Raw genomic sequence first — 117,296 nt, forward strand, 5'->3', positions numbered from 1 at the left:
ATGTATCCGGTAGGAGACACAAAGTAGATTATTTGTGTCTCCTACCGGAAATACACACAGTCATCAAATTATTGTCTTAGGAATGCAACAAAAACAAAAATAAATCCATGAAATCAAAGCTTCATGGGGTGTGTAATTTTTTGGGTGAACTCCTCCTCTAACCACTTAAAGCTTCAATAACCGGGGTCCCCCCAGGGGTATATCCTTGGCGTTGTGAGCTTTCAGATCTGCTGCTTTTGATGCTCTTGTGTGACGCTGTAGCATGATCAAGTAGGGCGTTAATTTAGGAAAAAAAATAAAGAGGTTCCTACCCGACAACAACGATTATGCTCTCTCCCCTGGTCTCCTCAGGACAAGTTGGCTTCAGAGGCCCTTCCTCTGCAGGGCTTCACGGTCAAGCTGACAGAGAGGCCGGAGGGAGAGGAGAGCAGCAACGTGTTCCAGCTCTACCACAAGAAGACCCTGTACTACACCTTCAGGGCAGACGACCAGCACACTGCACGCAGGTCAGCAGCGGTCGGCACGTGTGTGCATTAATACTCATAAGTCATCAGTGTTGTAGGGATGGAACAGTTAATCGAACTAATCGATTTAATTTATTAAATAACCAATTTTATTAAGAAAATTATGAGCTGATCTACAAGATTGTAGTTAAAAAAAATTGCTGATGTACAAAATGTTCATGTCGTTTGGTTCATATGTACAAAATGAAGATTATTCGATTAATCAAAAAGGTAATTGATAGAATAAGTGCTTAGAAAATAATCAATAGTTGTGACTCTACTTGAGTATTAGTTTAAATCTGAAAGTGTTTGTTGTTTTTATTCTCTCTGTCATTGAAAACTTGGAACCTATGTGGTTCTACTCTGTCTGTGCTAGTTGTAGACTCTGCCCTCTGTTATCTGTTATCGTTATTGTGCACAAGATTGAAATTCCCATCTGTTGTCTTACAGATGGGTAAATGCCATGGAGGAGGCTACCGTTTTATAACACCTAGCCAGGCGTGCATGTGTGCGTGGGCCCTGCTGATCATGACTGCTTTAAACTCAGCCTCTGTGGAGTACAACCACGTTCCACCAGAAACCACCATCAAATCAGCAAGGCTAAAGTACATTAAAGTCTGCCCCGCAGCGGATTGCTTTACACTACGAGGAATTATTTAATGAGTGTTTGACAAGCCTGCCCTCTTACGGTAGGAGTGTTTTGAAACATGCAGCAGTGGAGTGAGGCCTGGGGATTCAGCAGCCGTGTGCAGAAGAAACCTCTCATTGGAATACGCCAACACATAAAAGCTCTTTTTAATCACACAACCAATTCTCCGCTCAATGCCAGGGTTTCTCACAAGGTGCCGTTTGGATGAGTCAAACATCTTCAGAGGCTGAAAACCCATAGCTGCGCTTTCCTAAGTGGGCCTCCTTCACATTTGTTTCTACAAATCAAGCTGTGTCGTATTTATACAGCTGCTATTAAACGAAGCCCTACCCGCATTTCCACTGGACTGATGAGAAAACGTGCGTCTCCGCGGGAAACCATCTTTTTATACATGAGAGAAAACTCCATCCACGTCCTATGATGGATTTCACCATTTTGATGCCGCACAAATGCAAACATAATAAAAAATTAAGAAAGAAAAAAACATTATTCCCTCCATTTTAGAGTATGTAAGAGATATTTGCTATTCTGAATATATAGTGTGAGCTACACAATACTGTTATTGAAGTGAATTATATGTTTGTACATAAATTATGTTACAAGATGTTTTGAGTAAGATACCATTTGAATCATCATAGTGTGTGTACATTAGATTCCTTGTGCTACTTTCTCTTTCTAAATGGTTTTACACGTTACTCTTGTATTGAAGAGATCTCAGCATGACAGTTGACTAAACAGTATTTCTATGATGGCAAACCATTTCAAAATAGAGCCAGTATTTGAATGTATAGCTTTTTGAAACTTTTCAAAATGCGTCTCGCAAGGTTTGAAATGCCAATTTATTTCTTTGAGTTGAATGCAGTGCCATTTGAAATGGTAGAGAATGTGCCTGATATGAAATGTTGCTCTTGAATTTTTACAACATCACAGTACTGTACCGCTATCATGTATTCAAAAGGGATCTTGATGACATCTGTATCTTTTAAACTTGTCGTATTTTCAACAATGAGAGCTCACTATGTCCATTTTAAAGTCTCATAAAAATATGCTATAGTGCCATGTTAATTAATGCCTTTTACGTGCTGTATACTGTATAACCTATACTGCCGTTTGAAATTCAACTTCGTATGCTCGTACTTAAAGGACCATACCAGCCTTTTTGACATGGGTTCTTTTTCAGTTTTCCTTTGATAGGATTTCATTCCTCAAAACTGTGAGAACACCATACTACACCATACTAATAGTATTTTGATGAAGTATGGAAAGTTTTGTCTGATTTATGGTGCTATTAGTAAAAGGGTGTATCCAAATACACAGACAAGTCCTGAGCGTGCTCTACTGTCAGTTTTTTAAGAGAAGGACAGACAGGGCAGACTCTCATAGAAACTCTATAGAAACAGTCCGCACCCACAAGGTGAATTTTCTTTGACTTTTTTTGTTTACCGCAGCAGCAGTCATGGCAAACGGACACGTTTTGGCTACTCAGGCCTTCATCAGCGTTTAAGTTTTGTCTGATTGATGGTGTTTGTTTGGTAAAAGGGGACACCCCTTTGCCAAAAAAACACCATCAACGTCTCTCCAGCACTTTAGTAAAAAGAAAATGCATGTACTGGTGGGGGTCACCAATTTCATTCAATCAGGAGAGGGAAACCATTTATCAGCTTCAATGTTATTGTGTTCCAATTCCAATTTTGTCTGCTAATTTTTTTTGTTTTTTTGTTTCATCACTTCCAATTCCTGTTGTTTATTCTGTACCCTGTATGAGTTCTCTCTGAAATTGGTATCCCGACCTGAAAATGTATTTTCTTAATAGAGCTGGAGAGACGGGTAAACTGTTACTGAACAAACACTCTATAACAATGATTACTATGGCTATTTAACACAATCATATATTGGGAGGAAATCACTTCCACCACCTTTAAAATATGTTTTGAGAGGCCTCAGACTTCAACAACAATCATTATTTTAGCTACAGTGGCATCACGCCTTATTTAGTACATGAGAATGAGGTAAAGGAATCGAAGAGCAAACAAAGGTGCTTCTTGTGTGGATTTGGCTCCTCGCGGATTTGGATGTCCCGTCTTCATTTTTTATAAGATGGTGATTGCTGTGGGTCCCTCCACTGTCGTACGGAACCATAGTTTTGCTCTAGGACAGAAAAACATATCCCTATATAGTGGTTCTCAAAGTGGGGTCCGGGGACCCCCAGGGGTCATTGGGGGGGTTCCAGGGGATCCCCAGCATAATGCACGTCACTTCGTGCCATGCTATGAGCTTGCAGATCTGCTATTTTTGAAAAAACTTTTTTAACAAAATGTTTTGCTTCTTCTGGTGGTCCCTGGCACAAAATATTTTGAGATGGGAGTCTGCGGACAAATTACATATCATGTTAGTGGTCGTTGACATGAAAAAGATTGAGAACCACTGCTGTATACATTATGATCCTTCTTATAAAGGCAAGGTTGATATAGTGTTGTTTGCACCTCCAAGACAATGGCTGATTGGGCATTCCCAAATACCTGTGTGTGTGTGTGTGTGTGTGTGTGTGTGTGTGTGTGTGTGTGTGTGCGTGTGCGCGTGTGTGTGTGTGTCTCAAAGAATGAATAGGACAATAATGTAAAAAGAAAGTGAAAAAGGACCCACATGTCAATAATGCTGGCATGGTCCTTCAAAGCAAACTGCTGAAGAACACCACAGTGAAAACTACCTACAGTATAAGCTTTCAGTGTCGATTGAGCCAATGATGCAGTATTATTAAGGGATGCCAAAGGTGTGTGTGTGTGTGTGTGTGTGTGTGTGTGTGTGTGTGTGCGTGTGTGAGTGAGTGACTCCCATCAATTGATCAGACATCAGTTATCATTTCATTGGTTATATCTCACTATTGTTTTGCTCCATTCAGAATGCAGCTATACTGTTACATGCCTTGGAATTGCATCATTTCTAAAGCACACTTTTTCCTTTCCTGTTCTGCTTTTGTACCCAATTTATGGGTCCTGACTTCTACCTATAGTGTTATTATGGATAGTACCTCTTGAATATAGTGCATTGTAAATGTAAATGTTTATGTATATAGCTACATACAGTAGACCTACAGAAATAAAATCACTGGAAAAGATTATTCAATCTGTGTCTCAACAGTAAGGTTCTCCTACTGACAAAAAAAACAAACAGTTTCCCTGTGTTTTACAGAAACGTGTTTTTGCCTTATGTGAACGATAAAACATATGTAATAAATGTTATGTTGACTGTAGTAAATGCATTATTTTACTATGTCTATGTCAGCCAACAGGGGGCAGCATCATATAATGACAGTCCCACTTATTGAACATAATCACAAGCAACCTCAGAGAAAAATATGTTCCCCCCTGTGTTTATCTGTGATGTTAGAAATGGTCTGTTATGTTATGTGTTATCTGAACACATCATACAGTTATTATAGCAATGATCTTATTCAGTTGCATGGTCAATCTTGGCCATCATTAGCAGCTCATGCTTAGGCTCTCACAGTAGCCATATTGGCAAGAAATTGGGCGACTTCCTTACTTACCTTCACAGGTGTTACCAGTGATTCTAATGAAGGCTCAGTTCCATAGTGTAACACAGTAGTTCCAAACGTTTTAATTTCAAGGACCCCCAAAACTGTGTAGAAATGGACACCATTTGTACACTCTTAGAGTTACACACCCGTAAGGGCCCATTTTCAACCCCCTCAAGGAACCATGAGGGTCCCTGGACCACGCTTTGAGACCCACTGGTGTAGCAGAGTCTTTCCTGTGAGCCAGCCAAGTGCCAACATGCACAATATCAGCACCCCGACTCTGACCAGAATGGAACACTACTTTAATTAGCATCATTGGTAACTCCTGTGAAGGAAGTAAGGAGGAGGCCCAGTTTCTTTCCAATATAGCAGATGTGCATAGAGCCTTTTTTGAGCTTGTAGATCTGCTATTTTCAATGCATGACACCTCCTTACTAGTATGAAGCATAAAATCAGGCTTTATCTCACCTGTCACTTCGCTTCCCTGCCTCAACCAGACTAATGATTGATGTACCACAGCAGGTGAGATAAGTTAATGAGCGTACATCAGACACTTCCACAATAAACAAATGAAGCCAGCAGTGGACCGCAGCCAGTAAAGTACTAAGTGACTGGCATGAATAAATGATAAAGAAACATTTTAGCCTATTTGTTTTTCAACCGCTGCAGTAGGCTATTGATGGTTTTCAGTTAAACAGAGCAGGTCTAGTGTGAAGGAAGGATGTCCAAACACAGACATTATAGCGGTGTCCATATGTATTTTATTAACATAATGTGAATATTGTCCTGTGGCTCCTGTCACCTGCACATATAAAATCCTAACTGTTAAAATTGACACAAATATAGCTTATGTAATTGGGGTGGTTGTATTTTTTCTCCTTGCTCTTCTATTGAGACATTTATATTCTGCGTCTAGGAGAGACATGACCTTTGAAATGGTGGAGCTTCTGGTTTGACACAATTTTTTACCTGAAGGTCAAGCTTCAATTTATCCCCTGAGCAAGCAGGCAGGCATGCAGGCCCTATTAGCTCAAAGGTAAAAAAAAATCTCAGCACTTGACAGAAGACCTGGGTTCAAATCCGGGGTAGAACAGGAAAGTTACATAGTGCTGAGTATGTGTGAAATGTCAAGGCAGGCGTTGAATTTAATCGGTGATCATTGATGATTACAGAGTCTTTGTCAGGTCAACACAAAGTTTAAAAAACAAATAAGGGGAACAGAAAATAGATAAAAAGAGCGATTATGTAAATCATAGAGGTTAGGGCTCAGGGAGCATGACAATTTGAAGGAACAGAGATCAAGATTAAAAAACTCCTCCTCACGTGCAGACGAATAAAGATGAAGGGATGACATGTGAGATTGAGAAGAATAGAAAATTGGGTTTGCTCTAGTTTTGTAATCCCAGGCGTGTCAGTGACCCAATACTAACTTAGCAGTGATGAAGAGATGAGTGAGTGAGAAAAAAAGAAATAGATGAAGTATGGAACTATGGAAAGCTTTTCATTTTTATTCTTAATAATAATAATAATAGCTATGATGTATTGGGGGGGGGGGGAGAAAACAACAACAAAAATATTCATTTTTTTTAGGAAAAACACAAAAAAGGCTATGTCTATAGAGTAAAATCAATCAAAATAGTGGAACAGTAAAACAGGGGGGTGTGCAGTTAGCTTGGGAAGGCAATATTGAAGAGGTGGGTTTTGAGAGCGGTCTTCTTTCAATTCCGGTGGCCTGTCCAGGGGGTGGCCTAAGGTGGCAAGTGCCATCCCTGAAATCTGCATGTGTCACCCCAGGTGCCACCCACTATCCTAAACTATGAATGGTCAGTCAGTGGGCATTTCATTAAGGTTTCGAGGCCTATCAGGCTCGAAGCCTTATTGAAACCCTAGGCGTTCTTCTTCCGCCGTTTTTTCAGTTCTGGCCTAACCGTGTGGTCGCTTTTTACGAAACTCTATATGGTAGAGGGCTATGCCAAACAGCTAAGAAACGAAACTCACAACTATCGGCCAAAGGGTGGTGCTATTTCACTCAATTGACTTTGAACAGGTACAACTCATGCCCTGTTTGACATACAGCCATGAAACTTCATTACACACATGCGTCTCCTCATGCCTAACAACTTTCATACGCAACACTTTTGACCTCTGACCTTTAGATTTCCCACCATTTTGAATTATATGAAAAACAGTAAAAATCTATCTCCTCCTGGGATCTTTGAGCAATCTGCACGAAACTTTTTACACATGAACTTTGGACCAATATCTAAAATCTAGCTTCATGAAAAGTTTGTAAGTTAAAAAATGTAGCTTTTAAGAGCCAATGAATATTGCAGTTTTATGAAAATTATTCGTCTGCCCCTAACACATACAAGCAGACTCACATTTGTTTGAAACTTTGCAATAATGTAGAGGGTCATTCCAAGTATCACTGAAACCAATCTTACTCCAATTGGTCAAAGGGGGGCGCTATAGCAATTTTTTTAACATGCAAACTTTAAACAGGCAAAAGTCGTGCCTCGTTTGGCCGACAGCCGTGAAACTTGCTTACACATGTGCCTTGACTCATGAGGAACACATCTATCACTTTGACCAGTGAGCTCCGCCCTCAGATTTTACGCCATATTGAGCAGTTTGAAAACAAATTAAACCAAGGATTTCTGAGCAATTTGCGTGAAACTGTGTCAAATGTGTGAGCACCTTTTTCACAGGTTCAGGTCTGTTGGTCCAATTGCTTGATCGCTTTATCATCTGCCTTGAAACCACAGGGTCACCGGTTCGAATCTCACCTCATGTCGGCTTCATTATAATTGCATTGCACACAACATGACTTTATCAATGAATACATGTGCAAACGTGAAATGCTTATTTGAAAGTAGTTATTTTCAATGTATGACGTACTTCATTCGCCCTTTTGTTTTGTTTTGTTGGATTCACCTTTCTCACTGTCGGAGGCTGTGGATGGAATAGCTCAATCAATAAAGAATAGCCTCATGTTCCAAAAGTCCCCGGTTCAAATCCCACTCATTACAGTTTACATTTAAATTGCATTGTACAAAACATGACCCTGTTAATTCAGACATGTGCATTTTTTTTTAAATAACATGAAATGCTTTTTTGAGAGTAGTTGTTTTTTTATGTATGACATACTTTCTTGTGAAAATAGCCGATCTACAATCTCACAACTTTTCAGATAGCAACGCGTTGTGAGCTTGTAGATCGACTATTTTCACTAGTTTCCATTCCGAGGAGACAAAAAAAAACTTTATTGGTAAATGTTTTGTGAACCAGTGATCTAGAGTAGTTAGCGAAACAGAGGCTCGGTTCATAACGGACGGAAAAACCTATAGATATCAACAGGGAGGCCATATCTCTAACTCAATGAGAAGAGAGGCAGCCTGTGAGTCCATAGGTCGCTAGTTCGATCCCTGTCCCCAACAATGTGTTGAGGTGATCATCATTTGGAATTCTTAGTTTTACAAATAGTGTTTCTTGAGGTTAGGTCGTTGTTTTACTGAGGTTAAGGTGCGTGAGGGTGGGAAAAGAGTCATCTAGTTAGCAACCTCTCTCTCTCTTTCTCTCTGCCTGCCTCTTCCTGCCTCTGCCTTTTGTGCACAACACTCCCCCTGACCTATTCCCATGGATTGGATCCACCCACCTCCCCTTCCATCACTCCCTCTCAATCCATAAGCACACATGCTCACTCTCTCTCTCTCTCTCTCTCTCTCTCTCTGCCTCTCTCTCTCCCTCTCTCTAACTGCCTCTCTTTCTCTCTCTCTCTCTCTCTCTAACTGCCTCTCTTTCTCTCTCTCTCTCTCTCTCTCTCTCTCTCTCTCTCTCTCTCTCTCTCTCTCTCTCTCTCTCTCTCTCTCTCTCTCTCTCTCTCTCTCTCTCTCTCTTTCTCTCTCTCTCTCACTCTCTCTCTCTTTCTCTCTGCCTGCCTCTTCCTGCCTCTTCCTGCCTCTGCCTTTTGTGCACAACACTCCCCCTGACCTATTCCCATGGATTGGATCCACCCACCTCCCCTTCCATCACTCCCTCTCAATCCATAAGCACACATGCTCGCTCACTCTCTCACTCTCTCTCACTCTTTCTCTCTCTCTCTCTCTCTCTGCCTGCCTCTTCCTGCCACTTCCTGCCTCTGCCTTTTGTGCACAACACTCCCCCTGACCTATTCCCATGGATTGGATCCACCCACCTCACCTGCCATCACTCCCTCTCAATCCATAAGCACACATGCTCACTCTCTCTCTCTCTCTCTCTCTCTCTCTCTCTCTCTCTCTCTCTCTCTCTCTCTCCCTCTCTCTCTAACTGCCTCTCTTTCTCTCTCTTGCTCTCTCTCTCTCTGCCTGCCTCTTCCTGCCTCTGCCATATCCCTCGAAACCTGCTTGCAGCTTGCAGCTATATTTTCATTTATATTTAATGTAGGTTATTTATCTTCAAGATAGTCTATAAACACACTAATGAAATACACTGTAATGTTTGTAATTATAGTAGATATGGGTATAGCAGAGACATATCTAAATGTGTGCTCATGCTTCATGCCACCGCAGTGCCCCGCATTTTGGCCACCTCAGTCAAAAAAGTCTTGACATGCCACTGATTCATGGCATGTGCATTAGCCACCCCCCCCCCTCTCTCTCTCTCACGCACGCACGCACACACGCACGCACGCACGCACGCACGCACGCACGCACGCACGCACGCACGCACGCACGCACGCACGCACGCACGCACACACACACACACACACACACACACAGTAGTGAAAGGAATAAAGAACAGGATATGCATAAAGTCAATAGGTCACTGTCAGCATGTTTAGCCTCAAAAGGTGAGAATTGGGGAAGGAATCTCCCTGATTGTGTGCTCTCTGAAGGTTTCAGATCCACATCTAACATTACACAGCAAATCAGCAATATATTCAGTGTTAGGAGTGTAAAAGATTTACACTCGCTCTATTATAGGCTACTTTGATGTTTCCGTTCTTCTTTTTATTTCGGCTAATTCCCATCAGGGTCACCACAGCGGATCATCTGTAGCCAATCCTACAAGCTCAGAATACTCTATTTTTACTATTTTCAAAAAATGGTACGTTGGAAATGTGTCTGTATTTTGAACATTTGCCCAAAATTCGAATAACACTTTTACTGTAAAGGAGTCAGATAATTGGTGAGAAACTGAATAAAATGTGCGTATATCACATTGCCAAACAGCAGACAATAATGGTTCAGAATTCAGAAGGACAGTGATGATAAGGGATATGCCGGAACTCGGGGGACGTTAGGGTTGAGAACAGAAAGAGAGGTCAGATTTAATTGGAAAAAATGATTAATATTTTAAATACAAGTCATGACGTTACCTCCCGTGGTGCTCTTTGCCTGAACATCAGTGGGAACTTACTGTTCTGCAGCAGCCTACATCGACAAGGAGTATAACACGGGGCCTGTGTTGGCAAATAGGTTCGTAACTTTCCACGCTGTAATCTAACAACCAGATACCGTAGACGGACAGGAAACACCTGACCAAACTTTGGGGCTACGGGGGTCATTTGAACAGGAAGTATATGTCATCTGATTTTTATCCTTGTGAAACATTCCCCGTGAGGAACACACAGTAGAAGTGAAAAGTGCAGTACACTGGGAAGATCAAATACAATCACCAGCGGGGAAATAAACATCTGAGAGAATACCGATTTTATGGTTTCAGAACAAAAATGTGCTGATAATTCAGACCATCTCCTCTAGCAAGACATTTTAAAACAAAGGAGCAAAACCCTTTGAAGTATGCTCTTGTTTTTTTTCCCTACAAATGGAAAGCCACTTTGGTTTGTCTCTAAAAGTAAAGTTATGTCGTTTTTGAGTGATAACTGGTAACCCACAACCTCTCTAGTCTCTAGCCTGTGCTTTACCAGTTTCATGTCACCATGTAAGGCTAAAACCAGCCCTATTTCTGGACAGAAAACTCAACTGGCCTGCATGGTTTATCTCATGTCCATATCAAAATATATCAATACCTTCCTCGGTTAACATCAGAGTAATACGAGAGCTCTGTCAAAGGAAGAAATAGGGACACATACAGAAAGAGAGCTTTAGTGTATGGAATATTTGCCTTGATGAAAGGACAATTTTGGTCCTCTTTATTTGTTTTTAGTTTTTTTCACCCCCACCACCCCACCCCCTACTAACGCCCAAGCTGTTTCATTCCACCCACTCCTCTAATTATTCACTCTGATGTTTGCCCTGGAAAGGCTGGCACCAGTGGGATGGCACAAACAGACATCACAACAGGAAGTGTCTGGATACCCTTCCCTTCCCTGATGTCTGCCACACTGGACTCTGCAAAATAGAAATCTCCTTCACGCTTCTCATTGTGAACCCAGTAGTCAGACTTCCAACATTGTACTACTTTAGTTCTTATTATATAATTTGCAGATTACCTCGTTGAGGCCAGACAGTAGCAGATCCACAAGCTCGAAATGCCGTGCTTGTTTTGAGCTTGTAGATCTGCTACTTTTGATATTTTAGAATTTGAATCCTGAAAAGTGACAGTTTTAGACATATGAGGTTTCCACCCGGCAGAGACGATATAATGCCATATACCAGATTACATTTCTGTCCTATGACACATGCCATACATCAACACACTCTCAATTCACCTGACCTGTCTTTAGGGGTAAACAAGGCGAATAGAATCAAGCACAACCTCAAATGTATCCAACAACTGAACTGAGCATTCAACCTGAACTTACTCACTCACCACAACGCAGAGGACAACAAATACAACTTCTATTTTTAAGACCTGTACCTAAGTTTGAAGTTTGCAGAAACATTACGTTGGTGGGTTTCTTGTGACACTGGCTGTGCGGTTGCGGTCATCGACAACAACAGGGGTGGAATGTACTCTAATCACTACTAAACACACCCCAGGGGGGCAGCCCTTTATTAGTGGCCGGCTCTTTTGTCTGAACAAGCTTGGCAACAATAAGCTCATGGTCCAAATGCTTGTGGCAGAGATGACGATTTGCGCAACACACCTCACTGGAAATCCATGTCAGCAGCGTTTACGGCAAATAAAAACGTGTGTGTCATTGGCATGCTTAAAATAGCCCTATAGAGAGGGTGAGGCAGATTGTCTAAATTTACTGGGCCGGTCTGTCTTATAGCCTCTGTGTGGAAGGGTTGGGGCTATGGGCTTGATGAGTCAGCACCACGTGGTAGTTTCCCTATGTGTGGATGAGGAGGAGGAGGGGGAGGAGGGGAGGAAAAGAGGAATGGACCATACATAGTTGTTGCCAGATTTTGCGTGAGAAATGAGCAACCAGGTCTATGAAAACACAAGCCCAAAAGAAGTGACTATAGCAGTGGTTCTCAAACATGTTTGTCTCAGGTCACCCCTGTAAATAACTTTTTCATCCACGGCACCCCTGAATGACATCGTTACTTTATAGCACCTTTTGTCGTATTAACAGGACGTAAATATGTAAATCGTTTACCCAAAGAAAAAATACAGTATGTCACGAGGAAAACTGGAGAGAATATTTGTTTCCATTAGGACAGACTGAAAATAACTTTTATACTTGGCGTTTTTTGACCACTTAAACACCAGCATTCCTATTCTGGGGGGAACAGTCACCAAAAATAGTAGATCTACAAGCTCACAACGCATCACAACGTGACGTGTTGTGAGCTTGTAGATCTGCTATTTATGGTGAAGAGACTTGGTGTACTGTAGGTGAACAATAACGCATCAAGTACAGTTTAACTCAGGTCCGTTTTACTAAGTATTGAGGGTCCAAACTTTAGACTAAAGTGGTTAAACTGAAGTGACATTGATAAATTCCAAATATTATCAAAGTATTCTGAGGCACCCCTGGACTTGCGTCAAGGCACCCTAGGGTGCCATGGCACCCACTTTGAGAAGCCCTGGACTATAGGTCCCATGAGCACTTCAAACCTAGGCTGCCTATATACATTGGCTATCTTCAAAGCCAATGTAAAAAAAAAGTGCAAAACGTGGAATCTTTTTTAAACATCCCTGGCACAAATTATAATTTCAGATGGGGGTCCGTGGACAAATACTGTACACATCAATTTGGGGGTTCTTGACATGAAAATGTTTGAGAACCTCTGGTTTAAATGATAATCAAAAAAAATTGGAAACAAGCCTAAATAAGCGCAACTACACTTTAGAAACAAGCCCAAAAAAATCTGCAACTACCAATATTTACAAGCGACTTTACAGAAAAACAAGCCCAAAGTCGCTTATAATAAGCAGACATGGCAACACTGACCATGCAGGACAGTCAATGTATATAACCTATGTGTGATGGAACATTCCCAGAAACGAAACTGTATAGGCCTACTCTGGCCAAACCTGTTTGCAAACTGGTTCACTGAACCTCTTATTTCTTATGCATAATTATGTTGTGGGCGAGAAGAACTGCTGGAAGAATTTTAAAAACAAAAAGAAAGTAAAAAAAAATCAAAAATCAAAAGAACTTTTTTTTGTCACCATCTGTCCAGTTCTGAAACCTGTGATGATGTGACTAAACTGATTCTGATAAGATATTAGACAAGTGGTCATTGTTAATCCAAGATAAATGTCAGAGATATGATCATATCCATTATCGACCTTTTCACCCCTTCAAACCCACACCCCTCTTTTTTTCCACACTTCTCCAACTGAACTTGGGAATTCACCTGTTTGTCGACGACGTCATACAGTCACAGCGTGTGTGTGTGTGTGTGTGTGTGTGTGTGTGTGTGTGTCATGTGTGTGTGTGTGTGTGTGTGTGTGTGTGTGTGTGTGTGTACTACTGCCCTGCAGCTACCTACGACAAGACGTGTGAGAGAGAGAGAAAGAGAGGAGGAGAGAGAGAGAGAGAGAGAGAGAGAGAGAGAGAGAGAGAGAGAGAGAGAGAGAGAGAGAGAGAGAGAGAGAGAGAGAGAGAGAGAGAGAGAGAGCTAGAGAGAGCGCGCTAGAGAGAGACTGAGCACACACTTCCTCAAACAGAATAAAGATTGTACACTACAGTGTGTAAACACCGTGCTGCCAGGAGAGAGAGAGACCCGTGACCAACACTAACCGGACTTCTTGTGTTGTGACTGAGCTGACGGACGCGTTTTTAAATTGACGTTAAAAAGGTAGGTTTGGATCCTTCACGTATTTGATGAACCGTGAGAGATTTATTGAACTTTCACATCACTGGAACTGAGCGACAGACAGTCAGTCAGACAGACAGACAGACAGACAGCTCCTGCTTTGCAGAGCAGTGTGTCTGAAGTTGTACGGACTATTAACTGATTTTTAACTATATAAAAACAAGACCAAAACAAATACATTAAGCAAACCGAAAGATAAACAATTGGTAAATGGTTAAAGTAAACTACATACTCCGTACATCTTCCATGTGTGTGTTTACGCGGTATTATTACTATGAATCAGCTTCAGTTCAGTGTTTAGAAACAGACGGAGGTGAAACCACGTAGGATTGGCTTGTGTGTCAGACGTCCGTCTGTCCTTCGTGGAATGTTTCCACTCTCTGTGTGTGTGTTGTCGTTATGTAAGCCACGTAAAAACTTCTTTCATCTAGTTGGCTTGGAGATCTATTATTCTGTTCTTTCCGGCACTAGAGCAGCAGCACCACCACACAATCAAGTTGTTGTCTTGGGTTGAAACGTGTGTGGTTTTGTGCAAGACGTCTGGTGTGTGTGTGTGTGTTTGTGTGTGTGCGTGTGTGTGTGTTGTTCAGCGGTGTGTCCAAAGTCCACATAGTTCTGAGCTCCTTCCCGGTACAACCTGTCACATACAGCCAGTGTTGGAAGAAGTACTGACATTTTTTACTTAAGTAAAAGTATCAATACCACAAGTAAAAGTCCGGTGTTCAAAATGTACCTGAGTAAGAGTACAAAAGTGTTGGCATCAAAATATACCTAAAGTACCAAAAGTCAAAGTATACTCATTATGCAGAATGTCCCATTTCACAAGTTAAAATTAAGGTCAAAATGTATAAACTCATTTTTTTGTTGAAAATAGCAGATCTACAAGCTCACAATGCATTGCAACACATTGTGAGCTTGTAGATCGGCTATGTTCAAATGGCCATATGTGTGTGTGTGTGTGTGTGTGTGTGTGTGTGTGTGTGTGTATATGTATATGTGTATATATATATATATATATATATATATATATATATATATATATATATATATATATATATATATATATATATATGGCTGAAGTGGTTCAGTTTTCATATAATAGTGGAGTAAAAAGTACAATATTTGCCCCTGAGGTGTAGTGGAGTAAAAGTATTGGACATTGTAAATACTCAAGCAAAGTAAATATACCTTTAACATTTTACTTGAGTACATAGTACAGTACTGCATACAGCCATGTCCATTTTCATGACTCAGGACACTTGACTGTGACAAGTTGGAGTCTGTCTGTTGTGCTTGTCAAACAGCCATGTTGAGTGACTGAGTCAGTGTGTTCTTCCTCATCTTATATTTTGATTGATTTATTGTTTGCAAACAGTACAGCAGCTATAGTTAGGCTACAGGCAATTTTAAAACAAAGGATAAGGATGCATTTAGAACCCCCTCCTCAAGGAACCCTGAGAGTCCCTGGGCTGGACAGCCACTGGAGTAGACTACTGCAGTAGTCAAACTTGGACCCCCTCATATGAAAATGTTTTGTGCCAGGGACCCCCAGAAGAGAAGATTTGTGTTAACAACTTTCAAGATTTTTCTATTTCTTTTTCCAAAAATAGCAGGGAGCTTGTATATCAGCTAATTTTGAATAGCCAACGTATAAATAGATAAAGTGGTTAAAATAATTGTGATGCTGTATTAACACATTTTGCGGGGACCCCCTGGAACCCCCCCAAGGATCCCACTTTGAGAACCACTGGATATCTGTATGTGGAGGTTATAGCCTGCATTCTTGAGGCAGAAAAGCCCCCCTGTCTTCTTTAGTTACTTACCCTGTTACTTCTTTTTAAATCTAGAAGTTACAAATATGTACAGTACATGTATGTATACATGTAGGATTGTGTGTTTTCCATTTGTTATCCTCTGGACCAAATAATACATCACATCAACATTGTACACAAAGGGCTTATTCTATTCTATCCACCTGCAAATGGGTGCGTGTGTGTGTGCAGTGGTGTGTCAACATTGGTGTGTCTGGCCTTGTTGTGACACCTGCTCACTGAAGACTACCCAAGTAACACTTATCCCTGGTTTACACACACACACACACACACACACACACACACACACACACACACACACACACACACACACACACACACACACACACACACACACACACACACACACACACACACACACACACACACACACACACACAGGTAGTTTTACTGAGATTACGTTTAGGAATAAGGTTAGGTTTAGGCATAGTTTTACTGAAAATGGTCCTCACAACGTATATTTCTCATATTCTACTATACTATATCACAAGTATAGTAATACACACACACACACACACACACACACACACACACACACACACACACACACACACACACACACACACACACACACACACACACACACACACACACACACACACACACACACACACACACACACACACACACACACACACATTTTGCTATGATGTGGGAGGATTGCTTGAGTCCCTGAGCCTTCCCCGGTCTGCCTGGGGAACATTCCACCTGTGAACATAATGAGGAGGAATTCAAGATGCAATACCGTGTCACACCACTGTGCCACTCAAAGGTGTCCTATTAATACCATCTTAGTGCTTTATTGCAGTGGTTCTCAATCTTTATGCTCAAAATGATTCAATTTTTTTTAAATAGCAGATGTACAAGCTTGCAGCACGGCACAAAGTGACGCGCTGTGAGCGCTGCTATTTTTGAATAGCCAACATATAAATGCATAAAGTGGTTAAAATGATTGTGATGCTACATTAACTGCTGGGGACCCCGTGGAACCACCTCAAGGACTCCTACAGTAGTTGTCCCCGGGCCCCACTTTTAGAACCACTGTGAAATGCCTAAATTGTGAATTGTATTGTGCGCACACACACACACACGCACGCACACGTACTGTACACACACGCAAATAGACTCTTATCTCTCTTTCTTTGTCAGCCCCCTAAATCTAGCTTGGAAGCAAGACGATAGTCTGGCAATGCCAGCCAGGCTACCCTAAATCACCTATCACCATACACTGCTGTGCCTCTTCGGATTCTATTTTGTGTGAGGCTTGTGTTAACTGAGGCTTTGTGAACTGTGAGCGAGGCAGAAATGCACACCACTCTTAATGCAAAAGGGAAGTACACACACACACACACACACAGGACACAGGTACACACGCACGCAGTCACACGCACACAAGGACACAGTGGTGGGATTCATTCCATGGCTATGCTCGCTGCGTGCAAGTACAGCAGTTTTGAAGCAACGCTGCACTGTAACATCTATGAGTCCGTTTGGTTCCATTTGTACACTTGTCAGAGTTAAATTAATTAACGCTGAGGAATTCTACTGTCGTGTAACGAGATTGACAAGACCTAGATACTTGTCTGAGCCCATTCCACTGCCAAATTCAAACAAAGAGCATCACTCAAGAACTATTCTAACACCGAGGTGTGTTGCTGCTAATAATGGTAACGTTTGTGTCTTCAGAGGCTGTGGTTTTCAAGCCAGAAATAAAAGCAAGTAGTTAGTGTGCACCTTCCGGCAGGCATTTATCAACTGCACCGATTTGATAGTATAGGAATAGGCCGGTTTCTAGACACTCGGCGAAATGAAAGGATGGATGTGTGAGCTGAGGCTCAGTCACATCATCATCAGCTACAGTCGTCTGTCTGTCTGTCTGGTCCTGACCTTGAACCAGGGTCACCCCCTCTTTGATGCTCTGTTGTCTCTGATCTCATACAGTTACAGTACACACTCCCTCACTTTCCTCTGCACCACATCTCTCTGCTCGTCGTTTACTACCTTGACCTGTTTCAAGGGTGGGTGTGTGTGTGTGTGTGTGTGTGTGTGTGTGTGTGTGTGTGTGTGTGTGTGTGTGGGTGTGGGTGGAGCGTTTCCTGGTCCTCAAAAGAGAAATGGTTGTTTTATGGTTCAAAAAATATTTTTAGAGATACGTTTACAATTAGAAAAAGATCCAGGTTGGGGTTAGGTTTGGGATTAGACATTTAGGAGTTAGGTTTAGAGATAGAGTTATGCCTGATTTACACTTAGTTGCATGCCGGTGTCGTCCACCGAAAAATAGACGATCTACAAGCCGTTTGTGTGCTTGCAGATCGGCTATTTTTCTGCCTTAGGCTTACGGTTAAAATGCCCACCCCCCAAAAAAATTAAAAGGCATTCATAAAATCACCATCCTAAAATGTTGATGTCCTCACAAGTATAGTAATACAAACCTGTGTGTGCTTGCATGCATTTGGGGGGGGGGGGGCTTGTGTGGGTTTGTGGTGTTAGACATTAACTCTGTCAGTGAAAGTAAGGAATGCTTCAAAGTCATGTAGACTCTCTCTAAAATCCATTAAAGGCAGCTTTGTTCAAGGCTATTGGTGTGTATGTGTGTGTGTGGATGTGTGTGTGTGTGTGTGTGTGTGTGTGAGAGAGTGACTGTGTGTGTGTGTGCGCATAAATGTCACTCTTAATGTGGTCATGTTACATGCCACCATGCCTCAACAGAAGCCATACTGATTATACACGGAAGGATTCGACTTTTCTATCTACCGAAATGTGCTTTTCTTCATTATTACCAAAGCACATGTTTCTTTAGTTCTTTGCATTAACCACTTAAACCCCAGCATTGGTATTGTGGGGAAAGCTTTCGCTGAAAATGATCGACAAGCTCACAACGCGACACGTTGTGTTGCATTGTGAGCTTGTCGATTGGCTATTTTCAGAGAAAGCTTTCCCCACGATAACAGAAAACCGAACATAAACTAGCATTGAGCCCTGAGGGACTCCGGTTACCCATATGGCCGGGGTTTAAGTGGTTAATCATGTGTCTGGCGGTGAAGTTGAGATTGAAACTGAAACGGTCAGTGGCAAAGTGAAGCACTCAAATAGAAAGAGCTGTCCTGTCACGCATGAGTCATTTTTATAGTTGTGGGAAGTGAGGTTTGAAGAGGTTGTACATGTACTGTAGCATCAGTTAGAGCAGTGGCTCTCAATCTGATTTTGGGGGGGGGCCCAGATGACAGTAAAGTGGCAATTTAAGGACTTTTAAGACCTTTTTAACACCTCGTAAAGAAAAAGACCATTAGTGCATCAAAAGTAACCAACTAACTATAAAAACTGGTCAAACATTGGCCAAATTGTCAAATAATATAAGACGCAGAAATTGTGAAAATAGCTGCCGTTGTGAGCTTGTAGATCTGCTATTTATGACAACATTTACCTGTGGAATCGAGTCAAAGTAAATGTACAATGTACGCCTCAACTCCTACAATTCCAAGTGCTTGTCGGGTGGGGGGTCCCCTGTGTCAAATATGATTATTTTGGGGGGTCCCGGCCTGAAAAGGTTGAGAACAGTGTTTCTCAAACATTTTGGTCTTGGTTTTTCATCCACGGCACCCCTCAATTACGTTGATATAGTTTATAACACCTTACATTCTATCAAGTCATATTACGGTAGGTAAAAATTTCAATCTTTCCCCCTAAGATGCAGTATGTCATGAGGAATAATATGTTTTATGCATATTGAACTTTAATTTTGATGCCAATACTTTTGTACTTTTACTCAAGTACATTTTGATTACGGGACTTCTACTTGTAACAGAGTATATCTACATTGCAGTATTGATACTTTTACTTAAGTAAAACATGTTAGTACTTCTTCCATCACTGATACTGATAAATATCATCAAAGCATTCTGTGGCACCCCTAGGCTTGTGCCATGGCACCCACTCAGAAAAACTGAGTTAGAGTTAGAGCAGTGGTTCTCAAACTTTTTCATGTCAAGGACACCCAAATTGATATGTATTTGGCTGCGGACCCCCACATGAAAATATGTTGTACCAGGGACCCCCAGAAGCAAAGATTTGTGTTAAAAACGTTCGCCTTAAAAAAAAAAAGATTTAAAGATTTGCACACATTTTCAATATTTTTCAAAAATAGCAGATCTACAAGCTCATAGCGCAGCACCGAGTGCTTCGCTATGAGCTTGTATATCTGCTATTTCTGAGTAGCCAAAGTATAAAATATGGATAAAAGGGGTTAAAATGATTGTGACGCTTTTATTAACTAATTTTGCTGGGGACCCCCTGGTACCCCCCAAGGACCCCACTTTGAGAAACACTAAGTTAGAGCCTATAGTATGAGGCTAGTCGGTATCATGCTACTGAACAGATGACTCAGCAACACGTCACAGACACACTAGAATGCTAAAGACACTTTCTTGGAAAAAAAGAGAACAGTGTGATTTTCCATGGCCTGACTCTCTGAGTCAACAAGACAATAAGAAATTACAGCAGGAGGACTGTCATAAAGCACATTTTCATTATGCAACATGTGTTTTTACACACACACACGCACACACTCGCACAGTCGTACACACACTGACTCACCGGTCGGGTTATTAGCTTTAGGCGTAATAATCTCTCTCCCTAGCTGACACAGACAGCGCCTGTTCAGGTTCTTTCTATAGTGGTGTGTGGAGTGTGTTTGTTCAGGTCTAATTGCTATAGGCCCCCCGACTGGCTGTACGGACTCCATCCAGCCACAGTCACAGCCTGTTCCTTCTGAGACTTACATAGGGATGTCACGATTTTGACATTTTACGACGATTTAATTGTCACACAAATAACCGTGATTTTTTTTTGTCGTTGAACACTGGAACATTATAAATACAAATTACATTACTGTTTGGCTTTTAGGCTATTGAAGTTGCACAGGGCAAGGGCAGATATGACAAATAACCTAAATATACAACAAAATTACATATTCAATACATTTATAATTAAAAAAATACATGAATAGTGGAAATAGCCGATCCACAAGCTCAAAACGATGTTGCGAACTTGCGATGCAACGCGTTTTTAGCTTGTAGATCGGCTATTTCCACTATTTTTTTAAATGTTTGAAAATACATTTTTCAACATGGAAACGATTATGATGATTATGCAAAAAAATATTGTGGCTATCTCAAATTATTGCAATTAGGCGATTATATAATAACTGTGACAGGCATATCTGAGACCTGTTCTGGACCCTGTTAGCTCTTTTTCCCTCACTGTCTCTTGTCGTTCTGTGTGCGTCGCCGTCTCATATTACGGTCCCTCAAAACGTCAGGGGAAACGTGGGCTTTATGTGTGTGTGTGTGTGTGTGAGAATTGTGAAAGGCACTAGTGATCCCCATCTGACCTGTCTGAGGGAGGTGAAAAACAGCTCTTATTGAGCACATCGTCGCTGTCGGGCAGAAACCTTATCTCCATATTGTAACTTTGTGTGTTTTTTTTCGTAATTAACGCCCTTCTTGATCACACTACAGCGTCACACAAAAGCATCAAAAGTAGCAGATCTGTAAGCTCGAAAGTTTCGGGCTTGTAGATCTGCTAACTTTTGCTATTTTGCAATTTGAATCCTGGAAAGTAACAGTTTTGGACATAAGAGGTTTCCACCCGACAGAGACGACATCTTGAATTGGCCCCCTAAAAAATGCTGAGCTGTGCATTGGCTTTGCTCTGAGTATCAAGTGTCTGTCGACAGTTTGGTTTTAAAAGCATTCAGTCCCAAACCCTCGCAACCACGCGAAATAATGCACATTTATTGTCTAATGGGTTATTTGATCATACCACTCTGAACTCACGTCAATATTAAAACGCTGTTTTCGGCACACTGAGGAGTCATCGGCAGTAGAGACGCACCCTTTGTGTTTGAGTAACAACTTGAGATGTTTGAGTTGACAGATGGAGAAACATCTGTTTTACAAAGTTGGTAAACAAAGCTCATGAGGTCACTAGAGCCATCTTATCGTCTCTGTCGGGTGGAAACCTCATATGTCCATTGTCCATGTCCAAAACTGTTACTTTTCAGGATTAAAATACAAGCTTGAAATGCGTTGCTTTGCCCCGCGTTTCGAGCTTGTAGATCTACAATTTTTTTGACTCGTGTGTGACGCTGTGGTATGATCAAGTAGGGCATTCATTTATGAAAAAACACAAAGGTAAAATATGGAAATAAGAGGTTTCTGTCTGACAGAAACTATATCCATCTACCTCTCCTTATACTGGTTACTGGAGATAGGCCTATGTAAATGGAACATCAAAACATATCCTGGTTTGGTTGGTTTGGTTGGACAATCCGAGAATCCGCCATTATCACAGCAACAGTAGGAACTTACGTAGATGCTTGTTGGGAACGATGCCCGTTAGGAGCGCATGCCCCTCTCCGGTTAGGCAATACCCGTTGTATCCGTTGTTAGAGTACTTTGTGCAGTACCCATTATCATAGTAAAGGAGGCCATTGTATCATGTCAGTGCCATGACGTCATTTTGATGACATGAGGGATCTCCATATATAGGCATAAAAGGGACAGAAACAGACAGGGAGACGGGACAGAGATATTTGGATTTTCAGTTTTGGACAACCGTCAGTCTGACCGACTTCCCACTCAGCACAATACACCGTCATGGCGATACACACGCCAAGTCGATTGCTGGACGATGCTCAAGCTATGTGGGGGAAAGACAGACACACACAGATAGAGATTCTGTGCATTATCTGGTCATCTAACGCCTCTATAAATACATACATTTGAATGGATGATCAGAACTACTTCTGTTGCCACATGGTATGTGTTTATTATTTAGCATTGTTGTCAAGCCAGTTTACCCTGTGGTTTCTTCTGTCATTGCTGCCGACAAGACTATGCCGTCATTTCTAGGCGAAAGGCACATTGTCACTTTCTTGAAATAATGGCCTACGTAATTTTTTGAAGAAAATAAATATTTTTGCCTTATTCAGCTCTTCCTGACACTGGCCATTTTATGTTGCCTACTCTAAGTCAAAGACAATGTGACTTGGGCCAATTTCTTTTGGCCTGAGTCACATCTTGTAAAGTCTGGAGTAAGTCAGTTACTCCACAAACAATTTGGCCTAATTCAGGATTACAATTGCCTAAAAGAACTTCTGTTACATAACTGACAGACAGTGTTATTTGTATGTCAATAGTCATAATATTGTTATAAACTTTTTGGGTGCGAGCTGTTTTAGTTCATTTTTTATTATTTTCTGAAAAATGTTTAAAAAATGACACGGGCCATTATTTTAACAAGGTGACGATGATAGTTTTCGTATTTACAGTAGGTGAAAGGTTAGTTTCCATGCAGGGAATTCACCTTTCCGCCGGAATTTCCGCCGGCCTAAGGTGCAAAATGACACTGCTTTAGTAGTCGTAGCTCCTGTTTATGACATGATGGAAACATTGTGTCACATTGGGTCACTTATCTGTGCCGGTGTCCCTGCCCTGACGAAAGGCGTCTGTATGTATGTGAGAGAGAAGCTGTCCAACCTGCCGGGCTTGCTTGGCAGCTCTACTTTAGATCACTTGACCGCATACCGTACCTGTGACTCACTCCATTCAGGCTGTTCCACGTTAATGACAGCTTATCACCTGCAGACAGTAATGCACCTGTCGGGATCTTTGTTGTTCTGTGGAGTCGATGTGATACAGCACATAGTTATTATTCCATTTAACCCATTAAGACCTGAGGCCGATTCTACAAAATGCCTTCTAAATCAGTAGCCTAGTTCTCAAACCTTTTCGTGCCAAAGACCCCCCCCCCCCCCCAAAATGATATGCATTTTCAGACGCACGGACCCCTCATCTGAAAATGTTTTGTGCCAGGAGGAGACCACCCAGAAATTAAGATTTGTGTTAAAAAATTGTTCTGTAAGAGTTTTCTGAAAAAAAACTATGTTGCTATATATAGCTAAAATCTAAAATGACACAGATGCTTTCCCGGAATACTAACATCTTTCATTTTGAGATGAATTATTTCACTGTTTGCACTGACTGCTGTTATATTTTCCACACAGGCGGAGTTGATTGTTGAAATACAGATAATGTTTTCATTGTCATTATGAGACAAAATGAGACCATAAATCACCAGACGACTGCAAACTTCCTCAAAGTCTCCTCTTGCTGTCCAATGCTCTTCCTTTAAGACACACGTCAGTAAGAGTTCCCTGTCATCACATTCTTCGTGTGTACCGCCTTGTGTCATTTGGTTGTTATGTTGCATGCTGCATACTTCCAGTATAATGCATGACGTCTCTGTCGGCTGGAAACCTTGTATGACCAAAACTGATTCAAATTCAAAAATGGCAAAAGTAGCGGAGTAAGCTCAAAACGTGTCGCACCACGGTTTGAGCTTGCGGATCTGCTACTTTTGATGCTTTTGTGTGACGCTGTAGTGTGATCAAGTAGGGCATTGATTTGCCCGACAGCAACGATGAATACTTGTGTGCACTGTACTGTACTAAGTAACCCAGACACCACATCCAGGCATTCCAGGGTTTTACATTTAGACCCTGTCCTTCCAGCATCAATGCTAAAGAGTCACTAGAGGGTAACTTAATAACTCATTTCACAGTATAGGCCTGTCGAAACCTCAGACTTTATTAGAAATAAAAAAGGATTGTTTGCATCGTTGCTATGAGCTGTGCAAACTTGTTCTTTTTAAAGTGTTCTTATTTACTGTGGTCAGCAACACCTCTTCAATATTGGTTTTGCGGCCTTTCACAGCCTCCCTCCAAAGCGGCTTTAATTTCTGACCGAACAAGAATGACACCATTCAAAACCGAATGGAACAGGGCGGCCTCCTCGTGACCTGGTGGCTGTACCTCACGACTGACATAGCCCTGGGTTGGGTTAGGCCAGTGGTTCTCAAAAATGGAGTCCGGGGACCCCCAGGGGATAGGGTCCTTGGGGGGGTACCAGGGGCAAAATAAGTTAATATAGCGTCACAGCCATTTTAACCACTTTATCCATATTTTATACTTTGGCTATTCAAAAATAGCAGATATACAAGCTCATAGCACGTCAAAGAATCACGTTTTTTTTTTGCAAATCTTTGAATATATATAAATGTGTGTGTGTGTGTGTGTGTGTATATTTGTTAAACTCAAATCTTTGCTTCTGGAGGTCCCTGGCACAAACTTATTTTCAGATGGGGGTCCTCAGCCAAATACATATCATTTTGGGGGTCCTTGACATGAAATGGTCCACTGGGGTATAGGCAACCCTTTTCTAGTTGGTTCTGTCGCTGGTTCTGTCATTGAGTCTTTCTACTCACATGCACCGTCCTGCTTGCCAGCCTGTTGACCGTCTCCTCTCTTTCCTCCAGTTTTACTCTCTTGGCTCTTTTCCTCAGTCTGCCCACTCCTTCCCCGATGCATGTGCTAATTCTTTCCACTCTCTCTAGGGAACAAGGCACTCTTTTTTTTCTCAGCGCGTGTAGGCCTGTGTGTGTGTGTGTGTGTGTGTGTGTGTGTGTGTGTGTGTGTGTATGAAGCCCGATGTATACTTCGTCCCACGCCAAAACTAGCAGAGCTACAATCTCATGAGAGTTGCATCCGCAACCGCAACGCTTTGTTGTCAGCTTGTAGATTGTCTGTTTTTGGCGTTGTACTGTATGATGAAGTAGCCTATAAATCAGGCATGAGAGTTTGTATCTGAGCCTGTGCGTGTGTGTATGCATGCACTATGCAATCTTGACTGAGCTCAGATATGAACAACAGTTATGTTAAAGGTAGGGTAAGTGATTTACTCTCTGATTGGCTCTCTCCTGATTGGCTTAAATGTTGTCACCTACCTGAAAATGTACATGTATTCTCTTTACTAAAGAGCTGGAAAGACCCCTGTGACTGAACAAACGCTCTGTAGCAATGATTACTATCAGAATATAGTACTTTAACCTTTTAACAAAAAAAATTATAATCTTACCCTACCTTTTAATGCAGTAGTCATACTACTTGACTTCGTGTGTGTGTGTGTGTGTGTGTGTGTGTGTGTGTGTGTGTGTGTGTGTGTGTGTGTGTGTGTGTGTGTGTGTGTGTGTGTGTGTGTGTGTGTGTGTGTGTGTGTGTGTGTGTGTGTGGGTGTGTGTGTGTGTGTGTGTGTGTGTGTGTGTGTGACTATACACTACTTGTGAGGACTAAGTATAGTAGAATATGAGAAATTGACATTGTGACCTTGAGGACCATTTACCTGGTCCTCACGAGAAATGTTTTTTTATGGTTAAGATTTTTAGAGATAGTTTTACAATTAGGAAAATATTCAGGTTGGGGGTTAGTGTTAGGATTAGACTTTTGGAAGTTAGTTTTAGGGATTAGATATAGAGTTTTGCCTGATTCAAACTTAGTTGTGCGCTGGTGTGGTGTGCCGAAAAATAGCCAATCCGACAGAGCAGAGTCGGCACCAATGTGTGTTTAGTCAGAGCAGAGGAGGTACTTTCAGTTCTGTAGAGCAGGCTTTTTCACACTATTTCACACTCTTTACACACTCATTCACACTATAAAACGCAAATTCACACGTAGGGCTGTCACGATTATGACATTTTACATGTCACACAAATAATTGCGCTTAACGATTTAATTGTGTTTTTGTCGTTGAACACTGGAACATTATGAAGAGATGTGACAAATGACCTAAATGCAAAGCAATGACTGACATATTTAATATCTTCATACTTTAAAAAAACACATAGTGTACAACAGACGCATTGGGAGCTTTGTAGATCTGGTATTTCCGCTACTGTTGTAAAATGTATGAACATTTTTCAACATAGACACGATCAGCCAAAACATTTTTGCGATTTATCTCAAATTATTGCGATTATGTGTAACAATTGTGACCAATTCACACCTGGTAGTTGCCCACAGTCCGTTGTGAGCTTGTAGATTGGCTATTGTCAACTAGCCGTAGCCTAGTCACTTCTTTTGGGCCCGTTTTCATTGACCTGGTTGCTAATTTCTCTTGCAAAATCTGGCAACACTGCTTGTAGTTTCCCACAGTGCCACCAGTCTTCTACTCTTGGCCACAGTGTAGCTTACATTCTTCTTTAAATGGTGCATTTTTTTGCATTTTATGCTCCTGTTTCCGAGAAGCCCGACATGAGTGACAAGAACATAACATGCAATTAACTTCCTGCTTGGTCGGTCGATCCAAGCAGGAATGGCCCTGAAGATAGTGTTGGGCCCAACCCACTGTACCTTGTACAATCTGAATAGAAGGCCCACACACACACACACACACACACACACACACACACACACACACACACACACACACACACACACACACACACACACACACACACACACACACACACAAGCTATTTCACTGCCGACATTTTTTCCTTTTTCTCCTTTGTACATATAGTGTTTTGTATTTGTTGATGTTATTGTGTTATTTTTATGCTATGTTGATGAATTGAATACATAGGACCACAATGGAAACAATTCCCCAGGACTTTTTGGTGTTATCCTTTTAGCCTTAAAGGAATAGTTCACCCAAACAATGACTTATTTTTATCGCATTCCTAAGCCAATAATTTGATGACCGGCAAAGAGTCTCCATTGACTCCACCAGTCATCAAATTATGGGCTTAGGGAATGCGACAAAAACTAACAAATCTCCACAAATTCAAGGCTTCATGGGGTTTGTAATTGATAGAAAATAAGTCATTGTTTGGGTGAACTATTCCTTTATTGTCTGACTGTACCCTGTGCTGTTTACATTTCTGACTAATAAAGTATTCAATCACTCAATCAAAACGCACGCACAAGCACTGCAGCAGTGTTTCTGTGTGTCTAAACATCTATAATCCAATCATTTTCATATTCATTTAATTCAGGACGGTTCTAAAAAAAAAGTTAGTCGAGGTGTGTGTAGATGAAATTACAGTTTGCTACAGTATGTCACATTGTCACTAAACGATGTGTAAACTTGCCACCTTTTTCAGCCCTCATGAGTTTGCTGGTCTGCCTTCAGTCCACTCACATTTATGTTAATGTTCCTTAATGTCTGTTGTTCATCATCCCTGTCGGGCAGAAAACCTCTTATAGCCATAGTTTTTTAGTAAATTAACGCCCTACTTGATCATACTACAGCGTCACACAAAAGCATCAAAAGTAGCAGATCTACAAGCTTGTAGATCTGCTACTTTAGCTATTTTAGCTATTTTTGAATTTCAATCCTGAAAAGTAACAGTTTTGGACATGAGGTTTCCACCCGACAGAGACGTTATGATAGTCATTGACAATTGCACATGAGAGTATAATAGTAATAATACATATGGCAATATACTAAAAAGCTATTTATCGTTTTTTTGGCCCATAAAATAATGAATCTGCCTGGCTAGTAGTGGTAAGCCAAAAGTTACGTGTGTTCCCTGCTCACACAGTAAACTCCTGAACGTTAATTGAACTCTGTATGTGTAAAAGTGGATATACTGTACACTGTTGCATTGCCTTTTTTTTTTCATCAAACAGTTTTTTTGTATCAAGCTACAGTTAGTTCTGTAGTCAAACTGAGACTTCATTTGTTGGCATTGATCTGGTTGCTGAAACAGGTCAAGAAGATTATGTTTAGAAAGCAAGCTACAAGAGAGCTAGCTAGTTAAGTCACAAAAAGTACTGTGTGGAAATTCTTGAAGGAATTCTGTGGGATTTCGCTGCTGCTTGGGGAATTAGGATGTAGGCTAATCATTCGCCCTCTTGGGCACGCTAGCCTGTGTGACGCAACAGTTAATGGTATAATAAAATGCTTGTGGATTAATGTTTGTTTGTACGGTTCCCTGAAGCTTGATACAGTAGGCTTCCTCTGGAGACATTCAATTATAAGTTAAGACACTGCTTGCAACACAATAATAGCCTAAAGGGCACTATAGCCCCGTAAATGGGCAGTGGCACTGAATCACAGCTTTGATACAAGTTATTTACTGTACCATAAATCGGGGGTCTTCAGGGGGTCCGGGACCCCTAGGGGGTCCTCAGAGTTACTACAGGGGGGCCCCCAAATCTTTGTGTGATATGATTTTGTTTTTTACATTAACCACTTGAACCCTAGCATCCCTTTACTGAGGAGAACTTTAGCCAAAAATAGCTGATCTACGAGCTCACAGCGCGTCGCGCTGAGAGGCGTTGTGAGCTTGTAGATCGTCTATTTTTGGCAAAGAGGTTTGGTGTAGAGGGAAAAAAAGAGCCGACCAAGTTACACAAAAAAGTTTAATCTGACTGAAACACAATTTTATACAATATAGAGGGGGTGGCTCTCGTGGCTCAAGTTCGCTTGAGACGGCGCACCTCCATCGCGGTCCAAAACTATACTTTATACAAAACACCTACTGAGCCCCGACGGTCAGTATCTCACCTACTTAGACCAATCAATAGTCTGATTAAACGTGATAATGTCCCATTCAGTGCATTGACAGCATCCGAAATGGGTGCCCATAGCCAATATCAAGTGTTTGTACTGCTGTGCTCCTTATAGGTAGAATGTTTAGGTTTACATAGATTTTCTGTGGGCTGAGGCCCATTTTATAGCTAATTTGGCCATAAAAGTTCAGTGAAACAAAGTTTCAAGTTCATGATAAATCCACTTCCCATTTCTTCTCAGACACTTCACACTTCACCTCCGTCGGGTCGAAACCTCATTATGTCCAAAAACCAAAACAGTTACTTTTCAGGATTCAAATTCAAATATCTATCTATCTATCTATCTTACCTACCTACAACTGCTCTACTGTCTTTGGCGCCTGAATCAATAAAGCTCTTATCTCATCTCATATATCACATTAACCACTTAAAATGTAAACCAGTTATACTTGAAAATCTTTTTCAAAATAGCAGATCTGTGTGCGCACAATGTGGCACATCCTGTTTGAACCTTTTTAATGACATGCCCATAGTTGGGATGCCAGGTTGAAAGTGGTTAACGTAACTGAACACATTAACATAACCTAAACATTAACATGTTTAACATGAACACACTAACCCGACCTAAACGTTCACGCAGGTATTTTCTTTCTGGAACATTGGTCTGGATCGTGTCATTTTTAGGGCAAAGATGTCTGTACTGTAGCTGTGGGCCGGGAATAGGGTTGGGATCCTATGTGATGGCGGCTCCATCACATTTGGAACCGGTTTATGACGGGTCCATTTGGTTCCATTTGTACATTCTCAGAGTTACAGACCTTTTAAGGGTCCATTCCCTCTCAACTTAGTCTCAAGTAACCCAGAGGGTCCCTGCACCCCACTTTGAGAACCAGTGAAATATATATAGGAATCGCTAAAATCCTAAAGGATCCCTAGCCAAGCCGGTACTGATCTTCTGACAGTCCACCTATCTGTGTGTGTTTTTCAGGAGGCTGGGTGAAGGGTCACCATGGCGCCCTTTCTGCGTATAGCCTTCAATGCCTACGATATGGGGGCACTGGCCCCTTCTCCTACCCCTCCCATCTGTGCCATCAAGATGAAGGAATCTGTCACCACAGGTACATGATGGGACTGGACTGCATACACACACACACACACACACACACACACATACACACATACACACATACACACATACACATATATATATATATATATATATATATATATATATATATATATATATATATATATATATATATATATATATATATATATATATATATATGATCACTTTTTCTGTCTGCCATTTTAATTTTAAAAACAACTCAAGAATTAATTTGTCCAAAACAGTTACTTTTCAGGAAATGGAATAAAGAACGGTGAATGAAATGTAGTTATTATTTAGTCACAACACAAGCTCTTGTTAATACTTTTCATTGGTTATATATTTTTACATCCCACAGACAGACTTAAACACTTTCACTTTCAAAAATAGCACATCTACAAGCTCACAACACGCCGCATCACGACATGTTGTGAACTTAGTAGATGGGCTATTTTTTGCTACTTTTGTGGGACACAAAAAAACATAAAAACTGAAACATGGAAATATAAGGTTTCTGCTTGACGGCAACCATCTGTAACTCTGAGATTATACCAAATGTTCCAGTAGAAGCCCCAGTGCTATTTTGTCATGCATTTTTTAATTCATGGGACCATAATTTATTAAACGCATATTATGATGATTTAAAAAAAGACTTAAATAGTGATTGAAAACATAAAGTATCTATGAAAATGTTTACTAAGGTAGTAAAATCAAGTGTAAAGTACAGCCAAAACCTCATTCACTTGAATGGAGTGTTAGTTTTTCTGCATCCAGCAGAAGGGGAAATAGCGACACCTGCCCGGCCATTAATGAGAACTGCAGGGTAAACGGCTCTTCCTTATTGGCCTCATTTAAAAAAATGGATACTTGCTGCCTGGTCACTCTTCCTCTCTTTCCGGCCGCCACCAGAGCGAGGTAAGACCCTGGTGCAGAGGAAGCCCACCATGTACCCGGCGTGGAAGTCCACCTTCGACGCCCACATCCACGAGGGCCGGGTGCTGCAGGTGGTCCTCATGCAGACCGCCGAGGAGCCCCTGGCCGAGGCCACGGTGGGCGTGTCGGTGCTGGCCGAGCGCTGCAAGAAGGCCAAGAGCAACGGACGCGCCGAGTTCTGGGTGGACCTGCAGCCGTCCGGCAAGGTCCAGATGGCCGTGCAGTTCTTCGTAGAAGATTCCGAAGCAGGTAAGACTTAAGAATAATAAAAAAAAACTAAATTGCACACATGTAGGGCGTTACAGCAGTGTTACAGCAGTGTTTAACACTTCAAATGGCCATAACTCAGTGACCATTGCTCTGATCAGTGCAATATAGGACTGGATTTGAAGGCCGCGTAGCAGACTGAAAATCTAGTTCTATCAAAACAGAGCTGCCAACACGCCTTCTACAAAGGCATTCGTAGTGCTTGTACAGTATGTGGTGTTAAATTAGTTTGAACACATTTTATTTTACTTGCATAATTTATACGTGCAGTCAACAGAAAACAACAAAACATGTTCCCTGACCGGGAATCGAACCCGGGCCGCGGCGGTGAGAGCGCCGAATCCTAACCACTAGACCACCAGGGAGGTCTGCAAGTCTAATGGACACGTTGTCTATTGGCCAAAGTTCACAGGGGAAGAATCCCTTCCCCTACTCTCAGATCTGTTCCTGTAAATGTACTCACTTCACTCTTACTCTCTTGCATGTCTTAACTACCGCTGTTGGTGAGCAGTACCCTCTAGTGGTGGTGAGTCTTCCTCTTAAGGCCAAATGAACACGGTCCAGGCCCCATGCTGATGAATGTGAACACATTCTAGCAGTTCGCAGGAAAGCTATCTCTCATCGCTCTATGGACACGACTAAAATATGTTTATATTTCGGAGACGGAACGGAAGTAACGGCAGCTTTTGGCCGACAGCCTGGCATAGCAACTGTGTTGTTGTGCTGCCCAGACCTCACTACTCCAGACATGATGGAAGCCGGCCCGCTCTTATAACAGCCACTGCCAAAGAGCTAAAGAGAGGGAATGGGAGTGGTAGAGCTTGAGCGTCACGGTCTGCTGTCTTTAAGGGGGGAGTGTATGTGTGTGGGTGTGGGTGAACCCCAGCCTCAATGTCGGGTCAAAGGAGGCCAGGCTACTATGTTGGAGGAGGAACTGTGGGCTTCAGTGTCCATTTAAGATCCGTCCTCCATAGGTTTTCCTGAAAAGCAGCACAGGCCCCAATATAACGTCTCTGTCGGGTGGAAACCTCATATGTCCAAAACTGTGACTTTTCAGGATTCAAATTCAAGAATGGCAAAAGTAGCAGATCGACAAGCTCAAAACGTGTTGCTTCGCGCCGCGTTTTGAGCTTGCAGATCTGCTACTTTTGATGCTTTTGTGTGACGCTGTAGTATGTTCAAGTAGGGCAAGTAGCTAGGGTTCAAGTTTACGCAAAAACACAAAAACTTAAAATGGAGATGAGAGGTTTCTGCCCGACAGCAACGCTATTTAGCCTAGCCTTCTGTCTGTCTTTCTTACTTTCTTTCCTTTCTTTCAAATGTTCTCTCGTTTTCTCTCTCTCTCTGTCTCTCTCCATCTCTCTTACTGTCCTGGCATGTATCACTGGAACGATGTGGAAACATGAGGCAGCTGTCAGAAGGATACCAGAGGGAGGAAATAAACGACTTATCTCCCTCATCCCACTCCTCCCTGACCCTAGCCCCCCCCCCCCCCCCACACACACACACACCCCCGCCTGTCACTTGCATCTTTTTAAAGGCTTCCCATCTTTTTCCAACGGCCTTCATGTCTTCTTCACATAAACCCCCTCATCTTGTGCACTTACTTTCCTGCCAGCATCTCATCTCAGTTGTTTTGTGTCCGGTTTACCTCTCTCACGCCTCTACCCCCCCATCATCTCTGGCTGACCCTGCGACCCCCTCCTCTTGACTTGCGTCAGCCAGAGCCACATATCCCAGAAGGCCTTTTTTTCAGTGTTTACGCTTCATTTTAGAACAGCACAAACTCTGACCTCCGTCTCTTCATAAATGGTCCCCAGACACAGCATTTCTTTTATTTTTATTGAATGCCCCCCACCTTCCCAAATGACTGATGTTGCCGCTCCCTGCATGGATTAAAGTCTGATTTCAGTCATTTGGATTCCATAGAAGCCAGCATGTCTTCTATGGAAGCCCATCTACAAGCCTATCTACAAGCCTATCTACAAGCCTATCTACAAGCTCATTTGGATTCCATAGAAGCCAGCATGTCTTCTATGGAAGCCTATCTACAAGCTCTCAATGCGTTGCAGGCAGCAATTTCTTCCAACTGTACTGTATGGCTACCAAAACATCATAATTCTATACACATTGTGCTAATTGTTTATGAAACACAGCCCTGTGTGTGGTAGGCTCCTTTCACACGCTGTTTCACAATATATTAGATTAACACATTTTGTTTTCGTTCATGAGATTTTATTTTTGCTTTAATCCCTGGAGACCGAGCTCATTTATTCCATGTCCTTTTGAACCAGAAAACACATAGGAAGGTTGCAGGTGTCTTTTTGTGTTTTCCATTTCAAATCTGCTGCTGAGCCAGTCAAATGAAGCTATGTTCAGTATTCACGTCTGTACGTACTGTACGTCATGCTAGTTTTCTTGTTTTTGCAAAGTTGCTTTGGGGGAAACTCAGATTCAGAGCCTGGAACTCTGCTGAGCGTGTTTGTTGCTAAGACAATGTTTTGTACTACTTTGTATTATATGATGTGAAATATTTTATTTGTGTATTTTTTTTAATATTTTTTTTTCATTGCATGTTGCAAGTCTTTTTTTTTTTGGACCCCAGGAAGATTAGTGGTCGCCTAGGCATCAGTTAATGGGGATCCATTTAATTAACAATAAAACAATAAGCATAAGGGTAATATAGTCAGCACCAGTGTTGCAATGCTGAATTGGAACGTGGTTGCACTCTTATTCTAATGACGTGACACGCACGTCGCTTAACAGCTACACTACAGGTCACACAATGGACAATTGATATGCAGCTCATTCCTATGTTAATCCACCTGGTGTGAGTCGGGAGCCTTTGTAAACTTTGTTGAGGTGTGAATTTTAAGTTGTTTTAAATCTATGCGTGTGCCTGCGCGTGCTCCTTGTCAAATAGGTTCCTGCAAGGCTGTCCCATGAACAATGCAACCCCTGGTCAGCACAGATCCTTTGATTTTAATTCCTTTAATAATTCTTTGTGTGGAATGACTTTAAAGATAGCTCAATGGAATGACACATTGGCTGATGTCATAACCCATGTCAAAGTTGATTACTGTTGAAGTAAAGTAAAATAATGGGAAAATGCTAAACAAAACTGGTGTATTTTTTATACAAAAATGACTATAAATCATTTGGAAAGGTTTTGTGAGTGTATTTCTTAACTTGGTGTTGTTCACACGTGTTCTGTGTATCTGGGAAGCATTTATTGACAGCCTATACAGCCAACTGAGGACTTTAAGAAAGGAAAAAAAAAAGATTCACATCACACGGTCAAAAAATAAAGGCTTCATTATTCAAAAATTGCCATAAGTTTGTTTTTGTGATGTTTCCGGCAGAGCAGGCCTCTCATTCAGTGGACCTTCATGACCAAATTAATAGAAAAAAACACAATAATAAAATAAAAATGTATTGCATGCCACGTCAGGTTCTCTAAAACTCTGGGTGACTGGATCCCTGACTGATAATTTCTCTGTGTTTCTGTTGGGTTCTTCTCAGCGACGTGCAAGGCGTCAGTGAAGATGCCACAGGAGGACGGGGTCATGACCCTCAACAGGAGGAGAGGAGCGTTCAAGCAGCCTAAGGTCCACGTCATCAAGAACCACGAGTTCTCTGCCATCTTCTTCGGCCAGCCCACCTTCTGCTCCGTCTGCAGAGAGTTCCTCTGGTGAGAGACCCGTGGATTAAAGTTCTTAGTCGCCACGACTGATCTCAGTCATTTGGATTCTATAGAAGTGTGGGGCATGTCTTCTATGGAAGCATGTCATGCACCGAAAATAGGCTATCTACAAGCTTACAACACGTTGCAAGCTTCTAGATGGCCTATTTTTGCTTATTTGTTATTTTCAGATACAATTATATTTTGTGTATTTGAAGTGGTCAAACCAGCAAAAGAATGCATGTTCAATCTTCCCGAAAATCCTAATTATCTCAGATATAAGAGCAAAGGTTAAATCTGCAATTTCTTACTGCCTCCCCCTGGTCAGAGAGGAAAGGAACTGGTTGGAATAATGTGTTCCTTTCACGCGCTACGTCTAACCAGGCAACCTCCCCCCTGTCAGGTGATAAGAAGCGGCCAGCAATCTCATGCATTGAAGGAGGCATGAGCTTGGCTCTAGGCTCTCCCTAGGCTGGCAGAGGGAGTGTAGCGCCCAGGATTACTTAGACAATTGGCACTGGGTGAAAAATGGGTTACAAAATCGTGGGATAACATTTTTAGAAAAAGATTATAATAATCTGCAATTTCTTCCAACTGGTGTACTTCATGGCTACCAAAACATCATAATTCTATACACATTGTGCTAATTGTTTATGAAACACAGCGCTAGTGTGTGGTAGGCTCCTTTCACACGCTGTTTCACAAATCACATATTAGATTAACAACAAAAAAATCTTTCATGAGATTTAATTTTTTCTTTAAATCCTGGACGACCAAGCACAACATTTATTCCATGTCCATTTGCACCAGAAAACACATAGGAAGGTTGCAGGTGTCTTTTTGTGTTTTCCATTTCAAATCTGCTGCTGAGTCAGTCAAATGAAGCTATATAGAACAAACTGACCCAAGATGAGGAAACAGGAACGCCCCCTTCTGGGGAAAAAAGGGAACGATACAGTCATGCACAGAGCCCATAATGGGCATGATGAAGACAGCACTCGTCTGTTACTGTTTGTGTCAGATCACTGCTTTTGTCTTGATTAGCATGCTTTAGTGCTAAAAACAGCGGTTTGTAAAGTGTGATATTTATCAGAATATCGTGTGAATTATAGTAATAATTCAGTATGACAATTTCCATTAGGATGCCACTCGCTGAGCACAGCTTTGACCCCCCCCCCCCCTATTTCGTCTCTGTCGGGTGGAAACCTCATATCTCCAAAAAAAATTGACAAGCAAGTATGGCATTCATTTATTTCATAAAAAAAAAACCCCACAAAAAGTTTGAATATGGAAATAAGAGGTTTCTGCCCGACAGCAACGATTTGCATTGTCACAAACAATGACTGTCTGAGTACTGAACGAGACAAACACACATCAGTTGTCCAATAAGAGAGTCTCGCTCCCAGAGGGTCCCACACAGAATTGAGCAGCTCCAGTTTCCTTAAATGGAGCTGTCCAATGGGGTCGGTAACAATAAGAGCAGCAGGACTGGTACTGCAGGAGTGAAGCCCCACAGGGCAGCCTTGTCATGTTCCAACAACGTCAACAACACCACTACCTCTACGCTCAGACAACTCCTCTCCTCTCCTCTCCTCTGTCACCCCCACCGCCCAACCCAGCCTGGAATCGCTCACAGTCATGTCACTTTACTATTGTGTGTGTTTGTATTACTATATTTGTGAGGACCAAATGTCTCCACAAGTATAATAGAATATGAGAAATAGATGTGGTGAGGGCCATTGCCCTGGTCCTCACAAAAAAAAGTATTGTTTTATGGTTAAAAAAAGATGTTTAGAGGTTTATGATTACACAAAGATTTATGTTGGGATTAGGATTAGACATTTAAAGCTCAGGTTTAAAGCAGGAGTTCACCCAAAAAATGACTTATTTTCTATCAATTGCACACCCCATGAAGCCTTGAATTCATGGATTTATTTTTGTTTTTGTGGCATTCCTAAGCCAATAATTTGATGACCGGGTGTGTATCCGGTAGGAGACACAAATAATCTACTTTGTGTCTCCTACCGGATACATTAGCCAGTAGGAGACGGGAATCAAATTATTGGCTTAGGAATGCCACAAAAACAAGAATAAATCCATGGGGTGTGCAATTGATAGAAAATAAGTCATTTTTTGGGTGAACTACTCCTTTAAGGGTTGGAATTAGAGTAAACATGATTTATACATAGTTGCGTGTCAGTGTCATGCACCGAAAAATTGCCGATCTACAAGCTGACACGTTGTGAGCTTGTAGATCTGCTTTTTTCGGCTCTAAGTTTGCAGTATTTTAAAATGTTTTGACATTTTTCATGTATTGCAGCCAATTTATTCTGTCCCTCTCTGTCAAACAGGGGGCTCAACAAGCAAGGCTACAAGTGCAGACGTGAGTCTTTCTTTCTTTCTTGGGGGCACTTTTCAACCTTTCTGTACATGACATCAACATGTGTATTGGTATAGTACTGCATGCATTTGATGTTTTGATTCAATCATCGGAGTCTAAACCCATCCATCTCCTTCCATCTCAATGAACTAAACGCAACCGTTCCCTTTCACCCAGAATGCAATGCGGCTATTCATAAGAAATGTATCGACAAAATCATCGGCAGGTGCACCGGGACGGCGGCCAACAGTCGAGACACCATGGTGAGCGTTTGCACCCCAACTACATTTCATAATTGATCAACCTTTTTTCTAACTTAGGCACAGAGCACTGATCTTATTCACATTTATGCTTAACCCATTAAATGCGGGAAAGCATCTGTGTCATTTAAAAAAAAAATATATATATATATGCAACATAATTTTTTTAGAAAACTGTTAGGATTTAGAAGATTTTTTTTAATCGGCCTCGGGTCTTAATGGGTTAATTAGTTAAAGTATTTGCGAGGATCCTTGCTTCCTGTCTCTTTGGCTTGTTTGAGGGAGTTAGTAGCAAGATCATATACATTGGTTTCAGTTCTCAAAAGAACTGTCAAATAAAATAGTGAAACGATCAGTGATCTTCTATTGATTCACCGCTTATTGCCATGGAAATAGAATGGCAACATTCCAGTTGAGGTTTTATTCACCGAAACAGATCCAGGCTCTAGTTTACAGGCAGTGTTAATAATAGCCTCTGTCAGACTGAGGGAGATCAATAAAAACCTGTGTAGTTAAGAAATCACCAGTCGTATACAATCATGCTGTTACTTTAACACTCAGAACAGAAGCAACAAATATTGACAGAGCTATTATTGAAGTATAAGAATGGCTGATTTTAGGTGTGTGTGTGTGTGTGTGTGTGTGTGTGTGTGTGTGTGTGTGTGTGTGTGTGTGTGTGTGTGTGTGTGTGTGTGTGTGTGTGTGTGTGTGTGTGTGTGTGTGTGTGTGTGTGTGTGTGTGTGTGTGTGTGTGTGTGTGTGTGTGTGTGTGTGTGTGTGTGTGTGTGTGTGTGTGTGTGTGTGTGTGTGTGTGTGTGTGTGTGTGTGTGTACTTGTGAGGACCAAACGTCCCCCCAAGTATAGTAGAATTTGAGAAATAGATGTTGTGAGGACCATTTCTCTGGTCCTCACAAGAGAAATGTTTCATTCATGGTTAAAAAAGATTTTTACAGTTAGGTTTACAATTAGGAAAAGTTTCAGGTCGGGGTTAGGATTCAAGATTTAGCAATTAGGTTTAGGAGTTACGGTTAGAGTTATTCCTGATTTATACTGCGCTTCGCGTCAGTGTCGTACACATTTTTCAGTAATTTTCAATGGCATCCTACATTTTTTCATGTCCTCACAAGTATAGTAATACAAACATGTGTGTGTGTGCCGCTTGTATCTTTGGGTAATGCTCTGATTTGGCATACTGTAAAGCTGACTTGAGTTGTGTGTTTTTACAGTTCCAGAAGGAGCGCTTTAAGATTGACATGCCACACCGCTTAAAAACCTACAACTACAAGAGTCCCACCTTCTGTGATCACTGTGGGAGTCTGCTGTGGGGCCTGGTCAAGCAGGGCCTGAAATGTGAAGGCGAGTCCGCACCATCCATAGTTCTCTGGTTTTCATCGTCTCTGTCAGATTGTTTCCATTGTGGTCCTATGTATTCAACATAGCAGATAAAAAATGTAACACTTTATGTACAAAAGAGATGGGAAATTTACAAATTTAAAATTTACATTTACCTCCCTTTTGGTCTCCTGATAGATTTTTTCAGGCCAATTTTGAAAGAAACCAGTGTTACACATCGGTGGCAGAGCAGTAGAATGAGAACCTTCCCATGTTTGTTCTAAATTTGGGGTGTACCAGATCATGGTACCACCAATTACTGTTGTTCCTCTTGTCTGACCTGTCTTTCACTTCCTGTCCTCAGACTGTGGCATGAATGTCCATAAGGACTGTCAAAAGAAAGTGGCCAACCTGTGCGGCATCAACCAAAAACTACTGGCCGAGGCTCTCTCTCAAGTCAGCCTGGTACGTTCCGGGAACACAACGGGATATATCATTCTCTATAGCAATGGTTCCAAAACTGGGTCCCCAAAATATTTTTTGGGGGGTCCCCAGATGATAACCTTAATGTGCAACATTGTTTTCTCACTCAACAGTAAACAAACCAACATACAGTATAAGTGTATATATCCGCACATTTCTGAAGGGACAATTTAAGGACTTTTAAGATCTTTTTAATACCTCTGAAATGAAAAAAATAAACTAATAATAAGACCATTACTACATCAAAAGTAACTAACAAACGATATTATTATAAATGGTCAAACATTGGCCAAATGTCATTGGTCAAATATTTCCTAAGAAAGAGGCAAACATTTCGGAAAATAGATCGGCTATTTTCACATTTTATATGTGGAACCGATCCAAACTAAATGTAATGCTTCAACTCCTACAATTCCAAGTTCTTGTCAGGGTGAGGGGTCCCGGGTCCCCAGTTCAAATATGATTATTTTGGGGGGTCACTGCCTGAAAGGATTGTGAACCCTTGCTCTACAGTTGTTAGAGGAAATTATTATATGTGATATATTCTCTACCCGACTCAGTGTTCAAAACATTGAGTGGGGTATATGAATAAATGACACCGAAATGTAATACAACTCTTAAACCTCCCCAGAAATCCATGAAGAAACCTGACAGCTCCAATGCAACGACAGACACAGACGTAGGGATCTACGAGGATTTTAAGAGTGCAGGGGACTCTAGTGGTGAGACGCTGTCATTGCAGAACACTGAAATACACTTGTGTTACATTTGACATTCACAAATCATCGTATGAATTTGCATGCGTTCTTGCATTGTGTGTGTGTGTGTGTGTGTGTGTGTGTGTGTGTGTGTGTGTGTGTGTGTGTGTGTGTGTGTGTGTGTGTGTGTGTGTGTGTGTGTGTGTGTGTGTGTGTGTGTGTGTGTGTGTGTGTGTGTGTGTGTGTGTGTGTGTGTGTGTGTGTGTGTGTGTGTGTGTGTGTCTATACTTGTGGGGACCAGATGTCCCCACAGGTTTAGTAGAATAGAGATACAGACGTTGTGAGGACCAGAAAAATGGTCCTCACAAGGAAATTGTTGTTTTATGCTCACAAAAGATTTTTAGGGCTACGTTTAGAAAAAGATTCAGGTTAGCATTAGACATTTAGGGGTTAGAGATTGGAGTTATGCCTGATTTACACTTAGTTGTGCCCTGGTGTCGTGCACTGAAAAATAGCTAATCTACAAGCCCACAACGCGTCGCAGCACGACAAGGTGTGGGCTTGTAGATCAGCTATTTTTCGGCTATAGGCTTATGGTAAAACAATGGCATAAACAAATTGTTAAATGCTTAAAATGTTGATGTCCTCACAAGTATAGTACAAACATGTGTGTGTGTTTTTTCTTGTAGGTGGGAATGACAAGGCGGTTGACGGTACAGGCCCAGCCCTGTCTCAGAAGACACGCCTCACCATCAACCACCTGGTGTTCCATAAGGTTCTGGGCAAAGGCAGCTTTGGCAAGGCAAGCACCACCACGGTCCTCGTTCAGGAAACAGAAAACCTTTATCTCCATATTTGAACTTGTGTTTTTTCGTAACACGTAAAATAACGCCCTACTTGAATTTGAATCCTGAAAAGTCACAGTTTTGGACATATGAGGTTTCCACCCGACTGAGACGATTACCTAAATACTACACAATGTTATCTGTGATGACGATACAAATGCTGAAAAGAAAATACATATTTTGCCATCAATAATAATCATAATATACTTTATTTGTGAATCACTTTTCAAAAACGGGTTAATTTTATGCAAACACAACAGCATAGATTTATAGAAGAAACAGGGTAAATAAAATTTAATGGATACAGCATTAAAAGCAACTTGTAAATTCACTAAAATGTGTTTTAAGAAGGGATTTAAAACAAGGCTCAGTGAGCCTGACGGTGTTTCCAAAGTGTAATCACAAAGCTCAGTCTCCTTTTTGTTTCTAACCTGTTCTTTGGAATGACCAGCAGTGCTTTGCCCGAGGATCTCAGGCTACTACGCTAAATTGTGACATAGTGAGATTAATATTGTTGTGATTTAAGTTACAATTAACAATTTAGGCATTTAGCAGATGCTCTTAATCCAGAGCGATTTACAGTAAGCAGGGTAAACACGAGGTAATACATGAAATGCATAGCAATAGTACTCTAGGATCATAGGTAAACCAAGAACCTATAATCAGTCTAAACGGTATAATATCAAAAAGTCTATAATCTGTATATTGAAACTATACACACAATAGGATGCCAGGTCTACAAATGAACTTGGCATCTGTCTACAGTCTACAGTTATTTATAGTGTTGCCACTGCCACACAATCCTTCTGGTGGCTGTCGTTTCAATACTTCTCTCTAAAACATTTGCTGTTAGAGGAAACGCGTATTAAAAAAAGAGAAGAAAACCACACGCAACACAAGAAAACATGTGATTACACAAAGCTGTAAGTACTGCAAGGGTAGGGGAAAAAAAGATTTAATTATGGAGGTCCGTTAATGGAATATAGTTTAGTCTGACTTATATGTCAACAGTAATGATGGTATTATTAGAATCAGTTTATTTGAATTGTATATACAGTAAGTATGCATTTCTGCCTTTAGCCTATAGGTGATGTCTAAGTAACAACCTCAACAACTTCATTTGTCCAAAACCTTTACTTTTCAGGATTCAAATTCAATAATAGCGATATACAAGCTCAAAACATTTCACGCCGCGTTGCGAGCCGTGTTTTGAGCTTGTAGATCTGATATTTTGGATGCTTTTGTGTGACACACAAAAAGTAAAACAATGGAGCTAAGAGGTTTCTGCCCGACAGCAACGCTATCAGGCCTAATCCTTTCCATCCATTCAATATTATTTCACACTCGACTAATACCACACAAATATTCAATATGATCTCACATCCCGACTAATACCACAGAAATACTCAATATGACCTCACCTCCTACTACTAATAATATCATGTGGACATATCAAATTGTGCATAGCCAATGCTTGCCAGCTGGCATACTGTACATGTTGATAAATTCAGCCAGAACGTAGAGAGATGGTTGTCATTCAGGTCCAACGAAAATGTACCAAAACTCATTTTGAAAGCAACATTTTTCATTTGTAGATTTCGATTGGTGACAGGTTTACGCCTGGATTTGCTGGGGTGGGCATAATTTTTATGCTTTTGTGTGATGCTGTAGTATGATCACGTAGGGCATTAATTTACTCGACTGTTTACGCCCATCCATCTCTTTGGTCACTATACTGTAGGTGCTGCTGGCGGAGCTGAAAGGCAAGGGGGAGTACTACGCGGTGAAGGCTCTGAAAAAGGATGTTGTTTTGATGGATGATGACGTAGAATGCACCATGGTGGAGAAGAGAGTCCTGGCACTGGCCTGGGACAACCCTTTCCTCACACACCTCTACTCCACCTTCCAGACTAAAGTAAATGTCTTTCTTAAAATGCCTTCAAAACAGCTATTTTTCTACTTTATTTTAGGCAAACTTGGCTTGAAACGTACAGACGAGGCAGCAGTCTGTATGTTTTAAGCCTAAACAAAAAGTTGAAAAATAGCTGCTTGAAGGCATTAAAACTATATATATTTTTTGCATTCTACAGTGGTCTCCCTTTATTGTTTTTTGCCTTTTTGCCTCCTTGGGAACCCTAAGACTTTCCACTTTTTTTGTGGCACTTTCTTAATAAATACCTCATAGAAACTAGGTTCTTGGCGCACCTACAACCCAAGACCTGAGGGCGATTCTAAATCAGTAGTTCTCAAACCTTTTTTTTTTGTGCCAGGGACCCCCTGAAGAGAAGATTTGTGATAAAAAATTATCTAAATTATTCAAATTCATCAAGAAGTGACGCGCTGTGAGCTTGTATATCTGCACTTTTTGAGAACCACTGTTCTAAACCACTGTTCTAAATCCTAAGTTTTTTGAAAAACTGTTGCTATGTATATACTGTATAGCTCAAATCTAAAAGCACACAGATGCTTTCCTGGTTTTAATGGGTAAAAATAAAAATACCTCATAGAAACTAGATTCTTGGCACACCTATAAAGAGAGAGACTGGTGCATCATGGGAGAGGGACTGAAATGCACAAGACAAACACCATGAGACTCTCGCTCCACTGTTTGTACTTGCAATAAAAACATTAATTTAATTCCTCTCAGAGCAACGAAATTCATCAAATACATTTATGTAATTCTCTTTATAGGTGTGTGAAGAACCTTCAAACACTCACGCACACACACACACACACACACACGCACACAAATATATAGTGTACCTCAGATGAATGTGGTGCAGTTTTAGTCAATTTAGTAGAAATCAAGACATTTCAACCTATAGAACTAAAGCAAATAATGGCTCTAAAGGAAAATATACAAGTACAGGGTGCCATCTCAGTCAGTGTGTTGGAGGCAATGACAACAGTAGCACAAGTTCTTAACACATTGAATGCCAAAAACGGTCCGGACCGTTTTTGAGGGTCCAAACGAGAAGTGCCGAAAACGGTCCGGACCGTTTTTGACCCAATTCTATTTTTATACATGTGGGCCACGTGGGGCGCTAAAACGAAACTTTGACATCACCCAAGGAGTTTCTGAGAAGAAGAGGCTGGATCTGGCTCCATGTCAAAAATCCTTCCGGTCGGCGTTTTCAATGTTATCTCCTTGACTAAAAGCTTAATATCTCCATTTCTTTTTAATGTGGTGGAAACGAGCCGTTTTCGATCGGCGATCACGCTGCAATGGAGGGTCGCGTTGGAAATATTATTGTTCCAGGCGTTAGTCGGGACCCTCCGCCGTCTCGCACGCACGCTTTGTTTACATGCACTTCCGCGTCTGGGCTTCTCACAGCACGAAACGTATAACGCAAGTGGATGGAAGAAATGCAGGCACTCAACGTATAATATTTTAATAAACCTCTGGCACCCAATGTGTTAAGAGGTGTTGAAGTTGCATGGTGCAGTTAACAAAGATGCACTTCTAGTAATTGCCTTCAACAGGCATTTTTTGCCTGAGAAACAAAGTGTATTTTCTCAAATAAATGTTTTTATTATAAGTATAGAGAGTGTGCCTGAGTCTCTTTGTCATACCCATATTTCTTTCATTTAAAATAACAATTAAACCATTGTAACTTTGGTGCCCCTCTCTTTTGGGCATCTCAATACAGGCAACATTTTTCTAAACCTTTCTAATGTTTTGGGAAAATAGGCAATTTACAAGCTCACAACGTGTAGCGTCGAGTGTGTAGTTTGGCTATTTTCTGGGGGGGTGGGACTTGAAAATGAAATCCAAAAAGCGCTCGAGATTAAAAAGGATTGTTCCCTGACCGGGAATCGAACCCGGGCCGCGGCGGTGAGAGCGCCGAATCCTAACCACTAGACCACCAGGGAGAGGTGTCAGCTGCCAGTAAGATGATCAGCTCTTGGCCAAATGTCAGGCTTTAAACCCCCTCCCCCCTTCCCTCTCCTCCACCTCCACTCACTTCTCTCTGAGTCTCACAGTTAAATCATGTTCCCGCTCTGTGTTCAGGAGCACCTGTTCTTTGTGATGGAGTACTTGAATGGAGGCGACCTGATGTTTCACATCCAGGACAAAGGCCGTTTCGACCTCAACAGAGCCACGTGAGTACGCTGGGCACACACACACGCACACACACACAAAAACATAGTGGTTCTTCTGTTTCTTTGGAGTGGTTGAGGTGCTACAGTATATAGCAGTGGCTCTCAAACTTTTCTGGCCATGACCCCCAAAACAATCACATTTGAACTGGGGACCCCCCAAAACAATCACATTTGAACTTTGGACCCCCCCCCCAAAATAAATAAATAATAATAATCATATTTGAACTGGGGACCCCCCACCTTGACAAGCACTTGGAATTGTAGGAGTTGAGGCTAACTCGGTTAACATATAAAGTATGGGTAAAGGAGGGGGTTAAAATGATTGTGATGCTGTATTAAAGGGAAAAAAATCTTATTTTCTATCAATTAAACACCCCATGAAGCCTTGCATTCATGGAGATTGTTTTGTTTTTGTCGCATTCCTAAGCCAATAATTTGATGACCGGCGGAGTCAATTAAGTCAATTAAGTTGACAAGATGGCACTTATTTGTTTAGGAATGTGACAAAAACAAAACAAATTCCATGAATTCATGGCTTCATGGGGTGTGTAATAGATAGAAAAAAAGTATTTTTTTGGGTTGAACTACACCTTTAACACATTTTGCTGGGGACCCCCTGGAACGCCCCCCCCCCCCACTTGAGCACCACTGCTATAAAGCACCATTTTTGTTTAAGTGGGTACTTCTCACCACTCACTCACTACCCACCAACAATACATGTAATCACCAGCTCTCACAGCGGAGTGTCCGTGACCTATATTTGAATGCGTTGCAAATGCGAGCATGATTGCAATATCCCAATGACTATAATATCTCCTCTCTCAGGTTCTATGGTTCTGAGATCATAGTGGGACTGCAGTTCCTCCACTCTAAAGGCATCATCTACAGGTAAGATACACACAACCTCGCTCTGCTGGGCCAGGTACTTTTCTATAGTCCACTGGGGACGCAACCGTTAAAGGAGAATTCCGGACAAATTAAGTGTTATCTTTGATGTCTCGTTACTCACCTACCGATGTGAAAAGTAGCGTTATTTTTTTTCATATATTCCCCTGTCGTCATTTTTTAAACACCCTCCGTTGTTATAATGGGAGCGTGAGGGTTAGTGAAGTTCGTCTATTATAACCGACGCAATGTTATTTTTTTCTCTACTACGATTCATTGTAGAGTCTCATGATAGTCAAACATGCGCTGAAAATTCCTGCGAGCCTGCCGTTAATGGCGAACGATTTAACACTGGTTGCTTGTTTCCAGAATCTGGCAACACGAGTTGCCAGGTTCTGGAAGAAACAAGCAACCAGTGTTAAATCGTTCGCCATTGACGGCAGCCTCGCAGATAGTTTCAACGCATGTTTGACTATCATGAGACTCTACTATGAATACTAGTAGTGAAAAAAACAACTTTGCGTCGGTTATAATAGACGAATTTCACTAACCCTCACGCTCCCATTATAACAACGGAGGGTGTTTAAAAAATGACGACAGGGGAATATATGAAAAAAAAGAACGCTACTTTTCACATCGGTAGGTGAGTAACGAGACATCAAAGATAACACTTAATTTGTCCGGAATTCTCCTTTAACTGTTATCGCACTAATTGATTTAATGGATTATAAAAAATAAAAATGTATTTAATAAATAGTAATTATATTGACTTTTATCGCTACTTGTATGCAATGCCATTGTAGGACAATGTATAAAATACGGCTTAAAGTGATCTCTCTCAGTCGATTCTAAAAGATTATTATTATTGTTATTTTAATTCACGTTGATTCGTTTTTTTTCTTTTTCTTTTGATCCAGGAAAAACACACATAGTGATTAGTGAAGATTTCTGCAAAAAGAAAAACGCTCTGTTCCCATTGAAAAGCAGAAGCCGCCCTCATAGGCAGAATTAAACTTCGGTGTGACAGCGCTCTTAGTCTAGTTTTAGTTGACTAAAGATTTTAGTCAACTAAATCTACAGTTGATTTAGGGCGTAGATCGATGGCATCGTAAATAAAGCCTGATTTATACTTTGCTGCGTGCGGAAAATAGCAGATCTACAAGCTCACAACACAGTTGTGAGCTTATAGAACGGCTATTCTCCACTAGTCCCTCCATAACATTTTTGTCTCGTTTTTGTTTGTTGACAAAATTGTCAGTATATTTAGTCTTAGCTTTAATCATCATAGGATAGTTTTTTTTTGTTTTCATCAGTGGAAAAAAGGCAGTCGACGAACATTTTTCGTCATAGTTTTAGTCGACAAAATGAAGTGGTTGACCTGTGTGTGTTCTGTTGTCTTCCCTCAGGGATCTGAAGCTGGACAACGTGATGCTGGACAAGGACGGACACATCAAGATAGCAGACTTTGGCATGTGCAAAGAGAACATGTTTGGAGAGAACAAAGCCACCACCTTCTGTGGCACTCCAGATTACATCGCGCCAGAGGTTAGAATTAAAGGGATATTTCACTTTCAAACGTGTTTGGGGTCGTTTTAGCGTCTACTCAGGCTTTTGTGAACACCCCAGGCAGTTTTTAAGTTGCTTGATTCAGTATTTAGATATTTGATATTCGTTTTATCAGACATGCCCCCTTACAAACCCATCGTAACTCCATTTTAATCATGTTAGATTCAATGAAAACACCTGTCCTTGGTTCTGGTGACTGATATTGTCCTTCTAATACGCGAGGGGTCGTGTTTTTTCAATTACTTTTTTCATTAATTTAATTTAATTTTTGTATTGACAAATAACCACTGGTGTACAGTATGTGTACAGTCTGTGGATAATATGCATCCATTGCAACGCATTGCTTTGGAAAACAATGGGAAGTATTGAGAGGGCCGTACCTGTCCATCTGGTCCTAAGCCTCGTCGATTTTGTCCACATATTTCCGTCGAGGAAGGCAAGTCCTTCATTTACACCACACGACCACTGTCACTGGTGAGTTGGTTCAGACACCACAGTAGCCTACCTCCGCTGAGATCGTCATCATGAACAGGACGATGGTCGCTGATTTTACGATGCCAATTAACTCTCTCAGTGCCGATGAAAAAATAATAATATTGCGAACCATGCCAACTTTTTTCTTTTTTTTTTTCAAAGTAAAAAAAAAGTGCTTAGGAAGCGAGATACAGCCTTTTTCAGTTATAGGTTAAACAAAGAGTGGATGGAGCTGCAAATCTTCAGATAATGATATCTTGGGTTCTGAACACTTTTTTCAACAAAAATAAAAAAACTTTTTTTTTTTTTTTAAACTCGGGATTTCTCGTTCTGGCACTGAGGGTATAACCCTAAAACTCGGGATAACTCGGGGTCTGGCACTGAGAGAGTTAATGTTCCCCGACACCTACAGCAAGTGACAACATTCCAGCCTGGCTCCCAAAACAAACGTGACGATGATGACGCTCGCTTGTCGCCCGATCAGTTCAACTCAGCAGAAACAAACAGAAAACGCATGTATTAGTTTGGACGGCAGCCTCCGGGGGCCCCTGGCAACTCCCGGGGCCCTAAGCAGCCGCGTTGTTCACGTATAGGGCCGACCGGCACTGAGTGTTGATAAAATAGAATCAATATTTTTTTTATCAATAAAACTATGACTAAATAAACTGACAATTTCTCCAACAAATAAAAAGTTGACTAAAATGTCGGGGAGGGACTAGTTGAGAAGAGATCCAGTAGAACCTTTGGACAGAATGTTCTCTCCATCAATGGAAGCCTACGATCGAATAGCCTCCCAGTCACTCTAAGGGAAAGCCCCACCTTGTGTATTTTTTTAAACACAACTAAAACAGTGGTTAAAAATGTTTCAAACATGTGAACATTGATACTGTTTAAACTATGCTTTAGATATTCTATTGTTTAGGTACAGACTGCAGTAGACTTTGGTAGGTATGTGGGTTTTTAGTTGGTTTTAATCTAGGTATGGTATTCTTAAATACCATCAAGGCCCGCCAAAAATAGCTTTTAGTCAACCAAATCAACTGTAGATTTAAAACTAAAACATTTCAGACACTTCACTAAATGGAAATGTATTCAAAAGACTATGACTAAATCAAAATAAACACTCCTCAGATCCTGCTGGGACAGAAGTACACCTTCTCCGTGGACTGGTGGTCTTTCGGCGTGCTGATATACGAGATGCTGATTGGCCAGTCGCCGTTCCAAGGCGACGATGAGGACGAGCTGTTTGAGTCCATCAGGATGGACGTCCCTCACTACCCCCGCTGGATCGCCAAGGAGTCCAAGGACCTGATGGAGAAGGTACTGGGCAACTCTCTCTCACACTTAACAAGCAAGTAGAGCAGGGTGATATGGACTTTGCCCATATCACCCTGCCCATTCAAATATCAGCATAATTCTGACCAAATACCTCTGTATTGTGACGATAATATAATGTTTGAGACACCCCCATATTCCTCTCTTGCGTTACTCTCTTATTAGTCTCACGTAGCCAGACTACTATTCCACAATCTCCGAATGCTATATATAGTCTGGAACTACACTGTCATCTGTTCTCATTGAACTTACTTAATATACTATGTTTTCTTTCTTTCTTCCCTCTGTCCTGGCATTAGCTGTTTGAGCGAGACCCCAGTCGCAGGTTAGGCGTGGTGGGGAACATCCGCGCACACTCCTTCTTCAAGACAATCAACTGGCCCGCCCTGGAGAAGAGGGAGGTGGACCCCCCCTTCAAGCCCAAAGTGGTATGGGCCTGTGTTCTTGCTTAGAGCAGTGGTTCTCAAAGTGGGGTCCTTGGGGAAGATTTTTTGTAAATATTGATTTTTTTTTGAAAATGTAGAATAATGTTGATACTTTTTTAACATAAATCTCCTCTTACTGGCACAAAACATACCGGCCAAATTTATATCAATTTGGCCACTAAGCCAGTGGCTCTCAAACTTCAAAGAGGATCTTGATGTCAAAATCATTACTCTACTCATTTTGTAAGTCAATGATTAACTCCACTGTGTCACTTGAATCACTGAATTGAATCTCTGAATTGCAGAAAGCGCCGAATGACTGCAGCAACTTTGACCGGGAGTTCCTGAGTGAAAAGCCGCGTCTCTCTCACGCCGACAAGAACCTCATTGACTCCATGGACCAGGCGGCGTTCGCCGGCTTCTCCTTCATCAACCCCAAACTGGCAAGCACGCTGGAAAAATGAAGAGCCAAAATGGACACCGACCCCGCCCTGCATGGGATCATGGTCGTACTACCGCAGCATTCCAAAAAATGGCCTCCTCCTCCCTGTGCCCTCTGGTTTAGGTTCGACTGTACGGTGGAAAGAAAATGGAAACGGCTCACTTCCTGATAGTGACTCCCGTCATCCCCTTTTTAACCAGTTAAACCCCTGCATCCGTATTGTGGGGAAAGCTTTCGTAGAAAAAAGCAGATCGACAAGCTCACAATGCGTTGCGTTGCAACACGTTGTGAGCTTCTCGATTTACTATTTTCAGCGAAGGCTTTCCCCAATATAACAGAAAACAGAAAATACACTAGTACAGAGCCCTGACGGACTCCGCTCAACCATATGGGGTTTAAGTGGTTAAAAGAAAGGGGTTTTAAGTGGTTAAAAGAAAGGATGACACAGAAGACTTGGCATCTAAAACAACAATACTCATCTAAGTTGGTCCAACTGGGAAATGTGTAAACGCCCTGGGAAATCAACAGAGACACTTGAGTGAAAGCATCTGCGTTTCATTTAACTGCGTCGTATCACTGCTCGTGATCTATACTCGACTGCTTGAACCCTAGCGTCCCTATTCAGAGGTGAACATTCTGCAAAAAATAGCAGATCTACAAGCTCTCAATGCGTCATGTAGCGATGCGTTTTGAGCTTGTTAGGTCGGCTGTTTCCCACGAAGAGTTTTGGTGTAGGGGGAAAAAAATCCTTTACCCCCCCCCTTTTTATCTTTTATTTTATATCATATGTTTTACCATATGAGCCAGTCATATATTGTTTCTGCCAGAAATGTGGGTTGATTTAGAATCCCACCTGAATGGAGGTTTTTTGAATGTGGTGCAGAGAATAGATGTTCTGACTGCACTGATGAAGATAAGATGCTGTAAATCAGTGGTTCTCTAACTTTTTCATCTTTTCAATTAATATGATTTTGGCTGTGGACCCCAATCTGACAATATTTCATGCCAGGGACCCCCATACAAGATTAGGTTTGTTAAAATGTTTCAAAAATATTCCAGATTTTTCTCAAATTATTTTAAGTTTGTTTTTGTTTTTAATAGCCAAACTACAATCTCCCACGCGTTGCATGCTTGTAGATCTGCTATTTTCAAATCACCAATGTAATAAAACTGATTTTGACTCTTATATTAACTTATTTGGCTGGGGATCCCCTGGAATCCCCTCAAGGACCCCCTGGGGGTCCCCATACCCCACTTTGAGAACCACTGCTGTAAATGGAGCCCGCAGAGTCAAATATCCTTTAAAAAGAAGGATAATATTTAGTATAGATTTCTTTAAATCATCTGTGTCGGGTGGAAATCTCATATGTCCAAAACTGTTACTTTACAGGATTCAAATTCAAAAGTAGCAGATCTACAAGCTCATGTCACTTTGCGCCGTGTTTCGAGCTTGTGGATCTGCTACTTTTGATACTTTTGTGTGATTCTTGTATGATCAAGTAGGGCATTAATTTACAAAAAAGAAAAAAGTAAAAAACTGGAGATAAGAGGTTTCTGCCCAACAGCAACTTTAAATGAGTTGAGCAAGTAGTCTTCTTTTGGGAGGGGGTGCAGGGGGGTCACTGGTGCCAGTTGTCAAACATACAACCATTGCACTGATTCTTTTCACTACAGTGATTTGGAACTACATCAGCCCTATCGGAGCTGTGGTGTTGGCATGTGGTACTACACCTATAAACTGTATGTATATTATTTAATTTTACGTGGTACACAGTCAAATCCTCTGTGTTCATTTAACTTTGAGAGTGCAACAAATAATGGCACTAAAACAATGTGGTCCCATTCGTACAACTCTGAGTTACACAGACCCATAAGGGTCTAGCTGCAAGCAACTTAGATGTTATAATGCTATCTGGCATCTAGAGTTCCAATACCAACCCTTGACAGCCATTCATCCAAACAGAAAAGTCCTATCTGATTGTATCAAAGACATTAAACTCACCAAGATTGCAGATGTACGGAAAGCTTGGGTTATCCTCTTTGTATTTGTCAAGTTTTTGTTGCATCACAATCCACCTTAGACATGTTATGAGCTACTTTCTGTCGATACATTCTGTGCATGTGATTATTTTTCTATGTGTTTGAGTTTGGAAGCACTCGTTTTCAATAACTTTTCTGTTTGGATGAATGGGCTGTCAAGGGTTGGTATTGCAACTCAGATGCCAGATAGCATTATACTGTAGCATCTTTGTTGCTTGCAGCTAATAAGGGTCCATTTGTACAATTTCAGAGTAAAATGAACTCTTCAGGATTTGACAGTGTAGGGAGTGGTACTTAAATGTATAGATAGATGCATATACTGTAGGGATCTTGAAGTATTTGTTACTTGAATGTAGGTATTTTAACATGAACATAATATTGCTGTATATGGAAATTAATGTATATTGCCCTGAACTGCGAGTAATGGATGTACTTTTTTTTCCACTCATGTTTTACATGTGATCATAAATAAATACATTTGATCTGTAAATTGTTGTCCATGTGAGAACAACTAGAATGTTAGTCGCTGTGCATTTAGCCATGGTGCTGCATTCAATGGTGGACAAAGCATAATATTGTCGCTGTCGGGCAGATATCTCCATATTTTAGTGAATTAAAGCCCTACATGATCATACTACAGCATCACACAAAAGCATCAGAAGTAGCAGATCTACAGTACAAGCTAGAAAAAACGCAAAGTGACGCGTTTCGTGCTTGTCGATCTGCTACTTTTGCTATTTTTGAATTTGAATCCTGAAAAGTAACAGTTTTGGACATGAGGTTTCCACCCAACAGATATAGCCTAGTATAAGTAAATACTCAAGTATTCAAAAGTACAAAATACAATGTACATTTTCTTTTCGATATCAATGCATTGCTTACATAGACATTTTTAACATTTCCCCTAAAACATTTAATAATAATAAGTAGACATTTTCAGAAATCAAATTTACACTATATTTGACATTTGATAATTGACTATATTAAGTTGTTAATTCATCATACATTTTTGTAAGTTTGGGTCCCAACTCCAATAGTCCCTTCCTAAAAATGTAGCGGGGTCAAAAGTGCAAAGTAGGCTACAATATTTCTATTTGAAATGTAACGGATTGAAAGTCATGTGCTTGCAAAAAAAAAAGAAGAAGTATGATGTATTTAGTACAGTAAATGCATTCTCAGAGTAGAGGGCTGAGTTTCTGGGCGGGTGAGGCAGGTGGCGGACTTTACTACCATCTAGGGGTCAGGTGCTGCAATTGCACCTCGCCGTTTATTGTGTGGGAGATCGAGCGAGAGAGGGAGAGAGAGAGAGAGAGAGAGAGCAGGGAGTCGACATTCCTGCAGTGCGCACGGATCATGTCCTCCGTCCACTCCAAATAAAACACCCCATCAGTCAGTGTTCACTGCCATTCATAAAGTGACAGACATAACATTGAGACAAGGAGTCACCGGCCTTGACTTGACTGATACAAAACCCTTTTAAGTTGTAACGAAAGCAGACATAAGGGCTGTTTCTTTTTGCCTACATGCAAAATAGCCCTTTCTTATTTTTTCCCCCGCACAATGCAGTTTTAAAGTTGTAGACCTCATATAAAGCTTCATTATTAAACTATTGGTCTATATTCGTAGTGTTTCGACCAAACCTGCCCCGTCGTCGACCAGTTTTATAATCTAAAACATATTTTAGGGAAAAAACCCCACCTCGACTCGACCTCAACAATAAAGGACTTTGAATAAAGGGGACTGTTGGTGTGCTTCTGTCAACTGACTATAATGCAAGAGCCCTTCTTTTTAGCCTACGTTTTAATGAATTATTCTAAACGAAAGAAGAACATGTCGATGTTATTTCTTTTGTTATAATGTGCAAAGGACTGGTGTGTACTGTAGTCGGGGATTAGCCTAAGCAGCAGTATAGCCTACATCACAGTGTTTCCAGGTTTTGAGAGAGAAACAAGCAACCGGGTCTATGAAAAGCCCAAAAAAAGCGAGTCCTTCGCCCTTTAAACGTTGGCTATTTGAAAATAGCCAATCTACAAGCTCACAACACGTTGCACCGCGACGCGTTGTGAGCTTGTAGATTACAGGGGAAAAAAGAAGCTTATGCAGGGAAAGAAATCTTGGAAGAAAATGTGGGGGGGAATAGGAATCTTTTTTTAAAAAACATTTTAACAACACAAATCTTGTATGGGGGTGGTCGTGGTCATTTGGGGGTCTGCACTCTGCAGACACATATATTAATTTGGGGGTCCATGACTTGAACACGTGTGAGAACCACTGGTTTAAACAACATTAGGAGCCCAAATAAGCAACTCCACTTTAGAAACAAGCCTAAAAAAACGCAACCTGCTAACTACCAATATTTACAAGCAACTTTACAGAAAAGCAAGCCCAATGTCGCTTATAATAAGCGGACATGGCAACACTGGCAGTATAGCCTACATCGTCGAAGTAAAGCGACAAAACCTGTTCCAGGGAACGGATTAAAAGGCTTCTAGGTTTATAAAAACGTTTTCCAATACAAGACCAAAAAAATGCATTTTACTGAACAAATTGCGTTTGTAATAGGTTTAGATACTCTGCTTATTTCACTGCCACATTAGGCTATAATATCAGCGCATATTTCCCCCAAAACCCCAGTGACTTGTGATTCAGAGGTTTTTATTTTGCGACATAATGAACCTATGAGCACCGAAATTTCATTGCATGTCCAAATTATTATTAGGATATTGTTTTAAACCGATTTAATAGAAGTAGTGGTCCATTCATTATTTTTTGCCTTTTGTCGTTTCGCATTTAATTTAGTTCTACGTGTGTAGGCTAAAATATGCCGGTGAATGAAATTCAAGCAACTCCAGTCACCCATTCACTCCTTGGCTTAGAGTAAAAGACAACAACAAGACAACAACAAAATAATAATACTCACTCAAAATACTCAATAATCATTATACTCTGTCTAGAGCACTGTTTCTCAAACAATGGCTCGGGACCCATTTGTTGGTCGCAGACACATGGGTCACGAGTAAATATCCATTAATTTTTTTGTTTTCCTACATTTAGCTTTTTATTATTATTATTTAAAAAAATCCACAAATTAGAAAACATGTTTAAGAAGTACCGTAGTGAAAATAGCCAGTAGCTCACAACGCGTCACGATGCAATGCGTTGTGAGCTTGTAGATCTGCTATTTTCACTAGCTTTAATCCTGGGGAGACATCAAATTTCTCTTTTGGGTCTCGTCTCGAGCTAAAAGGTTTGGGAACCAGTTGTGGTCTAGAGAAATATCGTAGCCTACGTACTTATTGAAAGTGCATCTCTGTGCAATGAATCTATTGTAGTTCAACATGAACGAAGTGTTGTTGAATCCACGGGGAATTTAAAATAAACCTCCTCTCGAGTCTCGACTCATTCGGGACACAAATCATTCCCTTTTTTAGAATAAATAACACAATAGAAAGTGGACTCAATGTTAGATTTTGGGGCATCATGTCATAATATTTGATTGCTGTGCGGGTTGAAAGATGGAAGTCATGTAATTTTTTTCCATGTTCAGAATGATCATCATCGTGCCCGGGCTCTCTCTCTCTCTCTCTCTCACACACACACACACACACACACACACACACACACACACACACACACACACACACACACACACACACACACACACACACACACACACACACACAGAGAGAGAGCCAGGCGGCAGAACAGAACATGCGCAGTGGCAGTCGGTTTGTGCCATATTGGAATGAGGTCGTGCAACGAGCAGCAGGCAGGAAAAAGAAACGGACGCCCCCCAAAAACCCACTTGAAAAACTATTTTACCGGTAAGACTCAATGTTAGTGACTCAATATTCACACGCAGCATGTTGTCGACCACCCACCCGTGGGTTTATTTAACATTTTGGTGCGATTTTGGGCTTTTTTCCCGTCTCTAAAGAAAAGATGACTCGGGCTCTCTCGGGCAGTGTTGCCATGTCCGCTAATTATACGGAACGTTGGGCTTGTTTTTCTGTAAAGTTGCTTGCAAAAGATTGGTAGTTGCGCAGGTTGTGGTTTGTTGGATGGATTGATTGATTGATTCAATATTTTATTAGACAGAAAAGGCAAACAGCAGTACAATCAGACACTTGGTCTAAAAGGATGTACACAAAAAAGTCATAGTGGACTTGTTTCCATTGAGGTCTTAAAAAGAAAAACATTGAATATATTATATTCAATGTTTTTCCCCCAGTTTTTTGGGTCTTGTTTCTTATTTTAGGCCTTTGCTTCCTAATTGTCGTTTAAAACAGTGGGTTTTCAAACATTCTCTTGTCAAGGACCCCCCAAATTTATGTATTTGACCCCCCCCCATCAAGTATTTTGTGACCCCCGCGTGTACCAGATTAGTGTTAAAAATGTTTCAAAAAAAAAAAATCAAAATGTGTTTTTCCAAGATTCTTTTTGAAAATCGATCTACAAGTTCACAACAGGCCGTGAGTTTGCAGATCGGCTATTTTCAAATATCCGACGCTCATGTGGCCTATTAGTCGCTTCTAGTACATCTTTTGGGCTTGTTTTCATAGACCTAGTTGCCTATTTCTCTCGCAATACCTGGCAACACTGTCTCTTATAATGCTCGCTAGCTTTCTATTCAAAGCCATGACGTTGAAAAACGTCTAACTTGACTTGATCACTCAAGAGGCGTCTTTCCAGCATACATACATACTTGTGCCTTTTTGGGGGGGTCTAGCCGGGAAACATGTATCTGTATGAGACGTGATCATAATCGTATGATGATCATAATAATTTTTTAATAATAATTCATGATCGCACTTGTGCATTTATTTACGCACCACAGTGTTGAAAGTTAAGACCATGTAGTCTCTCTGTAAAGCCCGTTGCCCTGAATGCTGCGGTTGTTATTATTATAAGCTTTTATTTATAATATCTGCGCACTACGACGTCGCTTGCGGAAAAGAACAGATTCTGCGAAGCTGGCGACGCGCGTTGTCAGCTTTTAGAAAAAGAGCTCGGCGAGCGACGCCGTCATACAACGGTTTTGTATCGTCGTTTAGAAATCTACGCGTTCATTCGGGGAAACCCGTGGGAGAAACACCATTCAATTGCTGCATATGAATTCCTTTTATATGTTTTTTTCATTTAGATGTCGATGATCTTACATAATGAAGGTTGTAGAATCAGCTTTCGAAAACGACACCAACCGTGCTAAAATAAACTGTTGAAAAAGTATATTGTTTCCTTTACAGATCTATAGATTAATGCTAAGAGAATATTGTAATCTCCTCACATTGGCTTGTAACAGCAACAAACATTTCTCTTCGGGTCCAACTTCCCTTATTGTGCAACTTGAGTGATCCTGGCTGGCAGCGAGCGACACCGTTGTACGGACGGAGTACACTCGGTTGACATCCCCTCACTGACGCGCCAAAGAGAGTAGACCCCAGCCCGCAGCAGCAAGCCAATAGAGCAGTGCTTCTCAAACTTGTCTAAGGACCCCCCCCCCAAAAAAATAATGTTTTGTGCCAGGGACAAGATTTGTGCTGTTAAAATGTTTAAAAAATAATCACACATTTTCAATACTTGTTTTAGAAATAGCAGATCTACAAGCTCACAACTCAACGCATCTCGATGTGAGCTTGTAGATTGGCTTATTTTCAAATATTTAGCTGGGGACCCCCTCAAGGACCCCCGGGGGTCCCCTGCCGGACCCCACTTTAACCACTTAAACCCCAGCGTCCGTATTATGGGGAAAGCTTTCGCTGAAAATAGATGATCGACACAACGCGATGCATTGTGAGCTCGTCGTTTCCCCACAATAATAGAAAACAAAAAATACACTAGCATAGAGCCCTGAGGGACTCCGGTCAGCCATATAGGGTTTAAGTGGTGAAATCACTGCAATAGATGGATATTCCACTTAGACATTGAGTACCAATGCCAGCCTTTGTTGGGAAGCCTATTGCCTCTAATATTAATACTTTATTTATTGAAATGTAGACCCAAGGTGTTGGCTGCTGCTCCTAACAATAGGAACCACTCATATAGTGTTTGCTCATTTATGAACTCCAGTCACTTCATCTCAAACCGTGTTGACAACATTTACAATGCTGACTTTAAAACTTGAGATTTTACTGTACGTAATGCAGGTCAAATCATGAGTTCATTTTTCAATTTTATGTAATATTATTTGCTTTGTGTTTACATTTCTTAACCACTATCAAAACTTGTATTTGATCATATAGCATGCCCTGTGGGTGCAACATTTGGCTCTGAACAAACTATGTGAATGCTCAGTAGCATTGTCAAATACGATCAAATGTGATCCAATACACAGCGTTGCAGTGTGGAATAGGGCTGTCACGATGATGCCATTTTACTTGACGATTAATTTGTCATACAGTACATTACAAATAATTGCGATTAACAATTTGTAAAACAAAAATCTCACAGGGCAGATATCGTCTCTGTCGTGTGGAAACCTCATATAACCAAACCTGTTACTTTTCAGGATTCCAAAATAGCAAGCTAGAGCTTGTTTATCTGCTACTTTTTATGCTTTTGAGTGATGGTGTAGTATGATAAATGGTGCTTTTATCCAAAGCGCTTTACAGAGATTGTGCATTACATTCACCCATTCACACACACATTCATACACCGATGGCGGAGGAAACCATGCAAGGCACCAACCTGCTCATCAGGAGCAATTAGGGGTTCAGCGTCTTGCTCAAGTACACTTCGACACTAACTCTGGGAGAGCCCGGGATCGAACTGGGAACCTTGTGGTTGCCATCCGGCCACTCTACCCCTGAGCCACTGCCGCCCCTGTAATGATCAAGAAGGGCATTCATTTACGAAAAAACACAAAAAGTTTGAATATGGAGGTTTCTGCCCGACAGCAACGACATAATAAATAACTATAAATATTCCCAGAAATTACTGACAATGACAATGGCACCAATAATCAAAATAAATGATGTACCTTACTTGTAGAACAGTTATTTCTGCTATTTTTTAAAAATGTATGAACATTTTTCAACATAGAAACGATTATGGCGATTATGCAAAATAATTGCAGTTATCTCAAATAACCCATTTAGACCGGGAACCCCTAAACGTAACTATTCCTTTCAATCCGGGAACCCCTTTTGGGGTAGTTGTTATGTACAGTATAGCAACATAATGTTTTTGTAATTTATGAATAAATATTTGATGTTTTTCAGAAAAAGGTCAGTATTTAGAAGGCGTTTTTAGAATCTGCCTCAGGTCTAAATGGGATAACTTGGATCAGGCGATTATGTAATAATTGTAGTGGGGAACGGATATTTGTGTGTCGCACACATAGGCTGAAACCTCATATCTCCATATTCCATCATTGTAGCTACTAGTATAGCTGGTGATGCAGAGAGACAGGATAGCTGGTGGTTTGTGTTATGTGAACCCGTTCTATGAAACAGGGGAAGTTGCCTGCCTTCCTGTGTGTGTGTGTGTGTGTGTGTGTGTGTGTGTGTGTGTGTGTGTGTGTGTGTGTGAGGCTGCTAGCTGAGTCTCCGCTGTTCTGTTCAGTTCTGTTCAGTTCAGTTAGTGGAGCAATAGCAGACAGCTTATGCAGCAAGAACTATTCCAGGAAATCTCCAAAGCTCATTGCCAGAAATTTCAAAAGAAAGGTCACAATACCTCGAATGAATAACCTGTGTGTGTGAATGTATTTTATATATATATATATATATATATATATATATATATATATATATATATATATATATATATATACATATATGTGTATATATATATATATTATAATCCTGAAAAGTAACAGGTTTGGACATACGAGGTTTCCACACGAAAGAGACAATATCTGCCCTATTAGTTATTCGAACATATTTAAAGGTAGGGTAAGTGATTTTCTTTGGTTACAATAAGTGTTAAATGGCTCTATATTCTGATAGTAATCATTGCTATAGAGTGTTTGTTCAGTAACGGGAGTCTCCATGTCGCTCCAGCTCTTTATTGAACAGAACATGCATTTTCAGTTCGGGATACCAATTCTATCCAATCAGGATAGAGAACTCATGCAGGATAAAGATTAAACAAGTGAAATTGGAACATTATAAAATGAAGCTGGTAAATGGGGAACTGAAAATGTATTTTGTGTTTATTAAAGACCTTGAGAGATGGGGAGACTCCTTTTACTGAACAAACACTCTATAGCAATGACTACCAGATCATATAGTCAGAATATATATCAGAATATAGTGCTTTAACCATATCACTTACAGTACCCTACCTTTTTAAATCTCAACAGTTATTGTGTTTGTATCTAAGCAGATAGTAACAAGCAGATGGTAACAAAAGTGTAGTTTGTAGACGCAACTCCAAAGTCGAGTGGGTGGTTAAAATGTATAATGCTGGCCTGGAGAAAGGACCAATGTTGTTATAATAATACAACAGCCTTCCCAACTCTCGGTTGTAGGGCCTCTGGAAATGTCTCCAAAGTTGCTCTTTTCATCTACGCTTATGTTTGGGAGCCTGACACCCCCCCATAACACTCAAACAAGTGTGTGTGTGTGTGTGTGTGTGTGTGTGTGTGTGTGTGTGTGTGTGTGTGTGTGTGTGTGTGTGTGTGTGTGTGTGTGTGTGTGTGTGTGTGTGTGTGTGTGTGTGTGTGTGTGTGTGTGTGTGTGTGTGTGTGTGTGTGTGTGTGTGTGTTACTATTACTTTACATGGGACCAGATGTCCCCACAAATATAGGAGAAATTAGACGTTGTGAGGACCATTCTCCTGGTCCTCACAAGGGTAAAAAAAATTGTTTTATGGTTAGAAAATATTTTTTAGAGATAGGCTTACAATAAAAAAAAAATTCAGGTTGAGATTAGGATAAGACGTTTAGGGGTTGGAATTAGAGTTAAAAATGATTTATATACTTAGTTGCGTGCCAGTGCAAATCTACAAGCTCACAAGCTTGTAGATCTGCTATTTTGCGGCTTTAGCTTACGGTAAAAAATGGACAAAAAGTTTGAAATTGGCATTCATAAAATTTGCATCCTAAAACATTGATGTCCTCACAAGCCTATAGTAATAAAAAGCTGTGTGTGTTTTGTAAGAAGTAGAGAAAAGGAAGAGCAGGAGTCAGGGGACGGGGCGTCAGGGTCGTGGGTGAAAGGCGGTGCTGATCCCTAGCGGAGCGCTGGGGTCGCGGTGGCCCGGCGGCGGTCATAAGAGGAGGGGGGGGGGGGGGGTGGCGGCTGTGTGACAGCGGCCCGTCTTTAATAGAGACGTCAGATGTGACAAAAGGCCTTGACAGGCCAGCTGAATGGAGTTGCCGTGACAGAGCAGCTCCCCTCTGCATCTCATACACCACGCTCATCACTATTGTCATCTCCCATCGCTCCCCTCTTCACTTTTATAAATGCCATCTCTCTCTCTCTCTCTATTGTTGCGTTAGCTTTTTTCATCTCTTGGTGTGCTGATCTGTTTAGACAGATGCTAGGTTTGGTGTTGTTTACCTGGTATCCTAGTTATTTTGAAGCATTTTTGCACTAAACTAAACTTTGTTGTATTTTGAATACAGTGACAATAACATCTTATCTATCTTTATTATTATTTAAAAAAATGTGCGCTCCATTTACCTTGTCTTGTTGATTAGGGTTCAAGTCGCCCTGCATAAAGAGATCTTCAGCAAAATGCTGAAAATTGTAAATGGATGAATCTTCGATGTGTGTCAGCCTTCGAGTTCGACATGTATCCGCTGTAATTCATGTTAAAAGGCCATACCAGCCTTTTTGACAGGTGGCTTCTTTGTCGCACTCTTACGATAGCATTTCATAACGTTGTCCGTTACTGAGATATACCGATCTAGTGTTATTGAAGTCTTATGACTCTTAAAACATATCGTAAACACTTTAAAATCCCACAAAACTTACCACACTTGATGAAAATGTTATTCTGATGTTGCAGTTCTCACTTAGTTTTAATTTAGGTCCACTGTGCGTGCCATAAGCGTAATCCCCCCAGTCCCATGAACATGGAACTTACTTATTATGGCACAATGGACCTAAATTACATAATCTAGAGAACATCAAAGATATGTTTTAAGATATATTTTGAGAGCATCAATCTTCAATAACAACCATGAATAGGCTGATACTGTATTATATCTCAAATAATGGGGAAAAAAAGATTTCAAAAAGGAAATTGAAACGGAAAACTTTAGGAATTAAATCCTATCAGTGTATTAGTGAAAATTCGGACAGGACCCACATTTAAAAAGGCCTTTTGAGCTTTTTTAAGGAACGGTTTGAAATCTTTACTTCGATGTAGCAGTATTATGTGTTGAAGTTAAAAAATATATTTTTCTAACCTAAATTAGGTTGGGATGAGATATTAACCCATTAAAACCGGGAAATAATCTGTGTAATTTTAGATTTTAGCTATATATTGTCTACTGTATGTCGGGTGGAAACCTCATAATTATGTCCAAAATTGTCAAATTCAAGTAGCAGATCTACAAGCTTCGCGCATAGTTTTGAGCTTGTGGATAATGCTACTTGATGTATGATCAAGTAGGGCGTTCATTTATGAGAAAACATGGAGATAAGAGGTTTCTGCCCAACAGCAACGATATATAGCAACATAGGTTTTTTTTCAGAAAACTGTTAGGATTTAAAAGAGATTTTGTAGAATCGGCCTCAGGTCTTAATGTGTTAAAAATGATGGTTGGGCTCCCTTTTCTTAACCTAAATTAGGTTTGGAAGAGATATTAGCATGGTCTAATAGGGTTCCCAGTCAGATAGATACCATCTGCTTTCCCACTCTGGTGGTAAATGTTGCCTCTAATGAATGATAGATATTATGCGCCATGCCATTTCTCATTTTATTCACTGCTTCACATCTTCTCTATTGATTCAGCCCGGAAATGGAGGGATTGGTTAGAATATCAATGCCATGGATGGAAGCTTTTATCTCTATTGGATTTAGTTTGAAAAGAGCAAACAAAACTTTGCTTTGGGAACTTAGCATAATAACTAAAACACTCATTCGTTTAATGTTTCAGATGAGACGGGATCTATTAAACAGCTTCCATAAAAAAAACTACTTGGAATGTATCGAATTAAATTTGAGTTTTTTTTTCTTGCCAACGTTCTCTTGTTGTCTTGTCCAAATTGGGAAGCGTCCCTTAACAATTTCAACTGATTTTTCACTTGTGTCTTCTGCATAAACGTCCCTGCTGAAACCACGTGCATCTGTCTCTCTTCTGTGTGTAGCTCTCCTGTCAAGTTTTGGCTGTTGCAAGAGTGTTGCATCAATTGTTCACTTATCTTCCCTAGGAAATAATCTACCTTCCCTGTTCTCCTCCCCAGAGCTTTCAGACGTGGCCGTTAGGGGGGGTGCCAATATGAAACAGGAGTCACTGGAGTCTGGTAAGATATACTTAAAGACGCGCACTGCATGAGATGTATGCGCGGTCAAAATGTATTACGTTGCTGTCGGGCAGAAACCTCTTATCTCCATAATTCTAACTTTTTGCGTTTTTTCGTAAATTACCGTAATTAACGCCCTACTTGATCACACTACAGCGTCACACAAAAGTATCAAAAGTAGCAGATCTAGCTACTAGTCGATCTGCTACTTTTACTAAAACTTTACGTTTTTGAATTTGAATCCTGAAAAGCAACGGTTTTGGATATGCGAGCTTTCCACCCGACAGAGACGATAAGCTTGTTGTAGATGAGGCTGTCTGTCTGCGGATGAATTTATCTCTCAACTCAATATCTGACATATGGTGCAATTTGATGGTCGTTAGGTCAAGGTCAAGCGGGTCAGTTATTGATTAACACATTGTCATACATAACCTCTGAACTATCCATGGCAGAGAGGATGAGACTGATTGCATCGGAAAGCTTGTCTAAGACATTTTACCTCCATGAATTGAGTTTCCTAGTATGAGCATGAGTAATGAAGATAATGATGTGGAATTGCATCAGAATTTGGCATTTCACCGCTCAACTATGCACACCTACACAGAAGAATTGTTGCAGAACGATATTATATTGTTATTATGGCTGTTTATGTCTAACCTTTATATCTAGCCTTCACTTATTATACCTAGTACTCATTATACCTTATGATATGACATGATATTTTGTAGTTTGTAGTGGCGACGATGTCTCCCTGATGGCTATTGTTTTGGTACAGCCTGTCTTGTTATGGTTCAGCTTGTCCTTGTAGCAGCTAGTATGCTAGTATAGTTATAATATGTAACTATGGTCTGATCCCTGTGCTAGTTGGCCGTACCACCGATCTGTGTCAGACTGTGTGTCTAACTTACGTCTCCCCATGATATCATCAGTGTTAATTTTGACAGCAAATATTTCTTGAGTTTTAGTTATAGTCTTTTAAATAAAATGCCATTTAGACTAAATATTATATGATTTTAGTCTACTAAATCGCATTTTGTCAGGCTGTGATGACGTCAAAATGCCTGATTTATTTTATTCTTAGCTGCTGCCGAAAATAGCAGATCGTTGATCGTCTAATTTCATCAGTGAAAAAAGGTAGTCGACGAACATTCTTCGTCATAGTTTTAGTCGACGAAATGAACACTGGATAAGGACATCATGTACATTAAAGTATAACCATCACCACCTAGAATAGTGTCTCCGATTCTCTTCCCTCATCAATTACTGATTGATCCAGAATGCCACAGTTTGCATTGATGATGTTGTGTGTGTATGTTATGCTCTTAGACGGGGACTCTGGTCAGGATGCGTCTGATTTCAACTGGGACGACTATCTGGAGGAGAACGGGGCAGTGTCTGTTCCCCATCACGCCTTCAAACACGTGAGAGTACTTGTAATTCACACCATGAATAAAATATATATGAACATAGAAATAATAATGACGATTATGCCCAAAAATCATTGTGATTATCTCAAATAATTGCGATTCGGCGATTATGTAATAATCATGACAGGCCTACACACAAATGGAAAATGCACGCATGCAAGTTGGCGCTGCACCGATGCATAAATAGTGACACTCGACATTCTCTCTGGACCAGGTGGACCAAGGCCTGCAGACAGGCCTGACCCCGGGCATGAAGCTGGAGGTGTGTGTGGAGCGCGCCGAGGCCGGCAGCCCTCACTGGGTGGCCACCATCATCACCACCTGTGGCCAGCTGTTGCTGCTGCGCTACGAGGGTTACCAGGACGACCGGCGCGCCGACTTCTGGTGCGACATCATGACGGCCGACCTCCACCCTCTGGGCTGGAGCCGCCAGCAGGGCAAGGTCATGAGAGCCCCCGAGGGTGAGGCAACACACACACAGAGAGAGAGAGAGAGAGAGAGCCTCCCCTGGGAGGGTTTTATTTAGTCGGATGCTCTGAGGCGGTGGTTCTCAAACCTTTTATGTGTCAAGAACCCCTCCCCAAATTGATATGTATTTGGCCCGTGGAGCCCCCCCATCTGAAAATGTTCTGTACCAGGAGACCCCCAGAAGAGAATATTTGTGTTAAAAATAATCTAAATTATTCAAAATGTTCCAATCATTTTTTAGATTTTTCAGAAGATTTCAAAAATAGCTGATGCACAAGCTCGCAGCGCAGTATGAAGTGACGCGCTGTGAGCTTGCCTTGTAGATCTGCTATTTTTGAATAGCCAATGTATAAATGGATAAAGTGGTTAAAAGGATTGTGATATTAACTACTTTTGCTGGGGACCCCCTGGAACTCCCCCAAAGACCCCTGGGGGTCCCCGGACCCCACTTTGAAAACCACTACTCTGAGAGATTCAGCTAAAGAAAAAAATAGGTTTAAAGTAGACAGAATGTTATTGATTTCTGTTTAACAAATTTACACCGTAAAAAGGTGTTAATTCAACACATTTCTGTATAACATAATTATATAAATTTACACCGTAAAATCCGGAGTGTTAACACACCAGATTTTACTGTATATTTTCCTTTGTATAAAGTTCAGTAAAATATGAAAATGAAACATTCATTTCGATCTCGATAAGAAAGAAAAAAAAGAAAGAACAAAGGAAAAAACGTATATTCCATGATCTGCACTTCAATAAAAGTTGGTGTGTGTGTGTGTGTGTGTGTGTGTGCGTGTGCGTGTGTGCGTAACATCTGCCTTCAGGTGTGCGTGAGAGACAGCAGAACTGGGAGGCCCTGCTGGAGAAGGTCTTGGCTGAGGAGTGCAGTGCCCCTGCCAGCCTGCTGGAGTTGGTAAGGAAGGGAAGGGAAGCTCACATGCAGGGTGGGGCCCTACAATGTGAGAGAGGTAGAAAACAGTCACTGGCTCCAGTCTGAGCCAACGCCTGCCTGCCTGGCTGTCTGGCTTTGTTTGACTTGCTTTTGGTTGTCGCCCTGGATGAGAGCGTCTGTTAAATGCCTAAATTATAATTGTTAAATTGCCTTACATTTTAACCACAATTTTTACATCGTTGTTGTCAGGCAGAAACCTCTTATCTCCATATTTTGACTTTTTGTGTTTTTTCGTAAATTAATGCCCTACTTGATCATCACACAAAAGCATCAAAAAGAAGCAGATCCGCAAGCTCGAAATGCGGCGCGAAGCGACGCGTTTATAGCTTGAAGATCTGCTACTTGCTACTTCGGTAGCAGGCTATTCAGGGAAGCTTTTTTTTTTACAGCAGATGCAGGGATGCAAGTAAATTCAGTCTGGGGGCTGTCTACAAAATTATTCTATACGAAACAAAATTTCTCGTGCTTGTGCTAACCCCTCATTCTTACTAGGGCTATGTATTGGCATGGATCTGGCGATACGATACGTATCACGATACAGGGCTCACGGTACTATATATTGCGATATTGTACTGTAAGGCGTAAAGGCAATATATTGCTATTTATTTTTTTATCTAATTTTAAGAAAACTGTCATAGCCATAATGCATAAAAATCTGCTCTGTAGCAGGCTATTCAGGGAAGCCTTCATTTTCTACAGTACTGCCCCTTTATACCGTTGCTAAATAATGATATGAATTTATAATGTGTATAAATTAGGCTTGAGTCACTAATGGCTAATTTATCTATAATTTATTCACTTGCCAAAAAGAACGTAATCTACATCCTAAAGAAAGCTCGATCCGAAAATAGCCGATCTACAAGCTCACAAAGCGTCGCTTCCATGTCGCGTTGTGAGCTTGTAGATCGGCTATTTTCGGTCAGTGTGCCACCATCGCATGATGGAGCATGAATTAAATTAAAGCGACACCGTCGCGCGACGGTGCTTTGTTATTTGACTGCCGACTTTTGTAGAAGTCAAAATCAGCCCGGACTTCGGCTCTGAACACCTTAGCTGTTCTCAGCGTGACTAGTTGGCTAAGTTTGCTAGCCTAGCCTACCTAATGCTAGCTTCTTCCTGAGTTTGGCATTGTTGCCCACGGAAGAGTGAAATGGCCGAAGGTACAACCAACAATATTTTCTTACACCCCTTTAACCCCTCCCCTATCATCATGTCAGCCTCAGCGCGGTAAGGACCCGGTGGAGCTGCTGTGCGCCGGCTGCTACATGGAGCTGCAGGACGCCACCGACCCGGGGCTGGCCTGGGCCGCCGAGGTGGAGGAGAACGCCGGGGGCAGGCTGAAGCTCCGCCTGCTGGGCACCAAGGGGCTCCCAGACGCACCGTCCACCCTCTGGCTCTACTACCTCCACCCACGCCTCCACCCACCCGGCTGGGCGAAGGAGCACGACTACACCCTCAGGCCACCCACAGGTCAGCAAGTTTAAAAAAAAAAGGAAAGTGGATTCTTGCTTGCCATGAAGGGCACATGAGGCTGAACTGAAGGTCAGGTCTTAAGTGCCGTCCACACCTAGAAACTATAAGTATAATGATGTGAGCATCTACACTGATGAAGTTAGTGTGTCAGACAGTGCGATGTCAAATATTGTCACTACGTGGTGCACTGCCAGTTCCCTTGAATATCACGGTATCACTTTAAATTGTGCAGTATTGAAATTCTTAATTGTTTCGTGGACAGGATCCGCTAGGCCAGTGGTTTTCAACCCTTCTCATATCAAGGTCCATTATGTAATCGGCATCTGAGCCACGGACCACCATTTGATGAGATTTAGCCTCTCAGACCCAAGATTTTGTCCACAATTCCATGCTGTATTGATGTTGGTACCATAGGAGAGATAACAGGCAAACGTTGATCAAAAAAACAATTCTTTAATTAAGTAATGCAGATGTTTGATAATAATTTAACTCTTGAGAGCGTAAAATGAAACCAAATGGACTCATAAGTGTCCATTTGGTTTCATTTTACGCTCTCAAGAGTTAAAGATCTGCAAGGGTCCATTTGGTTTCCAACTCTATCATTTAGCTGGGGACCACCTGGAAACTCATCAAGGACCACTGGATGAACCACTGCGTTAGGCTATAATTGGATAAGGTTTGCTCGCATGCTCTGTAGCTAGCCTACAGGAATGTGTATTCCTCCCTTTACCAACAACAATGGTGCTTTATTTTTTTATTTTTTTTAAAGAGATAGTCCTTGGTTTGACACTGGGTCTCCTCAAATATTGATTATTTTGTAAAAATCCATTGTGACACACGCATACAAAGCAGTTTTGTGCATAGTTTCTTTTTGAGTGCTTGAAGAAAGGGGTGGGTGGTGGCAGAGATGGAATGCAATGAGGGAGTGTATTTTTTTCTCTGAGTGTACCGGTCCTTGATTGATTCTGCACCAGAATAGCTTGCTTGTTTCTGGGGGTCACCTAGAACATCTCTCTTTGAGATTCAACGTGTAACCTCTGTGGTTTGGCAATTGCATTAGAAAATAAATTAGTACTAATATTTGCCGGCCCTGCGGTTTGGTGCGGACTTGATACATATTTGGTTAAAATATATATATCGTCTCTGTCGGGTGGAAACCTCATATGTCCAAAACTGTTACTTTTAAGGATTCAAATTCTAAAATAGCATTGCTATTGCTACTTTTGTGTGACGCTGTAGTATGATCAAGTTGGGCATTACATTTACAAAAAAACGTTAGAATATGGATATGAGTTATGGAGATAAGAGGTTTCTGCCCGACAGCAACAATATCCTTTTTTGTATTGTCGCTGTCGGGTGGAAACCTTGTATGTCCAAAACCGCTACGTTATAAAGATTGGAAAAGAGAACCTGTGTATTGATAAATCACAGACACACTTAAACACTTTCACTTAAAAAGAAAAAAATTGAAAAAACCTCTCAACATGTCGCATGAGCTTGTTCACCGGCTATTTCTGCTACTTTTTTGTGACACTTATAGTATGACAAAGTATGTTATTCATTTATGAGAACAAAACTAAACATACAAAATTTTAATATGGAGACACAAGGTTTTTTCTGCCTGACAGCATCGATATTGAAATGATGCCAAAAACACAGCGAATCATGAATATGATTCCGTTCAGCTGATTTTCTTTTGCGTTTTTGCTGTTTTTTCAGACCTGGTGCCATTGAGGACAGAGGAAGAGTGGGAGGAGGTCAGACGAAGGATCGGGGAACTGCCTCAAGATGCCGCCCTCACTGAGGAGCTCAGCAAGGTAACAGAGAACAACACTCGCATCCTTTGTTCAGTTCACTCTGAGAGGGAGCGTACCAATGTACAGTAACTAAACCCATTCAATCCGGGAACGCATCTGTGTAGTTTTTTTATTTCTTTGGTTCTTCAAAAAGAGCAGATATACAAGCGCGCTATGAGCTTGTAGATCTGCTATTTTTTTGAAAAAAGAATTGTGAAAATGTGTGCAAATCTTTGAATATATATATATTTTTTTTTAAACTCAAATCTTCTGGGGGTCCCTGGAACAAAATATTTTAGATGGAGGGGTCCGCGGACAAATACATATCATTTTGGGTGGTCCTTGACATGACAAAAGTTTAAGAACCACTGATATTATAGCAACATAAGTAAAAAAATAAATAAAAGATGTTAGGATTTAGAAGATATTTGTAGTATCCCCAGAAGCAAAGATTTGAGTTAGAAATGTTTGCTTTAAAAATGTATATATATTCAATACCCAAAATCACAATCAGGGTTGGGATCCTTTAGGATTTTAACGATTCCACATCTATTGTGTGTGTGTGTGTGTGTGTGTGTGTGTGTGTGTGTGTGTGTGTGTGTGTGTGTGTGTGTGTGTGTGTGTGTGTGTGTGTGTGTGTGTGTGTGTGTGTGTGTGTGTGTGTGTGTGTGTGTGTGTGTGTGTGTGTGTGTGTGTGTGTGTGTGTGTGTGTGTGTGTGTTTCAGGATCAACCTGCCATGGCCTCTCACTGTTTTAAAGAAGGAATGAAACTGGAGGCCGTTGACCCTGCTGCAGCCATCTCCATCCGTCCTGCCACGGTCACCAAGGTAACCCATCAAACCTGCCATCTCCCCCTCTGTGCTGCATTTCGTTGCTGTCGGGCACAAAACCTCCTATCTCCATATTCTAACTTTTTGTGTTTTTTTTCAACACAAATGTGACCAAACGGCAAACGTTTGACTGGAAGAGGGGGAGGGGGTGTACCCTTCCACAAATTGCAGATCCACAAGCTCGAAATGCGGTGCAAAGCGATGCGTTTCGAGCTTGTCGATCTGCTGCTTTTGCTATTTTTGACAGTTTTGGACAGTCTGAGACGTTATAGTAAGTAGGGAGTTATTTCGGACACAGCCCGTGCTCCCTTTTTTGGGGAGACGGGGACGGGGACAAATTGGTAAAACCTTTGAATGGCTTTGTTCAAACGGTGCTATTTCATCACATTACAAATCCAGTGAATCAGGGCATGAGCGGGAGTTCCCAGTTTTTACTTTCAGAGCAATTAAGGAACATCTCTGACAGGGCAGCACAATCCTACCCAAAACCACATTAATCTAGCTCACTGTTTCCCTAAATGTGGGTCGGGACCCATGTTTGGGTCGCGGACCAATTTTTCATGAGTAAATATCCACCTTTTTTGTGTCTTCCATTAAAAAAAAATTATATTTTAAGATTTAAAAAAGTGAATAAAAAAAAAAACGATTTGATAAATAAAATAGAATAAACCAAATAATTTCCATAAAATAAAAATAACGTTTTAAGAAGCTCTACAAGCTTGCGACACGGCACGAAACGGTGCGTTGTGAGCATGTAAAGCTTCTGTTTTCACTAGTTTGGGACTCCGGGCAAAAGTCTTAATTGCTCTTTTGGGTCTTGAACTAAAACTTTTGGGAACCCGCTGATCTAGCTTACAATAACAATACCTCCTCGAGCCCCATTTAACCAACGGCCAGCAGATCGCTCAGACTCTTCTAAACACCTGAAACGTGGCTGGAAGGCTTGTTGCTGCTTCTATACTGTGACATGGTTGAACCAGATGGTGAACAATCAGAGGGGGCAAACTAGGTCTCACCTGTTGACCCTGACGATCGCCACAAGTCACACAATATTCCAAACATTCTGACACTAAAATGGCTTTTTTCAGAGAGACAAATCGGGAGAAAACCTTTTTTATCAACCTTTCTCTGTCCCAAGCTACACACTCTCACGAGATCTAGCACCGGTAAACATAGGACGTTCGTGAGATCTGCCGTCAGACGGCGGCGCCCACTGAGGAGACCGTTTTGTATGCAATTTGTGTACCATTTTGCCTCTAGTGGCTACACTTGGGATGGCGTATCTTTCTAAATCCAACATCTTTGTTTTCAGGTGTTCAACGAGCACTTCTTCCTGGTGAGGATGGACGACCTCTGTGACCTCTGTGAGGAGTCTGAGGGCGGTGGTGGGCGGGGCTTCCTGTGCCACAGGGACAGCCCAGGGATCTTCCCCACCCAGTGGTGCCTCAAGAACGGGGTCCCCCTCAGCCCCCCTCCAGGTGTGTGTGTGTGTGTGTGTGTGTGTGTGTGTGTGTGTGTGTGTGTGTGTGTGTGTGTGGTCTAAGACAGTGTTTCTCAAACCTTTTCATGTCAAGGACCCCCAAAATGATGTGTATTGTGTATATAAGCGTATATAATGTGTATATATGTATTAACCAAAGTATAAAATATGGTTAAAGTAGTTAAAATAATTGTGAAGCTATATTAACACATTTAGCTTGAGACCACCTTGAACCCCCCCCCCCCCCCCATACTAAATCCTCTTGTTGATATGGAATTTGGACAGACAACCTTTTTCAACGACACCCAGTTTAGGCCACGGCCGGGACCCCCCATTTGATACAATTTCTTATCTCTGCGACACCAATTTACACTGTAAAAATCCTCTGTTCATCTAAATCTGAGAGTTCCATTAGTGCGGTCACAGAGTTACAGACCCGTTAGGATCCATTTGGTTGCTATAACTATTAATCATTTAGCTGGGGCTCCTTCAAGGACCCCACCTGGGGGTCTGCGGACCCCACCTTGAGAACAGTGGAAGACCAATGGTTCCCAAACTTTTCAGGCCGCGACTCCCCCAAAATAATCATATTTGAACTGGGGACCCCCCACCCTGACAAGCACTTGGAATTGTAGGCATTACATTTAGTTTGACTCGGTTCCACAGATAAATATTGTGAAAATAGCCGAACTACAAGCACACAACTAGGCGCTGTGAGCTTGTAGATCGGCTATTTTCACAATGTGTGCCTCTTTCTTGCGTACTAGTTTTTTTTTCTTTCCTTGCCTGCCTCTTGGGTCCTGCTCCCTCTCCCACCCCCTTGTTTGCCTCTCTGCCCTTTGCAAGGCGTTAACAGAACTATTCACACCCGCACACAGACTGAGAAGTAGTTTGTTCCCCAGAGACGTCATTTGGCTGAACCAGGACATTAGACACTCCCACACTTCCCTTTTTTAATATTCTGAATGTAGACCTGGCCTGAGTGACACATTGCACATTTTGGGGGGGGGGGGGGGGGTCCCCAGATGATTTGCTTAATGTGTAACGTTTTCTCACTGAACAGTAAACAAACCAACATTGCACATTTCAAAGTGACAATTGAAGGACTTTTAAGACCTATACCATACCTATAAAAGGACAAAATAAAATGAACTAATAATTAGACCATTACTACCATTACTAAAGTAACCAAGAAACTATACGATCAAAAATGGTCAAACATTGGCCAAATTGTCAAGAAAATAATCAAACATTGGCCAAATTGTCAAGAAAATAATCAAACATTGGCCAAATTGTCAAATATTACCTAAGACGGAGGCAAAAAAAAAGTGCTTTCACATTTCACACATGAATCCAACATACAAACAAGTCTATGAAGCTATCATGACATCTATGAAAAAGTTTAATCTGCAACACAAATGTATCCATTATGTAGTGGGGGGGTCCTTGCTTCATATCTCTCTCAGCTAAAGGGTCCTTGGCCTGAATTACGTTGAAGACCCCTGCTATAAAGTATCACGTGTTCTTCCTTCTTCCTCCCAGGGTACCAGGGCCAGGACTTTGACTGGGCCGACTACCTGAAACAGTGTGAGGCAGAGGCAGCTCCACAGCACTGCTTCCCCACTGTGAGTCAGCCTCAGATAATCACATCACCATCATAATAATAATAACAACAGAAACCTTGTATCTCCATATTTACATTGTTTATGTTTTTTTCCCTTCTTTGTAAATCAATGCCCTACTTAGTCATACTTACAATGTCACAAAGAATTGCAAAAATAGCCAATCTACAAGCTCTCAATTAGTTGCGATGCGGCGCGTTGTGAGCTTGTACATCTGCAAAAAAAATTGTTTTTGTTGTTTGTAAAAGGGAAAGGGGTTAAGTGTTTCTGTGTTTTTTTTAAATAAATATTGAACCAAGGAAAAGTATTAACAAGAGCTTGTGACTAAAATAATAACTACATTGGATCGGTTGGAACACAGGTTCATTTATGCGTTTCCTGAAAAGTAACAGTTTTGGACATACAAGGTTTCCACCTGACAGCGAATATAACCTGCAGTGCAGTGTACGGTGCACAGTGAGAGGGAAGGAGTCATTTGAAGGAGACACTTGACTGCTGGGGAGGTTCTCACCACTCCTCTGTAACACTTTACTTAAAGGTCGGGTCGACAATGCATTATAATCGCGTTTATAATGCATAATAATGTGCTTATAAGGCATTAACACTAGTTATAAATGTTTATAATAATTTATGACAATTTATAACACATAAGTGCTTGCATGCATTATAAGCTCAGTGGAACTGCACATTATAACTACATTAACTTAGTTAGCTATAAAGAGTCTTTGTTATAAGTTGTTGTGCATAATTATAAACATTTGTAATGAGTATTATGAAGCATTATAAGTATAATGTGCTGTTCCACTGAGTTTATAATGCATTATGACAGCACTTATTATAAGTTATAATACTTAATAAACCTTGTTAGAAGTTGTTATGCATAATTATAAACATTTATAACAAGTGCTATAAGGCCTTTATAAGTGCTTTATAATGCATTATAAATGTGGTTATAACGCGTTATAGACCCAGCCTTAATGTAAAATCTAACCCAATTTTTGCTTTCTGCAACTCTGTAACCTAACCGGCAATTTCTTTGAAACACCGATCTGTTTTTTCCATGCGAATGCATTCACAATAACATAAATTATGTTTTTTATTGCCTGTCATTAACAACTACATGCAGGAAATTAGATTTTTACCAACGTGGCTATTAATATAATACTACCCCTCGCATGTTTCCACTGGTGATGACTGACTGGCTGGCTGGCTGCCTCCACAATGTGGTTAGAAATATGTGGGCAGCTAATTAACTTTCATTGCCTCTTAACACTGTAGAATAAGACGTGTTATTTTAATGATCTATGACAGAACTCACACATTCAGCCATCTGAAAAAGCGGAATGTTTTCATTAGCGCTGTCAACATTAACACATGCAGTTAATTAGATATGGATATGGCATTAGCTTGTTTGTGTTTTACTCTTTTTGGCTCTCTGAGCACCCATTCCTAGGGATGGGTTGGACCTGTAGCAGTTCTCAAACTTTTTCAAGTCAAGGACCCCCACATTGATATGTATTTAGCCGTGTACCCTCCATCTGAAAAGGCTTTGTGCCAGGGACCCCCATAAGAAAAGATATATGTTCAAACAAATTAGATATTTTCGAGACATTTTCAAACATAGCTGATGTACAAGCTTGCAGTCACTTTGCGACGCGCTGCGAGCATGTACATCTGCTATTTTTGAATAGCCAACATACAGTATAAATGGATAAAGTGGTTAAAACTATTGTGATGCTATATTAACACATTTTGTTGGGGACCCCCTGGCTTATTTTGAGACTTTACATTTTCATATCCCTAATTGCTCATGTTGGATTGTTTCTGTCAACCGTAGTTGTGTAAACAAACAAATAAACAAACAAACAAATAATCAAACAAATGTGAACAAAACAAAACAAAAAGTAAATTTGATTGAATGCTTTATTAGTCGAAGATATTAACAGCATGGTTTATTACACGGCTACTTATTAAATTAAAAGTAATAAATTGACCCAAAAATAACAACAAAACAAAGTATTTCCTTGCTTACGGCAATGAAAGTATTCCATAAGTGTTGCACTGGGCGGACACGGTCGCCTCGGAAAACAAGGAAGTGTTGATCAAATAGAATACATTTTCGGTTACAACATTGTCTATTTCTCGCTTCAAATGTTTTCAAAAACATTCTTGAGACCAATGTTTACGTGTGAATGACATTGCGTGTTTGTTTACATGGCTGTCATGTTGGATACGGCATAAAATTCAAGCAGCGCAGCAGGTGCTCTGAGCCTTTGATTAGACAGCGGTCTGTTATTGAGCTCATCGATCATTATTCAGAAATAACACACAGCTGAATTCAGTGATTGACCAATCAGAATCAAGCATTCAACTAAGCTGTGTAATAATGGGTTTTTAAAGATGAATCACAGTGCAGTCTTATCTTTTGAAGTGATGTTGTTTTTCCTCCTGATAAGTGTGTGTGTTCACTTGACAGGAGGAGTGTGAGCACGGCTTCCGAGAGGCCATGAAACTGGAGGCGGTCAACCCTCTGTCACCCGAGAACATTCACGTGGCAACCGTAACCAGGGTCAAAGGTCAATACATTTGGCTCAGCCTAGAAGGTGAGAATATAAACCGGCTTTTATCTGTCCACTGCAACCGTGGCAAAATGAGTTCATGTTGCACAAAAAAAATAAAGAAGTTGAGAGGTTTCTGCCCGACAGCAACAATAATATATTTGGGGGTCCTTGACATGGAAAAGCTTTGAGAACCAACGCTCTATTCAAGACTTCAAAGACACTTGGAAGTCTTGGCAAGGCTATTAACCAGCGGTGGCCTAAAGGTTAGAGGAGTGAGTTTGTAACCGAAAGTTTTCCGGTTCGATTCCCCCAGTGCCATCTATTAGAGAGTTGCGCCAATGAGGGGTCAGAAACAGCGTCGGTCACGTGGTTCATGTAGCTGGAAATAGTGACAAGGAGCCGTCCACTTCAATGCATTCCGATGTACTTCCGGTTCAGGGATTTGTCACTATTCGCCAATGTATGTGTATGTAGAAGACCTGGCCCGAAGAAGTGAACGGAGTTGGCGTAACTCTCTAATAGATGGCACTGGATTCCCCGGACCGGCAGAAAAACTCTGGGCGGGGAAGTGAATGGCCAACCCCACCCCCAACACCGCTGGAGTGCCCTTGAGCAAGGCACTGAACTCCCAACTGCTCCAGTGAAGCTGCTCAGTGGCCAACGGTGGTTGACAGTGGTTGTACTGGTCAGCTTCCAGTATATCAGGCCCGTGCCCACAGACATCCTTTTATGAGCTGATGGCTGCTTTGGATATCATGTCCTTAGCACAGTGGTTCTCAAACTTTTTTATGTCAAGGACCCCCAAAATGATATGTATTTGGCTGCGGACCCCCCCATCTCAAAGATATTTTGTGCCAGTGATTTTTCAAAAAATAGCAGATCTACAAGCTCATAGCGCGGCACCGAGAGTGCCACGCTATGAGCTTGTAGATCTTGTACATTTGCTATTTTTGAATAGCCAAAGAAATCTTAAAATGACACAGATGCGTTCCCGGTCTTAATGGATTAAGAAGTCACGTTTCTGCCACCTCCGATTCTGCCTGTGATCACTTAACTTAACACACTGTGTTTCAATGCAGCCTATTACTTAGTAACAAGGTCAATCTCTAAATTGACACGGATGCTTTCCCGGATTTAATGGGTTAAAAAGGATGTCAGAACTGAGTGGCTGTCTCTGTGTTTTCCAGGGCTGAAACAGCCCATGCCGGAGGTGATCGCTCACGTGGACTCTCTGGACGTCTTCCCCGTCAGCTGGTGTGAGACAAACGGCTACCCTCTGGTCTACCCCATCAAACCCTTAGGTATGCCGTACCATAACCTACACAAATCAAATGCACCCCACGCACAGACCAGCTCAGTGGCCTTGTGGTTAGAGTGTCCGCCCTGAGACCGGGAGGTCGGGGTTCGATTCCCCAGTCGGGGTCATACCCCAAAGACTATAGAAATGGGACCCAATGCATCCCAGCATCAAGGGTTGGATTGGGGGTAAGTGCCTGCGGCATACTAGCTCATATCCAGGGGTTGTACTTGTACATCAAGGCTGACGCTATAGAAATAGGAAATAGGCTCCTCCCCCTATGGGCCATATGGCACCGCAAGGCTTACTGCTACTTACTCCACACACAAACACAGTGGGTGTTATCTTTTCTGTTCAAGCATTATAACTGCAATAACAAAACCTGTTTCAGTTATTGCACTTGACTTCAAATGAATGACACAGACATCACTATTACACCATGATGTGTGGTTTAACCCTTCCCTCTCTTCCAGTGGCGAAACAGAGGAAGGTCGCTGTCGTGCAGCCGGAGACGTGAGTAATTTATTTATTCATTTATTTGGTTGGGACAGTGCACATTGATGGACACGAGACAGGTGTAATACATACTCATGAGCTAGTGTAAATATGCCATCCGTAGTCCCCCCCCCCCCAAAAAAAAACAAGAAACAATACAGATATTACAATATAACAACGATACAACATATTGCTGTCGGGCGAAAATCTCCTATCTCCATATTCTCCATAGTTTTTTTCCGTAAATTAACGCCCTACTTGATCATACTACAGCGTCACACAAAAGCATAGAAAGTAGCAGATCCGCAAGCTCGCTTTGCGCTGCGTTTTGAGCTCGTCGATCTGCTACTTTTGCCATTTTTTTATTTGAATCCTGAAAAGTAACAGCGAACATTTTTAACTCAAAACTTTGCTTCTGGGGATTCTACAAATGTCTTCTAAATCCTAACAGTTAAAAAAAGGTAGAGAAAGAAAATCTTGCCTGCCCTAATTGTAATTTCTGGGAACGCCACTGTGTCAAGGACCACCAAAATTATATGCATTTGTCCGTGGACCACCCCCCATGTTCCAGGGACCCCCAGAAGCAAAGATTTGAGTTAAACTTTTTTATTTAAAATGTCAAGATTTTAAAAAAATAGCCAAAGAAATCTAAAATGACACAGATGCGTTCCCGGATTGAATGGGTTAGTTACATTGATACAGGGAGTAAAGTGGATAAAGATATGTTTGAAGAGATACCTAAGTCCTACGCCCGCCCTCTCTAACCCTCTGCTGTTTTGTCTCCTCATGACCTTAACAGCAGACGCTCGCCCAAGTCCTCGTCACCTGACTCTGTCAAGCACCAGGTGGCCGGCCACTCAGAGACAGGTGAGTGACGTCACATGATCCCACCGGTCTCGTCTTTTTGAGGTTCATGTGGTACATAAATGGGCAGTGGTGGAAACTTTTGGTGCTATTACATTTTGATTACCTTTTACTTGTAACAGAGTATTTCTTACGTTGCAGTATTGATACTTTTACTTAAGTAAAAAAATAAAATGTATATCATGTCTACTGGCGGCTGTCTCTGTTGTCGGCTGTCTGTCTCACATCACACACATGTTGGTGTCGTGTTTTGTGTCGGCGTTGCAGGACAGGGGAACGGGAAGTACTGCTCGCCCAAGATCTACTTCAACCATCGCTGTTTCTCTGGGCCGTACCTGAACAAGGGACGCATCGCCGAGCTGCCCCAGTTCATCGGCCCGGGAAACTGTGCCCTTGTGCTCAAAGAGGTGAGGCAGAAGGCTAGATCAGATACTTAATGCATAGATCAGTTGGTTCTCAAACTTTTTCATGTCAAGGACCCCCCAAATTCTTATGCATTTATTTGGCCACGGACCCCATCTGAAAGTGATTTGTGCCAGGGACCCCCAGAAGCAAAGATTTGTGTTAAAAAAAAATAGCAGATCTATTATCAGGAGCTTTTGAATAGCCAATGTATAAAATATGGTTAAAGTGGTTAAAATGATTGTGACGCTATATTAACTACTTTTGCTGGGGACCCCTTGGTACCCCCCTAAGGACCCCTGTGGGGTCTTAACCACTTTGAGAACCAATGTGCTATATATATATATAGCTAAAATCTGAAAATACACAGATGCTAAGAGACTTGAACACAAACGGGGTGAAAAAACGTGGCCGCTTGGGAAACTGAAGGTTCCCAGTTGGATCCCGGGCTCCCTCCTGAGTTTGTGTCAAAGTGTCCTTGAGCAAGACACTGACTGAACCCCCAACTGCTGCCGATGAGCAGGTTGGTGCCTTCCATGGAACGTGAAAGTAAAGCGCTTTGGATGAAGGCGCTACATAAATGCACCATTTACCACTTAATATATCGTCTGTCGGGTGGAAACCTCATATGTCCAAAACTGTTACTTTTCAGGATTCAAATTTGAAAATAGCAAAAGTAGCAGATCTACAAGCTCAAATTTGTGCTTGCGGATCTGCTACTTTTGAATGTGGTATGACGTGGTAGTATGATCATACATCGTTCATTTACGAAAAAACACACAAAAAGTTAGTATATGGAGTTAAGAGGTTTCTGCCCGACAGCAACGATATGATACTAAGATTTATGCGAGTGCAGCAGCCTGCTCTGCTTCGTTTCCACCACTTTTTGCAAAAAAATACGACATGGTGAGACACGTCGCAGGGTTCAAGCTGAAGAAATGCTCCGCAGTTTGAACAGCCCCTTGCACTGCATGAAATGGCACAGCCAACCATTATCCCATTCAATCCGGGAACGCGTCATTTTAGATTTCTTTGGCTATTCAAAAATAGCAGATATACAATGAGCTTGTAGATCAGCTATTTTTGAAAAATCTTGTTTTTTTTTTGCAAATCTTTGAATACATATTTTTAAAGCGAACATTTGTAACTCAAATCTTTGGTTCTAGGGGTCCCTGGAACAAAATATTTTACAAATGTTCGCTTTAAAAATATATATATTCAAAGATTTGCACAAATCTTCTCTATGTTTCAAAAACAGCAGATCTACAATCTGCGCCATGAGCTTGTATATCTGCTCTTTTTGAATACCCAAAAGAAATCCAGAATGACAGAGATTGCGTTGCCGGATTGAGTGGGTTAACAAATTAAAGTCTTGTTGAGGGGGGTGTGGAATAAATGACAATATACAAGAGTACAGCAACATGCAATGGGCCTGGTCTTCAAGATACTCAAGGGACCAGTGCCCATCTACCTGTCAAAGTACTTCAATGACATGAGCCACACAACACCAGAGGGAGCTCCACTGATCTCTTTCAACCCAGATTCGTTCTATGCCACCAAAATGTGGAATGCCCTACCACCAGCCATCAAAAAGTGTGACTCCCTACCAGAGCACGTGAGCGAAGCGGGTGGAAATGCCACTCGGCGCTCCAGGGGGCTGGTTTCACGCTCGCTATTCGCTCACGTTGACTCCCCCCGCGCTCCGCTCCCCGTTGCTCCGTCGCTCACGTTGATTTGCGCACCTCTCGCTCCATGCTCCGCTCAAACCGGGTCGCTCAGCAGTAAAAAAAAGAAAAGAAAAAGAAAGTAGAAATTCTTATGAAATCTCGGTGCGCTGTGCACTGCTGGATGTCTGTGTGTCTCTAGTCCGTGCGACCGGGCATGCTCAAACATTCGGTGTGCGGCCCCCGCCGGGGCGGCTTGGAGCGGCAGGCGGTCCTCGCTCCAACCTTTTTATAAACCAGCTCCGCGCTCATGTCAAAATCGCGTCGCTCCGCTCGTGCTCCGCTCCGCTCACATGCTCTGCTCCCTACCCTCCTTCAAAACCGCCATAAAAGAGCACCTGTCAGCAATTTGCAACTGGACCTAGACAAGCCTTCTAAGCTTGACACCAGAAATGACCCCCCCCCCCATGTACTTTTATTTGCTACTATTGTTGATGATTTCTTGTATGTCATTGTATGTCTTTAAATGTCTTGATGAATTGAATACATATGTCCACAATTGTGTTATCCTTTTAGCAATTTATTTGTGCAAACAGTTAATAAAGTATTCAATCAATCAAAAAACCTTGAAGACTAACCTCCAGGCTAACCTATACACGTCTTCATGCATGTGTTGAATCGTAGGTGTTGACCCTGCTGATAAACTCTGCTTACAAGCCCAGCCGTGTGCTGAGAGAGCTCCAGCTGGACCAGGAGGGTCGTTACCAAGGAAATGGGGAGATGCTCAAAGCCAAGTGAGGGGAAATACCTTTTATATACCACTGGAAAGCCTGTTTAGTTCTCTTTTGGCCCATTAACCCATTCAATCCGGGAACGCATCTGTGTCATTTTAGATTTTTAGCTATAACCGTAATTTTTATACTTTGGCTATTCAAATATAGTAGATCTACAAGCTCACAGCGCTGCGACGAGTGCCGCGCTACGAGCTTGTAGATCTGCTATTTATTTTAAACCCATTTTGGGCGGGAACCCCTATTTGTAACTATACCTTTCAAGACGGGAACCCCTTTTGGGGTTCCTGTTGCTATGTACAGTATAGCAACATACATTTATTTTTATTTTTGAATACATATATTAAGTTTTTCAGAAAACCAACCTATTTAGGAGGCGTTTTTAGAATCAGCCTCAGGTCTAAATGGGTTAATTGTGAAAATGTGTGCAAATCTTTGAATATATATTTTTTAAAGCGAACATTTGTAACTCAAATCTTTGCTTCTGGTGGTGCGTGGAACAAAATGTTTTCAGATGGGGGTCCGTGGTCAAATACATATAATTTCGGGGGTCCTTGAAAAAGTTTGAGCACCACTGATATAGCAACATAATTTTTTTTCAGAAAACTGTTAGAATTTAGAAGACATTTGCAGATGCGTTCCCGGATTGAATGGGTTAAGACCTGAGGCCGATTCTAAAAACGCCTTCTAAACCCTGACCTTTCTGAAAAACTTGTCGGGCAGAAACCTCTTATCTCCATATTCTAACTGTTTGTGTTTTTTTCGTAAATGAACGACCTACTTGATCATACTACAGCGTCACACAAAAGTATCAATAGTAGCAGATCTGCAAGCTTGTGGATCTGCTGCTTTTGCTCTTTTTTTATATTTGAATCCTGAAAAGTAACAGTTTTGTAAATATGAGGTTTCCACGCGACAGAGACGATATACATAGCAACAACTACACACAGAGGTGTTCCCGGCTTGAAAGGTATAATAACGTATAGGTGTTCCAGGTCTAAATGATGCCCCATTTGTACAAAACATCTGTTTCTGCTCGGCATTGGCAGCAAAGATTTGGCAAAGTTTTGAGCATGTGAGCACTGCTGTCCTCCACTGTCTCCTGTTATTTTAGGATGAATATAATAAACATTTACATGAGCAATTCCTCAAATATTCAAAAACGGCTCCTCATTGCTTCCTCTCTCTCCCATGGTCAGGTATAAAGGGAAGAGTTACCGGGCCACGGTGGAGATTGTCCGTACCGCGGACCGTGTGGCAGAGTTCTGCAGGAAGACCTGCATCAAGCTGGAGTGCTGCCCCAACCTTTTTGGACCCAAGATGGTTCTGGAACACTGCTCCGAAAACTGCTCCGTCCTCACCAAGACCAAATACAGTAAGGTTGCTGCTTGGTTGCTGAGAAAAATACTTTGTAATGATTAGATAAAGTTCCCACTATAGACCGTAAAAAAATATGGACAACGTTACGCCATTGGTTTCTATAGGCCTTAGATGAAGCCTATTTTTCAGCGATTTCAGCGACATCTTTCTATATCCGGTTCGAAATGCAACTGGAAATTAATGCTATTGGCTGCAACCGCGGGTCTTCACTCGGTAGAACCAGTAGAAACCCTAGAAACATACCCTACTTTATCGTTAATTCTAAAATTAATGGGACCATAATTTACTAAACGCATATCATGATGATTTAAAAGACTTTAAACTAGCCATTGAAAACATAAAGTGCTTATGAAAAGGTTTACTAAGGTTATAAACTAAGTGTAAAGTTCACCCAAAACCTCATTGACTTCTATTGAGATTATATAATGTATTGCAAACGGTAGAAGGTGAAATAGTGACATCTGCTGGGCCATTAATAGGAACAGCAGGCCGAACGAGAACCTGGAAGTAAGCTTCAATTCCAGCGAAGGGGGTTTGCCCCTTGGTCCCCACTAGCACACATTGCAATGTATGTAGATGAACTATATTTATGAACCACATGAACATGCGGTAGGAGGTAATAGTATTCTGTTGCATAATGCATTAAAAAAAATGTAAATGTTGCCTGTTTGAAGGTGCATATTCCTGTTAATCATGCAGTGTTTAGAATGAACCTGTCAGAGGTCCTTCACTTAGTCCTTCAATAATGAAGTCTCTTTTTTTCAGCGTATTACTACGGCAAGAAGAAGAGCAGGCGGGTGGGCCGCCCACCCGGGGGGCACTCCAACCTTGAGGGAGGAGTGAAGAGGAGAGGGAGGAGGCGGAAGAGGAGGAAGCAGCTGTTTGTCCACAAGAAGAGACGCTCCTCTGCTTCGCTGGACAACACACCCGCTGGCTCTCCACTGGTAATGCATACACACACACACACACACACACACACACACACACACACACACACACACACACACACACACACACACACACACACACACACACAGGTTAGTATTACTGTACTGCGACACTTTGTGGGCCTGTAGACCAATTTTTTGGTGCATGGTATGATATCGCCTTTTAAGTCTAAAACTAACTCTAACCCTAAACCCTACAGATAACCTCTAAATGTCTAATCCTAAACCCAGTCTGAATCTTTTTCTAATTGTAAACATATCTCTTAAAATATTTTTTTACGAAAACCATTTTCCTCACAAGTATAGTAATACACACACACACACACACACACACACACACACACACACACACACACACACACACACACACACACACACACACACACACACACACACACACACACACACACACAGTGTGAATGACATTAATGAAGATGGATGAGCCCTCCATCGTTGCTTCCAGTCATCCCGGTTCTCCATACATCTGGCCAGTTCGTTGGTACTTTGTGCTCCAGCATCATTCTTGAGTACATCCACGTATGTCATTGTGGGAAGTCCTCGTGACCGATGACCATGCGTTGGTTCCCACAGCACCAATTTGCTGGCTGGCAGTTCTTGATGTCTTTGGCAGTGTCCTGCTAGTCTCATTCTCCTGGCTGCTATTTTCTCGCTCACCCTTGGCATTCCCTCATACAGGATCTTGTTGGTAACATGTGTACTCTTGCTGGTGTTAAGTACTGCACGCAGCATTCTGGTGTAGCACCCATCTAGAGACTTCTGCAGGGTTGGCTTCAGGGTCCAGCATTCACCGCCATAGAGGAGAACAGACTCTACCGTTGCATAGAAGAAACTGAGTTTGATTTGACGGGGAGGTTGGAGTTCCATACACTGGTCATGCCGTTCAGGGCCCTCCATGCAAGTGCCTTCCTCACTTTAAGATCTTGCTCGGATGAGTTGACCCATGAGCCCAGGTACTTAAAGTCCTTGACTTCCTTCAGCACAGTGCCTCCTGTTGTTGTCAGAGGTGGATGTTCTGATGGGATGTTATAGGTGATAACCTCAGTTTTCTTGGCATTTAGCCTAAGGCCAACCTTGGCACACTCTACCTCCACTCTGTTCAGGAGCTCCTGTGCCTGTTCCATGTTGTCGGAGAGCAGGCTGATGTCGTCCGCATAGTCCAGGTCTGTCAGGACTACTGTGGGGTGTCGTTTCGACCTCCTTGGGGTTAGAGTGAAGCCAAGATCCTGCTCTCGTCCACTGATGGCCTTCCTAAGTGCACAATCCAGGACTATGACGAAGAGGAAGGGGGTTAGTGTGTCCCCTTGCATTACCCCAGCCAGGATGTCAAACTCCTCGTTGTTGCCATCTGGGTTCACCACCTTGGCCCTTGTTCCTGCGTACATGGTCTCAATTGCCCGGAGCAAGTTGGGAGGGACACCGTACGCCTCTAGGATCTTCACCATCGTGCCTCTGTGGATGGAATCAAATGCCCTTTTAAAGTGAAGCATAATACGGCAGTCAGGTTATTCTTCACCTCCTCTATCACTCTCCTAAGGGCCAAGATCTGGGCTACGGTACTTCTCCCCTCCCGAAAGCCATTTTGGTTCTCCCTCAGGTGAGGGTCGATGGCCTGCCGAATCCTGTTTAGTACAGTATAATTCTGTTGTAAACCTTTGATCACAGAGTACAATATATTTGTCAGTCATACAAATACATTTGAATCCTTTAATTCAGTATGCAAAATATTTGACCTTGTGAGATCGGTGCATTCTAAAACAAATACAGGCTGCTACAAAAGGTTTGAATTGTGTGTGGTGGGGAGAGGATAAATGATGTTGATAGTACCAAGGTCACTGTAGCACAGGGGGGCTTGTCTATACAACTATATTTGTACTAGTACGTATATTCAAACAAACATTCTCCAGGCATTTTTCTAATGTCTTCCATCCATGTGTGTTTCACAGGGCAGTGGAGAGGAGGAAGATCTGGATGAGGATGACTCTCTAAGTGAAGATTCTGGTTCTGAACTGCAAGACGATCTCCAGGACGACTCTGAATATTCCATTGGTAAATCTCAACCTCCGACGCCATCGCCCTCGCCACCGGCCACGCCCAGACCCACGCGCAGGCGAAGGAAACCTCGCTCTCCCTCCTTCTCTGACGACGAGAACCGCCCTCCCTCGCCAAAGGTACCATCTGCCTTTTGTACCATGTTGTATCATGTGTTCTGGAGTTCTGCCTCTTTTCTTTCCTGTCTAGTATTAACTTTATTACAAAAAGTCTCACACTAATGTTGTGTAATGTCTGTGATTGTACAGCACCTTGTAATGTTGTTTTGAAAGGTGCTTTATAAATAAAGCTTACTTACTTACTTACTTAGTTCATTTATTTTTAATAATCAAGGCTTACCCATCGATATAAAAGGTTGGGTCTCAATTCTGGATGACTTATGTGTAATATCAATTGTCAGGGATGAAATAAGATGTATCAACTATGTCATGCAGGCTGGTAGATGGAGCACTATACTATGTGTGACTGTCCCCCTATGTGTGTTTAAACCATGGACTACACTGTGTGTGACTGTCCTCCTATGTGTGTTTATAGAGCTCTAAAATGGAGGCTCCTCAGAAGCTGTGTTTGGACACCAGCCCCTTGGAGTGGACCATTACTGATGTAGTGCGCTTCATCAGGACCACTGACTGTGCCCCCCTGGCACGGATCTTCTTAGATCAGGTAACAAGAGCACATCCATGCATGCTAATGCCTGATTTAAAGTTAGTTGTGCACAGGTGCACAAAGAAATAGCTGGTCTACAAACTCACAACGCCCTGTGAGCTTGTAGATCTGCTATTTTTGATGCACCACGCCTGCACACAACTAAGTATAACTAAAGGGATAGTTCACCCCCCCAAAAAAAAAAATTCTATCGATTACACACCCCCTGGAGTTTTTGTCGCATTCCTAAGCCAATCATTTGATGACCCGCGGCGGCTCCGGCAGGAGACTCTCCTACCGGAAACATTAGCGCCTTTCCGCCGGTCATCAAATTATTGGCTTAGGAATGCGACAGAAATAAAAGAAAATCTCCACAAATTCAAGTCTTCATGAGGTGTGTAATGATCGAAAATGAGTCTTTTTTTTTGGGTGAACTATCCCTTTAAGCTTAACGTCTGGCTGCCTAGAACAAATGCTTTCCTCACAATTGTGGAAAGTGCATGAATGATAATATATATTTATTTTTCTTTTTTTTAGGAGATTGATGGACAAGCCCTGCTCCTCCTCAACCTCCCAACAGTGCAGGAGTGCATGGACCTGAAACTGGGACCGGCCATCAAGTTGTGCCACCACATCGAGAGGGTCAAGTTGGCGTTCTATCAGCAGTTTGCCACATAGCCGACGGAAGAGGAACAAAGACAGACATCATTATATCCTGCTCCATGTCTCGGACCCGGGAAACAGACAGGCCCTTTTGCGCGTTCTTACCACCGGACTTCCTTTGGAATCCTGCATACAGCACAGGAAGTGAGTGGGTGGCACGGCAGTGCACTATGCGTGGACATGTGATGGATCTACTAGGGGAGCCAGCAAATTCTGTTCCTCGTTCCATGAGTGACAACAACCACAGTGGGCTGTTCTTGTGTCTCAGCTATTGTTGTTTTCTACCCGCCTTGCCGTCTTAAAGGAGAATAACGCTCGATTTTAAACATGCTTGTTGTATGACCCAGGACAGACCCAGAACAGCTGTGTGTGTGTGTGTGTGTGTGTGTGTGTGTGTGTGTGTGTATGTGTGGTGGGAGAAATGCACTACCTACCATCTCCCGTAGTCTAGAACGTTTGGAAAAAGGTTAAGTGGTCCTTAGAATGGGGATTTCATGCTATGTAGAGAATCGACTTGAAAACGTTGTTAAGTGTAAAATACAGTATGCTATGCAGCATACGTACCCACTACCCAAGAATGTTTATAGAGGGTTTGTGAATACATTGCATTATTGTTGTGCAGGCCATCTGTTAAGGTCCATCCTCCCTGCTTCCACATAATTGATAATAATATAATTTATTACCAGTTTAGCAACTCGTCTGAATAACCACAGAGTTGAGTTTCTCTCATTTCAAGCAAGTGTTTGTGTTAACCATTTACAAATGGGACAATTTTGTTAGCAAGTGAATAATACATACCGTATCTACCAGAGTTGAGTGGTATTCCCCCTTTAAGTAGAAAATACATATTTGAGAGTTTAGTACAGTCTTTATAAGGGATCAGAAGGTTTAGTATTTAGACGTGTACTACTACTTAACAGCGGTTGACAATGCAAGGATCCTATACTGTAAAGCACAAGTAAAACCATGTACTGAACAGTGGTATGCAAAATGTATATATAACAGTGCATGTGTTTGTATATAGTGTACATATAAAATCTCTTCTAGTGCAACAGGGTGATTAGATCCATTTTCTATCGATGCAATTAGCCATCTCCTCCAGTGTTGTGTAGAATGATCCTCGTTCCCAGTTTAAATCCTGGAAAAGAACTCCTGCCCAAAAGTGTCTAACTGGAAGTCCATCATGTCTACATGTTGTCCAGCCTACCGGAACCCCCTGAATAGGGTTGGGATCCTTTTAGGATTTTAATCATTCCGCTTCCTTAACGATTTGACTCTTAACGGTCCGATTCCTTAAAGGTTCCCTTTAATGATTTGTATATATTTTTTTTTTAAATATGTATTATTTTGGCCTTCATTATAATTGTTGATAAACACAAACAAAATCATATGTACAGTATTGCCTACATATTATTGTAGTGGTTCTCAAAGTGAGGTCCAGGGACCCTCAGGGATAGTTATGGACCCTTACAGGTCTGTAACTCTGAGAGTGTACAAATGGGTCCATTTGGTTCCATTTGTGCACTTTCAGAGTTATGGGGGTCCTTGAAATTAAAATGACAAGAACCATTGGTATTGTAATTGCATTGTAATTGGACCAGCTCTGACAGAGTGATAAAAGCACTTCCGGAAACGGTTCCAAATGTGATGGAACCGGTTCCGGCTCCTCAATGTTGGGCCGGTTCCGTCCTGTACTTCCGTTTAGACACCTTTGGCGGTAGTTCTTGTTGTCCAGCCTAGTGTGTAAAATCCCTGGGCATATTTTCACAGCATAGGCCAAAACAATTTGATTTGGGTGTAGATAGCCAGGGTATCTTCCAAATGGAGAAGGAAAGAAATGAAGGAAAATCTGCTGTATCATATTAAGCATAATTCCAAAGGTGAGTGCTGTTTCACTCATTGATGGTTTCAGTAGCCTATATCGGTCATTCTCAACCTCTGGGCCAGAGCCCACTGGTGGGCCGCGAGGGTAATGCAAGTGGGCCCCCAAATAATTGGCAAAACACGTAAGTGATATTTTTTGGTGATTTTTTTTTTGTTTTTGTTGAAAAGGTTAAAGTACTATATTCTGATAGTAATCATTGCTACAGACAGAGCGTTTGTTCGGTCACAGGGGTCTCTCCAGCTCTTTAGTAAACAGAATATAGTACATTTTCAGGTAGGTGACAACATTTAAGCCAATCAGGAGAGAGCACTGAAAATGCATTTTCTGTTTAATAAAGAGCTGGAGAGACATGGGAGACTCCTTATATGGACAGGACACTCTATAGTAACTAGTACTATCAGAACATAGACCCATTTTGCAATAATTTGAATAAGTGCAAATCACTTACCCTACCTTTTAAGATTTAAATGATTCTATAACATTAATAATGTTTTTTTTTTAAACCTTGAAAATGCTGTTTTCATGGTGATGATCCCAATAAATAAATTGTAGCATACTAAGTTCCATGGATCCAAGCCGGAACAGAATTGATTGATTCATCATTCAAATAAACAGGGTTGCCTATTCACTGGCCTATCACTGAAGATATTTTAAAGCAGGCAGTATGAATTAATCTTTTTTCTTGTTTTTTCTTATAGGCCTATGCATAGACTATTTGGTTTTTAAAAAATGATAAATTATGTTAAAAAGCAAACAGACCTACTTAATACTGATCCAGCAAATCAATGTCAGAATTCCCTTTCTTTTTTTGTGGAATTAACATAGTTTGTGATGTTTGATTTTGTGTGAGGAAAGAAAACAGATTAATTTGTTTACTTTATTGCTTGTTCCATAATTCCGTCTGGATACAAAAGAGCGGAAATGACTTTTGATTTAATCTTTGTGAATTATTTAAAAGAAGAACACTGCAATAAACGACAAATTAAATTACAGAGTTGTCCATTCATTCCGTCAGTCTGTACCATAGGTCTGTACCATAGAGTTAAAAATAGGTCTGTACGTGTCTTTCCTTTTTTTTGGTACGTGTCTTTCCTACATTACCCAGAGTGCCTTTGGGTTGACGTCAATCACGTGACAGTATGTCAACAGGAGTGGGCACCGCTGTCGAGAACAGCGTTGCCATGTCCGCTTATTATAAGCGACTTTGGGCTTCTTTTTCTGTAAAGTCGCTTTTGGTAGTAATATTGGTAGTTGCGGGGTGCGTTTTTGGGGGCTTGTTTCTAGTGTTGTTGCTTATTTGGCCTTAATTAGTATTTAAACTAGTGATTCTCAAATATTTCCATGTCATGGACCCCCAAATGTAGTATGTGTCGCCTAACCTAACCCCCATCTGAAAATGTTTTGTGCCAGATGTGTTATTCCACATTTTATTTCAAGAGGTTTTGAAAATAGCAGATCTACAAGCTCACAACACTTCGCATCACGACGCGTTGTGAGCTTGTAGATTGTTTCAAGTGTTCATTCATGTGGCCTAGTGGAAAGACTGGTGAGGCGAGGTTACATGTGGCCTAGTCGCTTATTTTTGGGCTAGTTTTCATAGACCCGGTTGCTTATTTCTGTCCAAATCTGGCAACACTGATCGAGAACAACCAGCTGGACGTACGCGATGCTCCAACAACTGCAAATTATCCACCATATTCCACCTTTTACACCTTCCTTTGACACGTTGAGAGAACCGTCGCGTCGGAGCCGAATCTCTTTGCTTGCGGGAGAAGTTCCCAAGTAGCTGTGACAAACAATGGAAGCTGCTAAAGGCTAGGTTGAACATTTATTAGCCAACGCTAGCTAGCTTAGCCTGTTAGCATCGATTATAGGTGGTCGCAGAGATAGCCTGACGGTAAATACAACACAGATGTTCTCCTCACGGTAGTAGTAGACATTTAACAATACATGTTATTTGTAACGCACTTTATATTTGACAAAGTGCTACATTGTATGAAAAAAAGATTTAGAAACGAAGTAAAAATAATAATAAAAACAATGAAATGATTTTATTTTTGTTTTGTGTATAAACGGACCTGTTTCCCCCGGACAAATTAACTTGACAAAGCAGGCGTGTGTTATTATTTATCATGTCAACATGGCTCAGTGAAAGAAGCATGCATGGCTCCATGCTACCTATGCTGATGATGGTGTACTCGTCTCTCCGGCGGCTAGCAGCAGCTCACTGCAGAGCTCAGGATGTTCCTGCAGCGCAGCAGCAGTAGGAGAACCACGATTCATTTTATAACAGCTGCTGCTTCGTCTGCATCAAAGTGTTCAAGCTACTCTACATGTTGTCATTGCTCCGTGTCAGGACTGTGTCGCCCTGTTGACCCGAACACCCGAGGCGTCACGGTCATGTAGCTGTTTGTTTTTGATCCCCAACATCCTTCTTTGGAGTGGCATGCCTGCTGCTCCCTCTTAAATGCGTTTTAAAGAGAGATCCAAGTCTCAGTCATGGATGTTTGGTTGTTGTGGGAATTGTTCAGAGAATGAGTCTTGCGTTTGCAAGCAGGAGGATGTTGTTATCGGTTACTCTGAAGACTGTCCTGCTTAATGGATCGATCACCAGCTGATCCAACACAGCGGCAGGAGGACTGACTGACCCCCAAACATCTGTGTCCAGCAACACAAACAACGCACATCATCAACTTCACCTATTTAACCTTCATCCACTTGTTGTAATTCCACAACAAGGCAACAGTGACCCCTCCGCCTCCACCCACCCCCATCATGTCTGTGAGCGGGTTGACTGGGAACGGTGGGCCTGGGTCAGTAGGAGCGGGTCTGCCCGCGGTGTTCCCCACCAACATGTCGACCACCGCCGACCCCAACCGCGGCTGCAAGAACGGCGCCCTGATGAACTCGTTTGGGATCTTCCTCCAGGGACTGCTCGCCGTCGTGGCCTTCAGTACACTGATGTGTGAGTATAGCAGTGGAGCCAGCCAGAACCGGTATATCGGTCTGGCCGATATACCGGTATATCTGACATTAGTTTCGGCAATTATGCAGCTGACATTGTTTCCCAATTTGTAAGTTAAAAAAAAGAACAGATCTTCAAGTTAATCATGTGTTGTGTTGAGACCTGCTGTGAGCTCGTAGATAATTGTCTATTTTCTAAAAACTTTAATCAAATCAATGTTTTTCAAATGGATTAGAATTTCACTTTCTCACATAATTGCACATGTTGATAAAATATATTGGTCAAAGCATCAGTGGCTGGGCATTCTACTCAAAGATCTGGCATCGATCGGGCTGTATGATTGACTACTGTACATGCCTTCCGTACACTGATGTGTGAGTACTGTACATGCCTTCTGTGTACACTGATGTGTGAGTACTGTAGTGTACATGCCTTCTGTACACTGATGTGTGAGTACTGTAGTGTACATGCCAACAGTACACTCACAGAACACACTTAAGTGCGTGTGAATACATGCCGGCTTCAGTACACTGATGTTATTAAATGCCTGTACACTGACATGTGAGTACATGCTATCAGTACACTGATGTGTGATTACATGCGTTCTATACACTGACATCGTTGCTGTCGGGCAGAAACCTCTTATCTCCATATTGTAACCTTTTAAGTGTTTTTTTGTAAATGAATGCCCTACTTGATCACACTTCAGCATCATAAGTAGCAGATCCACAAGCTCGAAACACGGCACTAAGCGATGTCGATCTGCTACCTTTGCTACTTTGGAATTTCAATCCTGAAGTGAGAAGTAACAGTTTTGGACATATGAGGTTTCCACACAACAGAGACGACATACTTAAGTTTCAGTACACTCATGTCAGGGGGGAGCCAGCCTACTGTCCTATTATCAGACACTTAAGTGCTGACTCAGACAAAGTGGACAATGATCCAATCACAGCTCTTGGTTTATCAATAATGCCAGTGCATGCAATATTGATCTCATTTGGGGAAGGCCCTGTCGTCCTTTTCGAATATTCATCGTGTCCCTTTTCAGGTTAAAATGCAGTTATGTATCCCAACCCATAGACAATTGAGTGTTTGTGGCACCCCTAAACTGATTTGCCCTTGCAATTACACAATTTGTGTATATCATGCTCTTTAGCATTAGTGAATCATAACACTCGAACTAATAGAGCAACTTTCCATTGTCAAGCCAGTGTTTTTGGCACTGCACATACGCTCAGTGTTGTCTGGTGGTCCAGCCTTCAGTGTCACAGTTAAGAGTTAGAGCGTAGCCTCCCAGCAGCACGGAATGTTCAGCTTTTCAATGCTGGGGCTGCCGCCCGAGGCCAGGCAGCTCTCTCTCTCTCTCAGCAGAAGAGGAGTGGGGCCTCTGTCTGACTGTGCCTGCATCTCATATCCCAACATAACCGCATGCAGGCCGGGGTGTGTCTGTTTGTCTTCACAATTCAGCCATTCGACAGGAAAACAGAGGTCACAGTTCGCCGCATACACAAGAACTCAGAAAGCCCTTTGGTTAATGTGTATTTAGAGTCTATAGACACACCACACCAGTCTGGCTTTCAGCCAGAGGCAACCCAGTGCCATTTTTGACACGTGGCCACTAATGATGCCGTCGTTTTGTCACATACAGAGTTTATGCAAGGGAAATTGGATCATTGTAAAAACATAGGCATCACAGCTTTTACACAGAATATACTGTTAAGTCATCAGTGTCTGGCCGGTGTTGGAGAAGTAAGGAACAAGGAAGCGAAGTCATTAGTCATAAGAAAAAGAAGCGCTTCTCTCATCCTACTGGCATCTCTGTGTCATAGAAGTTTGACATGGTGGAAAACAAGCCACTATTGTCAAGCACAAATAGCTGGCTATGCTGCCTTCTGAGAGGAGGCTTCTTCTCACAACTCTCGCCACATTCTCTCACACACAGAGATTCATTAAAAAGAAGGAACAAAAAGTCCATAACTCACATACCCCAGAGAAGCCCTCACATTGACAGGAGCTGTGGGTTTTGAATACTCTACCAAGCCACTTAAGCACTAATTAAAAAATTGCGAAAATAGCCAATCCACAAGCTCACAACTTGCAAAGCTCACAACACAGAAATAATGTGAATGTTTTTTTTTTTTTTAAGATTCGCCCTCAATGACATGCACCAAAATAGGGAAACCAGTTTGACAGCGGTTAAGTAGAAGCCACACGATGCACCATTTACAGGCACTCAACGTGCAAGATTCAGAGCACTGATATGGCAGTCAGGGCAAAATGGTAGATTAGGTTCATATTCTATATGGATTCTGTATTCATACGTTTCTAGGCTAGCCCCATAGAATACCATACACAAAGAATATGGACTCACTTTTCCATTCCACATTTTCCAATTGCTTAGCTTGTCAGATTCAGATTCTCTGCATTTCTGCTGTGCTGCTTAAAATGGTGTATTATGTTACCAGCAGGGGTATCACTATCAAATTCATCGTTCGATGCTGTCGGGCAGAAACCGCCTATCTCCATATTTCGACTTTTCTCGTATTTTCGTCTATTTATGCCCTACTTTGTCGTTAAAGAGTGTCAAGCAAATGTTGTGAAAATAGCAGTTAAACTATACAAGCTCACATTGAAATGCATTGTGAGCTTGTAGATTTTCACTATTTCTGACAAATTTCGTTCCGTTTCCTGAAAAGTTACTGTTTTGGACATACAAGGTCTTTACACCGCCGACAGCTATCAAGATTGTTCTTTATTTTTATCAGCAGTGTCAGAGTTCCTCATCTGCTAGCTTTGCGCTTTCTCTTAGACCAAATAACACGTTACCCTTGCTCCAGTCTCACCCTCAGTCATACATTTTTACGTCATAATTATCTCATTGACTCAAATACCTCGAACAAAATTTTAACAAGATGACCTAAGGACATTGGTCGTCATGACTCATGTCTGACTTGTGAATGTATTTGCATGACAGTTTAACGACTCAAATGGGGAAGTCAAACAAGAAGTCAGACCTCATTTACCATCCCTGTGATATTATCATAATACCGGCCTTGTTCTTAAACAGGGCAGGAAATGAAGTTCACCACCACAGTGTATCAGAGCTGCTATTAAAAACACTGTTCGAATGCAGAACAGGCCTGTTGACAGCTCCCTTGAGCCCTGTGATATAAACTAATGAATCATGGGGAGGGGGGGGGGTTCTGTTTGATAATTGTTTGTGTGTGTGTGCGCAACTGCAGATGTGTGTGTGTGGCACGCTTGCACTGACTGCATGATACGCAGTCAATCAATCTTCACTCTTGAGGCTAAATGAAGGCTAATATAGATGCTCCTCATGTCAACACTTTCCCCATTTGAATCCTAATGCGGTCAAAGAATGCGTTAAGCCTTTACAGTAACACATAAGATTAAGAATGCATTAAGCCTTACAGTAACACTGTCTGTCTGTCTGTCTGCTCTGCAGTGAAACGCTTCAGGGAGCCCAAGCATGAGCGGAGGGCCTGGAAGATCTGGTGAGTAAGGCAGCAACTGCACACATATCATTCCAGATGTGTGCAGTGGGGGGGTTGCAATTAAATATTGTCGCTGCCAGGCAGAAACGCTCTGATATATTTTAACTTTTTTCGTACATTTACGCCCTACTTGTTCACACTACAGTGTCACACAGCATTTTGATATTTTTTAATTTGAATCCTGAAAAGTAACAGTTTTGGACATATGAAGTTTCCACCCGACAGAGATGATATCCTGTTTATTCTTTTACCTTTCCTAAAAAAACTTATAAAAAAAATAAAATGCAAAAGGTGCTATTTTCACTTTTTTTTATAGAACTTAGGTGATTAATTCATCATTTATTTTTGGATTAAGTTTGGATCCCGGTCAGAAAGACAAAAAAATATTTTTTTGGGTCTCGAGCTGAAAAAGCTTGGGGACCCTGTCCCTGCATCAGATGATTAAATCCCTGCATAATTTTCTCATCCACTGTTCCATCCACAGGTTCCTGGACACATCCAAACAGGCCATAGGGATGCTGTTCATCCACTTTGCCAACGTCTTCCTGTCTGATCTCACAGAGGAAGACCCCTGCTCACTGTGAGTTCCATTAGAAAATGAATAAAATAAAGTAAAACTGACCGTCCCCTCACGCATTAGAAGGGAGTAAGGGACGCGTTGTGTGTTTTCAATGAGTAACTTGGTTAACGTGGAGTTTGAAATGGAGTCAGCTTGTATAGGAGGGAAGGGGGGTGGCTCCCTGTTTGCTTCAGAATTGATTTTAAGTCAGATTCTATTATATGTTTTTAAATCACTGAATGGCACTGAAGAGTGAGAGGGAAGATGTATAAGACATTAGTGAGACCAGCCATGGTGTACGGCTTGGAAAACGGCGGCACTGGCGGAAACACAGGAGGCAGAGCTGGAGGTGGCAGAATCAGGATGCTACGATTCTCATTAGGAAGTGACAAGGATTGACAGGATCAGAAATGACTAGATTAGAGGATCAGCCCAGGTTAGAAGGTTTGGGGATAAGACAAGAGAGGCAAGGTTGAGATGGTTTGGACATGTGCAGAGGAGAGATGAGGGGTACAATGGGAGAGGGATGCTGAAGATGGAGCTACCAGGCAAGAGGAGAAGAGGAAGGCCAAAGAGGATGTTTGTGGATTTGGTAATGTCCTGAAGGCATGGGGGTGTCATGCCCTGGATTGTTCTGTAGGTCATCACCAGTTGTTAATCTGACACATCATTAACTTTAATACCTGGATTCAGTCAGTGCTGAATCCTAACCAGTAGACTTAGCAGGGAATAGTGCCGTGTAAAACTACGATACCCGTTGATCTCTCTCTCTCTCCCTTCTTCTAGATACCTCATCAACTTCCTGTTGGACGCGTCTCTGGGCATGCTGCTGATCTATGCCGGGGTGAGAGCGGTCAGCGCCATTGTAGAGTGGAAACAGTGGGAGTCTCTACGCTTTGGAGAATATGGTGAGAGAGAAGAAGAAGAACATTGTTTTAATGTATTCGTTTGTTTGAATGAGACTGTATTAACCCATTAACTTAAGACCTGAGGCCGATTCTACAAATACCTTCTATATCGTAATAGTTGTTAAACTTTTTTCGTGCCAAGGAACCTCAAATTGATATGTTTTTGGCCGCGGATCGCCATCTGAAAACGTTTTGTGCCAGAACCCCCAGAAGAGAAGATTTATGTAAAAGAAAATAATCAAAAGTTTCCAAAAAAAAGCAGATGTACAGTACAAGCTCGCAGCACGGCATGGAGTGAAGCACTTTGAGCTTGTACATCTGCTATTTTTGAACATAAATGGATAAAGTGGTTAAATGATTGTGACGCTATATTAACAAATTTTGCTGGGGACCCCCTGGTACCCCCCCAAGGACCCCTGGGGGTCCCGGGACCCCACTTTGAGAACCACTGTATCAATGACCAATACATAAAATGCTCTGTAACTACATAGGATTTAACAAGAGATTGCAATTTCCATCCTTTGTCTCAACATAAAAAAACGAATAACATACAAAAACAGAGCCTACAGTTGTACATCATTTACAATCAACACCATAAGTAATTACCAAATGAAAATACAAAACATGGTTACAAGCTAAAAAAAAGGATGTAAATTGAGTCCGAGACCATGCAGTCTTATTATACATGGTTGCAGGATTGGCGCTCCAGTAACCAATTTTTTATACCAAGTTTAAAAGCAGCAAAAGTTGGACAGTCTGGAATGGTAGCTGGTAGATAGGGCTGTCACCATTATGACATTTTAATTAATTGTCGCTCAAATAATTGCGATTAACGATTTAATTGTGTTGAACATTGGAACACTATGAATAGAAATCATGTTTCTGTTTGACTTTTAAGCTTTGTAAACATAAGTAGCACAGGGCAGATATGACAAATAACTTTATATGAATTGTGGAAATAGACTATCTACAAGCTGAAAACACGACAAAAACGCTATTTCCACTATTTTTGAAAATGTTTAGAAAATATATGAAAGATTCTCAACATGGAAGTGATTATGACAATAATGCAAACAATAATTGTGATTATCTCAAACAATTACGATTAGGCGATTATGTAATAATTGTGACGGGCCTACTGGTAGACTGTTCCCAGAGGTGGAAAAACAACTCAAATTTTTTACGTAAGTAAAAGTATCAATACATCAATGTAGAAATAGTCCGTAATTCAAAATTTACTAGAGTAAAGGTACTCACTATGCAGAATGTCCCGTTTCACAAGTTTTCAAAATTTGAAAACTTGTGAAACGGGACATTCTGCATAATGAGTGAATGTTGAATGTTCAACCCCCAAAATACTCACAGAAACTTACAAACAGAGCCATGTTCACAATCTAATTGTAACCATTTAATGACTATAAAACGGCTTTCTGATGGAAAGCCGTTTTACATTTACAACATTTTACAACATTCAAACTGTGTTAATATGGAAAAAAAATTCAAACACAAAAAATACAAATCTACAGTAACTTATTTCCCCATTTTCGGCCGTTTTGCAACTCGCGACTTCTGTACCAAACCACTGTAAGCGGTCACAAATGTATAAAATCTTTTGAAAATGGCAGATCTACAAGCTCACAACGCGTCGCACCATGCCGCGTTGTGATTTTGTAGACTTTGTAGATAATAAAAAGTAACTAGTAACTAAAGTTTTCAAATAATTGTTGTGGAGTAAAAGTATAATATTTTCCTCTGAGATGTAGTGGAGTAGAAGTAAAAGTACTGAAAATTGGAAATACTCAAAATTGGACTTAAGTATAGTACTTAGTTACTTTACACCACTGTTCCACAACGAACTTCCCTGCACTGACAGACCATAAGCGTCCTCCACTTGCTGTTACCCATAACGTCCAGTGGAGGGCAGTAGCTGCCACCACACCACTGACTGCAGCAGTGCTGCAATACCATGTCCTGCACCGTTTGTGTACTTGTAACTACGTTTAAAACAATTGCCTTGTTTCCTTTATACAGGGGAGCCAGTGCAGTGCACGGCGTGGGCAGGTCAGTGTGCTCTCTACATCCTCATCATGATGTTTGAGAAGATCCTCATCATTCTGGTTCTCCTCATTCCCCAGTGGAAGCAGGTCAGCAGCAACACTAGTAAAGGACAATGTCTGCTGTGTTTGTTTTTTAGACGTAATTCATCACTGTCAAAGCAGGGAGACATGCTATAAATACATCAAAATATGAACAAACATGAAACGCTACTTTTATAACTCTTGTCAAAGATATGTTATTGCTGCGTTTTTTTAATGCATGTTAAAGCACAGTATGAATGTTTGGAACAATCTAGTTGGAAATTAGTCCCAGGAGAAACGATTAAATTATGAACAAATGTCTGATTTATTAACCGCACAACTATGTTTATGTTTAATGTTAGCTGATGTTTTAATACATATAGACGTAAAATTAAACACATTAAGGCCTTAAAGCTCACAACACGTGACCTTGTAGATTGGCTATTCTCGCTATTCATCATACATAGGACAAAGTACAAGTTTATTAAGGGAGGGGGTTAGCGTTTCCTTTTGTCTTGATTTATTTTTATTGTCAGATTGTTCATGTGCTTGATTGTACGGGCAAAGAAGCATATGAAATAAAATAGAAGTCATTGACTCAAACATGATCAAAAGCTAATGAAAAGAACTAAGTCTTGAGTAGAGATTTGTAAACCTTGATAGGCTAGCACTTTTTGGGGGGCAAAATATGTTTATTGATTTTAATAAACATACAAAATATAGACTGATAACTTCTGATTGGGAGCCACCAAAAGCAACTTGTCAGCAGACCTCAGTGCTCTGTCTGGGGTATAAAGGTGCGCAAGTTCTGTGAGACATAAGGGGGGCCAGCCTGTGTAGAGATTTAAAAACAAATAAAAGGACCTTCAAATGAATTCTAAAATTGACAGGGAGCCAATGGAGCGCAGCTAAAACACTAGTTATATGGTCACGCTTTTTTGTGCCAGCTGTAGGCTTTGTGTCTGTTGAATTGTGGGTGTGTTAAACTGACCCAAAGTAACTATGTATATCGTCACAAGCACAACGTGTCGCTTTGCGCCGCGTTTCGAGCTTGTAGATCTGACTGCTACTTTTGATGCTTTTGTGTTGATGCTGTAGTATGATCAAGTAGGGCATTAATTTGCGCAAAAAAAAAAAACACAAAAAGTTTGAATATGGAGATAGGAGGCCTGACAGCAACGATATGTGTGTGTGTGTGTGTGTGTGTGTGTGTGTGTGTGTGCGCGTGTGTGTGTGTGTGTGTGTGTGTGTGTGTCACAGCTGGCTCTCCCTATAGAGAATCCTCATCTGGAACTGGCCATCGTTATGCTCATCGTTCCATTCTTCGTTAACGTAAGAGTCTTCTTTTCCTTTTGTGTGTTTCTATCTTTTGGCAATGTTTGCTACATTAGAAATTACATTTCTGACACTGACAGGAAACTGAGGTCAGTAAGAATTCAAACTCTGGTCCTCACGACTCACAAGGAGCAGGCAGTACAGCCAGTCTCTGTATTCTGTGGAGACTAATGTGGGTGGGGCACTTTGCCTAGTCTCTGGTGAAATAGTGTTCAAACCTCCTGTATTTGCACTGTATTACCTCAGGTACTTACCTCACTGGATACATATGCTGTGTGTACATAATGTAGATATATTGTTGATTTTATTGATCTCTCTTCTCCTTGCCCCCCCCCCTAGTTTTATTTCATCTGAAATGGTTTAGTTGACTAAATATCATAATATTTGACTAAATCTACAGTTGATTTAGTCGACTAAAAAGATCGGCTATTTTGGAGAGCAACACAACACAACCAAGCATAAAATGTCTTGGTTCTACTGGATCTCTTCTCTACTAGTCCATCTTAGTCTAGTTTTTATTTGTTGACGAAATTCTCAATACTGTATATTTAGTTATAGTTTTAGTCATCATAGCTTAGTTTTCATTTAGTTTTTGTTTAATTTTCGTGTGTGAAAAAAAGGTAGTCGACGAACATTTTTCGTCATAGTTAAAAGTTATAATCGACAAAATTAACACTGATTCCAACTTAATGTGTCTTTGCAGGCCCTGATGTTCTGGGTGGTGGACAACTTTCTAATGAAGAAACACAGGAAAAAAGACAAGCTGGAGGAGCGGGAAGAAGACGCCCGGGGGAACAGCAAAGTGCGCTACAGGCGTGCCCTCTCCCACGACGACTCTGAATCTGAGGTGAGTGTTTAGCAGGAGACTCCAGAATTTTTACCTTGTCTCCTTCTTGGCTCCTGAATTGAACTGCACCCTGAAATTCTACAGATTTTTGGGCAACTCATACTCAACAAAAGTGAGCATGCACATGGCTGTTACCCACCCAGAATACAGGAAATTACATCGACTGTGTCAAAAAGTTTATGGGGGAGGACCCCCAGACCCACCGCCAAACTTGTCCCACCCACATTCATTTCACCTTACAACGTTCATGTCTGTGTGTCAGAAGCTTGTCTTTACTAATGTTAATCCACCTTTTATCTTTTCATTTCAACAGTTTTGTTTGGCTGAGCTTTTTACAGTTTAGTTTAGTTTTTTTTCGTATTAACATTTATGTAATGTTTCTTTCTATCAATGAAGAAACTTATTTTTTCAATATCACTTTATTGGCAACGTGCAGCAGCGGCTCTGATGCCAAGGGGGCGTTGCCAAGTTACAGCGATCCGGTGGGAAAGGGCCGGGGTCAGGGTTTTTTCACAGTTTAATGTTGCCAGGTATGGTTTAGAGTGGTAAAACAGGCCAGAAGTTACCAACACACTTGGCCTGAGCTGCACTCTCGTTTACACGCCTACAGGTTGAAACGAGCATGTTTAAAGGTTGGAACATTACAGTCTTTCAAAAGAAAGATCTGAGAAAAAAGCAAATCAGCAGCGTGGCCCCCGCTGCTCTCTGTTTACACTCTGGTTGTTATCTGTGACAGTCACTGGACTGTGTTCACTCTTCCTGTTCTCTCCTGTCTGCATTGAGTATTGACTAACCATCTGGCAGAAAGAAAGAAAATACAAACACAGGCTGTTCATCACTCTAGCTAATGACCACAGCCAGTCACTTTAACAGGCCTATAAAAGCAGCAGAGTTCCGTTCTCCTACTAATACCAACACATGAAGTCACACTTTTCATCCTAAATGAATATAGTGCATTATGTAGATAAATCCTAGGTTAATACATTTTGTATATGGAACAGGAAATTCTACATTACAGGAGAAGTTCACTCACTTGATGACCGGCAGAGTCTCCGGTCGGAGACTCAAAGAGTCTCCTTCTGAATCTCCTACTGACAAATGACCCGGTCATCAAATGATTGGCTTAAAAGCAAAGCTTAAAGGCAAAAGAAAAACATCCATGAATTCAAGGCTTCATGGGGTGTGTAATTGATATAAAATTGTCATTGTTTGGGTGAACTACTCCTTTAAGCAATAACTGTAACTTTGATTGATTGATTGAATACTTTGTTAGTCAGAAATGTAAACAGCATGTGGTACAGTCAGACATTAAGGCTAAAAGGATAACACAAAAAAGTCCTGGGGACTTGTTTCCATTGTGGTCCTATGTTTTTAATTTGACTCATGTTGCTCACATTTAAAACAACAGACACGTTAAAAAAGAGTCAAAGGCATTAAAAACAAAAAAGGAGAGAGAAAGCAGCAATAAAATAAGGAAAAACAACATGGGTAAAAAAGTGCTAATGCATTCAAAATGCAATATAGGTACAGTGCTATTCAAAAGTGCTATATCATCTCTGTCAGGTGGAAACCTCATAGGATTAGAATTCAAAAGTAGCAGATCTACAAGCACAAGTTTCGAGCTTGTGGATCTGCTACTTTTGATGCGTTTGTGTGACGCTGTAGTATGATCATGCAGGGCGTTAATTTACGATTAAACAAAAAAGTTTTGAATACGGAGAGGGGTTCTGCCCGACAGTAACGATATGTTGGTTTTGTGTTGGGGCCGGTATATGGCGAGTGTTCAGTGTTTCTGAAGGTTTGAGGGAAGAAACTGTTGCACAGCCTTTTGGTGCTTTGCCCGGATGTTCTTGAACCACCTGATTGAATTAGTACATTTCAGGGTCATCGTCATACATTTGGCAGACACTGACAAAGAGAACTAGCTAGATAGTAGTGATGAGCGGGCCGAACCGTAACCCGCGGGTCCCGCGGGCCAACCCGCGGCGCGGGTGGTGGAGTCAGGATTTCAGAGGCAATTATGCGGGCTGCGGGTGAGCGGGTCAGCCGCTCTCACACGCAACAAAAAAAACAAAAAAACATGCTTGTTTATTTAGCCCATGACAATGTTGTGCTACTGTAGACATTTAAAGCAACTTTGGGTACTTAAAAGAGCGCTATATAAATCTGAGATATTATGACTATCACTACTAGATAGGCAGGTGGGTCTACGCTCTGGGCTCCAACACTGAAAACATAACACATGAAGTCATAGCCCGTCTCTCTTCAATTGTGTAGTAGGGTCATTTATTAACCCATTCAAACCGGAAACGCATCTATGTAGCTTGTAGATGTGTTATTTTTGATGTGTGCAAATCTTTGAATATATATTTTAAAGCAAACATTTGTAACTCAAATCTTTGCTTCTGGGGGGGTCCCTGGAACTAAATATTTTGAGATGGGATTCCGTGGCCAAATACATATCATTTTGGGGGTCCTTGAAATGAAAAAGTTTGAAAACCACTGCAGCAACATGAGTGTTTCATAAAACTCTTATGATTTAGAAGACATTTGTAGAATCGGCTTAAGGTCTTAATGGGTTAATGTCATGCTGCCAATACTTGGACACTTAGGTTAAAGGGCAAGACCACGTTGGTAGAGGTTTGGGTTGTGTAGTTACCTTGCCATGATCTAACTCCAAAGGTGGACAAGAAATCAAAAATAATTGCTCATTGATTAGAAATTGATAATTCAAAATATGCTCATTAACTTACATTGTACGGTGAAACAGCTCTCAAAATAACTCTTTTAGCACATAAACAAGCGTAAACAAAGTTGATTCAGGCAATATAGAACATCACCAAACCCAGTACTGTTTTTTATTTATTTATGAAAAGCAATTATTTTTATGGCAAGGTAACTACACAACCGAAACCTCTACCAAAGTGGTCTTGCCCTTTAAACCTTCACTTACATCTGTAATCATCACCATCCTGCTTCAAAATTACTCTCATTATTGTAATAATGTGAGTTCAAACATGACACTCTTAAATTAATGAATGGTTGCTCTATTTTTACCAGCTACGCTCATCCATATTGGATGTTATTGTCTCCAAAATTCCATGCAACAAGATTCAGACGACACCTTGCAATTGGCCCTGAGCTCATCTGTTGTTGACAAAAGAGTTGGTCACACACAGGACGTCAGTACTCATCTAAGCCTCCATATCGCCGCTGTCGGGCAGAAACCTCTTATCTCCATATTTTAACTTTTTGTGTTTTTTCGTAAATTAACGCCCTACTTGATCATACTACAGCAGCTAAAGTATCAGATCTGCTACTTGTACTATTTTTAAATTTTAATCCTGAAAAGGATTTGAAAGCTCTCAAAAGTTTTTCAAATTCATCAAGATTTTTGCAATTTTTTTTGTTTGTTGTACAAAAATAACGGTGGGAACATTGACAAACGGTCTAGGACTCTTCCAAAATCAGGTTCAGCATTGTCCGTCATCTGTCGCGTTCTATTCATCATCGCTTTTCTCTGTCTGTCTCAGATCCTTTTCTCTGCAGACGATGAGATGGACGAGTCGGACGAGGATGATATCCGTCGGCTCACTGGCTTGAAGACTGTGAAGAAGAAGAAACACCGTATGGGGATTCCTGTTTGACCAACTATCCTGGTCTAAAACCTGCACTGGTAGCCCCCCCACCCACCCACCCACACACACACACACACACACACACACACACCCTATATCTCTCAGCCGTAGGAATTGACTTGGCGTTTTTAAAGTCCACATTTGTCTCTCAATGTTGAGAGATGTTTGTGTGTGGAGTGGGGTGGGGTGAGAAGATGTGGACTTGGAATATAGGATTGAGCCCATCGGACGCCCTTTACTGAAGACAGGACTTCTGCATGTTTGTCTCTAAACTGCAATTTGAGAAACAGGGAAACGGGTTCTTCTGCAGTTAAAGCACATGTACTCTACCATGGATCGCTTATGGAGCTTATAATTGGCTCACCCTCGCTCTTTAGCGACGCATAAGGATCCCATCATGTATGACCATTATATTGTTAAGTCATTTATGTAAGTATTATAGGGAAAAATCTGTTAACACTGGTTTAATCGGCTCTGTGCATAACTTAGTCCCAGTTTTCAGAAGGTGGCTCTTCCAGTTTTGACTGATTTGATTTGATACTTTATTAACACGATTATTAACTCATTGAGTGCCAATGACGTCTTTTGACGGCCGTTTTCAGTGGACCATTAGTGCCAATGACGTCTTTTGACGTCACAAACATTTTTTTATTTGTTTAAAAAAAAAAAAATCAAAAGATTTTCAAAAAGTTAATGCTCCATCCACTTCAATGTTAAAAAAAAAACGGAGAAAAAAATCTAATTTTTCCTACCATTGTAAACACTGTATTTCTGAGTGAGACATGCCACTTTCAAACATTAGACAACAATGTCAACGAGGTCACAATGACCTCGTTGACATTTGTGAAACCACACCTGAAGCACCTCAGTGATTAGCAACCACCAGGGGATCAATCACACTGAAGACAAACACTCTGTGACCAATTGAAAAGGTAAAATAATAGCCTAATCCTGGCACAGGAATCAACAAGCTTGAAATAAGCCTGGCACTGAATGAGTTAACAGTACAGGTGGCACAGTCAAAGGTAATGCTGAAAAGATAACACAAAAAGCCCCAGGGGTTTCCATTGTGGACCATTGATTTTACCGCAATGGAACATTTTTCATTTCCCCATAGCTTCCAATTAAAGTTCTCAGTACCGCGACTGATTTCAGTCATTTGGATTCCATAAAAGTCAACATGTCTTCTATGGAAGCGTGTCATGCACCGAAATTAGGCTATCTACAAGCTTACAATGCGTTGTAAGCGTGTAGATAGCCTGTTTTGAGCTTGTATATCTGCTGTTTCCACTATTTTTGAAAATGTTTGAAAATATATGAACATTTTTCAACATGGAAATAATTGCGGTTATCTCAAATAATAGCGATTAGGTCATAATTGTGGCAGGTCTAGGTGTGACACCTAATGTCAACTGGGACTGCAGTTGCGCACAGAGCCCATTATGTATTGGTAAGATTTCACGGGGTCAAGCACAGTGGTCCAGGAGTGCGACGGTGGAACAACTGTGAACGGCCTGACAGAGGCAATCCATGAGAAAACCTCTCTGTCATCCTGTTTTGATATATTTGATAATGAAGTGGCCACCCAAAAAGTGATTGTGTAATATGCCTCATGTAGATTCCTTATTATAACCTACTATGTCTTAAACATTTCTTTTTCGTGTGTAGACTTAACCACGTAGCGTGCGGGAGAGTATTACCATGATTTATACTTGGTTGCGTGCCGCGTCGTGTACCGGAAATAGCCGATCTACGCGTTGTGAGCTTGTTGATCGGCTATTTTTGCGTATGAAACTACAGCACACAACTAGGTATAAATCAGCCTTACTGTATGTTTCATTGATGTTATCCTAACTTTTTCCAACTCTACCTGTTACACAATATAGTGCAGTATATCTTGTATGTATGTAATGCTGGTCATGTGAAAGTGTCTTGTTGTGACTGTACTGGGAGTCAAAGCAGCAGCACTCGTTGATGACGATGGGAATCTTCATCATTCTACTAGGGATGGGACGATAATCGTTATCGTTTATCGTGATAAAAAAAAACACTTGCAATAATCGTATCGCAGAGATTTTAATTTATCGTGAAATTGGGATGAATTCGCTTTAACCCTCTATACTTGATCAAAACGGACCTGTAAAGAGCGCATTTGGTATGCTCTTCTCTACACACACTACACAAATCAATTCGCCAAAAATAGCTGATCTACAAGCTCACAACACGTTGCAAGCTTATAGATCTGTTATTTTTGGTGAACGTTCCTGCCCAGAATAGGGATGCTAGGGGTCAACAAAAACTGGCATTATAAGTTTTAAGCATATTTTGATTATCGCGATAATATCGTTGATTGCAATTATTTTTGCCACAATAATCATGACATGTAATTTTCATATCGTCCCATCCCTACATTCTACTGGTACTGACCTTTGACCATTCGTTCACCTACTGTAGCCACTGTTGTCCCTGGGAAGGCAAGAGGTCTCTGTCTAACTGTTATACTGACATTTTATCGGATCCTATGTTTACTTTATGTATTCAGTGCGTGTGATTCTAATTCTCGATTATTTATATTTTCTTTATTTTATTTTCACTTTTAAGCAGTTTTTTGGGGGGGCCAAAAAGGGTGACAATGCCTCCTCTGGAAGTGTTCTTCAGTCATTCTCACAGGCCAGACAAAGCAGAGGCTGTTGTTCTTATTTCAACAACCTCCCACACACACACCTTGCACATTTTCATCCATTCAAGCTCTGTCAATGTTGTCATTTTTGTGTTTGTGCAATGTATTTTTTTTTTTTTGGGGGGGGGGTTTTGAGGGGGTGATTTTGTCCTTATTGTTCCGTTTGCTCTTTTGTTCCGATGATGTGCCTGAGTGGATATTTTACTCCTGTCTATCTGGCTGTTTAACCAGAAGCTCCAATCTTCAGACATTACGCAGCATTCAGCAGGTTCTGATGTTGAGTAGTCTCGCGTAGCCAGACAACTATTCCACAATCTCTGAATGCTATATAGAGTCTGGAAGTACACCTCCTGAATGCTTTATACAGTCTGGAAGTACACCTCCTGAATGCTTTATACAGTCTGGAACTACACCTCCTGAATGCTATAGAGTCTGGAAGTACACCTCTTGAATGCTATATACAGTCTGGAAGTACACCTCCCGAAATCGGAGAACAGAAGCCGTCATCTGTTTGTCATTTCTGTTAACGGATAAGCAGCAAGCTATATTTGCTTCGATTATTATGATTTATATGAGGCCAAATTTGCCCGACTGTGAAGACGAAACGGAAGTGGGGAGGACGCGTCACATCCGCTTCATCGCTTGGTCATTTTCAGAGCTTCAGACTGTATGACGGAAGCATTTGAATATTGTCGGAGGCAACAGTCTGGCTCGCGAGACTAGATGTTGAGCATTTGGGAGAAGCACAGACCTCTAGACTGTTAGTGACTGTGGATCAGATGTAGGAGAGAATGGTGTGTGTGCGTGTGTCTACGTGTGTGAATGCGTGTGTGCCTGTTTTTTCAACTTGTCCTTTTAAAAGTGCAGGGAGGGGGACGCAAACTATGACTGTGATGATCATGGTGCCTGTAATGATTTGAATGTTGCGTTCTTGGTGATTTCTTAAGGACAAAGTGATATGCAGCTTCAAGGAATGAGGGTAGAGCGTCATGAACGGTTTTATGGTTAACCCACAGCTCAACCAGGACAAAGAGGGCTTTTAAGTATTTCACAAAAGCAAAACAAATACATAAGGTTGATTATTAAAATAACTGACAAACAATGAGACATACATTATTATCATATATGCTTTTGCAATAAAGTATATCAAATGTGAGTTTTAAGTAGCAGGCTGATTCTTTCAACAAAATAAAAAATGTTGTGATTTTCTTTGTGTGAGTTTACGTACGTTTAAGGATTGGTATGTACTTCTGGTATAATATGTAGAAGTAAGCACGTACTAAAGAACATGCAGACAAGGGGAGAAAATAGTTAAGACTTGGGTACAGGAGTACAGAAGCACTATAGGCGTTTGCACTCAGAGTTTTCCCACCTAGAATAATGATGAGGGCTCCTGAAATGGCTTGACTGCACAGTACATAAAACATATACAAAAACACATACAGTATAGTCACAGCCATAGACATGTTTTATGTACTCATAAGTCTGTCTTGTAAAAAAACATTTAAACCTGACTCATTATGTACAGTACATGTAATCACTTATTAGTACATGACCTCAGTGTTGTAAACCGACCAACACAACCATATCATTTCTCAGACTGGTTTATCTTTTTGTATTTTCTTTTCCTGGTACATATGTTTATGGTTCACATAAACATAATGCTTAATGATTACAAAAGCTACTTGTGGTGTTTTAAGTATAGACAAGACTGAATAACACCACGGTTCCTTTAAGGCTCCTCATGCAGGTAGTTAAGTGAGTGTAATTTCCCTGTTACCTACGTCAACACGTTCTCATCATACACAGAGCAGATACATTCTGCTTTGTGCCTGAAGGGCTTACTTTTGTAGTACACACATACGTACACGCACGCACGCGCGCACACGCACACACACAAGCACACTGTGGTGCCATAGAACAGTGGTTCTCAAACTTTTTTGGCTCAGGGCATCCCTGTAAAACACGTTTGCATCCACGGCACCCCTGGATTACATTGTTACTTTTTAGCACTGTACATTTATGTCATATTATGGAATGTAAATGTGTAAATCTTTCCCCCTAAGATACAGTGGCCCTCATTTATGAACGGAGCGTATAAACCGGCTTATATTTTTCCATATATTCGGCCGTACACCAACGTCGAAGTCACATTTATCAACGAATCCTACACAGCCAATCCTAGCGTACATTGGGTCTGAGTCTTGATAAATGTCACGGCTGAAACCGAGCGTCATTTAAATAACACGCCCTTAAATATTCTCGAAACGCCCTGATTTTACAACATGGAGAACCAGAATACGACCAAATAAAGCATGGGAAGCCATGCTTTATCTCGCCTCGCCTCGCTGCCTGTCAAGTCACACGCACACGCCTCTCTCTCTCTCACACACACATACACACACACGCCCAACTGTGTCTTTCATGTAATCCGTAGCGGTACAATCTTTGTCACGTAGGCTTGTAGCCTACATGAATGACATATTATGATACCAATCACATCGCCATGAATGAGGTTTGTATATTAATGTATTTAACCCATACCGAGCAGTGCACAAGCAGTCATGTAGGATATTCCCCGTGAGACTCGGACGGGCGGCAGTGATCACGTGCTGAGATTCGATCTACATAACTCTATGACATAACTCCATAACATAGGACAAGCTACTGTAAGTTTGTAGACCTCACTGTCCATGAAAAGTTGGTCGGGGCTCCCGACTCGCAGATCTGCTATTTTGAAAATAGCAGATCTACAAGCTCACAACGCGTCGGGATAGCACCTGTTGTGAGCCAGATCTGCAAGCTTAAAGGAGAAGTTCACCCAAAAGAAATCTTATTTTCTATCAATTACACACCCCATGAAGCCTTGATTTCATGGATTTATTTTTGTTTTTGTGGCATTCCTAAGACAATAATTTGATGACCGTGTGTATTTCCGGTAGGAGACACAAATAATCTACTTTGTGTCTCCTACCGGATACATTAGCTGGTAGGAGACGGGAATCAAATTATTAGCTTAGGAATGCGACAAAAACAAAAAAGAATCCATGGATTCAAGGCTTCATAGGGTGTGCAATTGATAGAAAATAAGTAATTTTTTGGGTGAACTCCTCCTTTAACCGAATGACTGTTAAAGCAGTTTGTTTAAATTACTTTATAAAATATTATATTTTCACAGGGATTATTTATTAGTGTAACAGATTAAAAGTAACTTTAGTTTAACCACTTGAACCCCATCATCCCTATTCTGGGGGTAAACATTCACCAAAAACAACAGATCAAACATTATCAAAGTATTCTGCAGCACCCCTGGACTTGTGTCATGGCACCCACTTTGAGAAACCCTGTCATAGAGTCCTATTACAGTATATACATTGATGTGTACGCATCATCCTGAGTCATCATCTATACTAAGTACTCTGCTACACGCAGGGTTCGTCCTGGTTATATTTTAGGAGCATGGTTCAAGAATTTACTTTAAAATGATACTGACATGCAACCTTTGGCACCCTGGCATTTTGAAAAGTGCAGGTCAGTAATGGAGCATTTGGTGTGTACTGCTGAATGTGTGCTATTTTAACGTACCTGGGTGAATTTGCAACATTTATAATAGAACCTCTGCACTGATTGTGGATTGGAATGCCATTATTTGTGACTTCCAGGATGAGCATTTTAGTGGATAAAGATTATGATGTGACATGAGTCGACCAATATGTTATATCACCTATCATGTCAATGTCTCATGTTTTGGCAGGTTCATTTGCAGTGGTGGAAAGTAACTAAGTACTTTTACTTCTACTCCACTACATCTCAGAGGCAGATATTGTACTTTTACTCCACTACAAGTATTTGAAAACTTTAGTTAGTTACTTATAGTCAATCTGGGATCCCATTCGGTTAAAAAAAAAGTTTTTGCCTCTCGGGGCACGACCTCCTTTTTTGTGTTGAAACAGGAACTTTGTTTGGCCCCTCCCCTTTCTTAGTCCACTTCCTCCCGGGTGCTTCAGTTTATTCATGGTTTATTTCTACTAACAACAACATTACAACAACATTACATTATGTTTAAGGCAGTGGTGCTGACAGATTCTGCTGTGAGCGGAATCTGTTTTGAGAGATTACTAGTTAGTTTTAAGATCTTCATTGGTAATGCAAAACCCCTATTCTATACTTCAGCTATTCAAAAATAGCATATCTTCAAGCTCTGCACTGCGATGCGATGTATTGAAATTCGTGGGGAAAAAATCGCAAATTTTTAAATATATTTTTAAAAAAAACTTTTTTGCTACACTAAGAACATTTTGCTGGCAATACTTTTGTACTTTTACTCAAGCAAAATGTGGATACAGGACTTTGACTTCTAACAGAGTATTTCTATATTGTGGAGTAGTTCTTCCACCACTGGTCATTCGGTGGGGGGAGTCAGACTTAGCCAAGCGGCCTGCCAAAACACTGACAAATGTAATACTTTTTACAAGATCCCAAAAAGAATCCAAGCCATGGGAGGGGGTTTCCTTAATCCCTATCACTAGACCACCATATAGATGTGAGTCAGTGGCAGTCATTCATAGTCTACTAACTGTGTGCTATCATGTTTCCTTGTTGTGTGGCATCCTGCATTATCAGCTGTTGGCTTGTAAGCCCATCAGAAATAAGGTAAGACGTTATTCCCATGCCTCACTTCACGTCACACACCTAATAATACATGCTGACAACACATAGAGTAGGACAGAGGGTAGGGGGGGGTGGGGGTCCGACTGACTCACTGATACGAACTACGAGTATGGGGGTCTGGACCAAGGCTATATAATGGTCAGGCTGCTTTGGACCCTGAGTAGAGGACCAGAATAACAAGCCACGCTATCACACAGATAAGAGTGTTTCTGGGATTAACCACACACCAAACCCCACCATGTCACAGGTAAGTGAATTCATTACGGAAGGTTTTTAGTTTAACCACTTAAACCCTATGTGGTTTACCGGAGTCCCTCAGGGCTCTATACAAGTCTTTTCTGTTTTCCGTTATTGTGGGGTAAAGCTTTCGCTGAAAATAGAAGATCGACAAGCTATTTTCTGTTCAAAGCTTTCCCCACAACACATATGTTGGGGTTTAAGTGGTCAATAGTATTCACCCATAACCATTGTCGTGTGGAACAACAGAACAGAACTCTGCTGTTCTCAATGTGAGACTAAACATCTGAAAAGTGAAACTTTTTTAACAATACCTATACCAGTATCGGAAAAGCTGCCGATACTGCCTAAAATGCTGCTACACGCGAGTATGCCAGTCCATGCCATTCCGATACCGTAATTTATCACAGGATATTTCATTTACAGTACATTTTTGGATGCTTCAGTTGATGTTGCACGACTGTTTTATACTCTTAGTATACTATTTACACAATTATTTTTACTAACTTGTTGCTGCACTTTAACAATTATTAACAGAATTTTGATTTATTCCTAGATCAGTGGTTCTCAAACCTTTTAATTTCAAGGACCCCCGTAACTCTGAGAGTGTACAAATGGAATTGCACACTCTCAGAGTTACAGACCTGTAAGGGTCCATTTGGAACCCCCTCAAGGAGCCCAGAGAGGATCCCTCCCTGGACCCAACTTTGAGAGCCACTCTCCTAGATTATTTTTAAATTACACACTGGTGTAGGATCGGTACTCAGCAGCGACCGATACACAAGTTATCGGTCCCGGGAAGGAAAAAAATTGTATTGGTACATCTCTAACTTTAACCTCCCTCCATTAGCCTGGAGAGGTGAAGAAGAAGAAGCGTCCAGTGGTGAATCCAGAGGAGCTGAAGGGAGCCCGCAGTAAGCTTGGACTGAAGGGCGAGCCCAAGAGTAAGACCTATGAGGTCATGGTGGAGTGTGGTGAGTAAAACCCAAAGACACAGACATAATGTCATGCCATGTTGTAGCCTAGTAGTGTCTCTATCTGTGAGGGCATTTCCTTTCTATAATTCAGTGGTTCCCAAACATTTTAGCTCAAGACCCCAAAAAGAAATTAGACATTTGCCTGGGACCCCAAACTTTATTTTACTTTTTTAATCTTTTGAAATAATATATAATATATATTATTTCAAAAGATTAAAAAAGTAAAATAAAGCATATATTTAATCCATAAAAATTGGTCCGCGACCCAAACATGGGTCCCGACCCACTGTTTGGAAAACAGTGCTATAAATGATATCACACACTTGACAGTGTTTTTTTTTAATGCCCCTGGAGACAAGACCCCAGCAGCAGTGTGTTTGACACTGCATCAGAAAGAGGTTCATGGTGCTGTGTGTGTGTGTGTGTGTGTGTGTGTGTGTGTGTGTGTGTGTGTGTGTGTGTGTGTGTGTGTGTGTGTGTGTGTGTGTGTGTGTGTGTGTGTGTGTGTGTGTGTGTGTGTGTGTGTGTGTGTGTGTGTGTGTTTTTAACACTGACCTGTGACCACTTATCAAGGAGATGGCACAAGCATCAGTGCTGCCAGATTTTGTGAGAGAAATAAGCAACTAGCCCAATCACAAGCCCAAAGTCGCTTATAATAAACGGACATGGCAACACTGCCGGGCATGTGGAGGATTAGAAGGTTATCTGTAGCATGTCCTCTTGTTTAGGGCCAGATTGCACAGGAGTTGTCGGGTGAGTTTCCGTTCCTTTTATAGGGAAGAGGGCAGATAACAGCTGTCGTTGAATAATAATCCTACCCCTCTTACAATTCGGTGACATTTTTTGTTTGTTTGTTTTTTAACCATAACAAAAATAACTTCGCGGCGGTGAGAAGTGACCAATGAGAAGATCCTATTTAAAACTTTCAGTGACAGCCACGCCCCCAAATACCCGTATGTGTGCCTCATAGTGATGACAAACTTTGTTTTGTTTCATTTTAACTAAGTCTTCTACTATTTCACATAATGACGTTCCATTTTAGCTCTGTTTCCTCGTTGGGCCCAATGACCCTCTGTATTTGCTAGTAACGTAACTGTCGTCCGGCATGTTTCCGTGAAAATAAGAAATCAAAGCACCTTGTGCCAGTTTCATTGGGAGTACTAGTTGAAAGATTGAAAGATCTTTCTATCTCAACGGGCAGATTTTAGTTTTATTTATAGGCTACAGTATAGGATTATCGTATATTATATAGCATGAGTTTTAGTGGACAATCTCATGTGTGCCTAATAAAGAATTAAACTTAATTGGCTACTTTAATAAGCCATACTCAATTAACTATATATATATATATATATATATATATATATATATATATATATATATATATATATATATATATATATATACGGTACATACATACCGGTAAAACATAATTTTTTTTTTTTTTTTTATGTACGGTAATTTTGTCCCAGCAAAAGTAGATAACATAGCATCACAATCATCTTAACCACTTTATCCATTTATACGTTGGCTATTCAAAAATAGCAGATCTACAAGCTCAAAGCACATCACTTTGTGCCGCGACGCGAGCTTGCATCTATGCTATTTTTGAAAATATTTGAAAAATATAAAAAATTATGAATTATTTAGATTTTTTTAAACATAAATCTTCTCATCTGGGGGTCGTTGGCACAAAAACCTTTCAGATGGGCGGTCCGCGGCCAAATATGTATATACATTTGGGGGTCCTTGACATGAAAAAGTTAGGGTACCACAATACTTACACCACTGTTCCGAATCCTAAGCACTATAGTTTTTCTACCAGGGGAATTTAATTGTACTGCAACTGGTGATATGACATCTGGTTCTGGAGTCGTGGAGTTCATGCCCTTTGGTTGAAGCATCTGTCTGTTTGTTCCTTCTGTTCAGAGCGCATGGGGAAGGTGGCACCATCTGTATTCAGCAATGCAAGATCAGGAGGAGAGACGGTGTTAGAAAGCAAGCCTTCTGCCCAGGCCCCTGGAGCCAGTGTTTTTGGCAAGTAGACACAACACGCAAGAACCCGGATGGCCAGCAGCACGCACACACACACGGCGAAGAACTGAAGAAGTTTGATTTCTGCGTGTGCGTAACGCACATACACTGTATAACGTGAATGGTAAAATGTCTGTATTGTGCCATAAACAGCTTTCTTCAAGAGGAACTGGAGTTAAAAACTAATCCAGTGCACATTTGTGCAATATTGATGCAGATGCAGCAGATACACTCATCAATATTGCACTTTGCACAGTATATCTCTAATGAACATACTCATTAGTATGACTGTGGCTGCTGTATTGTAGATATACTTATGTTAAAGTGCATTATTTTTAATTGTTTTTTTCAATGTTGACAATATTGGATACTTTAGTCTTACTTTTTGATATTTGTACATGAAAATTTACTTCTCTATGACCACTGTGACTAAATAAAAAGATTGTTTGGCATGGCAATATTTTCAGTTTTTTGTTTAGTTTTTTCGTTTTTATTTGTGTTAGTGAATTTATTTATTATAGGATCATTACGATAGCCTAGTGTTCATTGCAGGCAAAAGTGATACTTTAAATAGTGCGTAGGCACGGGTTGTGATCAAATTAAATATTTCACGGCACATTTTAGTGAATATAGAAGTGTTTCTAATGGTAAAAGCAAACATGCACTCATGTTATGACTGTCGTTTGCATCCAGCCAACCAGACATGCTGCTCTGAACACACAAAGCCCTCATTGCTCTACACAGTCTACTGCAGGGGTTTTAAACTGGTGGTCTGTGGACCGCTGGTGGTCCGTGAAGGTATTGCATGTGGTCCCTGACCATGCATTTAGTAATGTAGGAAAGTGAAGATTTTTAAGTTGAAAAACGTGTGCACTAAATGATCTGGTAAATCCGCCGGATCCCATTGGTTCACCGATCTGTGCTCCCGCCCCTGCGCCCCTCCTCCTCCCAAATGAGCAGCATTGAGAGCCCTGACGTCACAACATTTGGAGCGACGCCCACTGCACTCTGGTTGGTTGGGGAAATCACCCACTTCCTATTCCAGGAACGTCAACAGGCTGGTCCAGGCTCTTATTTTTGAGCAAAACACGAGGGAAATAAAAGCCTGGAGATCGAGGCTATCAAATTATTGGCTCAGGAATGCGACAAAAACAAAAAAATCTCCACTTCATGGGGTGTGTAAATGATAGAAAATAAGCCATTTTGTGGTCCCCAGGTTGATTCTTAGTCAGGGTGGTGGTCCCTGGTCCATAATCAGTTGAAAACCCCTGGTCACTACAGGGTCACAAGTTGCTGCTCTCACCTCTCTCCGTGTGTGTGTGTGTGTGTGTCTGTGTGCGCGTGTGCGTGCGTGCAAGCTAAAGTTAA

The 117,296-nt window shown here is 41.3% G+C and overlaps 5 protein-coding genes and 1 long non-coding RNA gene across 9 annotated transcripts in view; 5 read left to right on the forward strand and 1 right to left on the reverse strand.

The window, feature by feature from the left end:
* Positions 1-2,857, forward strand: part of fgd5a (FYVE, RhoGEF and PH domain containing 5a) — a 60,068-nt gene extending 57,211 nt beyond the window's left edge. For both annotated transcript variants that reach the window (XM_080423753.1, XM_080423754.1), the window contains exons 20-21: positions 352-506; positions 954-2,857. In XM_080423753.1, the coding sequence (XP_080279879.1) occupies positions 352-506; positions 954-990 (192 nt within the window). In that variant the 3' untranslated portion in view covers positions 991-2,857. The remainder of the gene's footprint in view (positions 1-351; positions 507-953) is intronic.
* A 10,768-nt stretch (positions 2,858-13,625) lies between these two features.
* Positions 13,626-52,839, forward strand: LOC308083000 (protein kinase C delta type-like). Its single transcript, XM_080425082.1, has 17 exons — positions 13,626-13,833; positions 30,080-30,209; positions 31,109-31,381; positions 34,922-35,090; positions 37,433-37,464; positions 37,639-37,724; positions 38,947-39,076; positions 39,417-39,517; positions 40,167-40,257; positions 40,923-41,035; positions 42,820-42,993; positions 45,091-45,182; positions 46,008-46,070; positions 47,474-47,612; positions 49,239-49,427; positions 49,742-49,870; positions 50,173-52,839. Exons 2-17 carry the CDS (start codon positions 30,101-30,103, stop codon positions 50,329-50,331), a joined length of 2,049 nt encoding a protein of 682 aa, XP_080281208.1. The 5' UTR covers positions 13,626-13,833; positions 30,080-30,100; the 3' UTR covers positions 50,332-52,839.
* Positions 52,840-56,083: 3,244 nt separating this feature from the next.
* sfmbt1 (Scm like with four mbt domains 1) lies at positions 56,084-88,335 on the forward strand. 3 transcript variants are annotated; one of them, XR_013932654.1, is made up of 22 exons: positions 56,084-56,173; positions 63,707-63,766; positions 65,093-65,187; positions 65,408-65,654; positions 66,489-66,577; positions 67,834-68,086; positions 69,809-69,906; positions 70,611-70,712; positions 72,028-72,193; positions 73,738-73,820; positions 76,294-76,420; positions 77,566-77,679; positions 78,149-78,188; positions 78,970-79,037; positions 79,302-79,441; positions 81,785-81,894; positions 83,091-83,266; positions 84,037-84,215; positions 86,183-86,407; positions 86,823-86,951; positions 87,471-87,983; positions 88,016-88,335. XR_013932654.1 is itself a non-coding variant. In XM_080421630.1 (21 exons), exons 1-21 carry the CDS (start codon positions 56,095-56,097, stop codon positions 87,609-87,611), a joined length of 2,721 nt encoding a protein of 906 aa, XP_080277756.1. In that variant the 5' UTR covers positions 56,084-56,094; the 3' UTR covers positions 87,612-88,335. The 3 variants fall into 3 exon arrangements, 2 of the variants coding, with proteins under 2 accessions (XP_080277756.1, XP_080277757.1); XM_080421630.1 differs by having other exon boundaries at positions 87,471-88,335; XM_080421631.1 differs by having other exon boundaries at positions 78,973-79,037; positions 87,471-88,335.
* Positions 88,336-91,120: 2,785 nt separating this feature from the next.
* Positions 91,121-109,165, forward strand: stimate (STIM activating enhance). Its single transcript, XM_080421673.1, has 9 exons — positions 91,121-92,446; positions 95,916-95,964; positions 96,449-96,544; positions 97,310-97,431; positions 99,463-99,575; positions 100,770-100,841; positions 101,548-101,691; positions 105,225-105,898; positions 106,340-109,165. The coding sequence occupies exons 1-8, from the start codon at positions 92,257-92,259 to the stop codon at positions 105,336-105,338; spliced, it is 900 nt and encodes a 299-aa protein (XP_080277799.1). The 5' UTR covers positions 91,121-92,256; the 3' UTR covers positions 105,339-105,898; positions 106,340-109,165.
* On the reverse strand, positions 108,133-109,426 carry LOC308080010. The gene is made up of 2 exons (XR_013932662.1): positions 108,487-109,426; positions 108,133-108,422 (listed from the first exon to the last, which is right to left on the reverse strand). It is a non-coding gene; the product is annotated as an uncharacterized lncRNA (long non-coding RNA).
* A 3,362-nt stretch (positions 109,427-112,788) lies between these two features.
* Positions 112,789-116,386, forward strand: mustn1b (musculoskeletal, embryonic nuclear protein 1b). The gene is made up of 3 exons (XM_080421684.1): positions 112,789-112,927; positions 113,768-113,891; positions 115,824-116,386. The coding sequence occupies exons 1-3, from the start codon at positions 112,919-112,921 to the stop codon at positions 115,937-115,939; spliced, it is 249 nt and encodes an 82-aa protein (XP_080277810.1). The 5' UTR covers positions 112,789-112,918; the 3' UTR covers positions 115,940-116,386.
* Positions 116,387-117,296: the final 910 nt, after the last annotated feature.

The sequence above is a fragment of the Gymnoscopelus braueri genome (genome assembly GCF_963280865.1).
Source record: "Gymnoscopelus braueri genome assembly, chromosome: 3".
NCBI lineage: Eukaryota > Metazoa > Chordata > Actinopteri > Myctophiformes > Myctophidae > Gymnoscopelus > Gymnoscopelus braueri.

What these genes read in the sequence shown, in the direction of transcription:
- LOC308083000 (XM_080425082.1), top strand. Translation starts at nt 30,101, where the DNA reads ATGGCGCCCTTTCTGCGTATAGCCTTCAATGCCTACGATATGGGGGCA. An exon ending in CGTAGAAGATTCCGAAGCAG is followed by an intron (nt 31,382 to 34,921) that starts GTAAGACTTAAG and finishes GGTTCTTCTCAG; the next exon opens with CGACGTGCAAGGCGTCAGTG. An exon ending in CCAAGGACCTGATGGAGAAG is followed by an intron (nt 49,428 to 49,741) that starts GTACTGGGCAAC and finishes TCCTGGCATTAG; the next exon opens with CTGTTTGAGCGAGACCCCAG.
- sfmbt1 (XM_080421630.1), top strand. Translation starts at nt 56,095, where the DNA reads ATGAGGTCGTGCAACGAGCAGCAGGCAGGAAAAAGAAACGGACGCCCC. An exon ending in GGTCATGAGAGCCCCCGAGG is followed by an intron (nt 65,655 to 66,488) that starts GTGAGGCAACAC and finishes ATCTGCCTTCAG; the next exon opens with GTGTGCGTGAGAGACAGCAG. An exon ending in CACCCTCAGGCCACCCACAG is followed by an intron (nt 68,087 to 69,808) that starts GTCAGCAAGTTT and finishes CTGTTTTTTCAG; the next exon opens with ACCTGGTGCCATTGAGGACA.
- stimate (XM_080421673.1), top strand. Translation starts at nt 92,257, where the DNA reads ATGTCTGTGAGCGGGTTGACTGGGAACGGTGGGCCTGGGTCAGTAGGA. An exon ending in GGCCTTCAGTACACTGATGT is followed by an intron (nt 92,447 to 95,915) that starts GTGAGTATAGCA and finishes TCTGCTCTGCAG; the next exon opens with TGAAACGCTTCAGGGAGCCC. An exon ending in TCATTCCCCAGTGGAAGCAG is followed by an intron (nt 99,576 to 100,769) that starts GTCAGCAGCAAC and finishes TGTGTGTCACAG; the next exon opens with CTGGCTCTCCCTATAGAGAA.
- mustn1b (XM_080421684.1), top strand. An exon ending in TGAGGTCATGGTGGAGTGTG is followed by an intron (nt 113,892 to 115,823) that starts GTGAGTAAAACC and finishes CCTTCTGTTCAG; the next exon opens with AGCGCATGGGGAAGGTGGCA.